At 38.2% G+C, this 144,179-nt stretch overlaps 7 protein-coding genes and 1 non-coding gene across 11 annotated transcripts in view; 4 read left to right on the top strand and 4 right to left on the bottom strand.

Annotated features, from left to right (window-relative positions):
- Positions 1-65,980: 65,980 nt before the first annotated feature.
- On the bottom strand, positions 65,981-68,313 carry rpl18a (ribosomal protein L18a). The gene is made up of 5 exons (XM_053514683.1): positions 68,183-68,313; positions 67,339-67,518; positions 66,843-66,972; positions 66,445-66,554; positions 65,981-66,129 (listed from the first exon to the last, which is right to left on the bottom strand). Exons 1-5 carry the CDS (start codon positions 68,198-68,200, stop codon positions 66,037-66,039), a joined length of 531 nt encoding a protein of 176 aa, XP_053370658.1. The 5' UTR covers positions 68,201-68,313; the 3' UTR covers positions 65,981-66,036.
- LOC128518203 (small nucleolar RNA SNORA68) lies at positions 66,648-66,780 on the bottom strand. The gene has a single exon (XR_008357661.1). It is a non-coding gene; the product is annotated as a small nucleolar RNA SNORA68 (small nucleolar RNA).
- Positions 68,314-69,158: 845 nt separating the features above from the next.
- commd9 (COMM domain containing 9) lies at positions 69,159-72,162 on the top strand. The gene is made up of 6 exons (XM_053479334.1): positions 69,159-69,233; positions 71,016-71,141; positions 71,226-71,365; positions 71,462-71,496; positions 71,625-71,728; positions 71,834-72,162. Exons 1-6 carry the CDS (start codon positions 69,183-69,185, stop codon positions 71,969-71,971), a joined length of 594 nt encoding a protein of 197 aa, XP_053335309.1. The 5' UTR covers positions 69,159-69,182; the 3' UTR covers positions 71,972-72,162.
- Positions 72,163-73,090: 928 nt separating this feature from the next.
- LOC128508075 (L-fucose kinase) lies at positions 73,091-89,169 on the bottom strand. 3 transcript variants are annotated; one of them, XM_053479306.1, is made up of 23 exons: positions 89,041-89,163; positions 88,344-88,495; positions 87,744-87,794; positions 87,241-87,366; positions 87,052-87,124; positions 85,222-85,319; positions 83,133-83,213; positions 82,906-83,025; positions 81,708-81,879; positions 81,508-81,614; positions 81,262-81,363; positions 80,672-80,845; positions 79,267-79,340; positions 78,825-79,183; positions 77,940-78,156; positions 77,699-77,865; positions 77,396-77,623; positions 77,118-77,261; positions 75,484-75,603; positions 74,975-75,162; positions 74,771-74,870; positions 74,384-74,607; positions 73,091-74,246 (listed from the first exon to the last, which is right to left on the bottom strand). In XM_053479306.1, exons 1-23 carry the CDS (start codon positions 89,120-89,122, stop codon positions 74,157-74,159), a joined length of 3,249 nt encoding a protein of 1,082 aa, XP_053335281.1. In that variant the 5' UTR covers positions 89,123-89,163; the 3' UTR covers positions 73,091-74,156. The 3 variants fall into 3 exon arrangements, with proteins under 3 accessions (XP_053335281.1, XP_053335288.1, XP_053335296.1); XM_053479313.1 differs by lacking the exon at positions 88,344-88,495 and having other exon boundaries at positions 89,041-89,169; XM_053479321.1 differs by lacking the exon at positions 89,041-89,163 and having other exon boundaries at positions 88,337-88,468.
- A 1,035-nt stretch (positions 89,170-90,204) lies between these two features.
- Positions 90,205-110,776, bottom strand: ptdss2 (phosphatidylserine synthase 2). Its single transcript, XM_053488000.1, has 12 exons — positions 109,998-110,776; positions 106,526-106,627; positions 105,523-105,605; positions 103,172-103,239; positions 102,880-103,014; positions 102,727-102,777; positions 102,367-102,480; positions 102,160-102,278; positions 99,446-99,560; positions 98,900-99,045; positions 97,018-97,203; positions 90,205-93,872 (listed from the first exon to the last, which is right to left on the bottom strand). The coding sequence occupies exons 1-12, from the start codon at positions 110,195-110,197 to the stop codon at positions 93,716-93,718; spliced, it is 1,476 nt and encodes a 491-aa protein (XP_053343975.1). The 5' UTR covers positions 110,198-110,776; the 3' UTR covers positions 90,205-93,715.
- Positions 110,777-123,266: 12,490 nt separating this feature from the next.
- Positions 123,267-132,797, top strand: LOC128514376 (cyclin-dependent kinase inhibitor 1B-like). Of its 2 annotated transcripts, none has more exons than XM_053488218.1 (3): positions 123,267-123,757; positions 123,851-123,953; positions 132,046-132,797. In XM_053488218.1, exons 1-2 carry the CDS (start codon positions 123,334-123,336, stop codon positions 123,949-123,951), a joined length of 525 nt encoding a protein of 174 aa, XP_053344193.1. In that variant the 5' UTR covers positions 123,267-123,333; the 3' UTR covers positions 123,952-123,953; positions 132,046-132,797. The 2 variants fall into 2 exon arrangements, with proteins under 2 accessions (XP_053344193.1, XP_053344185.1); XM_053488210.1 differs by lacking the exon at positions 132,046-132,797 and adding an exon at positions 124,589-125,125.
- Positions 130,753-132,149, top strand: LOC128540914 (cyclin-dependent kinase inhibitor 1B-like). Its single transcript, XM_053510913.1, has 3 exons — positions 130,753-131,301; positions 131,383-131,544; positions 132,046-132,149. The coding sequence occupies exons 1-3, from the start codon at positions 130,878-130,880 to the stop codon at positions 132,147-132,149; spliced, it is 690 nt and encodes a 229-aa protein (XP_053366888.1). The 5' UTR covers positions 130,753-130,877.
- An 11,254-nt stretch (positions 132,798-144,051) lies between the features above and the next one.
- Positions 144,052-144,179, top strand: part of LOC128517317 (cyclin-dependent kinase inhibitor 1C-like) — a 1,802-nt gene continuing 1,674 nt past the window's right edge. Inside the window, exon 1 of the mRNA XM_053491018.1 lies at positions 144,052-144,179. This exon is cut by the window's right edge and continues 412 nt beyond it. Coding sequence (XP_053346993.1) covers positions 144,168-144,179 — 12 coding nt within the window. The 5' untranslated portion in view covers positions 144,052-144,167.

The raw sequence follows: 144,179 nt of genomic DNA, 5'->3' as shown, positions 1-144,179 counted from the left end.
CATCTCATAAAAAATCGAAGCAGAAACAAAGGTGTTGCATTTATATTTTTGTTGAGTGTAGATTTAAAAAATTAAAAATGATTAATGATAGCAATTAAATCAGACTTAATAGTTGGATTTGATACTTTCCTCTTTATTTACTGTATGGACAGTCGAATTATGCTTTATCTATATTATTTCTCTCTCTCTCTTTCTATATATATATATATATATATATATATATATATATATATACACACACACACACACACGGGTTTATACACGCCTGTGAATGAATTTAAGATTAATTTAAAGCATCTTTTTTTAGGCCTAAATATTCATTTTTATTAAAACTGCACGTCTCATCTAGAGTAGGTGTGTATGCACGAAGAGTTTGTGTGTGTATTTGTGACATTATTTTTTCCCTTAACATGCTTCCAACCAACCAACCTTGGCCTCCAAACTCAGAAAACTATGTGTCATAGCCGATAACTGCTCCTTTGATCTGCTGATTACAGCGGAGCGCCCAAACTGTTGATCAGGGTTGGGTAGCCTGTACCAGCCAATCCCTTCCCCCAAAAATAGTGTAAATGTCTGCAACAATCACTAACCATTAAAATGTCAAGCATTAAATTAAACACAAATATATAAATTAGATTTTCTTTATACACAATATTTTCATTATATGAACCTATGCAAGGGTACTTTTACTACGCTGAGTGCCGCTGGGATGACTTTACATTCCCAATGCCATGAGTATGGATAAACTTCAGTGGGGCCACTCTTCCCCCTTATCAGGACACCCTGGGAATCGATGTACTCACCAATTCATCCGTTGCGCCTTTTGGTGGCCGTCCATGGCAAGGGACGTCGACGAGTTCATCCGGGCGTGCCCAGTGTGTGCCAGGGCCAAGAACACCAACCAGCCAACTCCAGGGGACCTCCAACCACTCCCCATCCCCAGCAGACCCTGGACACACATTCCTGTAGATTTCATCACCGGCCTGCCAGTCTCGGAAGAAAAGAACACCATCCTCACCATCGTGGATCGGTTCTCCAAGGCAGTGCACCTGATGGCTCTCGCCGGTCTCCCATCAGCTAAAATGACGGCCGAGCTGATACTAAAACACGTTGCGCGTGCAAGCCCCCGTTGACGTGTTTAATTCCGGGGTACAGCCGACACACCAGCTCCCGGGAAACACACAAACACAAACAAAAAACCCTCCTTTTTTTGTCTTTGTTTTGTTTGTGTTTGTGTATTTCCCGGGACCTGGTGTATGTCGGCTGTTTTCCGGGATTAAACACGTCAGCGGCTGTGTGCACTCGGGACCGAATCCTTGTCCGCCACCGCGTTGCCATTAAATGGACGTCACTCATGGAGGACGTCGGGCACAGAGTAGGCCGTTTCTTGGACTGTGTATTATTTGGTTGGACTGGGTGTTGGGAATAGCAAGGACTCTAAACCCCACTAAGCCAATAGACCCTGTGTGTGTATGAGTGTGTGAAATATGAGATGTGCGAATGGTGTAATGTAATGGCACTGTATTAAATGTATATACATGATTACGATATAATTAAGATTTCTGGTGGTCCTTACTCAACCTGATTTCTGCTACTGGCTAGCTATTGTTTAAAATAAGTAGTAGCGAGTTTCTTACAACGTAGTCCGCTTGCATGGGTTCCCAAAAGACATCCTCTCGTACAGGGGGCCCCAGTTCACCGCCCAGTTCTGTAAGGCCTTCTACCGTCTGATCAATTCTACCTGTAGACTCTCATCCAGGTACCACCCCCAGACTAACGGTCAGACGGAACGGACCAACTAACAGCTGGAGCGCTACCTAAGATGCTTCATCGCCAATCGCCAGTGCTCCTGGGCCCGCTACCTTATTTGGGCAGAACTCTCTCACAATCTCCACATCACTTCTGCCACCAACTTGAGCCCATTTGAGGTATGCCATGGTTTCCAACCTCTGATGTTTGATCATCAAGAACCCAAGGTTGATGTACCATCGGTCCAACAGTTGGTCCGTAGGTGTCGACGGCTGTGAAACCAAGCAAACGCTGCCATCAGATGGGCTAACAACAGCTATATCACCCAACATCGTCGTAGACACCCTCCGGGACGATTGAAGGTGACAAAGTATGGCTGTCAACAAAAAATCTTCATTTTCATATCGATCTCAAAAGCTCTCCCCCAGGTACATCGGATCATATTGCATCACCATTCAGATCAATCCCGTCACCTACCGGCTCCAGCTGCCTGCGGCGCTCCGGATCCACCCGGTGTTCCACACCTCCCAACTTAAACCATTCCCTACCTGGCCGATGGTTCCACCATTTTTTTTTACCTTGTGCAGCTTTAATGTATTAATATTCTGCCTGTTTTACTACAATAAATTGTTTGTAAATGTATTTAATTATTACTGTAATTTAATCAGTTTAACATGAACGTACCAATTTTCTTCATTATTTACTGTACCATTATTTATTTTTGTTTAAATGACATATTTTACTTGGGTTGAAATGGTGGCATGGTGGCGTAATAGTTTGTACTGTGCCCTAACAGCTTTAGGATCAATGGTAAAATAAATAAAGTAAAAAACAGTGTTGTTCAGTATAAAGAAATACTCATGAGAATTTTTGTCTATTAGTTTAAGCTAATGCTTTGTATAATTACCCAATAATCTGCACATTATTACTTTTTTTTTTTACTATTATTGTCTCTATGTACAGTAGGATTGACTCACATGTGGCCTAACATTCCACATACTTCTTTTCCTAAGGAATTCTTTCCCTTGTGGCCTTTCCTCTGTCTTTTCCTGGTTATTGTTTGGAATTTCCCTTCCTGGTATGTGTTTTATCAAATAAACAGCTGGACAGAAAAGCAGGGAGGTATGTCTGAGTGGCAAGAGGAATAAATCGCATGGAAATAAAGAAGATGGAACTCTGCCTGTGTGTACCTCACTGACATGTTTCTGTTTCCTAATAGATGTTCACAAACCACAGATTAAAAAATAAAGAGGCAACCTGATTCTGGTCCTCTGGTTAATTGTGAATAACCGGTCTGCTGAACCCCGCAATGGATTGGCACCTTGTCCACTTGTCCAGGGTGTACCCTGCGTTGTGCCCTAAGCCTCCTGGGATAGGCTTCAGGTCCCCACGACCCTGAATACAGGATAAAGCGGTATAGAAGATGAGTAAGTAAGTGGGGTCTGCTGAAGCTTCTTTGGGATCTGGTCTTGAAGAAAAATCATTTAAAAAATTGTACACAGCAGTGTTTTTCTGCTTCATGCTTTTTTAGGTGTCTGATGATCGGTTTCCGAACTATTTTCATGTGGCAAACACCTGTAGTGGACATCTATTGTCATCTTGCCAGCTGTAATGCCTTGGCAAGATGACTCACCTGCAGGTTATTTTAGTTCAAGATGTGTGTTAGTCTCAAATCCTAAAGTCAGTAACAAGGACAAAATAATAGCAATGCTAATAATAATAAAGATTGAAATATTTGAAATATTTCAATGACATTTGCAATAACTTTAATCAGCTTGTGAGTCAGGCTCTTAGAATAAAATATGCTTAGCAAAGTATCACAACACAATACATTTACAATAGATTTAGCAGTTGAACGATAATTTTTTAAAATCTGGACAAAATAGCTGGTACAAGTACTTAGGCTGTGTTTGGCAGCTGAAAACTTTAATATCATTGTTGAGCAACATCACCATGCTGATGACAGACAAGTCACGGATACAGTAGGTCTTACCTAATGGTGCAATGGTATACAACACTATACTGGAATATAACACTGCTCACAGCAGAATTCAAGAAATTAAAACTGTCTGTTTATCTGTCACATGTACAATATATCACAGTACAGCAAAATCTTTCGCATGTCCCAGCCTGTTAGGAAGTTGTATTCAGAGCTCAGGGACAGCCATGATACAGCACCCCTTAATTGAAGCAAGTTAGGTGACAGCTTGGCAGTGGTGAGGTTTGAACTCCCAACCTTTAGTAACCCAAAACCTTAAGCACTGAGCCACTGCTGGCCCTGGACTCTCTGAAATATCAAATTAAATTTTCCGACAGGAATTGTTTACACATACCTCACAGAATGAGCTTAGAAATTATCTTGGGAGGTTGTAAGATACAAAATTTTATAAATTGTCCTAGGGAAAGCTTGTGAATTAACCTGTGCTCCAACACCCCCATGATCTAAAGGGGTTATCATAAATGTCATCGTATTAGGCATGTTGAATTATTATCAGCTTGGTAACATAATGTCTTTTTTGTTGGTAAGCCTTTAAACCTTAATGGGTTGCCAAGTGGCCCATACCCTTGACTTTCCGACCCAGTTTAAGCCTCAGCAAAGTTTTAGCACCATTTTAAACTGTCAGAGGTACTCCTTATTACTCTATTTTTCCAGTCTTTGTACTTTAGATGCATGTGTATGTGGTACAGCTTTGCTGACAGTCTGGTTTTGTCTCACTAACTTAAACCACACTCTTGGCTGAAACTACACTTATCAGGAAACACATCTATCGCCTCACTGGCCAAAACCTTCAGATGAAGTAATGGGCAGTGTGATGTGACCCTGCTTTCAATCAGGTTCATTTGAGTATGCCATTCTCACAGTTGATCTTATGCTGAAGGCTGCTTTGAAGCATTATGTAAAAGCTATCCAAACAGTTCCTGGCTAAAAGATGGCATCTGTGTTTATGTGGACAGTTGAAACAGAAGAAGCCAAGTCTTACTTTCCCAGCACTTTCCTGAGTCCCTTCAATCCTGATGCTTGGTTTAGCCTTCCTTGATCCACATACGGTTGTAGAGGGGGAATCCTGGTTCTTTGATGTGATCCTGTGTTATGATATTCACCCGAGCTGCTTATCTGTTATGGTTTCCCCACCCTGCTTGACTGTGCTGAAACATGAACATTATAAAAAATCAATGAGGGGAACGCCTTAAACACAAACAGCACCCTCTTTTCACCCCTGTGCACTTAAAAATTAGTCTGTAGACCTTGGTGTAGCAGAAGGAAGTCAAACCCTTACATTTATGATTTTGCAAAGGTTATGTTTTTATAAAAACTAGAGATAAAAAAAAGGGACAGCGTTAGTGCCACAGCAACACAAAGAAGCCAACAAGATTTAGGATGATATAAATGGAGTTTGGGTTTGACCATTATTCCCAAACATTAAAAAAAAACAACTCTGCATTCATTCTGCAGCTGACTGATTTCTCTATCCCTGATTAAAAAAAAAATAGAAAAGGTTTGACTTGGTTTTGTAAGCCTAATTGTTTCAAGCGTACTACACTGCCTGGCCAAAAAGCAAAAGGTAGAGCCTTCCACTGGAAAATTACTGCAGTGATTAATATGTTTCAGATGGCAATATGTTATTTAACTCTAACTGATGCAGCTAGTAACTTCTCATTTCTAAAACAACCATAACAGAAGACATATCCTGTGGTCGTGCCAAAGATTTTACTCTGTTTCAGAAGGGTCAATTTATTTACCTGCATCAATCAAAGTAAACAACAAAGGAGATTGCTGAAACTATTAAAATGGGTTTAAAACTGTTAAACGCATTATTTAAACCTGTAAGCATAGGGATGAACCTTTAAATGAAATCTTTAAGGAAGAAATGTGGTCATAAAAATACCCTGAATGAGCATGATAAGAGATCACCTAAACATAAAATCAAATCATAAAAAAACAGTATAATAACAGTAAAATAAGATGCATTCCAAGATGAGACTGAAAAGAAAGAAAGAAAGAAAGAAAGAAAGAAAATGAAACAAGGTACATTCCAAGATGAGCATTGAAAGAAATAAATTATAAATAAATCAAATAAATTTATAATTTTAAAATAATATTTATATAATATTTATTAATAATTATAAAATAATTAATAAATTTCTTTCTTGTGAATGAAGGCATAAAACCATAATTTACAGAAGGCTTCAAGCACACAGTATCTTTTAAAGAAGGCTATACATCCATCAATGAAAATCTTGGCCAAGGTGGCTCAGAGCCCACTGCAGTCATTCTTGGGAACTTGCAAGTTACAAGACTTCAGCTTGGTGTTTTTGTCACCTTCTCCCTATAGTCCTAACCTCACTTCAAGTGATTTCCAGATGTTGTGGCCATTAAAGGAGTTCTTTTGAGGCCAGCGTTCAGACGTGAAGCAGCCAGTACGATTATGGCTTAGGATTACCGAGAAAACTGATTAAAGACAAAAAAATCCAGGAAATCACATTGAAGGATTTTTAATGAATTAATTGGTAAATTCCTCTGTAAAATATGTATTTGATTACCTACAAACAAGCAAGATTTCTGGCTCTCACAGACCTGTAAGTTTTTCTTTAAGAGGCTCCTCTGTCCTCCACTTATTACCTGTATTAATGGCATCTGTTATCAGTATAAAAGACAACTGTCCACATCCTCAAACAGTCACTTCCAAACTCCACTATGGCCAAGACCAAAGAGCTGTCAAAGGACACCAGAAACAAAATTGTAGACCTGCAACAGGCTGGGAAGACTGAATCTGCAATAGGTAAGCAGCTTGATGTGAAGAAATCAACTGTGGGAGCAATCATTAGAAAATGGAAGACATACAAGACCACTGATAATCTCCCTCGATCTGGGGCTTCACACAAGATCTCACCCCATGGGGTCAAAATGATCACAAGAACTGTGAGCAAAAATCCCAGAACCACACGGGGGGACCTAGTAAATGACCTGCAGAGAGCTGGGACCTAAGTGAAAAATGCTACCATCAGTAACACACTGCGCCGCCAGGGGCTCAAATCCTGCAGTGCCAGAGGGGCCCCCGTACTTAAAACAGTACATGTCCAGGCCTGTCTGAAGTTTGAGCGCTAGAGCATTTGGATGATCATTTGGATGATCCAGAAAAGGATTGGGAGAATGTCCTAGCCAGTCTCCAGATCTCAACCCTATAGAAAATCTTTGGAGGGAGTGGAAAGTCCGTGTTGCCCAGCGAGAGCCCCAAAACATCACTGCTCTAGAGGAGATCAGCATGGAGGAATGGGTCCAAATTCCAGCAACAGTGTGTGAAAACCTTGTGAAGACTTACAGAAAATGTTTGACCTCTGTCATTGCCAACAAAGGGTATATAACAAAGTATTAAGATAAAATTTTGTTATTGACAAAATACTTTTTTTCCACCATAATTTGCAAATTTTGTCTCTCATAGTTGAGAATGAAAATTATAGGCCTCTCTTATCTTTTTAAGTGTAAGAACTTGCACAATTGGTGGCTGACTAAATACTTTTTTGCATTCCACTGTATATAGAGAAATAAAGGGAGTTTTCACTCTCACAACTGTGTTCTGTTATTGTGCACAATCAAAAGTCCTGGGTTGACTTGAACTTTCCTTGTATTTCAAGTAACATTTATGCTCTAGTGCTATAAAACACAAATACCCTTGCCAATGTTTCTTTGGCGACATTGCTATTAAGTACCACTAAGCACATTCGAAAATGTTATCATAATGACTTTTGGGTTTATTACTCTGTTTGCAAACTGGGTTTTTGTTGATCTCTTTGTCAGTGAACCGTATTAACACGGGATTAAAACCGTACTTTGTTACTAAGACATTCTGACTTAAAATGTTGTTATTTTAATTGCAGCCACAAATTTACTACAATTTAAAGCAAGTGGTGAAGGAAATATTCTTTAATTCCTTTTAACTCTCACTTGGCTGTAGGTAGTTCTTCAGTTGCAGAAAGGAATTGCAGTAGCATTAAATTTGTGTGAAATGGAATTCCCAGCAATTAAGTACTTTTTGTCTGGATCGCCAAAGGCCAGTATTCCTGCCAACATTGGGGCATGTGGGACTTAAAGATGAAAAGATGAGCTTGGGTTTCATAAATATGTTATGTATGTTTGCCTCATTTAATGTTTGCAACAGGTTTGCATCTTGCGAATAAAAAAAACATCCATGGGGATAGATAGTGGATATATATCATCAAGTCATTTTATGTAATGACTGTGTACATGCTTGTAATAAAATTCAGGTTCACAATTAGTATTTTGGTCAACTTGTGTGTGATGTGGAAATTGGAGTCATTAGTAGTCCGGGTTCTGACCACTTCTGGCATAGACCTGAAAGAAGAAGGACCTTAAAGGGACTGATATAATGAAAGGATATTTTCCTGCACCCATTTGTCACAAGCAGGTCAAGAGCTACACACTTCAGGAAGTTCTAAACACCCATCACCAAGTTCTCACCATCACAATTCTGGGAGCTGTTGCAGTAGAAACAAAATGCTGATGATCCTCCTCTTCCACTTGTGGAAACCTATCCCCACATGTCAGTTCGGAAAGGGGCACATCCAGAACTGGTGTGAAGCTGGCTCACAGAGGCTGTCGACTCATTAACAGGTGATTCAGGTGTGTTGACATGTTGATGAGATTATAAAGGCTAGCCTGGGGGACACTCCACACACCAGTTTCCTGAGTATGTTTGCATTGAGTCCCTTGTGAAATGCAGCCTTTACTGCTGGTTCATTCCACTCGCTTCCAGCAGCCAGGGTGCAGAAACATTAGTGAATTTAATACATTTGAATTTTGTATTTTGACCTCAAGCACATCGACATACAGTTATCTTTGTCATGTATGCACAGAGCAGTGCAAAAACAGAGGTACTGAGGACAATGAAAGGGGCAAAATCTTAAGGATAAGTTTTAAGGATAACTTTATGATCTACTCTTAACCACTCACTCACTCAGACATTCTCTTTAAAGCTTAAACTGTACATGGCTGCAGAAAGCAGAGCCAATCCCAGGGTATTCGGGGCACTAAGTGCGATATACTCATTTCATCAAATGGCACAAGCACGCACACCCTCATTCACACATTACTAGCAATTTTCGAAACACTAATTAGATTAATTATTGCACGTTTTTAGACTGTACTAGGATGGCATGCAAACTGCACATACACAGTTCAATCATTCAATTAATCAATTGAGTTTATTGGCATTGTTATAAATAACAGTGTATAAATAACCATAAGATATCATTAGGGCATCATCTTTCCCGGCATGTACTGTAATAAAGTGCAAACATAGTGCAGCAATGCAGTAACCATAACGGCTATGTGAAATAGAATATAAAGGGAGAGGGGCACAAACCACAAGAAGAGTGTGTCACTTGTGTGTGCTGCATCAATGTCAAGTCCAGTTCACAGTTATTGTAGTAGTAGTAATGTGTGATATATAAGAAAAGATGGGGGCGGAGGCAGAGGGAAGGACAACTGATCATTCAGGAGCCTCACAGCCTATGGAAAGAGACATTATCTGAGGGCAGTAACTGGAAGTCCACAATGATGCTGATCATGCAGGATGCTGTGGATTCAACAAAGGCAGTGTGTAGTGTAGATGTCGCTGTAGTCCGATGATTTTCCCCGCTGCTTTCACCACCCACTGCAGTGCCTGTTGGTCCGCCTTAGTGCAGCTGGAAAACCAGAACAAGAGTCCATATATCAGCCCGCTCTCTATAGCAGAATAAGAAAACTTCATAAAAAGCTGCTGAGAAAGATTGTTAGGTCCTCTGTCATAGACAGGCCGAGAAATTTAAAGCTGGGAGCCCTCTCTACCATCCCATTTCCAATAAGTGGATGGTCCTTTTGCCTTTTTACGAAAATCCACAATCATCTCCCTGGTCTTCTTGATATTGAGGGCCAGGTTGTGGCTATCACACTAAGCTGCCAGATGTTCCACCTCCTTTTTATAAAAGCACTTATCATTGTTGTGACCATACCTAACTGTTTTCTTTCCTTCTCTTTTGCTCTCTTCTCTCTCATCTCTTCTCTCTCACTCCTTCTCTCTTTCCCTCTCCCTGTCTTTCTGTCAAGCTACACATCTCACTCTTGAGCTTTTAGTGCTGCCAGCGATTCTGACCCCCTTTGCCCTCTGTTCCTGTCTGACTTGTCCTGGTGCTCCGCTTTTGATGGGATATCTGGTCGCAGGGATGCCCAGTGTGGTCTGCTTGGGATGCGTGTGGTGACGGTCATATTAACTTAAAGACGGTCATATTAACTTTCAGCTGCCTAACACACAGTATGACTGCAGATTAATCCCTGCTTTCCATTATCATTCAAATAAATATGGGTTCCGTGTTGAGTCTGGTTCCTCTCAGGGTTTCTACCTATTGCCATCTAAGGGAGTTTTTCCTTGCCGCCATCGACTTGATCATCAGGGACTATCTAATCATTTTGATTGATACAGTACACATTCACATTTCATACAAACTTGCATAATATGTTTTGATTGTGTAAAGCTGCTTTGCGACAATGACAATTGTTAAAAGTGCTATTCAAATAAATTGAATTAAATTGAATTGTAAGTGATGTATAACACTGTGATGTCATCAGCGAATTTTATGATGCAATTAGAAGGAAGGGAGGTGCAGCAGGTGTTAATACGCACTGTGGAAAATATGTGTTTGTCAACTAGCACACACTGTAACCAATTTGATAAAAGGTCCATAGTCTAGTTTCACAGCATAGTGCTTAGCCAAAGCTCACAGAGTTTAATTTGGAGTCTGTTTGGCAAAATGGTGTAAAACACTGAACTTAAGTCAACAAAAGCAAAGCATACATGTTTTTGTGGTCCATATAATGGAGTCAACATAAAATAGCCACTGCATCCTCTGTCAATCTGTCTGTTCTCAATGCAAACTGGTAATGGACCTGTGAGGGTGATAAGACACCCCTGATGCTCAATCGCCAACCTTTCCAAACATTTTGCAGGTATATGTGTGAGTGCAACTGGTCTATATTTAAACAGGTAATGTTTGAAGGGGAACTATTGCAGATTTTTTGAAGCATGCTGGTACCATGATGTGGATAGTGACAGATTAAAGATGGTGGTAAGGACCTCTGCTTGTTCAGCTCCACAAGCCTTGAGCACTCAGCTCGGCACTCTATCAAGCCCGGAAGCCTTTCTGGGATTAATGTTACGAAAACACTGTCTTACTTCGTGACTGCTCAGGACTGGGGCAGTATTACTAGAGGCAGTGTAGGGCAATGGTATATCACAGCTGTTAACCCCAGTAAAGGGGTGGTGTTCTCTTATAGTCTGTTATCAAACTAATTCGCTCCCACACCTGCCTGGATTTGGTGGAGTTGTAAAAAAAAAAACTAGATTCTGTGATTTTAATTGCGTTTTAGCCGATTTTTTGCCTCTTCTAAGTATAGTCCTGGCAATACTATATGCTATCCTGTCCCCGCCTTTAAATGCTGCATCCCTTAACAGTCGGACCTTGTGTGTCATCCAAGGTTTCTTATGGGGAGACATCCGGACCTGCCTTCAGAATTTCACATTGTCCACACGACAAGGTCCGACTGTTAAGGGAAATTGATGTAATCAAAGACTGATGAGGTGTATGCGTTCAAAGACTCATGAGTGATGGGTCTATGATCCCTAAATACGTCCCAGTCTGTGGAGGAAAAATAATCCTGGAGCCTTGGGATTGCATCATCAGACCATGATCTTATAGTCCTTACACTGAGTGCAGCAGTTTTATTCCTTAGTGTATACTTAAGGTGTAGCAGATATGACAGATAGTCAGACAGGCTAAGGTGAGGATAAACCTGTACCATATATACATCTGTTTTATTAATGTGTGCCTGATCTTCCCTGTTTGCGTTGAGATGGAATTTAGGAAGGACAAGGACAAAAGTCTTTAAGTCAAGATGATTGAAATCACCAGCTGCTATAAAGACACTGTCCAGATGCGCAGTGAGACTGTTGTTTATACCATTGTGTAACTGTGTTAGTGCTAGCTTACATGTAGCATTGTGTCTGGTGATATATACATACAGTACAAACCATAGGTGTAAATACATGCAAATTCATGAGGACGATGAAACATTCTATACTTTAGCAGGATCAATTACATGTCAGACATGTTACAATTAATGTCACAAGACAGTAATTACATGTCACAAGAAAGTCTGGCCAATACATGGTCTGTGTTTACCAGGAAATGTTAATATAGATGCACAGGCCCCCGCCGATCTTCTTACCTGGGTCCTATCAGTTTGGTGTGCGGTTAGGCCGGTCAGCCCAATAGCAGCGTCTGGGACAGTCCTATCCAGCCAGGTTTCAGTAAAAATCATGCTGCAACAGTTTGCCAGAAACCTCTATGTCGAGAGAGAGATGGATCGAAACAATGGTTTGAAGGGGCTAGCCTTTAGTGTAGCTTCACGCCAGCCCGCTTGCCTCTCTTCCGCCTCCGCTCACAACAGTTCCTCCTCTGGTTCACTGCTGCAAGAGTTCCCGGCGGTGATCTAGTGACCTCAGGAGGGATGAAAAGGTTGTATGGGGACTGAGGTTATATGAGGAGTTCATCACGGCTGTACTGAAGTGCCTCAATATGGTAAAAATGTGCAGAAACACACAGTAGCACTAATAAAACTATGCCAGCACAGAGAGCACCGGCCTGCTGCTTCGATGCGCGCCACCACCATTATAACACCACTGTGTTATTTGACACAGTTCCTGAGCAGCAATCGAACTATTAACCCTGGAGGCATGCCACTACATTACTTAAAAGCATGAACCACATATACTTCACTACTGATGTGTAATATGAAGTAATATTCATTAATCGTTTTATACATTGAATAATGAGGGTGAAACATTATTATTTATATATCATTGTATTAGTTGTTTTTTCTTTTTAATTTTTGAATTGTCTTTTAGTTTTATGTTACGATGTATTACAGGGAAGGGGAAAGGGCAACAGGTGCATCCTCTGAGAAGCTAGCCGAACACACACTTCCAAAGGGCAGCATAACACACTTGGGAGTAAGTTGTCTACCTTCTTCCACATAAATGAGCTTTTAGATATCCCTTTGAAGTATACACTCTACATCACGTAATTTGCATAATGTGAGTGCATCTGGACATATAAAATCTATTTACAGAGCTGTAAAAACTTGGATTTAACATACATATTTAACATGGGTGCAAATAGCATCAGAAACCTCTCTCCTAGCATATGTTACAAAATTCTTGCCTCATATAGCCCTGTCAGTCTTCGGTGTGGCCTCCAGTGATTCCTGCCTTACATCCATCTATCATTACCATTTGAAACAAGCATGTGCCTGTCCTCAAGATAACAGTGCATCCCATGAGAGCCTCCACCCCAGTTCCTCCTTTCTCCCCACCACACTTTTCCACCAAGAGATGAAAGTTGTCTAACATTCTTTGCCCTGACACTTAAACAGTGTTCTGCCTGTGTGGTCTGTCCAGTAGGAAGGGTGTAACATCAAAATACAGCTTGTCACCTCTGATGCTATGTGTCTGTGTGTATGTCCAGGGCAGTGTTGGTTGTTACCACATCATGGGGTCAATTCTATTTGTTATTTTGCAGAATTCTCTGCACAAGGAAAAGGTGATGACTGATTCCTATAACTGCTGGTCAGCATTTACTTTCACACACCCTACTTTAGAAGATGACCACATACTTATATTATGTGATCTGGGACATCCATTGATTTATTTTGATGTTATTGTGTAAAGAATGTAAAATCTGTATGCAAAAGTGCCAGTGTGCCTCTCCTTAAAATTAAGCTGAAGTGTCATGAATTCCTCCTCTCAGCATGTCCTGTGGTTCACAGCATGAGTGCTCCTTTCACATCATTTGTTTTCTTTACATTGCCAGGTGTGTGTTTTTCCCCTGAGAGCTTTTGGTGTTTGGAACAATTGTATCCAACTGGTCTGTGTTTTGTGCTTGATTAGATTGTCTATTAATGATTGTACTTTTGCTCAATCTAATTTCCCAAAAAAATTTGTTCTATGTTTTGTATACTGTTTTTCTTCTTAGTTTCCCCATCTATGATTATCTGTATTATATGTCTCTACAGAATATGTTTTGCCCCAGCCATGACTATGATTCCTTGCTCGAACAAAAAACACATTGAATTGCATCCAGCATCTCCCCAATGTTACCAAAGTATTTGCCAGTGAAAGACACAGCACTAGTGAGAGTTATGAGGCACCATGGGTTAATGACATAAAGAGGTGGTATTGCTGGAGCAGGGGAAATTACATCATTTGCCACCCTGAAAGCTGCCTCACCACCCTTATAGAGACTTCTTACATGGAGAGACCTCATGCTTTTGGTTTAAAGTCCAGTAAGAAACCCCTCCATACATCTGTATGGTTCTATGGTACCCTTAATGAAATTTCAAGAAAATCCCATGCAGACAGTAAAGCTTGTCAGCCTTCCCCAAAAGAAAAGATAACTGTACGCATTGGAAACCAGAAAAGATTCCACCTTATCTTGGCTCAAAACATTATTCTAGCTTCACTTTGTCCTGACTATACAAGGGCCATTGTCATAACTCTGCCTCCTCCAGATTTTGTAGGTGATATCATTCTTACTGAAGACATATTTACCTTCCTCCTGACACCACTGAGGACATCATCACTCCTCCAGTCTCTTTACACTCAAGATATCACCAGTCTCCTTCTGACTCTGCAAAGGGATGTTGTCACTCCTATCCTGCTAATTTAAAAAAGGACACTGTTGTCCTGCTACCTCCTGAGGGACTGCTTGATCTGTCTCTAATGCTTTCATGGATGATATTTTTGTAACCTTGCCTGTCCATTCTGCAGAGCCATTTACTGTTACACTACCTTCTTTGACTTGGCAGTTCATGTTAACTTTAATCCATATGTCCTGACCTGTCCTTATACTAATTATTAATTTGCATGCAGTGATGACCTCCATGATGCCACCAATGAATAACATAAAAGCTAAATTAAACAGACCTTTAATAAATTCCCCTTCTAAGTGTGCATTAGGTTTCTGATTTTGTGTTGTTTTCTTAAAGTTGACTTTTTTCTGGTTGCTGTTTTCTTGTTGTTGCAGTTGTCTTTGGTGTTTTACAGAAAGTGTTCAGTTATTTTGTGTCCATCCTATTTTAATATATTAATACTGTATATAACATTTATTTTACATATTTTGATCTTGCTGTATAATATTACTTTACTCTAAAGTCTTATCATTTATTTATTTTAAGCCTTGGCCTTGTGTTACATTTTGTACATAATTAGTCTTCCTGTTTTTTACTGTTCTCATGATTTTGCAATACTTTGTTTGGGCTTATTGCCTTTCTTGTAGTTGCCACATTGGTTTGTTCATTTGATCCACACGTTATTGGCACAGCTAGGTTTTACACCAGATGCCCTTCTGGCTGCAATGCATCAATATCTCCAGGCTTAAGACTAGCACTCAGGATGCCCTGTATCTACAATAGCTGGATATTCTATACGGGTATAGGGTTAATGGCCTTACCAAAGTGGCAACCCAGCAGCAGTGGTCTTGAATCCCCGACCTTCTGATCAGCAACCATCCCATATTTGTTGAATATATTCTGCCAATATTCTGCCCTGGACACAGACTTAAATAAGATTCTATGTAAGACGCTTATATACTGTCTCACAATGCAAATACAAAAGCCTCCTAGCAGTATATTTCACCTACAGAATTTCACCTACCAATCTGTTGATGTGCAAATATGCCTTTGTCTATTTGTGGGTATTTAAAATAATAATAAAATAAAATCATATAAAAATGTTGAATACGTATGTAAATTGGAATTATTGAAGTTGAAGATAACTTTTACTTAATTTTTGAACTTATTGTTGTGGGTATATTTTTGGGTAGGTATTATTGGGTTTAGATAAACTAAAATATCCTTCCTGGTACATAGTAGGCCTTAATTTTTTTCTTTGCCATTGTCATCCTGCAACTTACTCATCAGGGACAAACCATAGTAATACTTCATAATTTTTTCTCCTGATATTTTCCTTTCCAATTGATTTTTGTAAAGCTGCTTTGCAACAATTTGCATTGTTAAAAGTACGATACCAATTGAATATGTTGTATATTTATACTGATTTATAATGTTATACTGTTACTCTACTTAGTAGAGTTAGGGAAAAAGCAGGAAGATTTCGATAAAGAAAATACACAAAAAAATTATACTTTTTATACAAATTTGATTAGAGTGATAATTGTAAAGCACAATGAAGAAAAATATATACTTGACAGCTTTAGACTTAGTTTTAGAGTCTAGGGTGTTTATGCTCTGTGTATTTTTTGATTACATGGTGTATGTTTTGTGCATGTTTTTACTGTGTGTGTGGGTTTCTTCTCTCTTCCTCATTCCTCCTAAAAGCATGCTTCCCTATATGTGATGGACTGGTGTCTTATTCAGGGTGTGTTCCAGGAAAGGGTACAGCTTCCCTGGAACCCTTTCTAATAAAAAAATTTAAGCACTTTTTTTTGCTAATAGGGAACTATTACTGTAATTAGGAGGGAAAGGGTGCACAACTTTTCTGCGACTAAATATAGTCTTAATACTGCATAATGTTTTAGGATAGTTACCCTGGTCCATTAATGTTTATGATAAACAGTTTAGTTGAAACTAATTAAAAAGGGGAGGAAATAATGATGTATATGTTCAACACACTAACAAGTTATGTACTTGGAAAAAGCAAGTACAGTAATGCACTAGAGGGTAGGTTTTTATGAATGCGTACTTTGAGAGGGTTTTACGGGTTCTGTGATTCAGATGAAAGAAGAAACTAAAAAAATTACTATTGCGTAAGCTGGGGTTGGGGGTGGAGTGTACATTCTCATAAGCCATGTTTTTCTGCTGGGTGATGTCATAGCTGTTAGTCTACTGGTATGATGGCCACAGAATTTCAGAGTGGCACTAAATACAAGTGCACAAAATGTTAACATGTGCCTCCTCAACTGGCAATGCTCATATGTGCGAAAATAAACAGGGCTGTCATATATATTTAGCCCAAGAATGACCTTGACAGAATTTCTTAAAACCATGTCTGAACAAGTGAATAGTGTTAAGTAATTACAACTAATATTTGGTTTTAATAAGATGATGGCTAGTCAGTTTTCTAGTTACGAAAATATAGTGGAACTTTGGATTAGGAGCATAATTCGTTCCGGAAGCGGGAAAGTAACCAAAATTTTATTTTTCCATAAGAAATAATGGAAACTCAAATTACTTGTTCCACAGCCCTAAAAATACATACATAAAAACACAAATTAACCTGCACTTTACCTTTAAAAAAAGTAAAAAATAAGTCCTGACAGATAATTGTTTCCATTTATGCGCGCATGTGCTGTGTCTGTGTTTGTGTGTAAGTAAAGCAGAGCGGGTGTGCTTCACACACACACACACACAAACACACACACATACTAAAGGCCAGAGAGAGAGAGTGTGTGTGAACCGGCAGGGTGTCAAATTACACAAGCCTACACACATAACAAGACACACGTGTGTTATAAGAAATAGTGCATGCGCGCTGTACACACGTGCTTACAAACACAAAATAAAATACGTTTTACACACACACACACGTGGTCACAGTGTTATAGTAAACAGTACAGGCATGCACGGATGTTAATTATACTAGTAAGAGATGTGCAATAAGACCCAGCACGGGAGAAGATTACCCAAAATTCCACAGCACAAGAAAGAGAAAAACCTTTGGCTCAGTTGTGATCAAATGATGCTTGGCGTCGAAACAAGAATCGCATGCATGATACATGATACTCTGTACTCTGTAAACCAAGACTTGCTCGTTTTTCAAGACAAAATGTATTGAAAACCTTTGCTTGTCTTGCAGAATACTCGTAAACCACATTACTTGCAATCCAAGGTTTCACTGTACTGCACTTTGTAGTGCTTAACAATGGATTTTATAAATAATCTTATGCTTTTAGACAGGAACATTTTAGACGATTTTAGAGCAATTAAAAAGAATTCTATTTTTTTTTTTTATAGTTTCTTGTTACTTTCTAAAGTGCATGTTTCTTTGCAAATATTATTTAAAGTACAGCTAGTCCTCAACTCACGAACATTTGAGTTACTAATTTCCGCAGATACAAATGGACCATGGTTCTATAGACATTCGTAAAGGCGAACAAATCACAAAAGTAGCTCACGTGTGTTGTACAAAAAATAGACACTGCAGTGCACCAGATACAAATATTTACAACTTTACAACCATATACTATATCTTTATTGTGTTAGTAAATGTTTGTGTGTGTGTGGTGGGGGAGGGGGGATACGGGAGAAATAAGTCGGCCTTACCAGTTTCAATAAATCAGTAAGGAAGCACAATGATAAAATTTGTCTGTTCTATAAAGCTGTCCTGATGGAGAATAATCCTAATTTCGGAAAATTCTCAACAAAACAGAGATCATAGTCCAAGAAAGAGGAAAAAAAAGCTCTGAGACAAAATGGCGTCCAGGATTTCCCTCACAATTTAAAGGTGCAGGGACAACGCTGTGTGACATCTCAGTGTGTAAGATTCATGTCCTTAGGCATGGTTAGGGTCTTTGGAAACAGAATGGAAGTGTGGGGAAAGGGGACAAGGATATAGTCAAGTGGATCGGTATGCTTTACATTTTATATTCGTGTCAAAGGTGTATAAGACAGTTTTAAACAAATACGATTAATAACCATGTTCCTGGAGCTTGTTCATAGGGAACAACCTGTATTGTAATGTTCATGAGAAAAACAGATAGATAAAACACTATGCCTAATATAATAATGGTAATCAAGGGTTCTATTGTCTCATGTGTGTGTGTGTGTGTGTGTGTGTGTGTGTGTGTGGAGTTTTTTTTTATTACAGAATTTACAAAAATAAATTTATTTCAAATTCCTTCCTTTTGAAAAATTTATACTTTTACTGTATAATAGCCTTGTTTAATGTGGATGTGTTTAATTTCTTTTTTAGACATGAGAGCCAAAGCATTGCATTGACAAGTACTAAAAGGTGCAGATTCACTAAATACCAAGTCCTTTAGTGGTACACATAAATTGGTTATAAATAAAAAAAAAGGAAAGATTGCAGAAACAAAACAAAAATGATAAACCAAAATCTAGCAAAAAAAAAAAAAAAAAAGACTATGTGTCTTGCAACACATGGGGCATATATGTAACAGGATGTGTATTGGTTGCATAGTAGCAGAACTGCATAGTAATAGGACAGAATATGTAATCAGCAACACATTTAACCACTTTTTTTTCCTACATGTATGAGGAAGAGATTGACTATTTTTGCATTGTTATGTGCACAGTGCTTTGACTGCATAACCCTTGTAGGAGGTTTTAATCATCAGGAATTCTTTAATATACATTTACATTTAGCAGACACTCTTATCCAGAGCGACTTACATTTTTATCTTATTACACATCCGAGCAGTTGAGAGTTAAGGGCCTTGTTTAAGGGCCCAACAGTGGCAACTTGGTGATTGTGGGGTTTGAACCTGGGATCTTCTGAACCGTACTCCAATGCCTTAACCACTGAGCTACCCCTGGCCCTTACACCTTACATCCATATCTAAACTATATATAAAGGACTGTTATGGCACCATTATATACTCGGCAAAAAAAGAAACGTCCTCTGACTTTCAACTGTTTTTACTTTCAGTAAAGTTAATGTGTAAATATTTGTATGAACACTAAAAGAGTCAACACCATAAGACATAAACTAAAAATGTTTCACAATGTGTGCCTGAATAAAGGGAGGCTCAAAATCAAAAGTACCAGTCAGTATCTGGTGTGGCCACCAGCTGCTTGTAGTACTGCAGTGCATCTCCTCCTCATGGACTGCCTATTGCGGACAGTCTGAGCACTGATGGAGGGATTGTGTGTTCCTGGTGTGACTCGGGCAGTTGTTGTGGCCATCCTGTACCTGTCACGCAGGTGTGATATTCGGATGTACCGATCCTGTGCAGGTGTTGTTACACGTGTTCTTCCACTGCGAGGATCATCAGCTGTTCTCATGCCTCCCTGCAGCATGCCTAATGCACGTTCACGCAGATGAGCAGGGACCCTGGGCATCTTTCTTTGGGTGTTTTTCACAGTCGGTAGACAAGTCTCTTTAGTGTCCTGCGCTTTTAGAACTGTGACCTTAAATGCCTACTTTCTGTAAGCTGTTAAGGTCTTAACAACCATTCCACAAGTGTATGTTAATTAATTGATTATGGTTAATTGAACATGGAAAACATTGTTTAAACCCTTTACAATGAAGATCTGTAAAGTTATTTGGATTTTTACAACATTATTGTTGAAATACACAGTCCTGAATAGTTATAGTTATAGTATAGTTAGCCACACAATATGTTTAATAGTTTAAATCAGGGTAAATAATTCTTTTGACTGTGTAAAGCTGCTTTGCGGCAATGAAAATTGCTAAAAGCGTTATACAAATAAAATTGAATTGAATTGAATTGAATAGAATGGTTATCAGCAATACAGACACCCATGGGAAATGTTTAGGGTGTTGCCAAACAGACCTTATTACATCATATGGTTTTAAGGTTCGGGGGGAAAAAATAAAACTTTCAGTATAGGTAAGGGAACATATTGTTAAATGGAAGAGTGGTAAGATGAAAGCCATTGTTAAAAGAAAGCCATAAGAAATATTGTTTGCAGTTTACGACAACCCATGTGGAACTGCAAACGGATCTTTTTCAACAATGGCTTTCTTCTTGCCACTCTTCCATAAAGGCCATGTTTGTGGAGTGCAGACAGATTCTCCCACCTAAACTGTGAATCTCTGCAGAGTTACTCTACTGTAGGTTGCTTCTCTGATGCCCGGCCTGCCAGTTTGGGGGGACGGCCATGTCTTGGTAGGTTTGCATTTTTGCCATACTCTTTGCAAGTTCAGATGATGGGTTGGACAGTGCTCCGTGAGATGTTCAAGAACCGTTTCGGAATGTCCTGCCTGCTAATCCTGTTAGAGTCTGCAATAGACTTGAGACTGGGGCACTACCAGCAGGACAACAACTCTAAACATTTTGCCAGAGCTACAGTACAATGAAATTGTTTAGATCAAAGCATATTCATGTGTTACAATGGCCCGATCAGTGTCCAGACCTAAATCCAATTAAGAATCTGTGGCAAGTCTTAAGAATTGCTGTTTACAGATGTCCTTCATCTATTCTGCCTGAATTTAAGCTGTTTTGCAAAGAAGAATTGGCAAACATTTCAGTATATGTACAAAGCTGATAAAGACATACCCCAGAAAACTTAATTCTGTAATAGCCTTGAAAGGTGGTTCTACAAATTATTGACTCCGGGGGGCTAAACACAAATGTATGCCACAGTTTTCAAATATTTATTTTTAAAAATTTGGATTTAAATACCATTTATCATTTTCTTTCCACTTCACAATTATGCGGCACTTTGAGTTAGTCTCATAAATGGACACATATTTGCACTAATGTACACACACTACTATTTGCACTTCTGGTAGCTAAAAAACTGCATTTCATTGCTAAGTATGCAATGACAAGTTGTACCTACCTTGTACCATGCCTTGTACTACCTACTATTTGGTAATTGTGCCTCATTTTTAAAATGTGCCTCATTTTTTAGGGGGGGTTGAGGGAGGGGTTTAAGGGGCTGTAAGTTGTAAGAACCTGTGGTCCACATAATGAGTCTCACTGTTCAACATGTGAAGGTTTGCTGGGTTATGCTAAGACCATTTTCCCGTTCATACATGCAACTTCTTTTAAACATGAACAATGAGACCTTTGATGGAAATTACAGAAAATCATTCCTCAGCTTCACAGCAAAGTAACAGTCAAATTACTGGTTATCAAACAACGAGCATTTAGGAAAAATTACTGATTTAATTGGTTACAAGTGCTTTACAAAATTGTTTCCAGGTAGAGCCTCATCTGTTTAAATAATTAACTTCATGAACTGTAAATGAGAACTGCATATGGACTGTGCAGGCCTTGAGGAAAAGTGCGTAGCATGTACTGGGCAGTAGAATTTCTTCCTAATAAAACTTTCATCTTTATTCTAAGAATAACTGACAGTCTGTTTCCATCTATTGTTAACTACTGGCCCTTAATCATATACAGTACACTATATGGTCAAAGGTGTGTGCACCCCTGACCATCACATCCATATGTGTTTTTTCTCCAAACTATAACCTTAAAGTTGAAAGCATGCTGTAGCAATACAAATTCCAGAAACTTCTCTGGCCTTATATTCAAACATGACAATGCCCCTGAGCAGAAATTAGGCTCCTTGACGACATGGTGTGTTAGGTTTGAAGTGGAAGAACTTAAGTATGTGACACAGTGCTCTGACCTCAACCCCACTGAACACCTTTGGTATGTGCCGAAAAAGCAAGACCTTTTCAAGAAATGAGAAAAAAAAATCCAGAGAGGTTTTATCTTATCTTTGGTTTACTGTAATTATATAATAGAAAATACTAGATCACTCTGATTATACTGAAAATATTTGTATTGTTGTTTAATGCTGTAAATATAACCAAGGGGTTGTTAAGTCAAAAAGGTCACTTAAACAACTCATGACCTTGGTTTTGTAAAGATATATTCACTATAAGGTTCTTATTGATTCAATATTCTTATGACATTAAATACAGTCTAAACACACTTAGGTATAAATGCCTAGCTTCTTAGTGGGTGGGAAACCATACAGCTGGCATGGCAAGTAAAACAATAGCCCTTGGTATTTTTCATGTTTGACTACTTATAAAAATTTGTCAGCCAGTTCCGCAGGTACCTTTAGGCTACTCTAATGTGAATTAGGAAAGTCATTTTATACCAGTTTATGCTTTTCTTTAAATAGTTTCTCCATGTAATGTTCATCCGTTCTCTAACATCTTATAATACGAAGTCTAAAGAGGGTAATAAATGTTGAATCTACATAAAATAGGTGCACTTCTTGAAGCTTAAGGAAACTGTCAGTCAGTAGAAGATATACTCGGACACACACTTAAGCAGACCCTTACTCAGCTCTGTGGCTGCCAACTTATTAAAGCTGATATGGCCCAAATTCTGGGTAGAAAGTTTAAGATTTATCATCCTAGTAAAAGAGGAGGTTGTTTGGACCAAGTGAAAAGGTTTGATATTGTTCCAGTCACAATAGTCCGAGCATGCCAGTAGTCTGTTGATGGTCTATCCCTAAAGGCCACAATGATTTTCAATTCTCTGGGAATATTTCATGCTGAATGAAAAGCTTTCTTTTGCAGTTCTTGTAAACATTCTCAGACACCAAAGCAAGATAAAGTCAACTTAAAATGGAGGAAGACCAGTTGAATGTTTGAAGTAAAGATCATCTTTACTGTTGGTGTAACAAGCATTGGTTTGAAAATCTCACTAATTTGGCTACAATTAGTATTTATTTTAATATTTTACTCTTAAATCCAAGACAATTATTCTTGCCTGGATTTATCTAGAAAAGTAAATTCTTTAAGTTCCTGATAGAGTCCAAGGTGTTGATATCTCCTTGCTTAAGATAAGCTTTAATAGTATTTAAGGCATAGTATTAAAGTATTAGTATTAAAGTGTTGGACATTAAGATTACAAATGCCTTAAAAAACTTTGCGTGATGATGCAACGATGTCCCTTCCTCAGCCAAAGACTTATTTAAACAAAGACTAGTGGAAAAAAAGGCAAACATGCACAGAAAGCAAATATTTATTCCAACAAAGGAGAAATTATTGAATCAAGTGTTTACATGGTAAATAATTACCTATTGAACAGATTATCAAAGGTTTACACCACCCCTCTCATTCCCATTGAGTTGGAGCAGGTCAGAGGTCACTCCACAATGAGGCTGATTTTTCCAGTATATCTATCGAACTGAGCTACTTTTAAACAAATTTAAACACAATTGAAGTTGATGCTGTAGATAACATGAATGTAAATGGATTCCAGCAGATTTTTAAAATGACCAGAACATTCAAATACATTAATAATGAATAAATCAAATATGTAATTAGTTGGCTATATTAAGATGCTAGGTGAAATGTTTTAGGCCATAAGGAGATAAGGAAATAAAAATTTAAGACGTTATAATAATGATTTGCCTGCTTGGTTTAGGCATGGCTAAACAAAGAGAAGTGAAAACTGCATAAGTTTTTTGTCCAAGTACATTACACCTAGAATGTTAAATTATTTTTAGCATTGGTTTTATTAATAAAAAAGAGACCACCTTGCACCAATGCAAGTAAACACTGCTGGGCTTGTAGTTTTATTTTAAGGGACTTAAAAGCTAAAAATAAATAGTTGATTAACTTTGTTTAAAAAAGTTTCAGCTTTTAATAGGCAGTGCTGTATTGGTTGGCGAAATGTCTTCATAATAAGACATTTCATGTTAAATTATGTTATAGTTAGGCATTGGACTATAGTCCAGAAGGTCCCAGGTTCAAATCCCATGACCATCAAGTTGCCACTGTTGGGGTCCTAAGCAAGGCCTTTAACCCTCAGCTCCTCAGATGTATAATGAGATGAAAATGATCCTGATCATGCTTACATTCAGCTTCATTAAAGCAAATGTTCAAGGGGTCAATGTCAAAGTTAAACTTACTGCACAGTGAGTGGGAAGAGTGTCTATTTCAATTATTAAATGTGGTTTTGATAAGGCCAGCACAAGCATCATTTACCCAAATTGCTTTTAGATAAAAAGCGACCTGATGATGACTTCAGTAAAAGTTTTATATGGGGTTCTATTCTCAAAGAGATGCAACACCAACCTTAAAGAAAGTGTGTATTCTTGAAAGTAGAAGCAGCAGCAATTGAAAAGCCTGCTCTCACATTTTTGCTTTTTTTTCACCTTACTTTATTGCTGTAAAGTCAAAGCAACGTTATTACCCAGTCTATACTTTATCCAGTTGCAGCTGTATGAAGCTACACGATCCTGTATGAACAGTTTGACAGCAAAATGAGAACTTAATTTTTGTTTTGTGCCAATGAATAAATCAATCTGCAGTTGTGTATGTATACGGTACTGTTCAAAAGATATTACCCCTCTTTTAATTATGTTTATTTATTTTGTGTGTGTGTGTGCGTGCGTGTGTGTGTGTGTGTAAAAACATAATTAAAAAAAATCTGATTATAGCAGATTTACTTACAGTTTTTGGCGAATTTACCTTGCCATTTTTTATTTAACAAAAATTAAGCTAAAAATTAAAACATGTGGGCAATACTTAGTATTCCTTTACTGCTTCCAGAGTATTTAAAAGGGTATATTGTAGCCCTTGGTTAACTGCACTGACCAGCAATAGAACGATTTATAAAAAATTATCTTTATTTCACTTATCATGTGATCAAAAGAAGCAATACAACTGGCTCATCACAACACGATGACTCTTGCTTAAAAATCAGTGCTCAAAATGTGGAGAAGCTCTTTTTGTTAAAAAGTCACCTTACTGTCAGGATTTGTATTGGAAGTGTTCTTGTATAGCGATGTTTTACTTACTCCAGGCCTAGGCACACTTAACCCTAATTAAAGGAAGCACAAATTCTGAGAAATGTCAAGGAATTCTAGAGAAGAATATCAGGATAGCAGTTAAAAAAAAAAATTTTTTGAATCATGAATATACATTGACAGTCTGGTAACCTAGGGGTCATTTATGTGTTGTATGTTTGCATACATATATGTATGTACTTATAAAAATATGAATTCTATTTAATCATTAGGAGTTCAGCTTCATGAAATGTGTAGCTTAATGTGGGAGCTCCTAGAGACGGGGAGGAATTGGACATGACTACAAATAGGGAGAAAATCGGGGAAAAATCCCCAAAAAATATGTATTAAAAAAAAGTAATTAAAATTATTATTTTGCTTGTTTATTTTATTATTTTAGTTTATGTTACTTTTTGCTCTGTGTTGCATCATGGTCCTGATGAACTAGCAATGATTCTCTTCACTGTATACATGTATGAGAATGGGAAAACAGTAAGATCTGCTTAACTTTATTAGATTTTAATTGAGTGAGATGTGAACAGTTTAATGTGCTAATACTTAAGAGCCGTGCTTGAGATAACCTTAAGATTAAAACTAACTGAATTCCTACAAGTAAGGTGTGTCTTTTAAAATAGACTTAGACTTTGAGGGTAAATTTTAATAATCAAGAATAAATTTTGCTATATGAGTCACACACATAGGTACACTGGTGCAGCATTCCTGTAAAGAGAGAACTTTTCTTTCTAATCCGGTTGGACGAAATGTCATTTTTATTAATAATTAGTAAGCAGACCATGAATGACCTTTGAAAATGCTAGTTGTAATTAAAATTAAAATCTGAACAGGTAAAAACTTAATATCAGTACGTAACATTGCTCTAGTCAACACATCTTTTATCCCTTTTGAATTCAGTCTTCTTGAAGGGCTTGGTGGAATAAGCACATGATTCTTTGTAGGAATAAAATTGTGCAGTGAACAGACTGGGGTTAAAATTAATCCATTTCCATTTGTTAAAGATTTATTTTTAAATAATGCTAACAAGCAAATAGATGGTGTGCCGCTAGTCAGTTCACTCTAGGAGCTGTTACCAGACCCACAAGCACAAAAGTGCAGCGCCAGTCATGCAACTGCAGCACACAACACCTGAAAAGGTGCACAGTTGTGAAGTTATAATGCAGTATGTTTTATATTAGGCAGCGTGGAGTCTGTGCCTTTTACAGTGCAGTGTGGTCACTTAAATAATGCTTATCTGAAAAGCCATTTTCATTTTTTTTTTCCTTGGAGTGCATGAGGTCTTTCAGTAAATGATTGGCACCTTGAATATTATGCTGATCGTTTGTTTACAGATCGAGGTAATGGCCTGCTGACTCAACATGACATGTTATAGGCCAGCAGTCAAAATCAGCAACACTGGGAGGCTTTCAACTCTAACTAGTGGCTTAAGGGCAGGTATTATTCACCGTTGCCTGGAGTCTGATGATTCTGTGTATTTGTAAGGCCATGGTTGAAGGGCTCCTGCCAGCCAACAGCTCTGTCTGCTACTCAGCGTCTGTCTGCACCAGCACAAATAGTTCAAACTGCACTTGGCATGGGCATTAGCGGAAATGAGATGGTGAAGATTTCAACCTGACAGTCCATCTCGTCAAGCCTTCGGCATTGCTAACAGTCTAACAGTCTGGGCTGTATCCCGCTCACAGCAAGGGCCTGCTGTATGAATTCTTCAGAGCCCAATAAGATCTTAGTGTTCATATTTTACTGCCATCAGCTACATCCTAAAATAAAAAAAAAATCACTAACTAAAGAAATAAGGATTTCGGATGAAACATTATACCAGTTTACATTTATAATCTACTAACAAATCAAGTAATGTAATGTTTTTTCCCCTGATGTGTTAGATTTGTATTTATTAAAAATGAAGTCAAAATTACAAGATATTAACAAAAGATATTTAATTTGCCATGTTTGTGTTGTCACAGGCTAATGGTTCAGCAGACATTTTGAATTAGTATGAGAATAGCATCTATTATTTACTGAGAACGTGTAGATATGTTTTCTTTTGTACTGTGGAGTTTGATGATTTCCACACCGATGTTTTACCTTAGTGTAGAAAATTTGCCAAGTTTGACTGAATGGGGAATTTTTCAAGCAAATAAAGCAGGCTTTTTGCAAAAGGTTTAGGGGATAAGCCATATCCAGGCAAGTGTGAGATCCAGAAAACCATGCTAGCCCTCCCCACTACCACAAAGAGGGACACAAAGAAACTCCTTGTCTGCTCTTTCTATTTACCTTCACTGATATTGTACAACTAATAAGTTAATGGAACTACGTGGAAACAGGGACTGAGGGAGTAAGGGCAACTTCTGCAACTGATCTGGTGTTTGAAATACAGCAACCATAAGAGTCTGGACACAATACCACTAATGCTTATGCAGGCAGTTTTAGTCTGTAATGAGCTCAATTCAATTAATTGCAAATTTAAGTGGATTTAAATGACTTGGATCCAGTACACCGATTAGCCATAACATTAAAACCATTAACATTAAAACCACGTTGGTTTTTGGTTTCCCATGTGCCACCATGTGCTGTAGTGTCTGGCACCGGGACGTTAGTGGTGGATCCTTTGGGTGCTGTGGGTTTTTGAGTGGGGCCTCAGTGGATTGAACTTTTTAATGGATGCTCCAATGGATGCTTAGTCAGATTAGGATCTGAGGCATATGGAGGATGGGTAAACAACCTTTGGCTCTTTGTCTGCTAAGCCCTGTGATTCCCTCTGTGTTCGGATACCTGTCTAGTATTGACTTTTTCCAAAGGTTTGTGCTGAATTAGCTTTTGTGTGGGATTGGACTGCATGGGTGATTCCCACAGGTGTAGATAGACCTTGATATATATACACAATAATACATAGTTGACAAAGAACTCTAAAAGTACTTTTTAAAAGACAGGCCAATTGCTACTAAGAGTTTACAATAACTCTGCTCTGACATTACATTAAATAAGTTCATATACATTCTGTCTTGATTGCACTTTGATTAATATTTGCTGATTACATACTTGCTGGTTCATTCTCTCTATTACTATTTGCTAGGGAACTTTCTGTATAGTTCTGTTCACACCTGTATATACAATTATCATAAATTATCATAAAAATTCTTCAACTTTACCCTTTCCTTGTATAATATGTAAACTGGATGCTGTAACGATACAATTTTGATAAAATACTCAATCTATCTCTGTCTATATGAATAAATAATTAATTAAATGAAGGTTAATTAATAAAACATTATTCTAATTATTCATTAAAATGTGAAATGTTGTATTAGTTGTGGGTATCCATTTAAAAACTTTATGACAAAAGTCTTCTCACTTAATGACTTTTATTTTTTTTATTCATCAAAACATAAACAGTGAAACAGTGAAAAACAGTCGTTCATTACCTGCCTCAGGTCAGATGTGTTGAGTGCAAAGGTAAGGCACAGTCTAAAGGCAGTGCATTCCCAGAGCTTAAAATTCCTTAATTAATGTATTAATTATTGTACAACTGAGTGTAATTTCACTTTACTAGGTTGTAAAGGAAGCTCTGGTCACAAAATATAATTTATAAAATTCAATTTACCTAGGAAGAAAATGCTTGGAAGGCTACAATAACATTAGTCATCTCATATTTCAATTAGTATAATTACCTATTTAAAATAACACTTCTATAACATGTATAATGTGCTACCTAATTGCACGTTCTGAATGCTAAATTAATATGTTCAAGTAAGCATGTTTAATTTAACCAAATGCATGCTATCACACTGTTGCATGGCATTGTGGGCTACTACTATTAAACTCTACTGCCAATCCTCTAAAAAAAGTGGTGTTGGTTTTTAATTAATCAGCTATTTCTCCTGACCATAATATATACCGTGAGTGCAATACTCAGACACGCATAGTACTGTATTTATGAGTGACATGTTTACAGTAGTGGGAGGTGCTGCTCCAGCTCCTGTGGGTTTGTGGGTGATGGTAAGGGTGAGAGGCAGGTGATGTATGCAGTAATGTAGTGAAATACAGTAACTGCCTGCAAGACAAAAAAAGAAACTTTATTTTACTCACAGTTTAATTGTTAACCAAGCCAATTCGTTTATAACGTTGCACAGAGAACAAAGAATCGATGAGAACATTTGATCGGACATCTGTGTCTACTCCAGGGTTTACATGCTGTTTCAATGAAGCAGTGTTTTATGTCAATTCAAGGGGATACTAAACAGCAACATCAATTTATTGCTTTTTTACCTTAAATTTACATATGATACATGAGCTGTGACTGCAAACCACAGTAACTAAATCACCACTTTTCTTCCTAACATGCTCCAAATCTAGACAGTGCTTAAGGCTATTGTAAAGACCAAAAAAAAATAAAAAAAGAAGTGTTTGTCAGATGATAAAAGCATTAAATATTAGGACGAAAGGCTGCTCTGTGAGCATGTTCTGGGAGCTGTTCTCCTGAAGGAGAAGTGTGTGGGTTGGCACTAACACGCGTAAATGAGCGACATAAAAAGTAGGCCTTAAGCAGCACTGCACTGGAAAACTCATTATGAGAGAGACAGGGAATAACGGCACGCATCTGGGGAGCTGTAATATCAGCCCAGTCCACTGACCTGCACCACTTAAAAGCCCAGGGCTCAAGTTTCATTGAAGCTTGGCATTGGATTTAACATTTAAAAAGACCTGTATAACCTGGGTGCTGTTATCAATTCAACCTTCTTTATCATACTTATTCATCATCAGGCCTACATTCATGTGTAGTGTTTTAGGTGGAAAAACCAACTGAAAGTCCACAGCAGTGTTACAGCCACGATAACTGTTATAGTGGTTATAGTAATAAATAAGGCTATAATAGTGAAAACGTAAGATGATCAGGCTATCCAGTTTTTTTGCTAATAAAGTATGTGCACATACGCATGAGTGGAAACGGGGGTAAAAATTTTAGTTAGTAAGAAGTAAATAAAAGATCAGTAAGCATGTCCTTAACCTCAGTTGCATCTTATGGATAAAAAGTTATGACTCTGCTGTAAATGGAAAATGGAGAATAATATCTCAGTGTTCCCTGTTTATGTGTGTTTTATAATGTTTGGTAATACTCTGTTAAACCTTTGGCAATATCTTATTTTATTTATTGTCTTGCCAGAGAAACAGCTCTGAGGCTGGAGGTGATATTGGAAACTTTGTGGCTGTAATGGCTCATCTGTGAAATCTTCTGATTAAACTGAGCTGCTGCTGCTGCTGCTGCTGCTACACACTGTTCTCGTAATCTCATGATGTCACTGATATTTTGTAATTAATTGTTCACAGTGGCAACACAACAACACAGCACACACACACAGTTAGTATCACTTAAATGAGTTCCTCCTCAGACAGTAAGGAGCCGCTGGTCCTCAGACTCATTAATGTGGTTGCCATGCAGATAAAAAGGACACAGGATACACAGCCATGTTGCGTCTTTCGGTAAGTATGTTTTCTGTGAAACGTCCCAGAGCTGTCTGACATACTATTCGTCTCTTCATTCGTGTTGGCACATAGAAAGACAGACAGGAAACAGCCCGTGCCTGAGCTGTTTTACCCATCAGACTCATCACAATGTGCTCTTGTCTCCAAATACAGAAGCAAACTCAATCTAAAGGACTACTGGATATAAATAGGCCTAACCATTTCCACTTACTGCTCATACTTTATTTAGATTTCTTTTCACATGACGTCTGTATTTTGGAATGAACTTCAGTGACAAATGAAAGGAAAGCTAATGCTCTGTCATGCTGTAGAAGGGATTTGGTAGAAGGTTCTGCTTATTGTGAATCAATACAGTTCTTTGAATTCTCATCCTATATGATCATTTCTATCATGATTTTTTTTTTGTTGGTGTTTTCTTCGATGTCAATGTCGATATGCGCAAAGCACGCAAATGTTGAGAGTGCTCAATGTGGTCTTGATCACCAGCATCAGAATTTTAAACTTTAGACGGACTGGTGTTTATACTCCAGTACAGTTCCAGAGACTTGTAAAGTCTTTGACAGGACACACTCAAGCTGTTCTGTCTGCTTGTGGTGGCCCAACACATTACTATGTAATTTTATGTTGATTTGTTCTTTTGTCCAGGGTTCCATAAATATCCCCTGGGGAATTCCAGCAAAACGAACTCTGTTGCTAAAATAAATGTTATGATCAGAATTCTCAAAGAATTACAGTGAGATCTATTATGTCCAGAAGCGATGAGATCTTTAATGTTTAGACACAATGAGTCTAGATGCATAAATGAGTCCTTAATCAAACATGTCTGAGTTACAAATTTATTCAGCTGTTCAATCCTGAGCTAAATTCAGAGTGGCAAATCAATAACAATGGTTATGAAGGTGAATGAGAATTTTATACATTGAAGTTTACACCTTCCTTATTTCTGTAGTAACAGAGACTTTGAAAAAACTTTTTTTTTCAAAATTGAAATAAATTAAAACTTTCTACAGTGCTCTCCCAGAAGCAAAATTTGAAACCAACAATGATTAATTCTTCTAAGCATTATGGTTGTTTAATATGCTTGATTGTTGAAGTGTAACATAAGGCATCCTGAGATTTGAGAAAAACATGGATAGGCAGCTGGGAGCATCATGTGTGTCTGGTTAAGCCCTTGAGTCTGAGCTACATCTGCGAAGCGTTTCTTTTTAGTTTGGTCTGGTGAAGTGTCAAGCATGACCCATAAAACTGTCTGCTTTTTTTTCTCTCTACCACGCCCTTGCTTTCCTCCGCCACCTTAATTCTCTCAGGGATGAGCTCTGATTATTTATCTTCAGGTCATCTGTCCATGCAGCTCAACACCAACTTGCCCTTAGAGGCCTATCATTAAACACCACATACACATTACAAGGTGGAATTGTTTTAGCCCCAGTAATATAAATCTGTATAGTTTTAAAAATATCATGGTTGTGATTGAGGGACATGTGCTTCATCTAGCATTTAGGTGTGAAAGTAAAAACAGTACAATAACACAACTATTGCTATATATTAGGAATCTTTGTGGTGAGATGGCATGCCTTCACTACTTATACTTTTTCATACATAGCTTCATTAACTTTATTCTACACCCCAAATTGTTGTTGTTTTTGTTAAATGTGTGCATTACTATTTTCATTAAAATGTCTATCATGCACTAAGTCATTTTCTTGATGCTTTTGTCCATTCAAATACCCATCTCATACTGTACATTTCATTTTCCAGCTGTGTAGAAGAAACATGCAAGACTGGACAGACAGATTGCTCTCTCTCTCTCTCTCTCTCTCTCTCTACCTCTCTCTCTGTACAGACAGTCTGCTTCTGGGCACATGAAGCCTCAGGTTATTTTTTTAATGGTGCTACAGTTTTCACACTGCTGGTGTGTCTAATTCAGGCAATGTAAGAATGGTGAGAAGGAATGAGGACCCCCACACTAATAACCCCACAGCACAGCCAGACTCTGACCTTACGACCCTCACCATCACCACTGGCACGAGCCTGCAATAGCTCATCACTCATTCACCTGCCAAGTGTTTTCATGGGGAAAATACCCATTTAGAACTCATTAATCAAGACCAGGTTATATTTAGTCAGCTATGAGCTCACTCACAAGCTCTCCACTCAGCCATGGGTTTGCACTGGTCTAACTAACTTTAAATGTAATGTATCCTGGACCTACATACTTGACATAATGGTTAATTCTTTATCACTAGATTCTCACCCCAAATCCTACAGAACTCATTTTTAGGTTTTAGACAACTGGTTTAGGCCCTATTAGCAACCACACAGTCATCCTGTCTGTGCCACATGTGGTCATTACAAAGCTTAAACGTGGTAAATCCATGCAATGCACCACTACTTAATGACACCCTGGGCTGGGTCCTCAGGGCATGCTCTTTCCAGTTTGTATAGGTCTTGCGTGCTGCAGCACTGACCTCGACCATTATAAAATACTTCAAACAGCTATTTAAACCCTGCCCAAGTTCGCAACCAATTTATAGACAACAGAACTACAAATATTGTCATTGTTCATACGATGCACACTACTCACACAAACTCATTCATGAAGCACAAACATCTGGGGTTTAATATTACCATGTGCACCTGGAACATGAACTTTCTGTCAGGCAGACCCCAAATGAAGAGAGTTGACTACATTCAGGCACGTCCTGTGCTGATAACTCACTCATCCGGGGCCTCGCAAAGACCTTGCTTTCAAAATCACTGAAAGTTTTGATAGTGTAATGATAGTGGACTACAGGCCACAGAGAAGTGGAGTCTGTCAGTCATCACAGAATGTTAATGCCCACACATTTAAATGGAGCTGCTGTGGAAAAAGTCAGGAACTTCATGTTTCTCTATGTTCACAACAATAATGACCTCACCTGTTCCCTCTACGTGGAGCCTCTTGAGGCAGTAAAACTGGTGCCCCTGGATGGGACAACAGTCAACTGCACCACAGTATGCATGCCAGTATGTTTTTGGGACATTGTGGGAAGATTAAAAATGAAAGGGGACCCATATGAAAACATGTAAAACTTCATGCAAACAGTAACCTGGGGCCAGGATCAAACCAGGGACCCTGGAACTGTGAGACGGCCATCAGGTAAATTATTGTTTTAAACTCACAGCATACACAAAGTGCCAGTGTGTGTTTATAATGTATTTGTACTGAGTTTAGTTTTTACTCTCATATATAAATGAAACATGGCACATAAAAATGACCCAGCAGGACAAATGGCTGTGCTTTTTTACAAGCGTCCTGTGTGTCCTACAGAGCTGGTTTAGCTATACACTGTACATTATACTAGTGAATTAGGCATTAAGCTTTAGCCTGCACGAAAATACTACTTTTTATATATTTAAACACGTCTACCAGTCATGTTCTTTGATCTAGTTTTTTAAAACCCAGGAGCAAAGCCTTATGCATACTTCCTGTTTAAGTCAGTTTTATCTCCTCACCTTTTTTTATTTTTTATTTTTTTTAGGTAAACTACCCTGCATTACCATTGCACTATGTTTGACAATGGACTTGTTTCAGTAAAGCAAGTAGTAGACGTCTTGGATAGTAGACTGGTTTGGATTTCTTAATCAATCTTTGTGCCTTGGCCCCCATGTAAGTATGGTGACAAGGAAAAAATGACATTGATAGACTATGGTTGTCTCTTCAGTGTCAGTGTCAATTCTTGTGTAAGACACTTTGAGTCTGAACTCCACTCGCACTCTGACTGACTCATTCACTCCACACCTCTCCACCTAAGCCAGGTCTGTCCCAAGGGTTAAACAGCGCCAGTTCCCAAAGGCATAGCCAATCACCAGAGAGGAAACAGAGCCTCTCCATTATTGCAGTTTCCCTGTTTTTTATTCACATGTGGTTCTGATTTCGCCATGAGGCAAAGTGTTTTCTTTGGAGGCTGTGGTCAGCAGCTCGGCTGAGTTTCCTGTTCTCCCTGGAGCTACGTGCCTGGTCCTCTCCTCTCTTCCTTCCTCCAACATGGAAGATGATCCCAGCTCATGAAGGACTGCAGTCACTGTCCAACATTAACCCCCCACCGAGGCAGATGAGAAGCCTGCCGGAGTTGGTTATGGACCACTGTTGATGTGCATTCCATAGTGGCTTAACAGGTAAAGATGGATGCTACATTAGTCTTTTAAATGATGTAAAGGATCCCTAGAGATCCCCTGCATGGACACGTGTGCCTGGACCACCAGCACAGACCAGCTGTAGCTGTCAACAGTTTCACTATAATGTACAAAGTATCGGAGAGTGAAGAAAAAGACAAATAAATGTTGAGAAAGAATACTTACAGACCAAAGTGTGAGTTGATGGATTTCCTCCTAGTGTCATTAGTGGAAGACTGTTTATTTCTCATTTGCTCTTATTTGTTGTATAACATTCAACTTGTGTGTTGGAACTGATTTAGGCTTCACAGTCTGTTGTGCTCAGCACATCTGAGAAATGCATTAATCCTTTTCCCCCCTACAGACCCTTTTGTGATGGCTCATGTGTGGCACACACTTACACTGCAGCATTCCAAGGGCTTAACCTAAAACCTATTTTTAGATCAGTGCAGGTCAATGGGCAGGACAGATAATTTATTCTAACAAGTTATGGATGAAAAAAAGACCTACAGTAGAAAACAGACAATTTTATTCTTAGCATGGGCTAAAATCATTTAAACAAGACATAGAGACATGATTTATCCTAATTAAAAAGAAAATTTATGTGGATTTTTTACATGAAGAGATCATTACCAAACAGCTTTTTTAACAAACAGTTTGTAAAAATTTATTGTATATTACATGATCATATACTGAATGGCGGCTTGTGAGAGCAACTTAAGAGCAGATTCCAAATGTATGGCCAGCAACCTTTTCTTAGGTTTGTAGAATTTACTAAACCCAAAAATGTTTTAAAACCAATTACCAGAACTAAATGTTAAACCAAAGGTCCCACAACAGCATTTTAGTTGGGCTGAGGTTTGGCCTTTGCTCTTTCTGATGCAGATTTATGCTATGGATCATTGTTCTGTTGCATGACTTAATTTCAACCAAGCTTTAGCTATCGGACAAATGGCTTTAAATTTGCCTCTACAATGCTTTGGTATACAGAAGAGTTCATAGTCGACTCAATGACTGCAAGGTTCCCTGCGAGGTCCTGTGACTGCAAAATAAGTCCAATTCATCACCCCTTTATTGCACTGCTTGACAGTGTGTAAAACGTGTTTTTGCTGAAATGCTATTAGGTTTTCCCAATAATAGGGTACTGGGCATTAAGGCCAAACAACTCCACTTTGATATCATCTGTCCATGGGACATTGTTCTAAAAGGGTCGTGGTTTGTTCAGGTGCAGTTTTGTGAACCTTAAGCATGGTTCTGAGTTCTTTTAAGACAAAAAAGGCTTTCTCCTGGCAACCCCTCCAAACAAAGCATACTTGTTGAGTCTTTTTCTAATTGTACTGTCACTGACTTTAACTTTTAACATGCTCAGTGAAGCCTGTAGGGTCTGAGATGTAGCTGTTAGTTTTTGCATTTCTCCAAGCATGGCGCAGCCTGATGTTGGGCTAAGTGTGCTGGGACATCCACTTCTGCTTTTCACCAGTTAATAATATTTCTTACTGTAGAAAGTTATTGGAAATGTTTTTACAACTCTTTCCAGATCGAAGACCATTGCTTACTGTATGTCTTTTTCCTGTTACAGTGGTTTAGCACACATCTAAATGCTGCAGACCAGCAAACTTCCAAAACTTCAGTTTTATAGAGTTCTGCACAGCAACTAATGATGTAATAAATCATTGCACACTGTAAAACATGTATATGTTGTTGTTTATCTAAAGTTGTATTTGCCTAATGAAATGCACATTTTGGTGATTAGGTATATGACCACTATATGACCAAATGTTTGTGGACACCAGAGATGCTTGTTGAGCAACCATTTCTAAAACCATGGGTATTAATATGGAGGTCGGCCCTCATTTGCTGCTATTAGGCTCACAGTACTTAAGTGTTCTTTTATTAAGAGACTTTTGAGTAAGGGGTAAGTGAGGCAGTTAAATATTGGTACTTGGGATGGTGTAGGTGGGTCTTCAGCCTGGACTGGCTTCTGGTAATGTATGGGTGGCTTGGCTGCAAGCTTAAACAAATTAAGAAGCTGCTGTCCTCTTCCTGTGTGAAGCTTTGTCTTCTGAGTCAAGAGGGACAAAAGTCAAATGGCTCCAAATGATTTGAGACATTATTTACTTAAATTAAAGATTTTTACATTTTTTTGTTCTATTGACAAGGTGATGATGCCTATTCCACTCCGTATGCATTTTAGCATTGCAAACTGTATTTTAGGGTACTGAAAATGGACCTTAAGAAACACTCCTTCAAGGTTGAAGACTGTTAAAAACGTCAGGGAAAACTTTTAAGAATGTGTGCCGCATGGGCCATATCTCCTGTGTTTAATGTCAGAATTTGACCCAATAATACATTTTTTTAGGCTTCTAATTGGCCGACATGGCTTTACAATAAAGGTTATAGAGCCATCTGTTGGTTTGGCATGTCCTTGACACAGAGTTTTATTGTGGATAAAGGTTTTTTTTTAAGAATAAAGAAGCTAAATATTGGCCCTTACTGGCCCAACACTGGACTAATAGAAAAGCTTTGATTTACCTGCATTCATAAATCCATAAGCAAATGAATTTTTTTACTGTACTGCTTTTAGTCTGGAGTCAATCTGATGTCAGTCCAGTAATTCTCAACAGGACCTTTATCAAGGATAATTTGTTTGCTCTCTCAAAAGCTCAAAAATTCCATAATGTAGACACTGTTGTGTACAGAAAGGAGAACAAAAGATGGACTAAGCAGCTCACATCTGGAATAAAGCAGTACATACTCATGTGTAGACAGTGACTGTGCTCCGACTGTGGACCTGAGACTACTGATTATTTTGTCCATCAATTTGCTCTGTATAAGACTAAATTAGTTTTTAATAATTTCATTTAAACATAAACCATCAATGAAAACCACCTCATGAAAGGTTTTTCTTTGAGACATCACCTCATTAAGTCTTAATCTAAAAATGTAAACCACGTTTTATTAACATGTTGTTCATTAAATTAGTTACAGACGATTTTAGACTTTCTTTGAATTTTCTCCTTTCATCCTTCTTTGAGGATTAAAATATTTAATTTATGCCCTAGAACCGACCATTTAAAAGGGCAAATAGTTTCAAAGTGAGGACAAAGTAACAAAAATTCCCCACATCAAACAGTAAATGTGTCAGGCAAAAATTTTGTTTAAATACTAAATATTAGCACAACGGAAACAAAAATGACAATATGATTAGACATTGCATGACATAACATTTCAAATAACCAACTACATTTTAATTATTATGAGCGCAAATATGTTTTTCACTTCCTCTAAAGAATTTTTGTTACTTACATACTTATTAGGTGACTACATTGGATGTTAATAATAGCTTTGCCCCTTGAGTATTGTTAAATTGTCTGTTATTAGTGGTTTATAGAGCTACAAGGACAATCCTTGGTAATTTCAGCTTCTTTTTGAAATGTAAGTAAAGAAAATGTGCTACCTAGCATTATATTGTGTCACTCAACAGCACTAAGCAAATATCCCTTTATACTGTTTATACTGTTTTACAGTGAACTACTGTACATAGCAACGTCAGTGCTATCTCCTGAGATGTTTCTAGTGCTATAGTCCATAAAGGAACCACATATGCCTTTCAGTGAAATATTGGATCAATTGAAAGAATAAAAACACATTTTCCATTGTTTTTATATATTCCTTCCTGTAGCCTCTAATATTTTTTGATTTTGTAAATTTATTAGTATGATTAAAAGCAACTCTTTTCTTCAATCTACTGTATACTGAGGCCAAACACAACAACACAGGCCTAGTAGAAAAGCAGTATTAATGTTGACTCTGTATTTTTTTAATACATATATTTTCAACCTGTTGAAGTTTCTCAGGAAGGAACTGAACTTTGAGTTCATTTCATTGTTTATGAGGTTCTGGTGTTTTGTCAGATTTGTCAGCAGTAGACTAACCAAAATTTATAGATTATGATGATTCAAGGTAATGATAGGGTGGAGAAAGAATTATTAAACTCTACATTGAGGTAAACCTGCTTTTTTAAAAACCAGATGCTAATAATGAAAAAATACAAAAATCTTTAAGGCATTCACTTTTGTTCACCAGTAGCTGATGATAGCAGGGCTTTCTTGTCACCCTTACTAATAACATATTATGCCATTTGGGTGAAGGCCAGAAAGGCAAAACTAACATAGAATTTCCACATTTTTAGTAAGGAGAATATATAGAACATGCAAAGATGCATTGGCTATGAATGATCTATGCTTATATGTTTTAAATGTCATTATTAACACCACAAAACATTAACACATTAACATTGAATATTAATTATGCTTTATACCAGTAAACTGCTGACATAATCATGGGCATACAAGGCTCATTTATGACTGTGGGGACCAAATTTCAAAGTTCAAAGTTAGTGCTGGCCATGATAAAAATGCATCAGAACACCCAGTGCACCACAGCCACCCACACACAGTGCCTAACAGACAACACCCAAGGCCAATGACCGGCCTTCAAATTCCCCCTAATGGCATTTACCAGCAAACAAATCTGATCCACAGAGGCTACCACCCCCACCCTGCTACCCACAGCACCCAAAGATTCAAGATGGAAGATTCAAATAACTTTATTAATCCCAAAGGGAAATTGCTTAAAGGAACGACTATTAGCATGGTGGTCCCAGACTCAATAGCACACCCCTGGAGTCATGCTCAGAGTTTGTTAAAATACTTCTCAACCTAACAGTATTTCTTTTTATCTGGTCAGAGGTTATGAATTATAATTTCCGACCACTAGTTTAATGTAGCAATATAAATATCATATCATTATTTTATTAAATTTGAAGTATCTGCTTTATCCTTCATTGTCACAGTTAGCATGAGGCTGAAATGCATGCTGGATGTCCATCAAAGGGCACCTCACACAAACATGTGCATAAATTCATACATAAGGGTAATAAAGCAGAGTCTAATTCACATCCTGGTATGTTTTTAGGAGATGGAAGACTGCCAGAAAGCTTTAGGAAACCAACAAAAAAAAACTAAAAACTAAATTCCACACAGACGGGAACTCTCAGGATCGAAACAGCGACCATGAAGATGTAAAGTGACAACACTAACCAACACTCCTGAGGACGTAACCAGCTGTGCTTACCAACTTAATGTTAACTAACATTAACTAGAACTATTTGCTTTTTTGGAGTATTTAATGCCAAATATAGCTTTTTTTAAGGTAATTTAACAACTGCTGTTGTTGCCTTTGTTGTTTCGTCTTTTTATATATATATATATTTTTTTTTTTTATTTTTTTTTTTTATATAGAGTCACCAAGACACAAAACAATTTACACATGGTACCTAAAATTCATAGTGAAAGATTTGAAAAGCCAGAACTGTTTATAAATGTATGCATCTCCAAAAAAAGAAAATAATTAACTCATATATTTTCTATATTCATTACATGTAACTTGAAATATTTAAAGCCTTTTTGTTTTTAATAATTTATTACAACTTACAGACATATGAAAACCATGAAAATCAATAAACCAGTACCTCAAAATTGTATAATATTTCCTAACATTAATTAAAACAGGATTTACAATACAAAAATGTATAAATTATGAAAGATTTAATTTATGCACTCAATAATTGGTTGGGGCTCATTTAGCACGTATTACTACATCAACATGGCATGCCAAAGGAATAGAGCCTGTTGCACTGCCAAGGTGTTATTGAAGACAGGGGTGGGTCAGTGATGAAGGCACCACTGTTCAGAAGGTCCCAGGTTTAAACACCAGCACCACAAAGCTGCCACTTTGGGGCCCTTGAGCAAGGACCTTCAACTTGTTCATATGTGTAATGAGATATAAAATGTAAGCCTGTAAATGTAATAAAGGCCAGGTCATTGTTGGAACATTGTAGGGTCAGCTGTTTCTCATCTCCCCCTTCACAATACCACGTAGACTTTCTATGGGGTTAAATTCAGACAAGTTGTCTGGCCAATCAAGTATAGTAATATCATGGTCAGCAAACCAGTTTGTGGTAGTTTTGGCACTATGGGCAGGTGCTAAGTCCTGCTGGAAAAGGATATTTGGTATCTCCATTAAGCGTGTCAGCAGATGGAAGTGAAGTGCTTATAGACAGCTGCATTGACTTTGGACTTGATAAAACACAGTGAACCAACACCAGTCGATGACATAGCACCCCAAATCATCACAGGAAAATTCACACCAAACTTTAAGCAATTTGGATTCTGCGCCTCTCCACTCTTCCACCAGACTCTGTGGCCTTGATTTACAAATGCAAAATTTACTCCTATGTAAAAAAAGTACTTTGATCCACTGAGTCCAGTTCTTTTTATCATTAGCCTGGGTAGAATGCTTCAGACATTGTCTCTGGTTCTGGAGTGGCTTAATACTGTAGAACCGCAACAGTTGTAGCTCATTTTCTGAAGACATATGTGCATGGTTACTCTTGATGCACTGACTCCAGCCTCACTCCACTCATTGTAAATTCCTTACAAGGTCTTGAATCAGATTTGCTTGACATTCTTTTTAAGACTGCAGTCTTTCCTGTTGCTTGTGCACATTGTCCTATCCCACTTTATATTTTCGGTCAATTTTCTTTGAACATGTTCGAAGGGTGTCAGTGGTCATCTTCTGGTCAACTGTCAAGACAGCAGTCTTTCACCTGATTGTGGTTGCATGTGCTAAACTAGACAAGGAGATCATTGTTGTCTATACCGCTTTATCCTGTTTTCGGGGTCGCTGGACCATGAGCCTATCCCAGGAGGCTTAGGGCACAAGGCAGGGTACACCCTGAACAGGGTGCCAATCCATCGCAGGACACACACATACACACACTTACACACTCATTCACTCCCTACGGGCATTATGGGGACATCAGTTAACCTAACCTACATGTCTTTGGAATGTGGGAGGAAACTGGAGTACCCGGAGGATGCACACAGATGGAAATCGAGCCTGGACCCTGGAGGTGCAAGACAACAGTGCTAACCACTACACCACCGTGTCGCCTATAACGAGATAAAACATTTATACGTAATTTACTCAAATTCAGAATTAAATATTCTAATATTTTGAGATACTAAATTTCATGTTTTTCATGAGCTTTATGCCACAGTAATCAAAAATGAAATACTTCACTTTACATGTAATGTATCTAGAATATATGGGAATTTCACTTTATAAAAAAGTAAAAAAAAAAAAAAAAAAAGACAATATAAATTTTGCAATATAATTTTTTTTGAGATGCACTTTATATCAGATTGGGTATGAGGTATTTGTGTGGCAAAGAAAAGAGTTTTTAGTCCAAAATGCATACAAATATTATTTATTTAATTGTGATGTACAACATATTTTAAAAAATTTGAAACACAAGTGAATTTTAACATCTACTTTACTAAAGCAGCATAATGGTCAGTTAAGACTGTCATGTCTCATTGCTAATAATAAGGACTAACAAGTCATAATTACAATAATATTACATTATGAACATGGAAGGTACTGTACATCCTGGCATATCTGTCACATGTAACTCTAATGTGTGTCCCTAGAGGGCAGTAGGTATATACAGAGATCCACTGATGAATTTATCAAATTTCTGGTTGGTGCATTGTGTCAAAGAGGATAGAATAGGCTATATATATATATATACTGTATGTTTACATGTAAATAGGTAGATGATTCCATCTCACTCTAGCCTTGAAAATGCTACAAAGCTGTGTTGTTTCCAAATATTGAATCAGCTGAAAAGGATTACAGCACCACAGTTTACCACTGTACAGTTTACACCTGTACAGTACATCTACATGCTGTAAAGCCCTCCACACACTTTTAGGCTATATACTGTAAATATGGGAATTTCCATTCTAAATTAAAGTGAATTAATTTAAAGTATAGATAATGGGTCTAATTCTTACATATCTAGCCAAAAATAGGCTCAAATGTTAAAAAGTTTTAAATGTTTTAAATAATAAAATTAAGTTAAATTAATAGTTTTAAGTTTTAAGTTTAGCATATTGTTTGCTATGTCCAGTGATGTCACTAACTCTAATCTGTTCTTAATATATGTATCATGTTTATGCACACATGATGATGGGGTGGAGAAAGTGTGTGAATACTGTCTAAAAGAAACAAAACATAATTTTAGTCCTTGTCAAATGACTTGCACATTTTACTTGTTTACTAGTGAACAGAATATGAGAGGTTTTGAATGATGGAAGTTGCATGAGTTTTCATCATTTTTGAATGATGAGAGTTGCATGAAACAGGATCTCTTGTGAGCAGGTCATAATGTCTGTGATCTTCATGCTCCAAGCTCAAATATCCTTCATTTTAAGCTCTCACTCTGTGATTTAGTTCTGAGATTTAAAATTCCCAAGAAGGTAGCCAGAGGGAGGAGATCAGGGTTAAGAAAGGTTAAGGTGATGTGGTGTACTCGGTGGGTGGCAGATGCTGGAGATGGTGTAGGGCAATAGCAAAGGAACAGAGACTTCCATTGAGATGCATGCAGTTCCCAGGCCTTAGTCAGGGCTTAGGCTTTGAAAGAAACGGAAGCAGTTAGTCAAAATCTAAGTTCTCTGCAATGACAGTCCCAGTAGTTCTCCAGCATGCGGTTGCCTTGTCACCCTCTCAGGTTGCACAGAAAAAGTCCCATCATACTACTGGAACCAAGAACTCTGTCAGGATCTGGCTCTCTGGCATCCTGAATGAGTAAAAGACAGGTAGACAACGACCTTCCCTGTTATTTCTTTTACATTTGTTCATCTCGTAAATTTTGTGTCCTTTCTTGTAAAGGTTTAGTTACATTTTGCAAGCATTTTTTTTTAAAGTTTACAAAATAACTAAAACAGTTTCAGGGGGCATAATACAAAAAGAAATAATTATAACTATAATAAAACAATGAAATAATTTACTGTAACTATATAAAATATTCACTGCAGTTGTTTTCCGAATATGGCATAAGCAAGACAAAAATGAGTCAAATTTGAACAATAATTCCTTAGGTCTAGTTTGAGATTTGGTTTGCTAAGACGCGAAAAAAGATATTGTAGCGAAAAAATTATCATATTGCATATAATTATTCACAGGATTGTCAAGCCTGTACTTCCAGACTTAGACAACCCAATTTTTTGAGTGTTCTTAGAATTTTTTTCAACATAACCTACACGTTGACCTAAGCATACTGAGTGGATGCTGTAAAGTTGGTAGTTATGTCTCAATTTGGATTGATTTTTTATTGGCCACATTTGAAAGTTTAAGAATAACAAAACTAGCTGCAGACATTCTTTGTTCTGACACAGAAGCCCACATTTGTGTCAGATCTAACTGGATGTAGTGTCAACTACACTCAAAATGATTTGATCCTTCTTGCTATACTGTAATTTTTAACAGGTTTGTTACAAATAGTGTTTAGTTGCATGCAGAAACACTGAGAGGGACATGACAGAGCTACTTGAGTTACAGAGAGCAGAGTGAGTATATATATATATATATATATATATATATAGAGAGAGAGAGAGAGAGAGATTGATGAAGGGCATTCTCCAGTATGTTTTATAAAGGAGCCACAATCTAAGGGCCAGCCAAGGCCACGAGTCACTGATAGGTCTCTATGGAGTGCATGTTACATGTAACTACCCTTTACTGATGCCAGGTGCATGCCTTCAGACCAAACCACAGCACGCTGGGTAAAAATCATGATCACAGCCAGAAACAATATCACTCTTATTCTATCTGTCTGTTCTATTAAACATTTAAGTAATCTGAAATCACTGTTTGTTCTTCACCGTTTCACCATTCTAACTTCTTCTTTCTTTTACTAATCCAAAGTAAACATTTTTTTGGTTCAAATAAAAATACTCTATGGCATATTTTTATGTATAAATCCTAATAGATTCATTAAGTAATACTTTTGGATTGAAAGGAAGAAAGACAGAAGGAATGAATTGACATTTAATACTTATACATAAACATGGTACATTTCCAAGTATCGTCAACTTGTAATAAATACGTCAAAACGTTCTGCCATTTATTAAAAGTGTAAAACACTGTCAACACTTGTTAAATATGTGGAGTTGGTTTGGCCTTTGAAAATGTGTTCTAAGGTTTTTGTTCACTTCTGCGTCTCAGTCCAAGATTTTTCTCAAACATTTGTCCAGGACTGTAAGGGACTGTCAGCGTACACATTAATATTCCTTAATGTTAGAATTCTGTCTTTGTGCTCCCTGTTTTCAATCTATTTTGGACAGTGTGGCTTTATTCTAATAATTTACATTTACATCATGTATCTATGGAAATAAAAGAAGGGTTTTGTCTATACATTGGGTAGAACTCACCTTTTCAATGACATCTTTACATTTCATACATTGGAGGACTCAAAACCAGGCTCTTGCCTGAAGTCAAACCTGTGCCATAAATCTAATCAAAATGTTGAGTAGAAGTGAAGTTATAGGCAGTTATGTGCCAGATTACATCACAACATCTAATGTTTTTTTTTTCAAGGTGGGCACGGCTAATACATATTACTTAACAAAGTCAATCAACGCAATAGATTACTGTGTTTAGAAAAAGTATGCAGAAGACACAGAAATGATGATAATGCACCTTAGATATCTGCTTGAATTTAAACCTGAGTGAACCTAAGTAAAATCAAACTGTTGAGTTAAAACAATGTTATGAACAGTTATGTACCAGATTTAATAATCTACTTTAAAATAAGCTACTTGTTCAACGCAAACAAACACCTCCAATAGATCCAATGGAGAACAAAACTTAATCTTTATCTGATTTCTCATCTGTGATTCTCTCTCTAATTACTAAACAGGGAGTAAATTTGGCTAAAAATAAAAAAAGTACAACTTAACATAAAAAGAACAACTTTACATAAAAAGTACAACAGCATAAACAAGGCATAAGATATTCAACCTTCCAACAATCTCTTTGTATTAGTAAGTTAGGCAGAGAGTTCTGCTGCACAGAAACACAGGCAGACATGTACTGTAGGTGAGCTTCAGTCTGAAATAATAATATCACTGATTACATTAAAGCTGATAAGCTTAGTTTCAAGATTTAAACTTTTAACCTTTAAATTATTTCTACAATCTCTTTTTCCATCAATGACAGGTACTAGTAAACAATATAACAGGAACAGCATTTTCCACAAATCTATAAGACCACTAAGTGAAAATGCATCTACATTAATTCTTTTTAATTACATTTACTTTTTTTTTTTTTTGAAAAAGTTACTTTGTATTTAGTGTATCCTTTATTTCCTTAATTACATGAAAAAATGAAGACATTTGTTACAGCTTAAGTACAAGCAGTAACAAATAGGGAACTAGAAATATTGTAAAATGTTGACTATTTAATTTTAGGATGTTTAATATTATGCTGTTTAAATATTATGATATAAGGTATTGAGCATTCCCTTAGTTTAAAATATGAGGGGCATTTATGTCAAACCTGAGACTGATTTTTCCATTTGCAGAAGATTTCAAGGACAGTACGGTGATGAGCCTCTTATTGTGCTCTTGAATGGTTTAAACATTTTAAAAAGAATTCCTCATGTTCAAGAATAGCGTTCCTGGTTGAGGTGGCTTGAAGCCCACCGCAGTCTTTTCCAACAACATTTATCGTGTGGAGTGTCTGATCTTGGAAGATTAATTAATAACCTGTTGCCAACTTGTGGTAGAGATACGTCTGTCTTTGGGAACTGTGCACAAAATTATTTATGAACACCACATTCACATTACAGGAACTCAGCTACCTTGCTCTAAGTGACTTCTACGTGTTCAGGCCATGATTGGGCAGGCAGTTCAATCATAGATCCAGTGTACTGAGAAAACTGATACTTGATTTAGGTATGAAAATAGAGGTAGTTTTTACTCTCATGGCTGTGTCCTGTTATTCTGCACAACCAAAATTCCTGGTTTAATTAGATTTTCCTTCATATTAAAAAATAAATAAATAAATAAAGTCTATCATAGTCTATCATCTGCTTTAGACACTACAAATATTTAAGACCTATTGCTTTATGTAATATTAACAAGTAATATGTGTTGGACAGTTCATTTATGTTTGCTCTGGGTAGTTCTGTTTTCTCCTCAAAAAACATGCCAGCATGTCAATTAGTTACTTTAAATTGGCAGTGGATGGAAGTACTGTAAGTGTGTGATGCCCTGTACTGGACATCTTTATTTCACTTCTTCCAGTGGAGTTCTTGGGATATGCTGCAGGTCTGTTTCTGCTCTGGTCAGTATTAGGCACTGAAAAGAAAAATTGGATTTGATAAATTAGAATGTATTAGAAAAAGATCAACATATTTTATTTATTTATTTATTTATTTATTATTAGTCGAAGAGCTCTATGCTTTACTTTTAATAGGAATGGCTTCCACTTCTTTCCTTCCATTAATATCACTTTGGCCAATGTACAAACTGCTGTTCAGGGACATGTGAGTTTAACTGGGTGCAAAGCTTTAAACACACACCATTTCACACAGTGTTTTTTTGTATGATTAAACCGGGCTTTATTTATACAACTTAGAGGGAACTGTGGGCTCCATTTGGAAGAATTTTTCTCATGATTGTCTAGTTTATTTTAGCTCGTCTGTTTCTGCTCCTTAAATTAGAATTTAAAAACAAGGTTATGTCTCTCTCTCTCTCTCTCTCTTTCTCTCTCTCTCTCTCTCTCTCTCTCTCTCTCTCTTTCTCTTCTCCACAGGAAATGTCCTCCACAAATTAGCTATCCAAACATCATTCTCAAAACGGACAAATTGAATAATTTGCCCCAATTCCCTGGGCAAACACACACTTTCACGCATGCTGATAGGATTAACTGTGCACGCTGAGGTGTGGGCAGATTTCTCACGCCAATATTTTAGGATTTTGAATCCAACATTCTTTGGACTGAACCAGCTAGCTGCCCATGCCACGCTAATTAACTTACAACCACTATTTTACTGCCACTGAGCCCTTTGAGTTGTGGAATAACTTTTATGTGTGAATGTATGAATGTATATGAGGAGAAGAAAAAAGTGAACAGTGAAAACCCTCCTTACTGTACTTTAAACAAACAAAGATGCCACTTGCTGAAATAGCACTATGCTAAATGCCACAACACTACGTAAGTTGCATTGAAGCATTTTCATGTTTTGGCCAATACTATTTCCCTCAGCCATGCACACAATAAGACTAACTATTTAAAAATATTTTTAATTAACATTATTTTCATATTATTCTTAATTCAACCCCCCTTAATATTCATATGGTTTCCCACCCACTAAATCTCATTTAATAAATGAAGACTAAGCCATTTTAAAAAGTAAATATAAAAAAAAAACGGGAGAAAGAATAAAAGCTAGAGAAATACAAAAAAGGGAGAAGATAAGGAAAGACATGAAAATAACATTTGAGGAAGAGAAAGCAAAAAGAAGAAAAAAAGAGTGAGACCTCCAAATCTAATAAAATCAATAAAGGATAAGGAGAGAGATGCAAAGACAAAATACAAAAAAAGAGGAAAGTAAATAGAGTAATGAAGAGAAACAGTAAAATGCATTAAAAGGATTGGAAGGAGAAAAAGAAAGCAGTCAAGTAGCAGGAGAAATACATAAAATTAAAAGCAGAAGAATAAGACAGAAAAACAGAGTGAAAAAGAGTAAGACAAAGACGGGAAGGCAAGGATAAAGATAAGAGGTAAACAATTTAGTAAGTATTTTTTGGTATTATTTGTGTCACTCCATTGACCTGTCATGGGTTTTCTTACTTTAGTGAAACAGCATAGAAGACAGAGGCCAATTGTCAACTATTAATCTGCTGATTATGTTGAAATACAAAAGATATCTGTATCAGATATGTAATTGTGTTTTTGTAGATTTAGAGAAGGCGTACAACAGGGTGCCGAGAGAGGAGCTGTGGTGTTGTATGAGAAATCTGGAGTGGCAGAGAAGTATGTTAGAGTGGTGCAGGACATGTATGAGAGCTATAAGACAGTGGTGAGATATGCTGTAGGTGTGACAGAAGAGTTCAAGGTGGAGGTGGGTCTGCATCAAGGATCGGCTCTAAGCCCCTTTTTGTTTGCTCTGGTGATGGACAGGATGACAGATAAGGTTAGACAGGAGTCTCCGTAGACTATGATGTTTGCAGATGACATTGTGCTTTGTAGCGAGAGCAGGGAATAGGTGGAAGAAAATTTGAAGAGGTGAAGGTATGCTCTGGAAAGCAGAAGAATGAAGGTTAGCCGCAGTAAAACGGAATACATGTGTGTGAGTGAGAGGAACCCAAGAGGAACGGTGAGGATACAGGGAGCAGAGGTAAAGAAGGTGCAGGACTTTAAGTACTTACTGTAGGGTCAACGGTCCAGAGCAACGGAGAGTGTGGAAAGGAGGTGAAAAGGCGGGTACAAGCAGGTTGGACTGGGTGAAGAAAAGTGTCAGGTGTGTTGTGCGATAAAAGAGTATCAGCGAGAATGAAAGGAAAGGTGTACAGGACAGTGGTGAGACCAGCAATGCTCTACGGCTTAGAGACAGTGGCGCTGAAGAAAAGACAGGAGGCAGAGTTGGAGGTAGAAGAGCTAAAGATGTTGAGGTTCTCCTTGGGAGTGACAAGGATAAATAGGATCAAGAATGAGTTCATCAGAGGGACAACCCATGTTAGATGTTTTGGAGATAAAGTCAGAGAGGCCAGATTGAGGTGGTTTGGACATGTTCAGAGGAGAGATGGTGAATATATCGGTAGAAGGATGCTGAGGTTTGAACTGCCAGGCAGGAGGTCTAGAGGAAGACCAAAGAGGAGATTTATGGATGCAGTGAGAGAAGACATGAAGTTAGTTGACGTGAAAGAAGAGGAAGCAGAGGATAGGGTTGGATGGAGGCAGATGATTCACTGTGGTGACCCCTGAAAGGGAACAGCCGACAGACGAAGAAGAGTTTGTGCATTAGTTAACCTGTTGTTGTTTTGTTGTTGTTTTCTTTCTACAGGGCTGTTCTAGACAGCGGGATAAGACAGCTGGATGACGAGTGAATGAAAGTTTAAGGTAGGACTTTTAAAAAAGTACTAAATGCAGAGGGCCCCATATCCATGTTCGCCTTGAACCCCCAAATTGCTAAATCCGCCACTGATCTGAGTATATTATACCATTAGATTTAAGTATGACCAGAGTGACTTACATTTTTATCTATTTTTTTTTTTACATCTGAGAAGTTTAGGGTTAAGGGCCTTGCTCAAGGGCCCAACAGTGGCAATATGGTGGTGCTGGGGTTTGAACTTGGGACCTTCCAATCAGTAGTTCATTGCGTTAACCATTGAGCATATCATACCATTCGGAAAGGAGATATTTTATACTTTATTATGAAAAGTAAAAATCAATCACAGATCAACAGCAAAGGACCTTGTGAAAGCACTGGGGGAAACAGGTACAAAATGATTTTTATCTACAGTAATTCAAGACAATGAAACATGAAAGGCTGCTCAACAAGGAAGAAGCCTTTGCTTTAAAACTGCCCCAAAAAAGACTGCAGCTGTACATGGAGAGAAATGTCCTCTGGTCAGATAAAAAATTTAACTATTTGGCCATAATGACCACCGATGTCTGGAAGTGAAAGCTTGCAAGCTGAAGAACACCGTGCCACCCATGAAGCATGAGGTGGCAGCATCACATTGTGGGGGTGCTTTGCTCCAGGAGGGATTGGTGCAATTTGTTAAAATAGATGGCATCATGAAGAAGAGAGTTTATGTTGATATATTGGAGCAACATATCAAGACATCAACCAGATAGCTTAGTCACAAATGAGTCTTTCAAATGGACAGTGATTCCAAGTGTACTTCCAAAGTTGTGGCAACATGGCTTAATAATAACAATGAAGTTGAAATATTGGAGTGGGCATAACTTCAATCCAACAGAAAATATGTAAGCAGAACTGAAAAAGGGTGTTCGAGCAAGGAGGCCTACAAACCGGATCCAGTTACACTAGTTCTGTCAGGAGGAATGGGCTAAACTTGCAGCAATTTATTGTAAGAGGCTTGTGAAAGGCTACGCAAAACATTTGACCCAAGTTAAACAATTTAAAGGCAATGCTACCAAATACTAACTAAGTGTAACATAAGTGAATGTAAACCTCTGACACACTGGGAACGTTTGTGAGAAACATTCTCTCTAATATTATTCTAACAATATTGCCTTGTTCAGCATCATGTTTAATGTAACAACATCTCAGACTTTCATTTGTTTTAAAAAAAAAATTGCAAAAGTTTTATCTCTTATTTTGAAAGCAATATTAATACATAAATATGAAAAATGCAAACCATTAGGACATGCTTAAATGAGGATTATTTTATAAGATGCTGGATTATAATGGCAGAAACCATATTTTTGCTAAGAAAAAGTTTTGTTTACCCAAGGTATACAATACATGCAAACTCCTCTTAGATGCTTTTGTCATTGCTTGGTTGTTTGCATCTCTTGCATTATTGTTACATAAGATGTATCTGTTTCTTCAGTAATCCCAGAGACCCCCCAAACAAAACAAAAAAAATCCCAACAGTGTTTAACTGATGGTAATTAGTTAGTAAACTAGTAACCCAGTGTAAGGATCTATCCAATCATGCAACCCTTAAAGCAACTTTAGTAAGTTGCACTCGGTAAGAGCGTCTGCCAAATGCCTACATGTAAATATAAATGTTACATCATTTTGCATTTTTTACATTCTCAGAGATGTAAAATGTAGAATATCTAAAATGATGTAACAATAAAGGCAAATGTACAAATAGATGATATAACAATGAACACATGCCAATTTCTTTTTTTTTGGACTTGTTTCTAGATGTAGAAGTCTTGATGCTTTACAAAAATCTGACAACCACTGAATTTAATTTTAAGGTTTTTTTTATGGTAACATTCCCAGTTCGAACGGGGCCAAAGAATTGACTTTTGAAGTGTTAACTCAAATCCCAATGCAATAGAATTTTGTTACTGACTCCATAATAGGCTTTGTCATTTGACAGTTTTATGTTTACAACACACTTTTTCACTTCCAGGAAGCAGTTAGAAAATGCTTGCAGTGCACTTTCAACATCTAGGACATTAAAATAAACTACAGTGTGCTCTTTTGCTCTTTCTTTTCCTCCTCCTTGTCTGTGGAAATCAGGAGGCAGATATATTTTAGCGCCACTCTGGCGCGAGGATCCGGAGAGACTGACTTTCCCTCTGTTCATCCTGTGGTCGGTTTTGGCAACACATGTCAGAATTCCCCTGCTGTCAACCTGAAAGGCTGGACCTTCTTTCTCTTCTTTTTTACTTAATGGATCAAAAATCCATTTGTGGAAAGGCTGCTGAATTTTTGGAACAAACACAAGGGTCAAGTTAAGCTCAATGAACATACTGAAACTACTGTATTCAACTCTCTCACCACACCATAGGCCAAGAGCTGGGCTCTTGATAATGGCTGCTTTATTTGAGAATGTACGGGGGGATTTTTCTCAGAAAACTGTAAAGGGCTGCTTGCTGGCACAAACTGATACAATTTAAGGACTCATGACCATTATTGATAATGGGCACACCATCACCACACAGTGTTGGTGCTGAGGTGCGTTGTGTGTTTATGCTGAAGCTGAAACATTTAAAAAGTATTAAAAATAGAAACTGTTGCAAAAATGGGGATTGATTGAAAGGGGCATTAACTATTTTGTCCTCATAGATTTGTTATAATTGGCATTATAAGTTAATTTAAAGGTGTACAATACTGTACATTTGAGATACTAAAATTGCCTGATAAAATAAGTCCTCATTTAAGCTGTATTATTAATTATAAATTAAAATCTTTGATATTCATTTATTTGTTTATTCCACTATCTCTTGCCCTCTTATTACTGTGCACTTTTCATTCTGTGCTCTGTAACAGGTTGTTAAGTTGCACAAATCATTATGAAAGCATGTACCTTTCACTGGGTTCATGGTGGTTTAGTGGTCAGCACTGTCACCATGCACCTCCTGGGTCGATTCCCAGCTTGGGTCTGCGCATAAGGAGTTTTCTCCCACTGTCCACAGATTAGGCTAATTGGCGTTCCCAAATTGCTCGTAATGTATGAATGTGTATAAGAGTGTGTGTATGTGTGCCCTATGATAGATTGGCATGCCATCCTGGGAGTACCCCACCTCCAGCCCTAAGTCTCCTGGGGCACAAGATAAAGCAGTATAGACGATGAGTGAGTAAGTGAGTAAGTGCCTTTCCCCGTTTAAATGCCTTAACTTTCCAGGAGCTGTTGTCTGGTCTTAAATGAAATTCTTATTACATAATTTATGGTAGTTGCTGAATTAAAGAAATATAACTGAATAACAAAATAATAATAATAGGAGGGCAATGAGTTTAAATTGAAATGACTGCAAATAAAACAGCTTTACAGCTCTTCCTTACCAAATACATGTACAATACTTCTTCTTGTTTTTTTTTTCCTGTCTCTCTCTTGGATTGGCATGAGATATTAGCCCTAGGGCAGTAACTCATGGGTGGTTTTAAGGAAAAGGTCTAAAAGATTGAAATAAGGCAAAAAGACTGTATGTAATATAAATACTACCTCACAGTCCAAGACCTAGGTCTGTGTTATTTTTTTTGTTTTGTTTTACTGCACATTTTACAAAACTGGGCGAGTTAAAATCGAATCAATCAGAATGTTTGCCACAGACCGAAAGCTGCTGGCTACGCAGGATCTTGCTCAGGTACAGTGTGGAAAAGACACTAATCTCTGTCATGCTACTGATAGTTTTGTTTGCATTTGGCCTCTACATGTTCCGCTGACCAATGCATTTTTCGTGTCGAATAAAGCCTTTTAATATATATGGAACTGTTAAACACTATAAGCAGTGTCTGGGTCGGTTACAGGGCATTTTTATATTCTCTTAACACCCTTGAACCCGTTTTCTGTTCAGGCCTATTACAGATATCTGAACAATATTGCTGCAAGTAAATTATATTGAAACTTAGCACATGATCTCATACACTACTCCAATTCTTTTCATTTGTATTGTTAATTTGTAAATATGTAAAGCACTATTTACTCTTCGTACTCCATAAATAATAAGACATAAGAATAATATATCCAAAGAATCTATAAATTAATTCCAGTGAAATGTGCACATAATTCAGTCCCAGTTTTATTTATCCCAGTGGCAAAGCATTTGTAAATGGAAGTTTTATGAAATATTAAGTATTCCCAAAAGCCTGTCCATTAAAGAGAGTAGTGTGATTGCAAACAGGCAAAAGTCATTACTTAGGGTGTCACAGTAAACTGCTGCCCCACCAAATGCCATTTAATGCCATTTTGTGAGCTGGAGGACTAAATACCAATGAAGATTTTTGCAGGAACTCTCTGTCAATGGGATCTTGGAGTTGACCTTATTTATGATTAGAGTCAAACACTGTGGGCATAGAATGTTTTTGTGCCTTTAATGTCTAATGGTACTTAGGGGTTGATTTGATGGTATCAACTAGCAGGCCAGAAATGACAGGCTTACAGTAGGAAGAGAAACATATATGCTTATAGGCATGCTTAGTGTTTAGATTAATTTATTGATTTGTTGAATGATTCCAAAAAGTTAATGTAGTAGGGCAATCATTTTCCTACTGAATGATTTACCAATCAGTCACCTGTTTATCAATAGGTGTGGTGTAAGAAAGAAAGTCTCCAGTTTGACACCCCAGTAAAAAGGGGAAAGTTGTTAGTTGGTTAGGAGAAAAACAAATGGAGGATCATTGGAGGTGCCACTGAAGAACTTGTGAATGAATCAAAACAGTTCTTGGCTCTTATAAATTGTCCATTAGCTTGAGAATGATACACAGACATCAAGCTAGTTTCTTCAATTCATAATTGCCATAACACTTGTGAATCTGAATTTGCCACAGGCTTCTGTAATACCATAAGATTTGAAAATGTGCTAAAGAAAGGCTGGAGTGGGGATTGAGCAGGAGGAGTACTTCATCACCAATAAGAAATCTGTTTTGCCTTAAGATCAAGGCAGTTTAGAGCTAAAGTCTACAGCAGTACAGGACCATGAAAATTGCAGAACAGGTGGTTAATCCGTTGGCAGAGGAATATACATCTAGGATAGAGCAGGTTAATTGAGGATCAATAATTCCACATAACGTGAGGCAGTGATTAAGACTTTTGCAAGATGGTATAGTTCTTTGTGGGTCTCTGGAATATACATGGGATATATATATCTCGATACATTGGATAAGTACATGATAAAGGGGCAAAGCTTTAAAATTATTGGAACATGCACAACATAAGAAGACCCATCTAGCTTTGGTTCCAGTGAATGCTCGCAGTCCTTGAAGTTACAAACATCATCAAGCAATTACACATCATGACTAGTGCCCATTATACAAGTCTCTGGAGGCAGTGTTATGATCTGGGGTTGCTTCAGTTATTCAAATTAAGTACTGAATGTACTAAATGACCAGGTTATCACATCTATGGAGTTTTTCTTCCCTAATGGCACGGGATATTCCAGCCCTCAAATTGTGAAAGAGTGGTTCTGGGAGAAATCATTTGTACACATGAACCAGACACCATATTGTGTGATATAATCTAAGCTAGATGTGATTAAAGGAAATCTTTGAATGTGCAACATTTGTTTCGCCAGGCAGTGTTTATAATGTACTGTATATCGTAATCATCTCTGGTATATACAAATCGATACACTGCAGTGTATAAATCACTTCCCAACAATCATTAATCTGAAAAACTTTAAGAAACACTTTTCTCCCCATGAGCACACTTAGATTCCACTGTATCATGTCTCACTTGCTAGTTTCTTTGGAAAAAACGTGTCTTCTAAACAAATCAATTATAAAAAGGAAATACAAAATTATGATTATTTAACATTGCTTTTGGTGTTTATTTTTTCTTTTGAATGTCAGGGACAATTTTCTATACTTAGCACAAATACCTGACCCTTTCTGTTCTTTCTGGTAGCTGAAATTTAAACCATTTCCAGCGCGTGACCTAATTACCCCCTCCTAACCTCAACCATCACTCATAAACACACGTACACACCAAATCAAACACAACCGCCACACACCACTGTACCTGCCAGCCAGGCATCTAAACTAAGAGCCTTTATATGCTGTGGAGTTTGTGGCCTGAGGCTCAGGTACCCGGCACAAGGTTCCTGGAAAGTGCAGACCACAGGGGATTCAGGCACACACACACTGGCTGCATCATGCTGCAATCCATTGGTGCCCACAAAAAACACCTGCCACCCACACTGACCAGACGCTGGTCAGCAAGAATCATTCCCTCACACCTTAAACCAAACTCTCAACCAGTGCAATATAGTACAGAATAATTAACATGCTAACATAACTTATGTCACCATCTATGAAAAGGTAAGTTTGCCAAATTATATTTCTTAAAAAAAAGATTCTGACGCATGTATTACCATTTCCCTGAAATATATGCTGCCACAATATGTTTTAAGAAGGAAGCGACTGGTGTGGGAACAGGATATTCAGATACATTTCTGTGTCATTACTAGTTTTTCCACAAGTGATGGAAAAAATCTGTTCTTTTACGTGGTTTTAGTCATTCTGAACATATTTAAATTGAGCTTTAAGTCTTTGTTGCCTGGCCACAGTGAAAGTAACGCCCTATTCCAAGCACATGTTTCCAAAATGCATTTGTATGAGGTGTCACTTTGCTTTCTGCAAACCTGAGTTACTAAGTGCTGATCTGACTAACAAGGGCACTTTTACTGAGGCTTTGCACTTCTAGAAAAGAAATGGCACTTGAGATGTAATTAAATAAAATAAGGGTGCATTGGCTCTCTGAAGAGGCTAATAGGAAGCCATTACATTGTAATGGCTTCCTATTGTTTTTTTATGGAACCTTAGAGGCTTTTGGTTGGTAGAGACAACCAAACTAAGTTTAAGGTTCAAAATCTGACATAATAAAGACTTTTATTATGCAGTAAAACATCTGAATTGTGCATGTGTTTAAAAAAAACATGTGGAACGCGTGACCCTTGAAAATTACAGAATAACTTGTCCCCAACTGGTAGAAAAGATGCTTCTATCATTTACATTTAGGCATTTGGCAGACGATCTTATCCAGAGCAACTTACACTCTTATCTCATTACACATCTGAGCAGTTGAGGGTTAAGGGCCTTGCTCAAGGGCCCAACAGTGGCAACTTGGTGGTTGTGGGGTTTGAACCTGGGATCTTCCGAACCGTAGTCCAATGCCCTATCAGTGGGAACTGTACACACAATTATTTACAAACACCGCTTGCACATTATAGGAAATCATCTGAGAGTTATTGCCATATCACCCGTATAGTCTTGACCTCCCTCCAAGTGATTTCTACATATTTGGGTCACTAAGGGAGTTCCTGGGAGGCCAGTGTTTCAGACATGAAGCACGCAGTCTGATCATGGGTCTGGTGTACTGAGAAAACTTTACAACTTTACCTTGTTGGTATCCAAGCACTAGTAAAACTCTGGGATAGGTGCATTCGTGACTCAGGGGATTATCTACAGAAATAAAGGTAGTTTTTCTGATAACTGTGTTCAGTTATTCTGTACGAACTAAAGTTCTGGTTTGATTTGAACGCAAAGCTTGTTCCTGACTTCTTTCATTATTTCACTTTATATTTGTTGTTGATGTTGTTGTTGGTGATGTTGTTTCTCACACCATTCACTTAAAGCTATAGAGATTCTTCTGTATGTACAGTAAACCCCAGGTTCAAAAATCTTCTGATTGGGTGATCAGAATTTGCAAGAACAAGCAAATGCACTGGTGTTTCTGTTAATGCCACTGGTGGCTTTAATGGTGATCTACAGAACATATTAGCAGGAGTGAGGACATTGCACTGTGATTATACAAATCTCTTGATTATTGTTGTTTATTATAGAATCTAAATTCCTTTTTTATCTGTCTGTTTCTCCATGCTGTTAGTTTCTTTCTACCTTTATTAAATTCGATTCCCGCCTCAGGTCTGTGTGCATGGAGTTAACATGTTTTCCCCATGCTTAGTGGGTTTCCTCCGCATACTCCGGTTTTCTCCGCAGTCCAAAGACATGTGGATTAGGCTTATTGGCTTTCACAAATTGCCTGTAGTGTGTAAATGAGAGTGTTCTCACACTAGTGCTCCAGTCCCCTGTGACCCTGTATACAGGATAAAGCGGTATAAATGATGAGTGAGTGCGCGGAACACATACCGACTACATGGCAGAAGGATGGACAATGTATATTTTAGGCAAGTGCTGCCATCTTGTGGTGAGGTTTTTCCTATAGGTTTGTGGACACGTCGCAGAATTACGGTGTGTAGTGTTCTAAAATAACTGACACTATCATTACACTCCATTACAAACTCTACATCAAAAAATATATTATGGATGCATAGTTACATGTATTTCACTTTAAAGTTGGTAAAGTACATACAAATAATTATTATACACAGGGAACATGTTTTATTTAAACATATGTCGCAGTCATTAATGAGCAAAAAATTAATATATACAGTGCAAATAAAATATACGTGCTGCCAGTTAATTAAGATATAATGACCTGCCAAATGTATATGAACTGAGCATTGACATCACTGACATAAACCTTGGAGTTCACTTTGTGCCTAGGTCCATCATCATGCTGGAACAGGTTTGAGTCTCCTTATTTCAGTAAAGGAAACAGTAATGTGTCAGCATACAAAAATATTCTAGACCATTTTGATACTATTGTAACAAACTTTTGTAGCTTTCGGGTACATTGTTGTTAGTGCCATAAAAGTTAGAATATCCAATTTGTCAGACATGTTCAAACCACTGTAAACGTATTGTTTGAATTGTCTTATCGATCGTCAGCTGATTGTCGCAGCACAATCGGATATATTTGTTTCAGATCTGATCACAAAGGGGGATCTGTAGTAGATGTCACATATTAACTTGTAGTTATCACCTTGAGCTTGTTTAGTTCTGTTTTAAGCATGGGCCATGTTTTAACCCCATACAGTACAAGTGGCCGAATTAGTGTCCAAAACAGACACATTTGATAAGTAGGTCCTGATAAGTATGTTGGTTTTCTTTCACAGCCACCACTTGAGAGACACTGCTACTGCCAGACCAATGATGCTATAGATTTCCATCTTGCAGTCACTGTTGTCACCTTTTTTGAAAATGAAAAAAAAATGACGTGATAATTGCTCTCCTTCCACATGTATGAAACATGTCCTAATTGCCAGACCAATTGCAGGAGCACATGGAGACGATTCTACAGGGCTTCTCCTTCTGCCTTGATTATTTTGGTAGTGACTTAGTCCATGCAAGGGGATTAAAAAATTTTCAGGGGTGTTATAGCTGCCTATACTTCAGCAGCCTACCATTCATTATTAAAGAGGTGGAGTTCTGATAGCTTGAGTTACCATGACTGTGCTGAGAGGCTTTGTACAGGACATAATTGAGCAGTCCTTGAAAGTATTCCCAACATCACTGAGGGCATTTGGTGGAGAAATTGGCATAGGTGCCTTCCGCTTACTTGATGTTATTGCTGATCACTTTGCTCCATCTTCTCAGTCATTTTAGAGTAATGTATATGTGTAATAGTCCTGTCTGGATGATGGTACCTTGAGAGTCACTGCTGTTGTTCCAGGAGGCTCCCTGTATGTCTTCATCTTTCTTTGTTCTGATTGACAGTAACGCTCAAAATTGGGAGGTTTCAGTTGTTTCTATTCATGCACCAGATCAGGCATTTCCCCAAGATCCAGATCTGGGTTAACAGCAGATAGAAGGACATAGGAGGATGTTGCATTCCACATTGGTCTCTGCTGTCTGCTTCTCTTGTCCTCATTGTCTTGCTGTTAGAATTTGCTGCAAGGGCTAGTTGAAACATTACCGGGATTACCCGGCCCTGTATTCGTGCCCAGTCTGGCTTCAGTGTTGGTTGAGCTGGTTGTTTTGTTCAGGGAGTCACTGCCAGAGTTTGAACCACAGTTTTGAACCACAGTCTGAGCCCTTCATCACATGTACGTCAAGGAGCAATGATCTAATATGGGAGTTCACCAGGAAATAATCAATCACGACCACATCTTTGCCAGATGGGTTTCACCACCTGAGCTGATGTTTCAGGGGGTAATGGAAGAGAATATTTCCAATTATGAGATCACTGTTCGAGGTAAATGACAGGCCATTGTCGTTGATCACTCCATGACCAAACATTCCCATCACCCTTTTTCAGCTTAGTCGGTGCCAATATGGGTGTTGAAGTCACTGGATAAGATAGTCAGTTGATGATAAAAGTCAGTCCAACACATGTTGTTCATCCTTTTCCATGTCTGAGCTGCTTTTGGTTGGAGCATGTGAATATTGGTCTAAATTGTGCGAAAGATCATGAAGCCCATGGGAGATTTGATATGGACTAGAACATGAGAACACTCTTGTCAACACTTGTTGGCTGTCAACAAATAAGCCAACGCCAGAGCAACACCAGTCTCATCAGGAGATGGTGTATGGCCTATCACTAATCCCTTTGTTCTTATAGTGCCACAATCAACATTTTACATTCCAGTAGTTGTCTTAAAATAACTTTTTTTTGGCCAATGTGGCGTCCTGTATGTGTTCCACATGGCAAGGATGCATTTCTGATTTTAGTTGTCTAATTAAGGCAGTAGTTCATTTCTCCCCAGCACCATTGGGCCCCATCAGAGCAGAAACATGGCCAGAAGTAAAGTTCCAGCATTGGCTTGTTCGGTTTCTTTTCCGTTGTTCTTTGCTTACTCTTGCACAAGATACTCTTCTACATTCTCCAGGCTTGGGACCCCTGCTAAAAATGCAGCAGATGGAGTGACGGTCAGGCCTCCGCCTATAGTAGGCATCAGGATGAAGTCTTCACAGAACAGCCATGAAGCATCACTTCTTATAGCAACACTTATTGATGCTTTAATTATTGGGCTTCATCAAGCAAAGCCCATTTAAGGATTTTTGCAATTACTGGAACTTGGTTATAAACCCCCAAACACATCAAACACATCAAAATCTGGAAAGATAATATGGTCAGAAAAAAAAATCATGGAATAATCAATGGAAATAAAAATGTGTGGGAAATGGTTTCCTACATTCTACATTCTACCTGAGCCTCCAGTAATGAACTGAAATCCATATTATCTTTCATAACACGAACTTCCAGCTGTCTAACACACGGTATGACTGCAAGTCAATTCCTGCTGTCCGTTATCACCCAAATGAGGATGGGTTCCCTGTTGAGTCTGGTTCCTCTTAGGGTTTCTACCTATTGCCATCTCAGGGAGTTTTTCCTTGCCATCATCACCCTCGGCTTGCTCATCAGGGACTATCTAATCATTTTGATTCATACACCTTTTTTACATTTCATACACATTTGCATAATTTTCTTTTGATTGTGTAAAGGTGCTTTGCGACAATGACAACTTTAAAAGCACTATTTAAATAAAATTAAATTTAATGGAATTTAAATCACTTAAACACTTAAGAGGTGCATATTACGTGGTAAAAAAAATAGCTACAATAAAAACCATAGCTATGTTTAATAATGAAAGTGAGAGCACAATGTGAAGAGAAGTCACAGAATTGAGGTTAAACAGCTTTGTGGCCATAAGAAAACCACTTGGGAATGGGACTAATCAGGGAAAGGCTTCAATTTGGTAAGAAGGATAAAGATTGGACTTCTGAACAATGGAAAAACTTTTTGTGGTCTGATAAGTTTGGAACGAGAAGTTCACAATATTTCAGAGGGAAGCACATGAATCGATGCACCCATTATGTGAAGTGACCACTGTACGAGCCTATGTAGGCAGTGTTCTGGGGTTGCTTCAGATGGTCAGGTCTAGACTCAGCACTGTTATAGTAAGAAAAGTAATTATTTAACTCCCTGAAGATTTTGTAATTTTGTCCACTTACAAAGAAATGAAGGGTCTAAAAAAAGCACATGATGCAAAGGTTATAAATTGATTAGCATTTTAATGGGAAATGTAAGTATTTTATACAAGCAAAAAGACTTAGTCCTATGTGGTGAAACTCTCATTTGCAAGATATTTCTTGTAGTTGATTATCAGGTTTGAACACACAGTGGGGCAAAGAGGTATTTAGTCAGTGCAAGTTCTCCCACCTAAAAAGATGAAAGAGGCCTGTCATTTTTATCTTGCTTGGTGGGTTTCCGCCAAGGACTCCGATTTCCTCCCACAGTCCAATGACATGTAGGTTAGGTTGATTCTCAAATTGCCCGTAGTGTGTAAATGAGTGTGAGTGTGTGTGTGCGTGCCCTGCGATGGATTGGGACCCTGTCCAGGGTGTACCCTGCCTTGTGCCCTAAGCCTCCTGGGATAGGCTCCAGTTTCCCACGACCCTGAATACAGGATGAGTGAGAACGTGAGTAAGAAAGACATACAAGACCACTGATAATCTCCCTCGATCTGGGGCTCCACCCAGGATCTCACCCTGTGGGGTCAAATGATCACAAGAACTGTGAGCAAAAATCCCAGAAAGACACGGGGGACCTACAGTAGTGAATGACCTGCAGTGAGCTGGGACCAAAGTAACAAAAGCTACTATCAGTAATGTGCTGCCAGGGACTCAAATCCTGCAATGCCAGACGTGTCCTTCTGCTTAAGCATGTCCAGGCCCGTCTGAAGTTTTCTAGAGAGCATTTGGATGATCCAGAAGAGGATTGGGAGAATGTTATATGGTCAGATGAAGCCAAAATAGAACTTTGTGTTTGGAGGAGAAAGAATGCTAAGTTGCATCCAAAGAACACCATTCTGTGAAGCATGGGGGTGGAAACATCATGCTTTAGTGCTGTTTTTCTGCAAAGGGACCAGGACGACCGATCCGTGTAACGGAAAGAATGAATGGGGCCATGTATAGTGAGATTCTGAGTAAAAACCTCCTTCCATCAGCAGGCCCATTGAAGATGAAACATGGCTGGGTCTTTCAGCATGACAATGATTCCAAACACACTGCCCGGGCAGCAAAGGAGTGGCTAGCAAGTCTCCAGATCTCAGATTTCAGAGTTGAAAGTCCATGTTGCCCAGCGATAGTCCCAAAACAATTACTGCTCTAGAGGAGATCTGCATGAAGGAATGGGCCAAAATACCAGCAACAGTGTATGAAAACCTCATGAAGACTTACAGAAAACATTTGACCTCTGTCATTGCCAACAAAGGGTATATAACAAAGTATTAGGATGAAATTTTGTTATTGACCAAATACTTATTTTCCACGATAATTTGCAAATAGACTCTTTAAAAATCCTACAATGTGATTTTCTGGATTTTATTTTATTTTTTTCTTATTTTGTCTCTCATAGTTGAGATATGATGAAAATTACAGGCCTCTCTCATTTTTTTAAGTGGGAGAACTTGCACAATTGGTGGCTGATTAAATACTTTCTTGCCCCACTGTATCAGGAGAAATTTGATCCACTATTCCTTACAAATCTTCTCCAAATCCTCAATATTCTTCCTAGATCTTTTCAGGTTTCTTTCCTGTCATTTGACAACTCAAGTTTCAGCTTCCTCCATACATTTTCTAAAGGATTAAGGTCTGGAGACTGGTAAGGCCACTCCAGGACCTTAATGTGCTTCTTCCTTAAGCCACTCCTTTGTTGCCTTTGTGTTTTGGGTCATTGCCATGCTCGAGTTCCATCCATGACACATCTTGGTTCTTATTCAAAATTTTACAATACATGTTCTCTTCCAATGGCCCCTCAATGTGGCAGTCGCCAGTACCTTTTTGCAAAGAAACAGCACCAGAGCATTATGTTTCCACCTGTAGGACTGGTAGGGATAGTGTTCTTTGAGTCATAGCCAGCATTTTTCTTCCTTCAAACACCAGTCTAGTTGATGCCAATAAGCTTAATTTTGGTTCAATCTGACTACAGCACTTTCTACCAATCTCCATTCATTGTAAAACAAGCCTATACACGTGCCCTTTTGAGGAAGGGAAACTTGCAGTGCTGAAAGATTTCAATCCACAAGTTCCTCCCATGTAGTTCTTGGGTGATCCCTGATTTTTCTCACCCATGAGGTGAAATCCTGCATGGAGCTCCAGACCAAGGGCCCATTGATTATTTAGTATTTCTTCCATTTGCAAAAAATCACTTCAACAGTTGTCTCTATCTCACCAAACTTCTTGCTGATGGTCTTGAATCCCATTCCAGCCTTGTGCAGGTTCACAATCTTGTCTTTGATGTCCTTTTAACTGCTCCTTGGTCTGCCCATGGTGGTGAAGTTTTAATGGATGATATAGATTATGTCAACAGGTAGCTTTTATACACATATTTAGCTGTTAGGAGCACCTTCTTACAATTATCTGTGTACCCCATGAGCACATAACCAGTCTGTGGGAGCTGGAATTATTGTTGGTTGGTAGGGGATCAAATACTTATTTTATCAACTGAAATGCACCTCGATCTATAACATTTAATGATGTTCTGTCTCTATCCTTAGAAATAAACCTTTTAAAATTATCCTTGTAAGTGGGCAAATCTGCAGGGAATGAAATAATTTTCCCACTGTGTCTGGCAATAAAATAAAGCCAGCTGATTATGTGAATGTACTGAATGACCCAGGGTATCAATTGAAGCTTTTCCTCTGATTCACAGGCATATTTCAGGACTCAAATATATTGAACCAAGACATAGTTAAAAACATCAGTAGAGGACAGACAGGAAAAGATGACAAATTTGTTTACATTAAATTAATTAACGGCATTGTCCAACTTTATTCATTTATTTTTGCTGTGACCGTTGGCTTCTCTCTGAGCTTCATGATTTTTTAATTTGTAATGTATATAATTACCAGTTCTCCTGAAGAGCAAATTCTTAGGCCTATTAAAGTTAAATTCAGATTAAATAACCTAACACACAGTACGACTGCAGATCAATCCCTGCTATCCATTATCACCCAAATGAGGACTGGTTCCCTGTTGAGTCAGGCTCCCCTCGAGGTTTCGTCCTATTTGCCATCTCATCTTGCTCATCCAGGACAATCTGATAATTTTGATTTATACACATTCACATTTAATACAAACTTCCATAACCCTTTTGATTGTTTAAAGCTGCTTTGCGACAATGACAATTGTTTAAAGTGCTATACAAATTAAATTTTATTGAATTAAAGTGCCACTCCACTGAAATAGCATATACATGCACAGAAGGTGCAATATAATTCAGGCTTCTTTTTTAAGCAACCGATCATCATCCTAACAAACAAAATGGATAGATTTCAACTAGGAGAAACTTTGTCTGGAGATTTTATGCTCATTGATCAATTCACCTTTGCTGATTGAGAGAATGTTAAGATTTGTACAGAAAACTAAGACATTATGTTTGTTCTCCTGTCAATACCAAAGCTAACACACTGCTAAGGCTAAACCGGTCAAGTGTTAACTTTTTAAGTCGTGTTAACCTCTGACCCTCAATGATATAAACAAAAATGCTAAAAGATTTAATTTCTATACAGCACAATTTCAAATCTTTTGAGATTAAAAGGTGATTTGGTTCTTTAAAATATTTTTGTGAATACATAATCCATAGAGAAATGTAAAAATGTTGAAGCTGTTTAAAATGGCTTTTTATGCATTATCGCACATACTAAATTTATATAATTTATAGAACCATTTAGCTAATGACATTCCAATTAGTCCATAGAAGACTTCTGCTAGCAATACAGCTAATGTTCCAGCTGTAGTGTGGCCCTGTATATCCATCTGGACAATTAATCAATATTTGAAAACCACTTGTATAACGTGTAAACATTACAAATTGTATGTCCATTTTAAGCATTAGTCCCAGTTCAGTGTGAATTTCTTTTTGTAATATTAAGCAACACAATATTCCAAGCTTAATATACAGAAAGTTCTCTCTGCCTGTTTATACACCTTAAAGCTAATTCCTGTTGCTTTTAAAACCCAAATCCCTTATAAACTGAATATAAAACTATTTAAAGCTTTAAATAAATCAACGTTTAATACTCATACATTTCATGCCACTTGCCCCGTCCGAAAAATACGCCAGACAACAGTTCCAATTTTGTGACTTTTTTTAATTTCCCAATAAACAGGACTGCAAACATACAATTTAGAAGAATGTTTTTGGCCTCCTGGTGGTGAAGCGGGGCTTGTGCTGGCGACGCAGAACCCTGTGGGGCAGAGGGAACTTGATCTTGGAATCCTGTCAAAGGAAAGACATGAACAGTGTAAAAAAAGTGATCAGACCCCCTTTATTTACCAACAAATCAATCAACAGGATGTCGCCAGTTTACAAAGCCGCCAGATTTTAAGACCATATTCTTAATCTGGAAGAGGTACCTGGCCATTTTTTTCTTGCAAGTATTAAAGCTGAACTGGCAACAGCACCAGTTCAGTGAGAGACCTGCTGCACTCAAGTCAAGTCTGCACATGCAGCCTCAAAAGTATCCGGAAATCTTAGTTTTTTTATAAAGATAAAAAAATTAAAAATGCAGGAAATCTGAGCAGTGACACTTACATGGAACTGCTTAATGGCAGCTCTGCGACATTTGTTGGCTGCGATCACCTGAACTTTCATAATCTGAATGGCATGAGCGCGAGCACGGTGACGAGCTCCCATATCACGGTCTACAACACAACAAAAACAAAATCAGTGAAAGAATATACAGAAGGAATAACATCTCCAAACAGGAACAAAATGACTTGAACATTATGTTAGTTTGATGTTGAACCTTGAATTCACTTCCAATGACACAAGAACTCATGAAAGGCGACAAGGTCCTGTTTCTTTGCGCACACATAGCAAGAGCATCATATATATATAGAAACAATGATCTTTGGGTTTGTGTGCTGCTATTCTATTAATCATGAATTTGTAAACATTTCTGAGTGCTGTAAATTTCTGCAGGTACTCACAGCACTGGGTAACGGCTCCGGAGGTGGTGAGGTCTCTGTACTCGCGGTACATGTTGTGGGTGCCACTGCGGGAGTCATAGCGCAGCCAGATGCCAAAGTTTTTCACTTTCAGCGGGGATTTCTCATGAACCTATGGAGGAAGAAAGCAAGGCAAAGTTAGACAATAATGCATTACAATCAGTTTAACACTAAATATATACAGTGAGCAAATTCCTACTCGTCTTGTCATCTATTTACACTTCATGTATCGGGTCAGCTGACACTGAAACGGTTTTACACCTAATTTTTTTTTGATAATTTACATAAACATTTTTGTGGGATGACTTGACCATTAATTACGATCTCATTTAAGTTCTTGTTGCCTGTTCTACATGCTGATCTCTTAAGCTGTAAGCATTTTCATACAATCTTAAAAATGAACTGGACAATATTTTCACTCTTCAAGACTGCATCTTAAGCTGTGATCAAGGGAACGCAGTGATGTGCATGTTCTTACCAGGCCACAGTACACAGTCTCTCCAGAAGCCTTCTTCATCTTCCTTAGCTGAGAGACGAAGTACCAGAAGCGAGACTTGGCCACCACATGGTTGGGGGCGAAGATCCTCATGCGGTACAGTGGAGGAGCTGGGTTCTTGGCAGAGGGCAACAGACGCCCAACAACTTTGTACTCCCTAAGCTGGAAGAAGAAAATATAAGTTCTAATGAGTTCCATATAAAACTAATAACTTAACAAAAACAGTTACATTAGCATCAAGTCCTCTATAGACAGACACTGAATGTGTTCTGTAGAACCAAACTTAAAAGATGCGAATCGCAAGTACACAAATGTAAGATTGCTGGTCACCTCATCATCACGCCAAATTAATCATGCTCTTCCAATCACTGATGCAAAGAACTGACGCGTGTTGATGTAAAGAACTGAAAAAAAACATCTTTTTTCTCATAACAACCTGCTGATAGGAAAACTACAATATCAGCCAGGTCACATCGCTAAGTTACGCTTCCTCCTCCCCATGTGTATGCCAACCGTAAAATGAATCCATTTACACGCATTGGCTTAGATTTTATTTTCTAGATAAGATTTCTCCAGTAAACGGTCACATAATTGCTGGAAAAAGCTTTAATAAAAGTAAACCGGCGGCTACCACCACATGGCTCGCAACACATTGTCGGCCGCCATGTTGTCGCCCTAACAGGCCCGTTAAATTAATTACTTTATAACGCTTTTACATCATATACTCGACCCGAAACAACTCTGTGTATATCTTACGAGATATTATAATGCACAAAAAAATCGTCTATAGTGAGTAACGATGGCTTAAAACTTATAAATTACGTACTGTGCCAGACGCCTTCATGGTGTCTCGCTGACTGCCACCGTGAAAAAGGAAGCAGCAGGGCGGAGCGACGCTACGTCAAGCCTCCGCTTGTCTTCTTCTACTGTCGTAGTGAGGAGAACACAAAAACGCACGCGCGCCACCTAGTGTCTATTTTTTTTATTGTCTCTTATCATACACATGACAGTCTACTGTAGTATAACGTATGCAGGAAATGGTTTACTTAAGGCGTTATCGGACATTGAAACCCTTTAAACTCATTGCTTAAGTGATAATTTTAGCATACAGTAAAAACCTGAGGGAGATATATATATATAAATTAATAGGTCTCAAATAGTTAGAGAGCCACTCTGGTGACATTGGGGGCTGGACATCAGTGGCCGTGATTTACTAAGGCATGGGAACAAGATATTATTTTGGGGCCACGACTTACTATGGTTTAGGAATAATAATATGTTGTGATCATGACTTACTAAGGTGTGGGAATAAGCTGGTATAATGCATGGCGTATGTGTGTGGTATTGAGATCTTTCATGTCCCAAATACTACAGGATGATTGTTGTATTGGAGTTATGCAATGTGTCAATGAGGAAATAAAGGCAGTCGTACGTATACTAACAGTAACAAATAAAATCAATTTAAAGTTGCCTGTAGTTTACTAAAGGCTAGATGCCATAGGGTTATTAAGTTGGGGCCATAACATAGCATCTCGTAGCCACCAATTAACTCATCTCATCTCCACGCATTATGAAGTTGTGACCGCAATATAGTATCTCCTGGCCACACATTATACTATTCTGTTCACACACCATAGTAAGTCCCACCCCCCACTCACCCCATTAGCTGACTGGTTTAAATATAATAATAATAATAATAATTAAACGTTCAATAAAATCCTTGTCTAGAATCGACTCTTTGTTCAGAATCAGTATGGGAGTCGACTCCTGACTCGGTGGAAGGGAACCGCTATCGGTCACGTGACAGTCACGTTAGTCAGTCCAAGATGGCTCCTTTGGCAGAAGAGCACTTCAGTTCACTACAGCTCCTCTTAAAGGTATTTCACATACACTGCGGGGTTTATAACAAAAACAACGGCTTTTTAATCATCTACAGGTGCTGTGCGCTCTCAGACAGATGTTAGGAGCACATTAGTAGTCACATTAATACTGCGGGATCAACTGCAAACGAGTAACAATAATAATAATGATGATGATGATGATGATGCATGGTTTGTTAGATCGACCTTCTGTGTGTCTGTCTATATTTCTCCCTCTGTCTGTTTCTCCTCTCTCTCTCTCTCTCTCTCTCTCTCTCTCTCTTCCTGTCTCTGCCTCTGTCTCTCTGTCCATCTGTTTCTCTCTCACTGTCTCTATTTTTCCTCTGTCTGTGTCTCTGTACATGTGTGTAAATGATGAACCCTGATAGACCGCCCTTGCATCCAGGGTAGATTTTCTCTTAGGGTTCCCAGGCTAGGCCCATAATCATGTCATGTCTCTAATTGTAAGAATGATGAACAGAAAAACTGTTTCTATTTTTATCCTTTTATTCAAACCACACCAGACTTGTGATTTGTGTGGACGATTTATTTACGATTTACTATTTAGAATGGAGATTTTCTTATTTATACTCAAGAAAGTAATGCACTTTTCAATCACAGCTCTTGATGTTTGAAGCTGGTTAAAAGAAATTTCCCAGTGCAAGTGTAGTGAAGTGTCAGTTCCAATTTGTTTTTTGTTATTCTGTTGCCATAGGCTAGAGCCTCTACTTCATACAATTATATCATTCGGTTAGGTTTTACTTGTTTTATGTATGTGTCAGAAGGTCACCTGCTCATTAAGGATTCATTGGCAAAGTCTTAAGGTTATTCTTGGAAGTTTCTTTTTTCCCTCTTAATCTGACCGTATGTTTGGACATTCTCCCTGTACTACATTTAGCTTTTTTTTTAATAGGCACACATTTTTTGAATGAACAGCAAAGTGAGCAATTGTGATATGTAATAATTGCCTTCATGGATCAGACTTGTTTGTCCAGTATTTCCCATGGGAGTTTAATCAGAATGGGATCTAGGGAGTTTAGAGGTTGGTTTGCAAACCTTCGGCTCTTCGCTTGCTGGGTCACATGCGTGGCAGGCTGTGGTGCACTCGCTGTTCTGGCACTTTTCTATTGCGGCCAGCTTTGACTTTTATTTGGTGAGTTGTGCTGTATAGGCTTTTCTGGTATCAGACTCAACCAGCTGATGAGTGTGAGTAAGCCTTGGATGCCTATGATCCTGTTACCAGTTTACTGGTATTTAAATGATAATCAAGGTTAATGTGTTAATGCTTTGTGATGAATATTTAAACAAAAATACAGAGGGACACAGAAAAAATGTATACACACTTCCACAGCTGTTACCTTGGCTGTCTTTTTAAAACTTAAATTGAATTATAGCAGCAGCGTGTAGTATTATGTTTCCTCAAAGGATGACGGTATTCGCACCATCTGTGATGCTATCATGAAGTGTGTATACATTTTTTGCACTGCTCTGTATATTGGTAAATTGTACTATGAGGCAAATCTCAACTGTTTGGAACAGTTATGCAAATTAAAATATTTTTAAGTTTAATATAAAATGTTGATCAGGGTAATGCGGGGAAGCATCTGATTATCTGTCAAGTAAGTGTAGAACAATTGCTTTCATTTCAGGAAATCTGTATGACGGTTTATTTGTGTTAAATTTCTAATTAAGGATTAATTGACGCGTGTAAAGCCCTGAAGTTCTCCTCGTTTGACAGTATGGTTGTATATTCCCTGTCTAATACATTTTGCTTTATTCCTGTCTGTTTTTTATTTTTAGGCTTCATCCAAAGATGTCGTGCGGAAAATATGCACAGACAGTTTCCCCTCGCATGCACACAAGTCCCAGAGACTTGTAGACAGCACTGCCCAAGCCCTGTCTGTGTCAGGCAGTGAGGCTGTGCAGGTGGGGTCTGAGATTCATTTGTGTAATTTAAACATTATATGTCAGTAGCAAAGCTTATTCATGCAAATCTGTTTTTTTTCGCAGGTGCTGAGAGCCTTTCATTTGCTCTCGCATCATGTGGTGTTCTACAATCTGACAGCACCAGAACAAATCCAGTCAGTTTTTCCAGCAACGTTCCATTCCAACCTTAAAAACCTTATCACTAAGATCCTATTGGAGCAAAGGTGACTATAAAGCTCTTGTTTATTAATTAGCCATAAAGCTTTCTTTAATATGCCATAATTAATATATTGATTATTTAACCTCATACCTTTTTTTAGTCTGGCATGGAGAAATGAGGCTTTGTCCGATCAAAGTAAGTTTTTTCTAAACGTCTGTTTTCTGAATCTCAAGCATTTGATTCCTACAGAATATTACATTGTAGTTGACAAAAACAAACCACACCACCATCTAAGCATAATTTCTCGTCTGTTTGTGCTTCAGTCTCTTTGCCACGGCTTGTCGATTTGGATTGGAGAGTGGACATGAAGACGGCGTCTGACTTGGTGAGCCGCATGGCTGTGCCTACCTGTATTCTACACATGAAGGTATGACGAACTGAATGATAACACTTGTACACATAGCTCTGATACACTTCACTAAGTGAAGGAAAAATAACGAAAAATAAATGTATAATTGGTGTTTGTGTGCAGATCCAAGAAGGTGGCAACGTGAGCAGCAGCACAAGCGAGTCCTCAGTCACTGTGGAACTAAGCAAAGAAACTTTGGACACAATGCTAGACGGACTGGGACGCATCCGAGACCAGCTCTCAACCGTGGCTGGGAAATAGGACCGATCTGAGATAACAGTAACAGCAGTTGGATTTGTACAGTATATTTAAGAGTAAACAGTTACACTGCAAGTGTGATTTATTTTTTTTTTCTAATGATGCAAGTAATCTTGCTTGTATATTGTGTGTATAAGCATATATAGTCAGCCCCCTTTCCCTGCAGAATAAAGCATTTTTGCCCACATAGCAAGTTTTTTATTATTATTTTGGTTTATCCCACCATTTTATGTAAACTTCAGATGAAATCCTAGGAAATCAATAATTCCTAAAATACTGGAAAAACTCTAGTTAAATTTTTCTATATAGTCCTACACACAATCAAGCATCCGCCCCCCCATTTATATAATAATAAATAATAAATCAAGTTAAAGCAACAGTAACTGTTTTACTGTGACAGACTGCAAAGTGCCTAAAGATACTATCTAAGACTATTATTACTATTTATTTGTTTATGTACTTTAGCTTTGGCAGCAACCTAATTTTCCCTTTAGTCTGTTCCAATAACGCAGCATTCAGCATCAAGAGTCATCATCTGCCATCATCAGTGCCTGTTTCTTGCTGGTTCATGCATGATTAGATGTTTTTTTTTTATAATTGATTGATTAATAGGTCACTGTGTGGCTTGACAAACAAAAACATTAATCTGAAACAGGTCAGGTACAGGGACTGGACTGACGGTGAGAGCTAAAACTTGCGGAAAAAAAAAGTCCTATAGGAAGCCTGGAGAACTACAGTATAGTATTCCTCAAGACTACACTGAAAATCCAAAAAAAGTCTGGTTCTTTGATAGCAAAATACAAAGAAATGCAGAGTGGTGCAATATGATTGCACAATACTGTAGATTATACTTTTCTTTATTTACTGTAACACTGATGTAAACATAAACTAAAGCTCTTGTATCTACATGATGCATGCTCTTTGTATTGATTTATTTGCAAGCGATTTAATAAATAGATATCTACACGAATGTGCAGGTATACAGGTGTTCCTATTAAAGTGGAAGTGTGTTTACTGTATATTTTGAAACCAGAGCTGTTTCTAATCATTCTGGAGCTGACTGTCTTTTTAATCTGGAGATTTATGTCAAAAAAAATAAAAAGCACTAAATTTTGGAGCATTTGATGCATTACATTTTTATTTATAAGTATGCTGCATTTTCTCTATGCAACTGAGCTACAAATGAAATCACAAGTATTTCATTTTACATATTACATTTGGTAATACAGTCTCATACAGTACTTTTTATGCAAACTATATGTGATGAAATGTGATGGAAGTCCTGTAATTGTAAATGTAATTAAAAACAAAACATTTACACATAAAACAATACATTTGCCATGTAACAAGAATAAGGGTAACACATTTAGTTTGAATTAAAATAATATTTTCACAACCTTTTGCGTTGAATGACCTGAATATTTTCATAATTTTTTTTTTGTGAAATTTGCATAACACCAGAACTAAAACACTTTTTAATTGCTTTTCTAATTTAATTCTAAATTGGTTTGGGAAGCATGTATAAGAACAACCTTTTTGAATCAACATTCTCCTGCTCCCTCTGTAACAGTGCATAAATCCAGCATTACCCCAGATGCCCTTGGCTTAGTGATGCTAAAAGTAAGAATCAGGAAGCTATACTATAAACTGTGAGAGAGATCAAAACACACAGCTTACTGGATAGTAAGCTCTAGTCCCTTTGATAAAGGACTAAAACCAGCCAGTTTTTTAATTAGATCCAAGAGCTGTTAGTGCTCTAAAGATCAACATAGAGCTGAAAAAGACAGCTAGTAACATATGCTTATGATATTTACATATTATATACAGTACATTGTACATTAAAAGCATACATTTTGCTTTTATGTAATGAGTTAAAACCTTTTTTTTAAATCAAAAGCACTGGATCGCATTTAAATTTTCTTCAGTTTTAATTTACTCTAATGATTTGTTTCATTGTGCGTAAAGTGTACTGTATATACAGTATGTGTATAGTCTTTCCAAACATGAGCAGAAGAGCATCTTAAAACATAACAGGCTGAACGTTTACAGTACATGAAAGGGCTCTAATAGCAAATGAACACATCAGGTTCCACTCCTGTCCCACTTTGTTTTAGTTTATTTTGGCCTGATCTGTTCAGTGTGCTTCACTTCTCCAGAATTGGTGCAGTTAGTGTAGTTTAAGTGCAGTTCAGCACTGGGCAGTTCCTGTTCTCTGATGTAGGACTGTAATCCCTTCCATGTCAATTTCTACAGAGTGCACGCTGAAATCACAGAGACCCTGAACACAGAGAACAAAACACACCAATGCAAGATTTAAACAGTCTGGCCATCATTTAAATACTTTATTTGTCCTGCAATCAGATCAGTAATATAAAGAGGCAGAATTTTATAGCATGATTCTTTAGTCTCTCTCACCTGTGTGCTGTTAAGGATCTGTTGTACTTTCTCCTCCTGCTGGGAATCCCGTGTGAGTATGAACAGGAAGCCACCGCCTCCTGCCCCTGCCAGACTTTGCCCTAGGGCTATACGCTGAAGGGCATCCATCATGGTTCTCACGGCAGCTGGTTCACATCCTGGCGCCATCGCTTTTTTCTGCTGCCAATAGCGGTTCATGCAGGCCCCGAGTTTGATTAAAGATCCTAAGGGAAAAACAAACCTCATATATATTATAAAGTACATTAGAGAGACAGGCAGACTTGTGCTCACTCATGTCAGGCATACCACATGTTCCACAAAACATGTCCAAGACACGTATCTAAATCACGACTCTTTATTTATATTGTACTTTCTGCAAACACTCACCCTCTGTGCAGGCCCGAGCACACTCTTCAGCGGTGCTTACCAGCTGCTCTGCGTTCTGCACAATCGACGGCAGACGGCTGTACCAGTTCCGCACCACATCCTACAAAACAAATAGACAAGTTCAGAACAACAATACAAACATGATTCATTATACTCATTCACTATCACACACACACACACACACATACATACACGAGTTTATACCTGTAGCAGGTTGCGTGCCAGGCGTGTCTTGCCAGTATAGATCAGAAGGAGGCGCTGCTGCAGAGCAGTGAGGAAGTCCGAAGGAAGCACAAGTTGCTCCACCTCCACTTTTAAGGGTAGGATGCGCTGGGAACGTGCCACCTTCACTCCACCTACCAGCCCTCCCACTTGGTCCTGCCACCCACCACCTATAGCACAGTTCCTTAGTGTTTAAATAATTTTCCTATTATTAATACTTTATGTGTGTATTAGTTGCCTAAAATCATAAATGTACAGTGGCGGTGTGTACAGTGCAAATATGTCTTGAAGTAATATTATGTCACTTTTTATACTGTTCATAGTGCTAATATTGATTTATTTTTATTTAATTGTCTGTGATCTGAACTAGAGCATGCACATTGTATACAACTACAAGACAAACCAAATATATCCAGTTATTCTCCACTAAGTCCACCACATGATTTCTAAGTGCACCCTGACTAAAGTATGGTGGCTGGAACACCACTGACCTGTGGTGAGTATCTGCTCCAGGTGAAGTACGGCATGGATGAGAGAACTGGTGTCGTAACTCCGCCCAGTGCACCTGTACACAGCTGCGAGAACTGCACCAGCCAGGATACTGCTTGTACCTGCACAAGCAAACGTGCCACAAAGTCCCTTTATATGGTAAAAAGTTAATTACCAAGAAATTCAACTGGTGTTATGTAAATATCAAGATAAAGTCAGAGAGGCCCGATTGGTGTGGTTTGGACATGTTCAGAGGAGAGGTTGTGAGCATATTGGTAAAAGGATACTGAGGTTGGAACTGCCAGGCATTAGGTCTAAAGCAAGACCAAAGGGGAGATTTATGGATGCAGTGAGAGAGAACATTAAGTTAGTTGAGGTGGGAAAAGAGGAAGCAGAGGATAGAGTGAGGTGGAGGCAGATGATTCGCTGTGGTGACCCCTGAAAGGGAACAGCCGAAAGACAAAGAGACCCATAAAGCAAATCCAGTGGTTCTGGCTCCTTGACCCATAATGATCATTAATCCTTTGAGCAGGAACACCCCCAGTTCATCATCAACATACTACTGAAACACATGGGTTTATACGTAGGCAAACAACCCATGATTTAGAACAAAAGAAATTTGGCAAACCCGACACCTTGACAAACCTGTATGTGGAAAAGAATCTGTGTCTCTTTATACCGCCTCTGTCAGATGTACAACATGGTCCCTACCCAACACTGTCAGGTAAACACAGTGTCCACCTGAAGCATGTACTGCAAAATACAGCATTGATGTTTCATTGCTGAAACAGCATTTTTTAGCGTGGTCTGCACCACTTCCGGTACAGTTCCAGATTCAGTTTAAACTTTTGGTGTTTGTTTTTAATGCAATTAATGGTCTGGCACCGTCCTACTTGTGTGAGACAATAAGCTTTTATCACCAAAGTAGAGCCTTACGCTCTGCAAACCAAAACCTGCAAGTTGTCCCTCGGTCAAGATGCAAACAATGGGGTGATCGCTCCTTTGCAGTCGCTGGTCCTAAACTCTGGAACAGCATTCCATCTGAGTTATGCAAAATTACGGACCTCCCTTCGTTTTAAGCACAAATAAAGACCCACTTATCTAGAATGGCATTTAATATTTTATAATTTTATGCTTTTTTTTATAATTTTATAATTTTGTTTTATTATTATAGTTATTATTACTGTTACTATAATTTTCATTTATATTGTTCATTTATTTATTTATACCTATATGTTTTTTTGTTCCTGTATTTTTATTTCTATTTTTATTGCTTTTTTAGTGCTGTGAAGCACTTTGGTTCAACTTAGGTTGCTGTAAAGTGCTATATAAATAAATGTTGATTGATTGATTGAATGATTGACTATGTTTGTTTGTCACTTACAGAGCCACAGCTGTATTTGAGCACTGGAATCTTTTTTTTTTACCTTATACACAGAACAAACATGTGACTGTGAGGAAAAATTTGCAGAATTTGACAAAAATTGGTATCACTGACCCCTCCTTTAAATAGCCTGTACCATGAGTCATAGCAAAGAGCATAGTTTTGATAAATTAAGCCCACAAGTACACATGACTTATGTGTCAATTACGTCAGTTACGTCCCAATAAATGCACAAGCAGCATGAACTCTCACCAAGTCCTGAGCCATGAGGCAGCTGAGACCAGCTGTGCAGTTCCAATCCCCCTCCCCAGCGTTGCAGCAACTGCTGCTCCAGAGACAACGGAGACGTAAGACACACAACATCACTGCACACACACACCGCCTTCAACAGTGCTCCTGCAAAACAAACAGAGGTTCGCAGAAAATATTTATGTGAAGCCTTCATGATACCACAAAATCTCCTTTAAATGCATAAAACTGTGGCTGATGAAGCAGAAGTAAGTGTCCCTGATTTGAACTGTAGTCCTTACCAGGCGCATGAGGCTGACAGTGGTCGTCCAGGTCAGTGAGCTCTTTGCACACGGTCTTCGTAGTCATGCTGCACTCTAAAGGGCCGCTGCGGCTCAACAACACTATTTGGGGCTCTGAGATACGGCGCACCCGGGCTCCGATTGGTCGCTTTCCATCCACCTTTATAGACACATTTACCACCACGCCTCCATGCTCAAACGCAATCGGGGGAGTATCACTCCAACCGCCTACATGAAGGGGGAAAACCAATAAAAAAATTTAAAAAAGAAATTATATTTCAAAAATTTTAAATATTAACTCACCAGAGAGGTCCAGTCTGGCTGGACACTCCACTTCCTGCCACTCTCCCATTGGTGGCATTTGGCCTTGACTGATGTCCACAAATTGACGTGCAGACATCACAGCTTTCCTGAGAATTATCTGTCCTGCACCTTCATAGTGTCTGGCAGCTCTTACCAGCAGATCCGGTCTATAGAGGATCATAAGGTAACTCAAACACCCGTAAACGATTACCAGCTCATACGTTGCACTTTAAACTCTCACCTGCTAAGCCAGCGAGATCTCTGATTGGCCAGTTCCAGGACACCAGCCTCCAGCTTGCCCTGCTCCAGCAGGCTGAAAGCATAAGCCCAGGCAGGATTACCAGCCGGGCCACTCCTCAAACCTCCTTTCCCCTCACCAGCCATGCAACCAAGAACATCAGCGATGCATGCTAGAGTGCGCGCAGCTACACCCAGATCAACAAGACTTCCCGAAGCCACTGAGACGGAAGGATTAGGAAATTTACATTTAGCCGATCAACAAAAACTATGATACGACATTTACTAGACATGGTAATAGAGATTATCAGATTATCTTTTTCTTTATTTTATCAAATGCTACTACTACCACTCAGTCGGGAGGGCCAAAGACTATCACGTGTTTCCTCCGAACCACGTGATGCCAGCCGACCGCTTCTTTTCAAACTGCTCGCTCACGCACCATTGGGGGCGGAGTAACACACTCGGAGGACAGCGCTATCCGCTCCTTTCACTTGTGTGAGCTCACAGACGCCCCCGATTGGCTGTAAAGCTGTGATTAATGTGGGAGCACAAAGTACCTCTCATCCCTTCCCTCTGAAAGAGCTTGGCCAATCAGCTCTCTCTAGACCACCACCTGTGAGAGGCTACAGCATCAAACGGGAATCAAACTCGCAATGTCCGGATGATAGGGCGAGCACTTTACCACTGCGCCACTCGGAGGCCAGGATGATCTTTTTTAAGAATTTATTTTGAGGTGATGCATGAATTTACACATATAAGAATAATTTTCCCTTTCCCCACCCCAATATCGATTGCAAATTATTGCAGCATTTAATAGATTTTGCTGCTTAAATGATAATTTAAGAAGAATTAACAACAAAACAATGACTGTCCATCTTTTCCTCACCAGAGTCAAGTGTGCTCAGCAGTTCTGTGTGCTTGCCCCCAAGTACTGCTGCTCTCATGCAGGGCAGAAGGTTGTGAGCTGCGTGACTCTTCAATGTGTCTGCTGCTCTTCTCCTGCCTGCACTAAACAGGAGCTCTTCCCTCCATTGCAGTTCACACTGCTGGTCCGTGAGAGACAGAACCTCCCTAAGAGACAGTCTCCATGCTGATCTCCAAGTCTCTACACTCCCACAGCCACCCAGCAGGAAGCGCACACCATCCAGCCCTGTTGTGCCTCCCTTTGGTATAAATGCCAAAAACAAGCGGGCATCCAGCAAAGTCTGACCTGCTTCAGCCACTGCTCCCCACAGATCCTCTTGCCTGGGAAAGAAATGGTAATATTTTATGTGCAACCCATTTCTATGAACTATTATGCAATCTCAGGGCTGTCTTCTGTCTCTTACTGTATTCCAGTGCTACTAAAGAAGTGACTCCATGTTTGATTGAGGAACGAAGCAGACACATCATTTCTCGGGGCCTGCAGAGGAGAGAGATTAGAAGAACACTACAAAACCCCTCACAACACGAGCCTACTTTTTAGCCGACTTTGGAGCTCTACTTCCCAGTTAAAAACTACAAAGCTTAATATGCTACAATCAATATTTTCTCCATCACTGATGCACTTAATTTTTAAAGAGGAATTCAGGCTTTGTTTTGTTTATTTGTACGATATGGTAAACCTTTTGCTCAGTTTGTTTAACAAAGTTCATAGCAAATTGTGATTTATTTAGTTGTATGGAAATCAAAATGCACATTGAGCCAGCTCTCATTTCTTCACAGTGTGCCCGAAGATATAATTTTTAAATAGTTTGTTTATGAAACAACCCCAGCAGGAACCTCATTTCCCCTCTCGTCTGATCTAACCACTCAGCATTTAGCATCAGGAGTATACTAATCACCGGCCTGACCATCTTTTATCATCTGCACCCAAATCAAATTGTGAAGTCAGTATAGTAAATGGACCAAGTTTACAAGTAAGTGATTTAGATGCAAAACTAAATCCGAAATGGCCATCAATAAGGCATGAGTCTCAAAGTTAAGCAGAGAGATATTTTGTTTTTCATTAGAGCTTTCCAAGCAGATATAACATCATAAGTGTTGCAAAATGTCTGATAAAGTCACACAGTCATAATGTATACAAGACCTTAATGAAAAGTAAAAGCCAAGTTCTAAAATGTGTTTTTCACACAGATCTTGATCTTAATTTTTTGATATTGAATCCAATTATAACCAGAGTGTATAGAAAATCTAACATCATATTGAGCTGGTTTGAAATCCATAGCTATTATATATACGGCCTTGACTGGTGTTGGCAACTGTTTCTCTGGGGACTTGACAGTTCGATAGTTCAGGACTGGAACTTCTTACAAGTCTACCCGGGTCTTCAATAACTACCTGGACTTCATATTAACATCAATTAACATCAGCTATTATAGCTGAACTGCCTGCCACCTAACACACTGTATAAATGCAGATCATTTACTGCTTTCTGTTTCACCCAAATGAGGATGGGTTCCCTGTTGAGTCTGGTTCCTCTCAAGGTTTCTTCCTATTACCATCTCAGGGAGTTTTTCCTTGCCACTGTCGCCCTCGGCTTGCTCACCAGGGACAAACTGACCATTTTGATTCATACAAATTCACATTTCATACAAACTTAAATAATTCTTTTGACTGTGTAAAGCTGCTTTGCGGCAATGAAAACAAATAAAATTGAATTGAATTGAATTTAATGTGTTATGATACAATCACATCAAACGCAAGGGGAGCAGCCTTGCTCTAATATTGCAAATAATGACAACCAAAATTTACCTCCAAATTGTCATACGCCCCAAACACGGTGAACACTGTTAACTTCAGCTCTCCCACGTTCACCCTGTGCCCCTGTACAATGATGTCATTGGTCAGAGGCAGGTTCCGTAACTGCTCAGATACGGTCTGATCCAGGCCTGAAAGGAGGCATCCGGGATTCACTTGAGTTGGTCCCTAGGAAAGGGAAAAAAAGAAAAGACAAAATTCAAATGATCTGAAACTGAACCTAAAACAATTACTGTTTAATATTTTACCAAATACGCCAAGCTGAAATAATGCAAATGCACCGAGTCACTGTCTGTGTTTAGGCAGTTTTTACCTTTTAAATAATAAGAATATAAGATTTTAAAAAAATATATAAGGTACACAATAAAAAAATTTAAACCATGGGTTAATTAGCACAAACTGACGTTAAAGCCTGAAATAAAACTTTAACGTCCATTGTTTTGAAAACTTAATGAACTTTATGATTTCATAAACACTCTTGACGCTACATCAATATAGCCACTTTCTTTTATACTGAATAGAGATTTCATCAGACAGCTAGTGAATAGTCTAAAAGGCTGCAGTATACAGTAAGTCTTCCTGACCTGCAAATGGCAGTGTTGCACAACAGCCCCTGCTGCAACATGCACCTCTCCTTCCAAGATACTGTTAATTATCCTACTGCCCTCACTCACGCACTGTAACTCCTGCAAAGAAAGACAGAGTTATAAGAATGCATCATTAACATTATACTGAAACACATGGGTTTATACTGTACGTAGGCAAACAAACCATGATTTAGAACGAAAGATTCAATCTGGAAATTTGGCAAACCCGTCACCTCGACAAACCTGTATATGGGAAAGAATCTGTCTTTCTGATCCCGCCTCTGTCAGACGTACAACATGGTCCCTACCTGACATTGTCATGTAATCGCAGTTTCCAGCTGAAGCATGTACTGCAAAATACAGCATCAATATATACATCAAACCAAAGGACAATGAAAGAGATTGTACGTAAAAAGCAGGAAGTAAGTAAGTACAGTAAGCACCTAGAAAAAGAGGAATGCCTCTTAAAGTCCTCCAAAGCACAGAGCGAGCACTCTTTACTGCCTCCCGTTGTGGAGCAATAAGTGAACTGCAATCTGCTCTCACTTCATTCACAAACTCTTCTTCAGTCAGGTCAGAGCAAAAGCACTTCAGGATGTCCAGAAAGAGAGAAATCTGCAGAGAGAGAACATGTATGGTGGGAATTAAATTATTAACGAAAAAGGAAAATTCCAGAAAGGTATCTTACACCCAAACAAAAAAATTTAGTAAAGCCCAGTTTCTATGAGCGTCTAAAACAGATTCAGGTTTAAGGTAGTTTAATGGGAGAAACTATTTAAATTTATTGGTGAACAGGGTTAATAGACCATGATTTAGAACGAAAAAATAATCCAAGTTTACTGCATCATGCCCTCGCTTGCGATGATTGGTGGACCTCTCAAATAAACTACTGAAAAGTGGACCCCTGATCATTAAAATAGTTATGAACTTGCAGCAGTCGATCAGTAACCAAATCCATGACATTTTTAGAGGACAATCATAGCTTGTAAGGTTAACAGTGTAACTGGTAAATACTGTAAATAAATTTTGAGTACGAGTTTTATTTCATTTGATGGCTTGGTTGTTAGCACTGTAGCCTTGCACCTCCAAGTTGTGGGTTCGATTTCTGCCTGCATGTGTGCATGGAGTTTGCATGTTCTCCCTGCGTTTGGTGGGTTTCTCGCGGGTACTCCGATTTCCTCCCACAGTCCAAAGACATGCAGAGTAGGCTAACTGGCGTTCCCAAATTGACCGTGGTGTGTGACTGTGTGTGTGTGTGTAATTGTGTATATGTGTACACAGAACAAAGCGGTATAGACAGTGAGAAAAAGTGAGTGAGTGAGTAAAGTTAAATTATTTGCACAATATATATTTTTTAGTTCTAAATATCTTGAATCTTGCACAAAAAACACAAACACAAATCTACATAGAGGATCTACTTCAATAACAAAACCTTCTGCTTCCTCTATTTTAAAAACCACTACCCAAAAATAACATACACTTCACAAGTGATCCTTTTCTAATAAGGACATAAGGGTTCTAAAGTTACAAAAACCAAAGAAGAAATTAGAGTCCAGGTTTTTAATTCAAGATGAAAAGATTAATAGCAGTAATATGAATGATAAAATAGTTAATTATATCAACACATCCCTGCGTGTATACCTGTAGAGGACGCACTCCTGAGTCCAGGCCCAGGTAAGTGCAGCTGTCCAGTGGTGGAGTCACATGGGTCTGTAAAAGTCTCTCTGATACAGAGCTGGAGAAAAAAACAGGCCCTGACACCTGTAACACGACTCACCAGTTAGCATAGAAACAGTGAAAAAAAAAAACACACATGCATATCATGCAGCATTTCACTAAGATCAGATTATAAAAACTTGTACTCGTACCAGAGGAACTTTCCCATCAGGCAGTAGAGCAGAGCGGATCCTCTCCTCTGAACCCAAATAAATAATATCACGCACTACACCCTGTCAATACAGAGTCGTATATAAGGTACAAATCTCATCTTTTGGAACCAAGGCAGCATCCAAGCTGAAGAATTGTCGCTAGGACCTAGCGTTATGACAATGTAATATCTAAAACATGCTGCTACATCATACCATAATACACCTTTCTGAGATATTGTTGGTATCATGTTATCTAGTTATAACATTCATATACAGTGAACCTCGGATTGTAAGTATCCTGATTTGCAAGCTTTCCATAAAATGAGCTAATTTTTTTTTATTAATTTGGACTTGATAAACGAGTACCAAATATCATTGAGTATCAAGTATCACGCATGCGCTTCTTGACAGTCGATGCCGACTGTCACATGATCACAATTGAGCCAATGGTTATTCTCTCGTGTTGCAGACTTGTGGGTAATCGTCTCTTTTGTAATTGTGGGGCTCTGTCTCAGTCCGCATGAGTTACTCGTATAGTCAACATCCGTGCGCGCGTTTACTGTTTACTATAACACTGTGTGCACGTAAAGCATCTTTTATTTTGTGCTTGTGTGGGATAACTTTCACACACACACACACACACAAGTTTACTGAATAGAGACTCATCCGCACGCTTGTGAGGGTGAGTCATTGTGTGTGTGTGTGTGTGTGTGTGTGTGTGTGTGTGTGTGTGCCTTTGTGAAAGTTGTCCTACACAGCAGCCGCCTCCCCCCCGTCTCTTTTTTGCAAGCTAGTTTGTGTCCATGTGTCTGTGCGCGCATACTTGGTTGAGTAAGAGTCTATCTGTAAACTAGTGTGTGCGCACAAGGGTGTCTGTGTGAAAATCGTCCTACGCGGCAGCCCCCTCCCCCCCCTTTCCTCCACTCCTCTCTCTGATCTCAATCACTACAGCCACGATCTTTTCAGAGGTAAAGTGCAGGTAATTTTGTTTTATTTTTACTTTATATTTTGTATTAATTATTTTTATATAAATATTTTTGTGTTGTGGAACAAATAATTGCCGAAACAAATTTTGCTGGCAATTTAAGGTTCCGCTGTACTTTTTTTTATAATTTCCAACTAAAGCAAACTTAAAACCAGCTAATGATTAATATTTTTATTTGACATATTTTTATATACTTCAAGGCATTTTTGTATAATTTTGTTCTCTGTTAAATAAAACTACAGTACTACTACGCTTCTTGATTTGTCACGTGATCACAACTGAGCCAACAGTTTTTCTCTGTCTTGCGCTGCAGGTAATAGTCTGCCCTGATGGGTCTTAGTGCTCGTCTCTTACTGGTATAATCAACATCCATGTGTGTGTTTTTTTCTTTCTCTTGCGCTGCAGAGTGTGTGTTGTGTGTGCACGCGCATTTAATTTGACACCTCGCCAGTTCTCACACACACACACACACACACACACACACACACTCTCTCGTCTTTAGTGTGTGTCAGTGTTTGAGTGTGTGTGTTATGTGTGTGCGCGCGTAATTTGACACCGTGCCGGTTCACACTCTCTCTCGCCTTTAGTGTGTGTGTGTGTGTGTGAAGCAGAGAGGGGTGCTTCACTCACACACAACCGGCACAGTGTTAAATGACGCACGCGCACACACAACACACACACTCCGCAGCGCAAGAGAGAGAAAAACACACACACAAAGCGCCTGTGCGCATAAATAGAAACACTTATCTGTCTGGATTTATTTTTACTTTTTTTAAGGTAAAGTGCAGGGTTTTTTTTTTTTTTTTTTACTTTATATTTTGTGTTAATTATTTTAATGTATGTATTTTCTTGGGCTGTGGAATGACTAATTTAAATTTCCATTATTTCTTATGGTAAAATCTGCTTTGGTTTACGAGTGTAAATGAATTATGCTCGTTATCCAAGGTTCCACTGTAATTGAATTCATAGGACACATCATGCATCATAGACAAATCTTCAATTATCATATCACGCATGCTATAATATTTTTCACATATTCCTGTCATATCGCACTCTCCCCTAACTGTGTGAATTTCAGTGTCATCTGCTTTACCCAGCACCCACTTGTGCATCTGTGAGGTAGACTCCATGGTTCACAGCAAAAGACGTGTCACCAGGGAGGGATACAGCCCGCACTCCAGTGAAGCCCTCCCACGACATTGCTGCAGAGACAGATACAAAACATTTATATGCATGAGGTATAAATGTTTATAGGTATAAATGCTTCCTCACTAAGCTCTGGTTAAATATGTTGACCCATAAATGAAAAGTAAAGCTCAGGCTCAAATCATTAAGACTGCACGCTCAAATGTTATTTCTATTAACTAAAGAACTTCAATTTACTTGGGCACAGCTGAAGATTTACACTCTGCGGATATACACCAAGTGTTTGACCTTCTGTTTCACAGATGTGTAATAACAAAATTATCCAAGTTCCCTTTCGAGCCTTGCTCCTCTTAAAGTTTAATTCTGCATATTCATTCCAGATTTAAATCAATGATTATTATTGTTAAGCTGCTTTGTGATAATGTGCATCGACTTTTACAAGTCAAAACACATTGATGCAGTGAGCATGACCGTTCTACCTTCACCTCACTTAGTGGAATAAATGAATCGAAAGTCAAACCAGCACTTTTAACTGTACAGAGCAAAGATACTGTATGAGAGTAAAAACTTCCTTTATCTTCTTCTTTGTCTTTCGGCTGTTCCCTTTCAGGGGTCGCCACAGCAAATCATTTGCCTCCATCTAACCCTATCCTCTGCATCCTCTTCTCTCACACCAACCAACTTCATGTCCTCTCTCACTGCATCCATAAAACTCCTCTTTGGTCTTCCTCTAGACCTCCTGCCTGGCAGTTCCAACCTCAGCATCCTTCTACCGATAAAAACTTCCTTTATATCTCAGTATAATCCCCTGCTACACTCTTGCACTTATACTGTACCGCGTATGATTGGATCGTAAAACAATGGCCTCCCAGGAAGTTTAATGGACAAAACCTGGAAATGAATTGGAGCGAGGTCAGGACTGTACATGGGGATGTGGCAATAAGCTGAGTTCTTGTATTTTGCAAATGGTGTCCATGAATGATTGTGTGTACAACACAGATGCGTCACTTTCTCAGGTTGGCAAAAAGTATTCCATAGATGTTCAAAGGTCAAGCATTACACTCGTTGTATGTTTACAGAAACGTCTGTAGTGGGCTCTGAGCCACGTCAGCCAGGATAGTCATTTACATATGTACGACCTTCTTTGAACATTTTCACCAATTAAATGTTTTCTGCGGCTATGAGTCTTTTCACCGTACTGTGCTTAAAGTTATCTGTAAATACCAATCGGTTTAAAGCCTTTATTCTTGAGAAATTTCACCACAAGTACCGGTTTGACTTGAACGCTTCTCGCATTTACACAACACTCTTTCAAGTGACAGAATGCCTCCTGGGCTGAATAAAGGTCAATTGAATAAATGTTTAATGTTGCTGGACTTCAAACACTCTGATCTTTGATCTGAAACTGACAGAGATGTCATTCCATCTCAGATTTTGCTCAATATCAGGGTGGTCAAGAATTTCGACTGTAAGGCAGTTCCGCCTTCAATTTGATCACTTTAATTTTATTAAAATTGCTATTTAAATAAATAATTTTTTTTTATGACAGCTAAACTTAAGTTCAATTCAATTTTATTTGTATAGCGCTTTTAGCAGTTGTCATTGCCGCAAAGCAGCTTTACACAATCAAAAGAATTATTTAAGTTTGTATGAAATGTGAATTTGTATAAATCAAAATGGTCAGTTTGTCCCTGGTGAGCAAGCCGAGGGCGACACTGAGAGTTAAGTAAGAGAACTGTCCAAGAGTAAGTCCATTGTACTTAAAATATCCAATATGTGTAATCTCACATGGCATTGTCGAGATGTTTAGGATCATGTCAGTACTGCACACCCAAACACCTGGTGGAGAGCCAGCACACACCTTAAACAAAGCAGGATACAACAGTTTGTATGAATACCATGCAAAGTGTGACACATTATGCAATCAGCACAAATCTTGTCCTTGAGTGAAATCGAGTGAGGGTGCGATTTACTCACCTTAGCTGAAAGGCAGGTCAGTAACAAATCTAAACAGCAAACTGGTCCTTCAACACTCTGTTCAAGTGCACTAACAGGCATCCAACAGAATGCCCTACTGCACCCATCCCAGGGGAAATCTCTGCTCTGGGACACGAGCATACAAATAAAATGATCACCAATGTTTCGTTAGATATCACCTTTTATTCAAAACTTTAAATAAAACTAAACTAAAATATCATTTGTATCAAATATTATAAGTATGGTTTTGTCCAATTTTTAAATTAGTGCTGTTCTAGAGATCCAACCTTAAAGACACATTTAATGTTAATAAGGGAAAAGAAACTATGCCTTTCTCCCTGAAAAAGTCTTGAGTCTATCACACACAAATACACACAGAGGAATAATGATTTACACCTATGGGCAAATTAGAGATAATTCAGCTACCTGAAAGTTTATGGGAAGCAGGAGTGCAATTAAACATGTAAGTTCTAGACTAAATATGTAGAATTTCCTCTTCTTACCGTGTGCAAAATGAGAATGTGTGCATCATACAGGACATCTGCAGTCACAACCTACAAGACAACAAAAGCCACGAAGAATATGTACATTTGTATCGATGACTAGATATAATATTGGGTCAGGATAATATTAACAACAACAGTCTCAAACCAAATGACGTTGATAGACTATGAAAGAAAATTATTAGTATATCTGTTAAATATTTTTTTTTCTTAAGCAGTGGTGACCTTGAACAGGTAATTAATATTTTCGTAAAAAAAATAAAAAACTTTGTAACTGTAAACTTTAAAAATATGAATATTTGGTAAAGGGCCTTGCCTGGCCTCCCGAAGGAGCCCCTACTGGTAAACATGTGCCAAAATAGAGCTGTCAATCATAGACTTGATTCAAATACAAATTTTAGTCTGTGCCATTATTCGTTCAAATCCATTTAGTAGCATTAATGTTTATTTTATTATTATATTATTTCTTAAAGGCTTTAATGTATTAAACTTTAAAACTATTGAAGTATCTGGTAAGCACATGAAATGATATGTAACTTGTGGTGTCTGTTTTAATGTCATATCTCAAACAAAGGGATCTTTATTTTCCCAACCCCTCACTGTATATCCGGCTCTGGCACTGAGATGCTCTGCAGCCACCAGCAGTGCGTTGAGAGTCGCTCCTCCACTGCCCATGTGCTCCGGTGGGTCAGACACGGTGAGGAGCAGCGCAGCAGGGGGCAGGATCCCACGCTGCTTCCGAATCTCCAACTCTGAAATGAGAAGCACCTCTCTCTCTGAGCTCATGACTATAAAGAGGCAGGGAGATCTCAGTGGTTAAGGACCACAGCACCATTAAATTGCCAGTGTGGGGCCTTTGACCATCAATTGCCCAGATGTATAACGAGATTTTTAAAAAGGTGCTCCGGCGTAGGGCGTCTTAAATGGTATTCATAGCCTTATTATCCTAATGCAGTTCATTTTAACTGGGTTGAGCTAAGCTGAAAGTAGTGTATTTATATTAATGGCCAAAGGGGATGTTTAACATTCAGGTAAGCGGCAAAATATACAGTACTGAAACTCGCACATCTTGGACGCACTTGGTCCCAGATGTGAAAAGGAAGTTTTGAATTGAAAAAGAAAGAATTGCAATATAAGCCAAATCGGCACGTAGGTATCGCGATAATATAATCGTATCGTGTTCTCTCTACAGACGAGCTGCCGTTATTTAGTGCTGTATTTTTTAACCTCGCTCTTAAAAGCCCCCATGCAAATTTAACAAACCTGAGTAAACAAAACATGTACCCTGCGTCCTTACCTCTCTGGAAAGCATAAACACTGTCTTTGTGCTGACAAGTGAGCACAACAACAGTCCAGTTGAACACAGGTTTAGTTGTCATACCGAAACACAACACCACAGACTCAAGCGTGGAACGCAACACTCCCGCTACTACCACAATTTCCGTCAGTATGGAGCGATATATTTCAAAATAAAAGTTCGATGCGACAAAACAGAATATGGTCTCATTGTTGTATATTGTCTGGGACGGATAGTTTTCTGGGCAAACCGGGACAGGTGGCACCTGGAACACCGCTTGCAGAGCTGCCAAGTCTCAAGAACTTAGCATGTTTGAGCTCCTCACAAACACAGGTGCAGTGCGGCCAGACCACACCTGAGTGATGCTCCGGCACTTTCTCCTCTCCCACTAAGAATATCCGCATTGTCAGGCCAAAATAAATGGATACACAACTCAATAGATTTTTTTTTTTTTTTAAGTATAAAAAGGCATTGGCACGTGCTGCACGAGTGTATACACAGTATCACACAAAACTGAGTACAATTTCAGCAAAGTAGATCTTCTCAAAGGACAACACTATAGAAATGAAATCTGAATATATTTTAGTCAGTGTGCAGTGATAACAGCTGTACATCTTTAACCAGACAAAGTCACATGTCCTATTCATCACAGATATTTGTCTAGACTAGAGTGGAGGCCTCTTTTCACAATCAATCAATCAATCAATCTTTTTACATCCATGTACACTATGGACAAATCCACACACATCTACCTTCACATCTACACTACATGTTTACGTTTACATTCTGGACCATTGTACTAAGACACTTTTTTTTCTATGCATATTTGCACACCATCTTTCTTCCAAAAATATCAAAAATTTTCAATTTCTTAAATGTTCTCATACAGTATATTTCTATTTTTAGTTCTATTTTACCTGGTTCAATTTAATTTTTCTATCGTATTTCTTTTATTCGTATTTATTTCTTATTATAAGCTTTAATTCTCTCTAAGGTCACTGGCGGTCGTATAAGCATTTCACTACATTTCGTACTGTGTATAACTGTGTATGTGACAAATAAAATTTGAATTTGAAACTTTAAAATCTACTTTTATTAATTTATTTAGTTTGTTTATTTATTTAAAGTTTGATTCAGACTAAAGCAGACAAATGAGACAGTGGCAAAAGACAAGCAGATGTTTTATTTACAGTTTTATAAAACAATCCATATATTGTTCATTCAGTAATGGTCTTTGTTCATGACTTCATTCTTATACACCTTAATGTAGTAGAAAGGAGTCAAAAGGCTTATTAATCTAAAGAAACATCACAGCCAGAAACACACACATAAACTATCTGTCTATATTAACATCCATCATGCAGACAGTAGTGTTAGTGTGGGGACCGAGTCATGAGACAAGGCTTTAACAAAAAATTCTCTTTTTTTTTTATTGACCAAAAAGAAAGGTTGTTTATTTTAAAGAAAAACAAAGTTAGAGCCATTGATAATTAACCAAATGCTAGAGTGTGTCCCGTATCAGTAAAAGTGGCCACTTACTGATTGAGGGGAAAAGGCGACAACAAGCAACATTTTAAAACAGGAACTAACTCGCCCTGGGTAATATGTGTGAAGTCACTTCTGTGGTAAGGGAGATACATTTTTCAACAATTACTTCACGTGCACATTACACAAACTGAGTTTAGTATTGAACTAAATTAGCCCTGAACTTGAACTAAATTAGCCATGGCTACTTAACTATCAAAACAAACTTCTGATTGTGAACAATATGAGTAAAACTTACATTACAAAATTAGCATTTTATTGCTCAGACCTCTCGACACTTAGGCTGCCCTAAATGAATTGGAATTATTTCTGGGTAACTTTTGCTCCTGAACTCTACATCTATTTGTGTGACTCGAGTCTTTGAACAAGCTTACAGGGCATGTAAAAGATTACTGAAAAAGCAAAGCTGTACTAGTCCGTAGGACTGGGTAATATGATCAATTCACTCTCTCTGATAATTAAGTAATTAATGACATTTTGTAATAATTCATTTTATATTAAATGTTTAGTTTTTGTAAATAAAATGTTAACATTTCTACACATTGTTCTGTACTTATACTCATGAATACGCTTTAATTTTTTGTTTTTCTAAATGAGAATTACATTTTCAAAATGAATAAAATGTATTTTGGTTTTCCAAGCACCACTACTGCTGAAAACTGTTCCTAAACCTACAGTTTATATTGTGATACATGTGTATTGGAGAATTAATTATCCTTGAGAATACATATATGCTATGATATATATTGATCATATGGCCCAGCTGTGGGTTGAGGCGTCTTTTGCGACTATGTCTGCATCTAGTAAACCTATTTCATAAGATCTATTTGAAATTGTAGCCACAATGCTTTTCATTAACCTCCAACAGATGGTGTTGTTACTCCACAGTCTGACATTAGTTTCATTCTAACATAGAATGGAAGGAAAAAAAGTGTTAATAAAAATGCTTAAAAAAAAACTTTTTTAAGTCCCTAAAGTACACAAAGAAATAAAACAAAAAATTACACCTAGCATAACATAACTGAGTGAGTAGTAAGAGGTTGTTTTGAGAAACCCATTTCAATGAACAACTAAATGTAAAGTTTACATTCATAAGATTATAATAGCAGCAGCGTGTTCTATGTTACATGAAACGGTTCTGTCCATTTATGCTTGTCGCCAGTAAACTGTCTCTCACTCACACACACAACAGAGTGAAACAGAACATATACATATTAACTATATCTGTCTAATATGCTCTTACATAATAATCAAAAAAGTTGAGCATTATATTGAGCAATGACAATATTTCAAAAATGCACTAAGAATGTTATAGGCTTATGGTGGTGAAGTAAGAAGACAGCGAGCCCGAGCTTCCATTTATCAGACTAATGATATTTGTTCTGTGGCTTGAGCAGCAACGATCATGTAACAGACCTCCATGTGGCTGACCTGACATAAAAAAAAGAAAAAAAAATTGGTCCAGTAAGTCTGACAATGATTGTTTCTGTGTGTGTGTGCGCGCATGTGTGTGCCCGTCCATGCGCGCACATGTGTGCGCTCTCTCTATCATATAAGAATAGCTGACACTCATGCACATCCTAATTACTCTGAAGGGATAAATACCTGAGAGACACAATGTAACAAGAGCGACAGGTCTCCTGAGAGGACGTCAGTCAGTGTTTTACATTATGAGAAAAACAATGCTTATGCTGTTTAAATGTGCGTGTGTAAGAGAGTGTGGCCCAAACAAGTGTAGCACTGTGCAACGACAGAACTCCAAAATCTTTAAAGCCGCACAAACAGGAATGAGAATTCAATTCGAACAGCACTCGTGTCTTATTGCATAGCAGCAAAAAGAACTGAACAAGCCATACCCCTGGTATAGAACACATGCTTAAGAGGGCATGTCAGTGGTCCACTAATGATCGACTTGCACCCTTTAAAAAAATAATTAAAAAATGTACAGTTTCTGTAACTCCATTGTTTTATCACTAGAGTACATCTCAATGTTTCTGTATGAGCTTGTTTAAGACTTTTACAGGGAGCGTTCAAGTGAAATCAGGACTTGTGATGGAATTTCTCATGACGGCGTAAAACCGATATTTACAGAATACTTAAAGCACAGTACAGTGATGAGACTCTTAGCTGCAGTAAAACATTTGATTGGTGAATGGTGAACATGAATGATTATGCTGGACCCACTGCAGTCGTTTCTGTGAATATTCAGCTAGTGGGACACCTGATATTTAAAAATAGATGGATGACTTCTTGCCAACTCTCAGCAGAGATGCATCTGTTAATGGAAACTGTACACACAATCATTCGTGAACACCCCTTGCACATTACAGGAACTCGGCTTGAAGTTACTGCCACATCCCCCATACGGTCCTGACCTTGCTCCAAACTATTTCCACATTTGTTTAAAGAAGTTCCTAGTAGGCCAGCGTTTTAGACCTGAAACAGGCAGTCCACTCCTGGCTCCCTTATGGTATCTAAGCACTTGTGAAAGGCTGGGATAAGTGTAGTAGTGTAGCAGGTGATTATATAGAGAAAGTTTGTACTTTTATAACTGTTCTCTTGTCCTGCACAATCAAAAGTCCGGGTTTGACTTGAACCTCCCCTCAACCAACAAATGTAGTGCAGCATAAAACACAAATAAGAATTTAAAGGTAACTTCCTTCATCTTTCCTGGTTAAAGATACATGTTAAAAAGGACAAAAGTTGTACCCTTTAAGGCTTCCATCCTAGCTAGTGTCAAGAAAAGGTACAGCTTTGTACCCCCTTACTTTTTTTTTTCTACAGTGTATAAGGCAACTGGAAGAACCGAGCATCTTTTTCTTGCATGTCTCTCACATATCCACCCATCCACACAATCATGCTTTGCATCTTACATCTCTGAACAATAAAACATGGGGGGAGGGCAAAAAAAAAAAAAAGGAAAAACAAAAGGTAAAAAAAAAAACACCCATAGAGAGCCTCCATGTAACATGAATTTACTGGTGGCTCTGTGAGTGTTAAGTGTGAGTGAGCATTGGAATGGTCAGACAGACAGACAGACAGACAGACACACGCGCGCGCGCACACACACACACACACATCACTTCATGCCCAAACTGTGCCACAGCTGTGCAGCCCACTGTGTCATCCATCAAGACTTGCGTTGTCGTACGGGATCCGTGTTTCCGTTCAGTTTGCTGCGGCCAGATGTTACAGGGGTCTTGCTGCTGTTGCCGGGGGGCTTCTCCCGCTCGGAAGAGCCCTCCTGCTTACGCCTCCGTGTCTCTTTATAGCGGAGTGTGATGTCACTGTTAACAAAAGCGAGATTGTGGCTATTACAAAAAAATCATGGAGTAATTTTTCACCAGGCCACATTGCCATGGAATGAGGTTACAAAGGTCATGTGTATTAAATTGAAATAACCACTTCTCTAAACTCTGATTTTTTTTCTCCTTCTTTTCATGATGCAAGAGAACAATGCATAAAGATACAGGTCAAGTGATTCTGTAATTTGTATAAGCTAAACTGTAAACTCTAAAAGTTGCATGGTTGTTTGGCGGGTTGGTTAATTAATAACCTGCTGATCTCCTCAACTGTGGAGTTTAATTGAATGATGCAAAAAACAAAAAATATTGAGTGAGCACAACTTATAGAAACCAGATAGGAGTGGAAGCTGATGTCTTTTGATGTTGTAGCCATTTCAAGTCAAGGTTTTATGTTTCATGAGATGTTTTTCTGCTTACACTATTTTTTTATCCTATTGTTTTGTGCAAAAATTAAGTGAAGTTGTGACCTGCATGATTTTATGCTCTGCGCTGCTGCCACATGATTGGCTGATTAAATAATTTGCATAAAAGTACAGGTGTACCTATTAAAGTGTGCATGTGTGTATGCATGCATAAAGTGTGTACAGTATATTTATATAAAAACTGACTTTGATGAGATGGGGAAAACAAAAAAAAAAACAGAACACAAAAACATATAACAACAAAGCTTGATTGTATATAATACCAGAGTTGCACTTCTGCATAGTTTCATGTCTAAGTATCGGCAGTGCGTGGGTGTAGCCCACAGAGCAGTCTTGGAATGACTAATGATAGTATTGCAATAACTATCAAATAAGATATTTAAAATGAAAATGCTATGTTTGCAGTTTTACAATCTAAGAAAAACAAAAACCTACATACATACATACATACTACATACATACATACATACTTGCTTTGTGCCTCCTAATGTTCTTTTTCAGTTATTTATTATATAATACACAAACTGTCTTTTGGACAGAGAAACAAAATATTTATCGATGACACATTTTAGCCGCCTTTGTGCATAAAAAGGTAATGAGCACAGCATTATCTGTTGACAAACAACCAGGCCAGGACTGACCATAGGGCATACCGGGTGGGCCTGGTGGGCCGACGCACATTTTTGGGCCAGGGATGTCAGTCCTAATTTAATATTTTTTTAAAAGTTTATTAGGCCAATCTATTTATTACCGCAATGGTAGAGTATCTGAGACACGAATCACAGCCCATTGGTTGACTGTCTTAAAGGACATTGAGCTAGTCCAATGAAATCTCAGGCCAAGCCCTGCCTCCCTCCTGGCCAGCCCTCATCTTCCCTTGACAAAATCTGCTATTTAGAGTTCGACCGGAGTTTGAGATAAGTCCATCTATAACAATGGATAAACCAGAAAAAAAGAGAAAAGAGCAAGGGGGGTGCAGAGAAGCTGCGGGAAAAAAGACGCAAAAGCCCACAAGTGGAAGCAGCAAAATATGCGAAAATCATTTTATGTGCGGAAATAATTTTTTACCAAGGTTACTTGCTTCCATGCAGGTTACTGTGGTTTAATGTTTGAAACAAATCAGTGAGCACATATATCCTTTGATGTGTCATATGCCTCAGCATATTGTTTAAATAATCATAGTGGGCTGCTATGGCCAAAAATGCCAGGGCCCTTTTTTTGGTCCTGCAAACAACTAAACGTCATAATGATTTAAGCAGAAGAGGCATGGCTTGGGCTGCTTGCTGCCACTGTCCCTCCCACTGCAGGTGAACTTCACAGCCCCAGAGAATGTAACAAACCTTAACTTTAGAACAAAATGTTTGTTTTGTTTTTTTTAAGTATATCAGAGGAACCGTATGTGCTATGGTTATTAAATTATTTAAGAGAAAGGCTTTCAAGTTGTCAAATTTGTATAAAAACATTTTTGTAAAAGGGGGCGTAGGATGGCATTTTATCTAAAGTGGTATAAAAGCTTTTACAATTCATCAAGAGTAGATAATGACTTATTTTCAAGACAAAATCTGTTTTTGTCAGGTCAAAACAATGCTTGATTGCTCCCAAATGATTACACTAGTCATTTCCATTCCTTTTGTTTTACAGACTAGATCCCCAAGTTTTGTTGAGGTGCATACAAAATCGAGCATGTGAGAGTGAGCTAAACAAAGCTAAACAGTTTTTTTTGCTGATTCACTCTGGCTGCACTGTAACTCCCGATTATAAAATATAAGGAGAGTTTTAAATCCAGATTTGAAGGGGTTCATTATTTTTAATCTTATCAAGATGATTCTTTCCATGTGGTAAAGATTTTTACCCAGTTTCCAAACCTGTTTCTCATTTTTTGATTGGACCAAAGATGTGCAAAATATGGCAGTGGGAATACCAGCCCTATTTATTTTCTATGGGAAACATTTTTGATAAACCGTCGGTCAGATTCCTTAAAAAAAAAGAACACATTTCACATAGGAGAGAACCACTAAAAGAAGAATTTTCTTCTTATAGTAGTAAATTCCTATTTGAGTTTAATTTAAATAGATGATACAAAAAAAATATTAAATGAGTTGGAAGTTGGAGTCACCATGACTTTTGCATCATTTCTAGGTAAAAATGCTGAAAAGAAAAAATATATTTTTCTGTACATTCTGGTTTGTTAAATGTCACACTGCCCTCTAGGGCACACACTATGAGTTAGTGTGTGAAAGCCTGCAGACACAACAATGCAGATGTTTAAGTCTGGCCTTTCTGGCATGCAAGGGGAGAAGCAGTCTGGTGAGAATGACAGATGAAGGTGATGTTGGCACAACAACCTGCCGTCACTCTCCACCTACCTCTCCCTCACTGCACATGGACATTACCGCTGACACACACAGGGGAGAGAAAGACACTATCAGCACGGCACATAGAATGGCACAAAAACAACCAAAAGAAAATCAGAAATGCAAAAACCTGCACTATACCACTGAACATGGTCCATTAAAAACAACATTAAGACATGGGACAAATAAAAAGTGATCTGAGTTTTGTAGGATTGTTTGTGCGTTTGTGTGTGTTGCACCGTGCTTCTTTCAGGATGTACATTTACTTACGCACTTATAACAACTGAGAGCAGAGTAGTGCCTTTGTGCCTTGTCTCTCTGCGCTCGTATTAATTTTCTACAATCACTTACCGGATAAAGAAGCGCCACAGTGTCCATGTGAGGATGAGGACAATGCCGAGGATCCAGCACTGTGTGACAAAGAACGGGATCGGTAGCATGATGGTGTGGGGGTCGTACTTCACTACAATGAGAAATTCAGTTACTGTGATGGCTGCGACGAGCCATGCCTGCTGACCCAGTTTCTTGTGGAATTTCCTGAAAGATCAGAAAAAAAAAGATTTAAAAAGAAAAAAAAATCAAAACCTTACCCAAAACGTACATGGTTAACTAATATTAGATAATAATAACAGGATTATAAAATAAATAATAAATAACTAACATTACCCAGTGCAGAAGAAAGCATACCTTAATATTATTTACCTCATGCTAAAAGAAATTCAGTCTTATCTAAACATTTACCTCATTAAAAAAACATATTATTTATTGCATTATGAGACAAATTAAATGTAAACTAACATTACCAACATCAGGATAAACATAAACATTATTTACCATATGCTAAAGTAAACATTAACTAACATTATTTACCTCACTATGAAACAAATTAAAACCTAACTGGCATTATTTACCTCAAGATAACAGAAAATAAAATCTAAATAAGACAAAAAAACATGAACTAATATTTACATTGCTTTATCTTTACGTAAATAATATTAACTAACCTTATCTCAAAATAAAATAAACACTAGCATTATAGACCATGTGTGAAAGTAACACTTAACTAAGATTAGTTACCCCAAGATAAATCAAAGTTAACATTATCTAACATTATTTACCTCACCATAAAACAAATGACAAATTAACTAGCATAATTATACCAAGAGAAAAAGTAAACATTAACATTTTTTATCTCAGGACAAAAAGTAAACATTAGCCAACTTTATTTAGCTAATGATAATTAAGCAATATTACATGAAAGGAAGTGCTGTATTGCTGGACAAGGCATGACTGTGATACAGGCATAAGGGCACCGCCCGAATGACGAAAGCATCACAGTGACGCTGATATCCAGCACAACAGCACAACCTTGAGTGTAATATTTCTTTTATACAGTTCCACCATTAAAAGGTGGTTAAAGGTAACCATCATTTATTATAAACAGATTATGCTTTGTTTGCTTACTTAACCAATTATTTTGCTTTGCCAACACATATCCTAAACACAACTGAAACTAATGAAAAAAGGTCTGCATGGTCCACATTATTAAAAGAAGCGCAACTAGTGCACTAGCTTTCTCTTTACTTCTATTCGCAATTTAAGCCCAGAACCTGAGCGGACGTAGCTGAGCAAAAAAAGTGGAAATATAAAGAGAAATTTTAACATAGTACTGGAAAGAATATAAAACTTTACCACTACCCCAGTTAATTACTCTGACTGTCATGGTCAGTTACGGTTAGTTAGTTAGTTAGTTAGCTACATGCCTACAATTGCATCACAGCCATGCCGAAATACAGCAAAACAGAACTCCCTCGCATGTGATGTTGCTTAGGTAAACTTTAAGATTATTTACTGTTTACTCTCATATATATTTTATAGGCAAAATTAATGCTTTGTTGTTACTTATGATCTACTAATGATGAAGGTCAGTTCTCATTCATGTTCAAACAAATACATTATGGAATCTCAGGTAAGGGAGCTGTGATAAAAACTGGTACTAGAATATAAGCAAACTTTTTTTTTGACAAATTTTACCTATTAAGGTAATAATAATTCATACCTAGTAATAATTTATACCTGCAAGTTGATAACCAATAAACGTCCTTAACATTTTACTAATATAACAAGTTGAGTCAACACTAAACTTAAAGCCTAATATTAAGTTTAAATTCTTAATAACAAAAATAAACATATATTTATTTTCTTAAATAAATGCAAAAAAATTGGAACTAACGGGTCATCCATGAAGTCGTAGATTTCCCTCATGGCTACTCCTCCAACGTTAACGAAGAACACAAGTCTCAGCAGCACAAGGTAATGCTCAGGTGGCATCCATAGCACAAACTTCAAATAGAACGTGTTCAGCTCCGCCAACAAGAACTAGAAGGTGTAAAGTGAAACAATCATGTACGTATCAAGTGATATGATGCTACTGATACAAACATTTCCAATGGCCAGAAAATGATTGCTTCCTTCTTTCATGTCAACATTCTAAGCACAGTTGAATGAAGTCTTCACATTTCATAAACAAACATGCAGTTAGTGTTCATCAGTGACCTAAAAACTAATGAATCATCAATGAGGATAATTATAGAAACCTGTTCTTAAAGGAAGCTAGTCACTAATAAGTTAATTAATCTCTTCTTTTAAACCAGGGCAGAGTCCATTTCTGTGTGAAATGTTATTCTATGTATCGCAGCACCTGGGGAAGTAATCAGTCACTTAGATTTGATTAAATATTTGTTATTATAATTGGCAAAAACAATCCGGTCACACTGACCATGAAGATGATGCCAAGCACTGCCAACCACCGGCGCAGGTTAGATGCTGGTCTCCACTCGAAATTTACCCAGCTGTAGGGAGTGAACTGGAATGCGATGCGCTTTATCTTCCCTCTGTTATTAAAAGACACACCATGTACCAGTACATCAGGCATTATTTTCACAATGTTGCACATGGCCCCATGCAAGCCACAGACAAAAGAAAAGGTAGGGCAAAGATAATGGAACTTTCTAAAGCCAGTAAAACTAATGTCTATGACAGCACCTACTCAACAGAAATCTCCAAGAATAAATATTGGTTTCATTGAAAAAAACTATAAAAATAAATAAATGAATAAATACCATTCCACATTAAAACTATAAAGTACAATAAACTATAAAGTATTACACCCAAGAAATTTGCCTTCACCGTCCATAATCTAAAAATACACCTTAAAATTAGAACTGGAAAAACACAGTGCACAGTGTTCCCATTAATCTAGAGAGAGTCAGCTGTGAGCGTCTCTTCACACTGATGGCAAGAAACAGATGTTGATATTTGTAGTCTAATTCTGCTGCTAGAAAATTGACTGAGTAACTAGGTACATTAAACAGCATTATTCACAGTGGATGCATAAAGATCAAATCCATGTCTCATTGAAAGCAATCGTAGAAAGAAAAAAGTCTGCAACTATGTTGTTTAGCACGTAATGTCAGTAGTACATCTACAGTATGTTACCATTTTATCAGTAACACTTCTGCATTTCGTTGAACAGCCCATTCTGTTGATGTTTGTTCAAGGTTACTTTTTCTACTATGTAGAAAGGTTGTGAAAGTTCAACAAACACACTGGATAATTTACCTTAAACTTTAAAAAAAGATTTCGTTTTAGACAAGTTTATAATTCTCTTGCTGGTACCACTTTAGTTGGGTATTAACAACACCTTAGGTATTGCTCCTCTTTGCTTTCTCTACACTGCCTTTGCCTGCCCCTGATCCTGAGCTTTGTTCACCCCATTGTTTCCCACACATTAAAACATTTCCAGAATCATTAGCATTATTCTTGGACATGAGCAACAAACTAGATGACCCAAAATTTTGTAGATACCTGAACATAACACTTAATGACTTAATTAAGGTTTTTACTGGACACAGGAGTGGTCTGTGGAGATTTATGTCTAACCCCAATCGGGTCACGTCCCGATTTTAGGCAAGGGGGCCTAGGATTCAGTTTTTGTTTCAATTTATCCCGAACCAGTCTGAGCATGACATGCCCCTGTGCACAATGAGAGATCAGTGAAGAGATGGTTGGATGGTTTGAATTAAAACTCTTGTAACTGAATGACTACAAATTCCCACAGCTGCACTCCAACATCTAGTTGAAGGCCTTCCCAGAAAAGTGGAATTCACTACAACAGCAAAGGCAGAACAAATCTGAAAAGAGATGTTCTATAAGCATATTTGAAAAAGATGGTCAGGTGTCCACAAACTTTTTTTTATTGATGTATACATATCAGAGTCCGGTTTTCAAGGGATGTTGTGGTCTTGTGACACTGTGGTCCATCTGGTACATTTAAACCTTCAAAGACTTTTCTAAACATGTATGTAAATTTTATTTCATGAAAGAGGTGAATTTCTAAAACAAACCTGCTTGCAAATGTTCTGTTTCTATGAGAGGTTTCCTACCTGAACTGTCTAACCAATAATCCCAACCCTCAGCTTGACCTACTATGCTATATGCCCCAAAAACTCCCACCCTCTGAGACTTTTTTATTAACTTTTTTATTTTCAACTATTTTGAAAATTATATTAAAAAACAATGTAAAAAAAAGACCACTTTTCAGTATAGTGGTCCTGGTGGAAGTCAGAATAAGATATAAAGTAAATCTAGAAATCATTTCCTTCTGGCATCCAATTATTTTTATCCCAGTTCTGTAGGTAAGTAAGTCAAGATCTGTGAGAAAAATATAGGAACACATCTTGGAACTTACCTTCCCATAACTTATGACTGTATGATCCCTAAGGGCATTTTTACATGATTGTAAAATACTTTAAGGGCATTTTCACATGATTTCTCACAATTTCTCCCTTCCCCAGCCCTAACAATATTTTTGCCCCCTGTTCTCAGAAGTACTTACACTGTCTTATAGTACACTCTCCAATGCTCTCGCACGCCTGGATGAGTTTGGTGCATGCTACATGCACACAGATTTCGGGCAGAACAGATATTGTCATGTCTCAACAGCGAACTTCTACCATTCTCAGGTACCATTGGCTTCCATATCTGATCTGATCCATGCCTGAGTATGTTGTCGTTTTTGAAACCACCTCTTCTCAGATACAGTTCCCAAGCGCGGGATTGCGTTCTCAGTAATGATAATGAACCAGACTTGAGTGTTTTCAGAAATGCTTTCGGACCCTAATGTGTAACCACCCTAACCCAGTGGTTCCCAACCCTGGTCCTGGAGCATCTCCTGCCCTGCATGTTTTAGTGTTCACTTCTATTGAGAAAAAGCTGTCAATTAGCTGATTTGTTAAATCAGGTTTGCTGGGGCAAAAAAAAAAAAAAAAAAAACCACTCAAAGGTGCAAAGCATGGCTGGTAACCAATGGGTCATAACCCCCCCCAAAAAAAACAAAAAAACAACAACAGAAGTACAAAAATAAGATGTAGAGACTTTCTCAGTGGGCGTGCCGGGGCAGTGCTTAGTTGTATGTAGACCTGCAGTGCTTACTTGTATGTAGGGATGTTCCACAGGCCTTGCCACTGGTACGGCTTCATGGAAAGCCAGCCGAGTGTCTTCATGCCACAGTATATGCCCAAACCATTACACACAATCACGTCCATAATCCACTGGGAGAGACAAAAAGAGAGGGAATAAAAATTAATCTCTACAGGCTACAGTTTATAAATAAGAAAATAAAATGAAAGCGATACTTACATGGTCCCACCAGCACTCTGAGAAGTTTGGTAACTGGTGCTCCAGACTGTACTCCAAAAACTCAAACATCACACTGATGATCATACACATCCACCAGTCTCGGATCATTAGTGTCTGAGAAAACAGAAATGAGGACAAAGAACTGCTACGAGTTCAACAAATACCAAAATAATTAAGTTTTACAACTGAAAAGCAACTTTGATTGTTCATGTTTTCTCTGCAATTGTTCCAAGACTTTATCTTTATACTTTATAGTTCATTACAGACAACACGCTGGTGTGCAAGTACAAATATACAGAAGAACTTGGAAGGGGGAAAAAGGCACAGCTTACAATTGAAAACAGAAAGACACCCACATACCTTAATGTACCAACCAAGGAAATGGGCAGGAACAAAGCCATCCATTTTGTCCTGTAACAGCAAACACAAATTAGCAAAGCACTGTTTGTTTAGGGTTGTGTGTATCCGAGTGAATATCTGTGTATGTGTTTATAAGGGACAGTGATTTGTTACCCAGATGTTGTGAAAGGGGTCAATAGTGTTTCCAGGATCATAGATAAGGCAATTTCCTCCATAGTCTCTCTCTGGCAGAGGAACGCCCAGCTTCGGGTCGATGAATTTCATGAAGAGGCGTCCATCCTGCACCGTCTGCAGCACAAACAAAACACAGACTTATTAAAAGGGGGGGCAAAAAGCACTGCATTTCTTCATCTATAACAGCATGTGCATTATTATTTTATATCACATCAACTATTGGTTCATGTGCGTGTAGGCGTGAGAAAATATGGCATGACTCCAGACCCACTTGGAACAGAATGAAGATGAGGAACAGCTCATAGACAACGCTGACACAGAGCCAGAAGCGCCAGTATGCTGAAAGCAGAAAAAGGACATGCTGTCACGGTGCCAGGCAAACGGCACCCTTATACAGATAGACACACAAAAATACCCATCATGAGCAAATCATCTCATTTTCATGCAATGTTGAAATGATTGGTTATAAACATGAGCTCTGTAAACTAAGCTGTGCTCCTATCTCTATCCCCCTACCACTCTATCACTTTACCCATGCCCTGCTCTGCCTATCCTCCTGTTGTCTCTGCTTTAGTGCAACCAGGCTCGCCTTTCTTTGGGAGCTGCTCTTCCCTCTCAGTCTGTCTGTTGCCTTGCTACTTGCAGATCTAATAAGCTCTTCATATTTACACACCACAAGTTTGCACTCATTACCCCTCAGGAGATTCTTCGGGAAAAAACTTGTTTCATAGAAAACCTTGTAGAGGACACCTACTTGGCACTGGGAACAAGTTTTAGGGGGTAAAAAAACCTAAAACTAAACCTTGAATCTTTCTTTTCTCTTTGATAATCAGAAAACAATGGGATATACTCTTGAACGCCTGGTTCTTCAGGTTTCTCTCAATGACAAGCATTCAAATTAGACACTTTTTTTTTTAGAGCACCAACAGAATGTCTGGTCTAGCAAGATGAACTGGTCTGCTTATTACAGTGACACTCCTACAAAATGATTCTTAGAGTTATCTGAATAAAGTTTTAGACATTTGTCTAGTCAGTCAAACTTTGTGAAAGAGCGAAGAACAAAGAATTTTGCTAAAAAATCTGAGAAAAGCAAACATTCTTAGCAGTCAGCACTGATTCAGGAAACTGAAACGTGTATTTAGCCAGTAACAAACTTACCCCTTTCTAGAAACAAAAACAGAACAATTCATCTAAATTACGAAAATTATCATGAATTAATCAGTTTTTTTTAAAAATTATTATTATTATTATTTTTTGGGGATTTTTTCCCGATTTTCTACCTAATTTAGTCGTGGCCAATTCCTCCCCGTCACTATGGGGCTCCCACATTAAGGCTAATACTACCATTCAGCCGGGAGGGCTGAAGACTATCACGTGTTTTCTCCGAACCGCGTGACAGCAGTCGCCGCATCTTTTCAAACTGCTTGATCACGCACCGTTAGGGGCGGAGTAACACACTCGGAGGAAAGCGCTAGCCGCTCCTTCCGCGTGCGCAAGCTCATAGACGCCCCTGATTGGCTGTAGAGCCGTGATTAATGTGGGAACGCTAAGTACCTCTCATCCCTCCCCTCTGAGAGAGCTAGGCCAATCAGCTCTCTCTAGATCTCCGGCTGTGAGAGGTAACAGAATCATCCGGGGATCGAACCAGCAATCTCCGGATGATAGGGCGAGCACTTTACCACTGCGCCACTCGGAGGCCATTAATCCGTTTTTAACATGAATCAAAAACTAGGAGTAAGCACGTAAGAAAAGCATGAATGAGAAGTTTGCGAGTTAGGAGCTACGAGAAAAGATGCCGCCGCGGAGGTTTTATACTGGATAACATTCTTGATGCAACCCACTCTTTTTTCATGGATGCCCTGAATCCAGTGGCTGGATTTGAAGCATTGGCTGGAGCAAAAGTAAAATCTGTAAGAGATTTACGCTCAGGTTTTTGGCCAAAATAACACTATACTGATTTAAAGCCAATTAAGCTGAACAGTCCATTTAGGGCTGCTTCCTTGTTATATGTGACATAAATGACTAAATTGAACCAAGTTAATTGAGTTGTATGATTAAAAAATTCGCTAATCGCTAGACCGATTCGTGAATTAATAGTGTTTTGTTTTACACTGGATGGCACTTAGGATTAGTGGTTAGCACTGTCGCCCTGCACCTCTAGGGTCCAGGTTCGATTTCCGTCTCTGTGTGCATGGAGTTCGCATGTTCTCCCCGTGCTTGGTGGGTCCCCAAATTGCCCGCAGTGTGTGAAAGAGTCAGCATGTGTGTGCTCTGCGATGGATTGGCACCCTGTTTGGGGTGTACCCCGCCTCATGCCTCAAGTCTTCTGGAATAGGCTCCAGGCAACCCCGGGACCCTTGCACACAGAATAAAGCGGTCTAGACCATGAGTGAGTAATTTAAACGGTGTGAGTGTGACTGATATAGGGTCTGGGATTTTTTTCAAGTAAATACGTGAACTTGTGAATGCAGCGTGATCTGAATGCAGGGAAATACATGCAAGTGAATCGCCATCATTCAGGAAAGAGATATTTTAGTATTTATAAATTCAGTTGACCGTGCAGCCCCATGAGGCAAAAGGGAGCAGTGTAATAGACCTGTCTCACTATTTTTTCTCTCCTACCTGGATGTGGTCGTGAGAAAGGGCCGTCTTTTGCCTGCGTTACTCCGAAACAAAGGAATACCAGAATGCTAGCTACAATCCCCCTGGAAACACATACACATAGAAACAAACAAAAAAAATCACTATATGAGAGATTTGGAGTGCTTTTATAAGAGAGAGTGGGCAAAAGAGTTGCCAAGTCAAGATGTACCATGCTAACAGGCTAACAGACTACCCTGCTGTAATAGAACGAAAAGGTTATTCAACTAAAAATACAAAAATGGTTACAATTACGCATATTTCTGCAACCAGGTATTTTTTAGCTTTTTTCCTATAACTGTTTTAGTTTGTTTTCCAGTTGGTTTGTACAGGTTAGACATCAAATTAAAGATGAAAAAAAATTCTGAAATTTTATCATGGTCTCGTGATTTACATCACAAAAGCCTGTGATTTTAACAAGGGCTTGTAGACTTTTTATATTCCCTGTATACACAAACACACTCTATCCCCACCTCATTTTACTATATTTAGATTAACCTCAGACACAAGGGAAACATCTGGGATCCAAATAAAACAGTGTCAGGTTTCTAGCACTTAAGATAAGATAAGAGTAGAACAGTATAGGGTCACACAGTCAGATTACATTATAAAATCTTAAGGAGAAAACCATAAATAAGGCTTAATGTGTACAAGCAATTTGACAGCCGTGCAATAGTACAACACGGCATAATTATCTGTCTAGAATAAGAGGCTAATTAAAGACTCATTATCAGTCCAAATCATAAGAATGTATTACAGATAATCTTTTTAAAAAGCAGCCATGGTGCTGATGAGAAATGCTTGTCCCTGCGTACTTGTACCTCAAGCACTTATCATTTACTTTAGAAAACACCAGCCTGATCATTGGACCTCACAGGACTTCAGGTCGAGGTCACTTCATGTGTTTAAACAAATAACTCGAACAGGGTTAGTGTTTACACACACACACATTTTGCACGGCTCATGTAGGGGTGTGTCCACATACCTCTTGGTGTTGTATGTTGTGTCTTGTGGAGTCTCCTCCAGGAGGGTCACGTAGACCAGAGCGCATGTCAGGATGAATAAGACAGTCAATGTGTGCGCTCTCCTGTTCAGACAGACAAAACAAAAAAAATTGATGACTAAACACTGACTTTGTTGTGATTTGGAGAAACCCCAGGATGATCACAGTGTTGATGCCAAATGAAGACCTTTTGCTTACTTTACACCCTACAAAGCTGATAAAGGTCCTTAGTAAAGGAATAGACTTCCACACACCCTCAAACACACACACGTTATAATTCAGAATTAAAACAAGCTCATTTAAAGCTACCTTTACAGTTTAAAAGAAATTCTGAAAAACAGAACACCATCAGGCACAACAGCTCTCGGCGTATGCAAAACAATGAAAATAGCAGACTATAAAGGTAATAACAGCAGGGATGTGGGTGCTCTACTTTTAAGCAGCATACCTGTAACACCACACCCAACATATATTTCTTGTTTAAAAAAATGTGTGTTGATGAGCACGGTCAAGGTAAATTATAGAATCAGAAGGCATTATTAATTTAGCATAACTGCACCTCATTTACATCCTGCAACAGAAATTGCAGATTTATATTACAGGATTAATATTAACACACTTTCCACCAGTGTGCGTGTTAATGCTCCAGCTGAAATACCCAGAACATGCACTGTTTCACTGTCTATGTAAATGAGCTACTGCTGAACCTCACCCTGCAGAGAACTGCAGCGATGAGCAACTAGCTTCTATAGGTGGTGGCGATGCAACTTACACAATGCCAACTAAAGGTGCAGAGTGGTAATATGTAGAGAATTTCGAGTGTGCGGAAGTTCGGGATAAAAGCAGGCAAAGAGTTGGAAGGACAAAGCAAGACAAGATCAGAGAAGGAAGCATTTAACGTTGTTTTAAGTAAGACTGGACTGGAACATCGGCTTCAAATAAAGGCGAATGAGCCCTACAAGTGCAGACATTGAAACTTACTGGACTCCGACCTCTGTTAAACAAGAAGGAAAAAGAAGAAAGAAGCGAGGGGAGGGGATCTTCTTTTATGAGATCATAAAAGGGGAAAAAATATTTGCTTGTTTACACCCCGGCCATTACAAAAACTAAAAGGGTGGAATTAAATTTCTTTCTTACATTTTGCTTGTAAACATGACTAAAAAGTACATTTTGCATAATGGGTCACATTAAATTGCTCATTGTGATGTGTTATCCTTCCCACATCTCACTTACATCTCAGACTAATAATAAACAGATTTTTAGGAAACGTGTTGCATAACAAATTAAGGGATACAACTGTTGGTATGGGGAAGTTTTCCATAAGGTAAATAATTCCTGAAATTGATTACATTATAGAATCTATAAACATTCATGTCTTCACCAGCATCTCCCTTTACAGTACAGTACAATACCTTTAATATTTAAATTAAAAAAACTGAAACAAATAAATTCACAGCTTCTCAGTCCTCATCCTGAAGCGTCAAGCCTTGGAGACGTTTAAAAGCTGCCATTTCTGGTAAATCACGGTGGTTAAAGAGGAACACTACCTCTGACATACAAGCTTAAATATATAAACTTAAAGATTGTTTTAATATGGATTGTTACTGTTATAATTACGTTAACAGTTGCAGCTGCAGTTAAAGGAATCCTGTGTCCTTGCACGTTGCTTTCCCTGCCCCCTTCCACTCCTGTATCTGTCCAGCTTAAAGTCTTTAACCAGCCTGAGCGCAGCTCAGTTTCTGCTGAGTTAGTCGAACAGAAGGAAAGCCAACATAAACCTGGCATCCTTAAATCGTCCTCATGAGTAGGAGGACATTACTCCTTTCAGTAAGAAGTGAGTATATAGTCATGATGGATCATGATCAGCAAGGCAGATAAAAAAAAGGGGCTTTATTTTTTCTTTGCATGTACTGTATACATGTACGTGCTCAAAAACACGTTTCAGGTTTACAGACACTACCAGCGTCTCAATCTGAAATATTTTATTATTCACAGATCAATGCTGTGTTGAGAGCTTAAGTGCACACTGTAAGGAGTTCAAGACTCTAGAGGTCAGGTAAACGGTACAACCTGAATCGGAGTAGTGTTCGTTTTAAAGTGATAATGTCTTGATGAGAGTGTGCTACAACGGCCAATAGATCTAGCACCTCAAACGAAAGCTGTGTACACACACTCACAAAAAGCACAAAAAAAAAATCATAGTGCGTGACTGCAGAACACGTCATACAATAAGACAAAGAACTGTAATTATTATAATGATTTGGTAGTAATATCTTACTGAAAAAAATATATCAATTAATTAATATATTATAATATTAGATAAATAAATCAGAGATTAAAAAAAAGGTTAATCAAAAAACAAACACAAATACACTACACCACTAACAATATGTGCACCCCTGACCATAACACTCGTTGTGTCCTTGCTGAACATATTGTTCTTAACATGTTATTTCAGAGCATGTGTGCGAGATTTAAACTCATTTACATACTGAGGTCAGACACTAATGTTAGATGATGGGGTGTTGAGGTCAGGTACAGGACGTGCGAGTTCTTGACAGACCACAAATGGGGCTCGCTTTGTGCACAAGTGCATTGTTATGCTGGAACAGGTTTCAGTGAAAGGAATTTGTAAAATACAGGATACCATGGAACAGGAATGGTAATAGTGTGATTGCCATGTCAGGTCTACATACAGCATGCCATATAGTGTATAGTAAATGCTAGCTGAAATAACCATGGTTGATGGGTAACGAGTTGGTAGGAACAGTTAAAAGGTTAAAGCTAAGAATAAGCTGATCAGCTTTAATGCAATCAGTGACCTTATTGAAGCCCATGTACATGTCCGACTGTCTTTCAGTATGGCAAAACACTCGGCCTAACTTATTAATAGAAAGAAATAAAATTGTGTAAGGATGAGTATCTTACGCCTTGGTTGCGCTTGTACACTTTATTTACCGTCAGCCATATACACTCCCTGTTCAGTATTCGGAGAGTAATTCACAGATGAGGCATTGAAAATGTAAATGGGATAAAGATGAAGTTTTGTGTTAAAACAACTCCACAGTCCAGCTTGTTAAAAATCACTTACACGCTTCAGTGCTGTTATTTCAGCAGTGGAAATAGTAAACATTTATAATTATTTTAAAGGAGATTATTGAATGTAGCACATAATTGTCCATAAAATCGCTTTTACTCAAGATTTTAATTTCACTTATGGTGCAGGTTAAAGTTCAGGTTGGTATCTAAATAAGTAATGCAGATGTTTCAATAAATTCTGTTTTGCGTGATGCAGTGACATAACCTGGCTGGACAGACATACAGATATACAGACAGAAGTGTTTCTGAGACAGGTTTCGGGTCCTGTTCTGCCCAACGTACAGACAAAAACTTTTATTTATATAAATGTCTAATGCACATAGGCAGTGTGAATGATGCCTGTCAGTTCCCTTACCAGAAGAAAGTGTTGGTTCCATCGTCAAACACCTCGCTCTCGGTGCTCCGCTTGCCGGCTCTGGCTCTGACCCCGGGCTCGTGCGCGGCTCCGGTTACCGGCGGATCGGCAGCCCCGGGGCCGTTACTGAGCTGCTCCTCCGCTGTAGGGTTACCACTAAGGGCCAAGCTGCTGCTCTTCTTCGGCTCGGATTTGGCCATTGTTTATTTTTCTTTAGCGTTTTATTCTTGGTGTATGTTGCACCAACGGAAAATACAAAGTAGTGCGAGTGTCCTCAGTCCCCTCCTCGGTCAGACTGTCTAACGGAGGCATGCAGGAGGAAACTACAGCATTCACGTGAGACCAAACTTCTAATGACCCTCTTCTTCCATTACCTGATTAATCAATCAATCAATCAATCAATCAGCACGCGAGTCACCCCGACTGTACCACTGATGTACTCTATCAGTGTGCGGTTATGGAAACGCACGCGCTCTATTGTGGCGTCTGGCTCACTGCTGCACTGTTGCCCGCTGAGTACTGAAGTCACCTAGCTAGGGTACACAGCCCTATATGCAAGCAACACATTAACACCGTTTAATAACAAGTGCGCTCACACTATCTGAGCTTCAAGCTAACGACTCACCCACTCACAACATCTTCCCGTTTCTACAGCGTCACAATTACTAACACGTCCTTACCCGACAGCTCTCTCGGATGTGACAGTGAAAGGCGACTTGTCAATAACCCGCATGTAACCTCATTCACCACCTCGTCTACCCCCTGGCTGTGGAAATGGACATACAGCCATAGCGCTAGATCGCGCGTTCTGACCTCACTTCCTCTTCTGGCGGAACAAAATGGAACGTTCAAGGGCGTTACACTGCGCTCCGGTTGCGCAGACATGGCGCATAAATACTTCTCCAACATTTCACCTTGTCGACCATATAATCTTTTTAGCCCCCCTTTCTTTCGTTCCTTTCGTTCTTTTGCTATTGTATTGTATTCTTTGAATGTTGATTTGTTTTATCCTCTGCAGGATTTTGTACTGTATTTTATTTTATGTTTTTATTAATCAATAAAAACAACCTTGTCTATCATACACTGATAATTTGTCATGCGTTTTCGCAGAACCTGCATCAAGGCAAAACAATATGTATAACTACTGTTAAGCTATCCTTCTGTTCTGATAGCTGATAGTCACACTGAAACTTGTGGAATCTAACCTTGTGTGTGTGTGTGTGTGCATCTGTGCTTTGCTTGTGGGTTGGCATGCCATCGAGCATGCCCTTACCTTGTGCTCTGGGCTTTTTCATAGACTCCAGGGCCTGCTGTGACCCTACACAGAATAAGCAGTATGGTAAAAAAAAAAATTATATATATGATTTGGCAGTGAATGCTCAGAGACCTTGGGGCCTATGGATTTCCCCAATACATCTCTAGTATGATCCTTTAAGATGCCCTGCTGTACTATCTGAGCCTACCTAGAAATTAGCTTATTATAAATTCAAAAAGTTGGCATCAGTGCCATTCATGCAGAAGGCCCGGGTTTGATTTCCACCCAATGCCCAAACCTTAGCCACTGAAGGTAGCGGATATAATGGACGAGTTGGCGTCAGGAAGAGAATCTGGTGTAAAGGCTGTACAAAACTTGTGCAGATCGGATCATCTGCTGTGGTGACCCCTTGACAGGAGCAGCTGAATATACCAAACAATAAATGTAAATTGTAGAATACATCTGGTGCGAGTTGTTCAGATAGCATTTGGGTTTGATGAAGCTTTTCTCTAACTGGTGACTCCATGCAATGCTTAGTTTGTGTTTATGCTTACTATATTTACTTATTATAATTCAACTCTCTTTCAGGCTCAATTTAAGTACTGTATCTAAACTTTATTACTGTAGGTTCAGGTTTAATAGCTATTTTAAAACTGAAACAAACTCACTAATTACGTCAGTAAAAATGTAGGCTAGTCCTAAAATAGTGTGATCCAGTTATTATTTAAAGATCAGTCTGTGCTTGAATGTTCAGAGTGTACTGAGATTTCAGCCACCTGGAAGGCTCATAGTGGACAAGCACTTTGTGAATCGAGGGCTCCCATTTAGTATGTCCTACATTTCCTCGCATTCCCTTGTCAAAGAATGAAAATCGATGGGGTTGAGCTGGACCTAATTAAGGTCTTCTTACCTGGATGGAGCTGGACAGTGCACGTGTACCTCATTTCCCCCCAAAACCTGAATCTCAAATGTTTCTCACTAACTGATGTCAAAAATCACAGAAACAAAGCTTGGTAAGTTTATGTTACCACAAGCCAGTGTGCAAACATACATAACATTTTTTATTATGTCTAGAACTTAGAATTTATGTAAAGAATTCTGCACAAATGGGACAAGCTTTACTTTAAACAAATAAAGCAAAACACCTACTGAACACCTACTTTAGATTGAAGACTCCTTTGGTCCATTAAATAATGTTATAGGTTTGTAAGAAAATTTGTGGTCATGTTTGACCTAATGAATTCTGAATGTAATAACTGCAGAAATAAAAAACTTACTGAGCCAGTTTGTCATCCAATATATTCTCTTTTCTAGGAATCAGACTTTGAGCCTTTTAATATCCTCACTAAGAACAATTAATTTTTTCCTTCACGTTTTTTTTTTTTTTTTGTGTAACAGTAATTTAATTTTAAATGTTGATCAATTAATCATTTTTTTTAAACAGACCTACCTACAGGTCTCTTTCGAATAGTTGATATGGTAAAAGTCAATACAGTAAAAATCAATACATTAACAAATACCAAATATGTTTTGGGGGAATTAGGTGTAATTTTATTTTTTGTGCTATGCTATTATATAACACCATTATACTATTTGAAGTCACCGTGACATCTAGTTTTTTTTTAGCATAGCATACCTTAACAGACTGAAAGAGATTGCTCAATCACAATAAATGTAACACGTTTTTCAATATGATATGAGTTATAACTGGTTTTCTGAGAGAACTATATTTAGTTTAGTTTAATTGCTACTAATTCATTGTAAGCACTTATCGCACAAGTTAAACAGGACCAAATATTACATACCATACACATCATTAAAAGAATGAATGTGTTATTTAATACCATTTTGGAAATATAAATTTATTTAATCAAACTTTTGTGATGTTTAAGAGTATAACAAACTTTGTACCAAAGTTCACTCTATTTATGTCATATCACAATATTAAAGTTATTTAAACATGTACACATTTACACACTGAGCACACTTTCCTGGAACATGTAACAATAGGCCTTTGGGGTAATTCATCAATAAAGGCGTTTCCAAATTTTTTGTAAGCTGATGACTTGAACCTTTAACATTTGCCTTAAGTGCCTCTGGAGTTGTTAATCAGGTTCTTTATCTACACAACCATCCCTTGCTTGTTTTTATGGGCATGTTTTGTAGCAAGTCTTATGGGAAATCTACTTCAATCATACAACATACATTTGGAGAAAGGTTTGGTCTTGTTGCTGCTTCTGCAAACAAATCCAAATAATTAATATTTATCTACCTGATTTAATTTTATTTTTCTACTGGACTTGAATGGACTTGAGGCAACCTTCAGCCTCAAACACTTGTCTTACCCACATGAATTAATTTCTACTAACAGGGCTTATTGGTCTGGTGCAAGGTTAAAATTTTCTCCATGTTGGAAGGGAGTGACCCAAGTTCATCTCATAGAGTTGGGCCTGATAAGAGAAAACAATCTGGTACATGAATAAGCAGTAAGATAAGCAGAATAATTATGAGCGATATCACTATATCTCTGTAAATTACATCATATTTAGGGCTCAAACACTATGAAATCAGCATGATGATGCCATGATTATAACATCACCATCACTCAGATAATGCTTTTTAATAGCGCTGATGTCATAAATGTACTATGGCCTTTTTTTTTTTTTTTAGTTTTTATTGACATTCAATTGTTGCATGTACATCCATCTTAAGTATTAATCCCCAAGTGTCAACATGAATGTCTGTTTCCCAGAAATAAACAAAAAGAAAAAAAAGAAAAAAAACAACACATAACAAAAAACAAAAAAACTTGAACACTTACAGTAGGTAGTGAAGTATGGTTACTGCTACATATACAACATATTATTGTCTAAGGTTAAGCAAATCAAAGTCCGGCCTGTGTGGTGTTATATAGTCTATCCATTTCTTCCGACGTAAAACAAACAAGTTCTCCATCCTGCATATATCCATCGTAATGTCCATCCACATGGTCAATGTTGGACTCTCCCATGAAAGCCATTCTTTTGTAAGTGCCTTTTTACCTGCCACTAACAAAATACTAAACAAATGTTTGTCTCTTTTTGTCCATCCATCAGGCATGAGTAAAAAAAAAAAAAGACTTTGCTTTGCAAGGGCAGGTGGCTCCCAAAAATTTCTTGTATTGCTTTATGTATTTCCTTCCAATAAGTTTTAATAACCTGACAACCCCAAAAAACATGGTAATGATTTGAATTTATATTTCCACAATTTCGCCAACAGGCTGGGGAGTTACTTTTATAATGTAATTTTGATAAGGTGTAATAAAGTATCTTATCAGGCTCTTCCAGCCAAACTCCTTCCAACTCTGTGAGCTGCTACATTTCCATTGATATTCCCAGATTTTTTCCAATTCATCCTCTGACAGCTCTATTTCTCCTTCCCTTTCCCACTTTGTTTTAATGTATAGGGTTGAATGTGCTTTCTTGTTTATAAGCCCTTTATATAGACCTGAAATAATACAAAAAAAAAAAAAGTTTTTTATCTATTTCTATCGGTAGGGTTTGAAATAAATAAAGTAATTTGGGAAGGACGTTCATTTTAATCGAATCTATTCTTGAACTGAAACTTAAGTATGGAATTAGTTGAACTGAAACTTAAGTATGGAATTAGTTTCCATCTTTCAATATCCTCTTTAATTTTCTTTTGTATCGGTTAATAATTATCCTAAATATTCTGTGAGGTCCTTCGGTATTACAAACCCCCAAATATCTAAGATATTCCATTTCCCATGCCAAATCATATTTATTCCTAATTTCATCTAGTGGTCTATAATTGTATTTAAGCAGTTGTGTTTTATTTATGGTAATTTTGTATCCTGATAGCCTGCCAAAGTATTCAAATTATTGCATTAATTTAGGTAGGGAATTTGTTGGTTGACCTAGAAAGATCAAAATATTATCTACGTAGCAAGCCAATTTGTGCTCTTTATCCTGAATGTTAATGCCTATTATTTCTTTGTTTTGTCTTATGTATTGGGTTAATGGTTCTAAATACAATGCAAATAGGAGTGGTGAGCATGCACAACCTTGCCTCCTGCCTCTTTTCAATGTAATACTATTAGATTAGCTGCCATTAACCTTAATTCTAGCATTGGGCTTATTATATAATGCTTGTATTGTTTTAATTATGTTCTCGTGTAGACCAAATTTATGTAAAACTCGATAAAGAAAACTCCAATTTACTGAACCAAAGGCCTTTTCTGCATCAATACTAAGTACCATTGCTGCTATTTTATTCTTTTGAATGTGGTTAATAATTTGTAGTGTCCGTCGTATGTTATCTTGCGTTTGACGCTCTCGGATAAAGCCTGTTTGGTCATTATGTATCAAATTAGGTAAAAATCTCTCTAATCGTCTAGCCACAATAGATGTAAATAGCCTATAATCTATATTGAGAACCGATATAGGTCTATATGATCCACATTCTAATTTATCTTTGTTTTCTTTTGGAATAGCAGATATTATTGCTTCCTTCCAACTGGAAGTTTGTGCTTTTTTTTTGAGCCCAGTTCAAGTAGGAAGAATTACTGGTATTAGCTTATCTTTCAACTCCTTATACCACTCTGCTGTGTAGCCATCTGATCCTGGTGATTTGTTATTGCCATTTTTAGCTCTTTTTCACTTATGTCCTTAATCATTATTTTATTCTGTTCTTCATCTAACACTGGTAATTCCAGAGAATCCAAAAAATGATCGATTTCAGTTATGCTACCTCCTGTCTTTTTAGAATAAAGAGTCTTATAAAATGTTTCAAAGACTCCCAAAATTTCATTTAGTTTGTTTTTTGCTATTTTAGTCACTGGATCTTTGATTTTATGAATTGTGTTCTGTGCTACTTTCTTTTTAAGTTTCTAGGCCAAAATTTAAATTGATTTGGATCCGACTTTATGATATTTTTGTTTAAGGAACATCAAATTTTTCTTGATTTTATACGTTGTCAAATTATTAATTTCGTTTCTTGTTTTCATGATTTTCTCCAATAGAGGCTGTGCATTTCGCTCTTTATGTTTTTTCTCTAATTCTTTTAGTTTATTTTGTAGTTCTCCCAATTTCTCATTTCTCATCTTTTTTTTATAGGAGGATATTGCTATGATTGCTATGATCCTTTCAGGACCGCCTTTAGGGCATCCCACAGAATGGGAGGGGACACATCCCCTTTGTCATTCGTGTCCAAGTAGAAGTGGATTTCTCTTTTTATCTGTTCTTTGAAGTGAGGGTCATTGAGCAAGCTTGAATTACTATGGCCTTTTTGTTTTTTTTAAGGATTTTTTTTCTTCCAAAAATCTGGGCCCTTTTGGCAGTTTTAACATGCTCAAAAACTCACGGGAATTAGCACACAGGTTGAAATCTGCTGCCATTAGGACACCTGGGGGTCTGGGGCCTGTGTGTGGCTCAGGGCCTTCACAGAAGATTTTTTTGCATAGCTCAATACATACACATTTGCAAGTATACATGTCAAACTTGGTACATTTCTAGATCTCATTGAGCTGAACAATTTTCATCTTTGCATGTCATGGGCTCAACACAACGCAAGGTCAGATATTTTGGGTCATTTGCAAAACACACACTACACATCCTACACAAACAATGACCGGCCCAATGGACCTGCACCATTATGATCGCCACCAAACTGGCCGACATTGTGTCACATCAGCATCCAGGGATTTTTTGAGGTTTTAACATGCTCGAAAGGCACACAGGTTGTATGTTGAGCACACTGATGATCGGGCATAGCTGGCGACAGCCTTGCTCGATCATCGGTAACACATACACACACACGCACACTCACACACATACACACACACACACATACTCACACACACACACACCAGTGGTGGCTACAGGACCGGGGAGGCTCATATTATGCCTTAATTATAAAATTCATTATGTTCTTTGCACTTTTTATGCCTTTTGTATGCTCTGTCAAAGTTACCCAGATCCCCAAAACCCACATTTGACCAAACACTTCCGATTCCCTTCCCAAAGCTTCCCTTGTAGTCTTAGAGCAGCCGCCACTGACACACACAGACACACACACACGGAAACACTGCTCTGTCTGGAAACTTCTTTAACAAGGAACCTCTCTAATGACATTTGCACACACACATACTGTACACACACACTAATGGAATCATTGCTCTCTGACAAAGAGAGACTCTGGGAACTGGATCTTTAGCAAGGAACCTCTATAATGACACTTGCGTTTGCTTTACCAGCGCGCACACACGTGGTCACAATGTTATAATAAACAGTACACTCGCGCGGGGATGTTGATTATACATGATATCTGTACTACTTGTATGCCCTCGCTTGTTTATCAAGTAAATTTTTTTTTTTTACATTTTTCTCGCCTTACAAAAACAGTCATAAACCAAGTTTATGGTTTTTGATGTACATGGTAGAGATTTCACTGCTACATGTTAATCCTACTTGAAATAGCCTGAATAGAAGTAACAAACATACCTGAAATATCGAGTAGGTGGCTTGTTACTCAGTAACTCTGATGCCTGGAATAAGAAATGCCTCATTGCTGATTTTGAAAAATTCTGCATTACTGAAATACGATAGCATAACTCCTGATGTAAACTGTAAGTATCTTGCCTTACATCAACAAATTTATTAAATAGAAATTCTAAATAGCTTAACGATTAAGAGATCAACCCAAGAGTGTCAGTCGAAGCTGAATGTGTTAAGGCTCTGGGTTACTGATTAGAATGTCTGCTATTCATTCCTTCATCCAACAAGCTGCTTCTGTTGGGTCTTGATCAAGGCCGTTAACTCAATATCCTACAGGCTTACCATGTGCTCTGACCCAGCTTCCCAACAAACAGAGATATATGAGGAAAAGAGAAGAGGGGATTTTCTTTCATTAAAATAAAATTCAGTATATTTACCACAATTAGTGATTGATGTAATGCTCAACAAGATAACATTAGCATTGCTCCTAACTAAGCTTAGTGTACTGATCATACTAGAATATAAATGAACACAGTACATAATAATCAAGAATAAATGCATGGCATTCTACTGTAAATCTGGATTTGTTTCCCCCAAAGTTTTTTCCTCTTTCTTTCTGGGAGAGAAAACAAACAATCTTTCTTTATATTCTTCATCACAATAAAGATTTTATTTATTTATTTATTCATTTATTAAGCAAACTGCTAGGGTGATCTGATAAGCGTTCCTCTTCCAGGATGTTTAAAAGATGTTTGTATCCAGGTGTCAAATTTCATATTTCTAATGTTATGACAAAACAACTGCTTTACTAACAGAATTTGTTCAAAATGCAAATGCCAGTAGTGTAACTCTTCCTCTGTACTAAGGTCTCAACATAGTCTCTGTCACTTGAGAGAACAAAGATTTTGTACTATTGCTGAGCTGAACTCTAGAATTATTTTTGCACAAAAATTAAATGGGCCCTGTTGTACCAGTTACTGTCGCACTTAATGGTCTCCTACTGCACGTCTGCACGTCTCCGACGTTGCATTTGTCTTCAGTGCTGGTTTCTTCTTCATCCATCTGTGCACATTGCTTTTGTCAATGGCCTTGTCTTCATAAACATTCTTTAGCACTGTGAGGGACCTTCAATTGTGATAAAGGAGATTTTCATAGATAATTTAAGAATCGGCTTTAACAATGGTGCAAATGCATTGCTTGTGATGGAGACGATGTTGAGGAGTTTCTGCATAGAGGAAAAGTTACTCTACCTATGCAATTTGAACAACCTATGTCAGTTACTAGCAAAGTTATGCTTACTTTTGCATTACTTTCAGTAGTAAATGAGTGCTCTTTATAAATCACAAAAGAAATATTAAAAGTAAATTTTAAGAGACTTGATATAGAGTAACACTCAGAGAGCAAAATTTGTGACCATTAGCAAGTCAATATTTTTTTACACAAGAGTGGATTATGATTTTTAGCATTTATGTTGCACTATTGCTGTACTTACTAAAAACTAGATAATTTAGATTTCTTTTTTTTTTCCTCCTTACAATTGTGGCAATAAATTACTGGCCATGACCTTTTTAGTGCTACAAAGTGTAGTTAGCATTAGAGCTAGTTGTGTGTTTTAGAGATAATCTACTTAAGGATGAGTAGTCCTGGCACTACAGAACCTTATTTTTAATATTCTGCACTAAGCAATGATAATAAGTCTATTTAAACGCCACAAACATCATCTAATTAGAAAAAACCTGTTGGGGAAAGTTTTGCTAATTCATTAATGTTAACTGGCTATATTTACTGTAGCTATAGTGAGCCTCTTTTTTTTTTTTTATTCCAGGGTTAGGCTAGCCTCCATGCTCCTAGCTAAGATAAATTGCCTAAAGAGCAATTCATATCTTATTTAATAGTGAGGACAGAGATTTAAGAAGGTTTTCAGGGGAAAATCAGATAAAGTTGATATATTAAAATAGACTCTAGGTTTAAAAGGCTCTAGGTTCTACGCATAAAATGATACATTGGTTTGGGTTCTCTAGTATAAAGCCCTGTTTAGCATTTACATTGGCATTTTTAACATCAGATCAAAAGACATAACAGAAGGCATGAGCATAAAGTCAAACCTGATTGGACAGATGACAATAATTTTGTGACAGAACTCGTTAAAACAAACAAAAAAACTGCATTGTGCTGGACTAAATATGCTTGTTGCATTGCTTATTTGATGGTATCTTTTTTTATCTTTTATTATTTTACCTTCTTGATGCTTACTCTCTTTTGTTACAATGTCGAATCACATGATTTTCTAGGTCTCACCCATTTCTTTTTGATGGGTTTCTTTGGATCATGCATCTTCACGTTTCAATTAAATTGACCTACATTTTCAATGACAAACAAGGTCTTGGTTCAGATGGCACTATTCACACTTGTTTAGAGGAACTAACTAACAGGTTGTGGTATGGAAAATATATGCTGTTTTGTAAATATTGTATTTTTAAATTGTGACTGGCTCTCCCAAACCGAAAAAGTGTCACCATCTCTTCTCTGCTCCATGGGCCCTTCGACTGCTAGGATGCTATGCAAACATCCATGTTCATAGAAAATACACTCTGCTCAAATACAAAATTACCCTTTTTGTGCTCATTTTATTGCAGTCAAAGATGCAAAAGTTTAACTAATAAGAAGACAAGTAAGAAAGTGTGTTACCAGAAGCTCCATTTAAGAGCTAATTGTACTGACATCTAGTGGATAGATTTTGTGTAGAGCCTGTGTGTCTGCATATACACTGCTCAAAAATTTAAACAAAACATTTTAAAAACAAATCAGGTCTCAATAGGAAAAATCAGGCTGGATATCTATACTGATGTGGACTGGGTAATGCGTTAGAAATGAAAGGTTGCCACATCGTTTATTGGAAAATAAAATTCCAGGGCTGCATTCAAAGACACAACAAAAATCATTAGAAATTATGCAACAGGTTATTCTATTTTGCTGAAATTTTAGAATGGTACAGTAGTTTTTATGACAATGCGGGCATGCTCCTAATAAGTCCTGTGGTATCTAATTCCAGATTTGGACCAGGACATCCAGGAGCTCTTTGACAGTCTGAGGTGCAACCTGGTGGCCTCAGATGGACTGAAACATAATGTCCCAGAGGTGTTCTAGTGGATTTAGGCAAGCATCTGCCTGCACACTCTTTCCACATAAGGCATTGTTGTGCACCGGGAGGAACCAGAACCACTACACCATCATAGGGTCTGACAGTGGGTCCAATTTCATTCCTATAACTAATAATAGTCAGGGTACAGTTGTTCCGCAACTGTATTTCTGCAAGGGAAAGACAGTCAGAAAAGATGAAGAAGGAAAAATTGTCAGTGGCCTCTACATGTAACACCATTTTTGGGGGGCCGTCTCATTGTTGCCCTTTAAGTGCATTTGTTGTTAATTTCATTAACTCCAAAGCAACTGAAACTTTTAAACAACCCCCTCAGGCACTTAACTGACCAGACCTACTATATTCCAATCCAAAAGAGTTCCATTAACTTTTTGAGCAGTATGGTAAGTTTCTCACCTCCCATGTAGATGGCCTGGGTTCAATTCCCACCCAATGCCCAAACCCAACTAATATAGCTAGCATCATGCTAATTATGTTAAGAGCAAACTGCTACTATAGTTAGCATAATGCTAGCAACATGCTAATTTTTTAAGCATAATGCTAGTGACATGCTAAGCATTCTAGCATCATGTTAGCGACATTCTAATGATGTTGCCAGCAACATGCTAATATAGATAGCATAATGCTAGCAACGTGCCAATCATGTTATAAGCGAAATGCTAATATAGTTGGCATAATGCTAGCGAAAGGCTAATATAGTTATCATAATACTAGGGCCGGGGTAGCTCAGTGGATAAGGCAGTGGACTACGGTTCAGAAGATCCCAGGTTCAAACCCCACAACCACCAAGTTGCCACTGTTAGGCCCTTGGGCAAGGTCCTTAACTAGCTCAACTGCTAGCTCAAGATGTTATAATGAGATAAAAATGTCGCTCTGGATAATAATGTAATGTAAATGTACTAGCGACGTGCTAATATTGTTAGCATAATGCTAGCAACATGCTAATCGTGTTAGCATCATGCTAACAGCATGCTATCATGCTAACAGCATGCTAATCGTGTTAGCATCATGCTAACAGCATGCTAATCGTGTTAGCATCATGCTAACAGCATGCTAATGAGGATACTAGGGGGCATGGCTTATGAGCATCATGATAAATGTGAAAGACTGATTGTCTGCCCAAGTTAAATTCAGTTTAAAAGTTCCTATGGAAGTTACAATTATATGTTAATTGCCCCCTGCTGGGGCAGTTTACCATTCGCCCCTTAGAAAAGTCATTTCAAGCCCCCCATTCCCGAATAAGCCGAACGATACTACACCTCTTTCATGGGTCTACGACAAACGGAACAGTACTAGTCATGCACCAAATTCCCCATTATAAATCAATGGGGCAAATTTGGGCACCTGTTGTGCCCCGGGGGTCAACCTAATACCCTTGTGCGGAGTATGTTCTGACACAGCTTGCAAGCCTCTTTAAATGTGGTAAATTTTATCTTTCTATGAAATTTTCGCTCTGTGCTAGAATCATGCCCCATTATATATCAATGGGGCACATTTAGGGACGTCTTGTGCCCCGGGGTAAAACTTTTAGCCGTGTGCGGGGTATGTTGTGACACAGGTTGCAAACTTCTTCAAATGTGGTAAATTTTACGTTTTTTAACCAATCAGTCAATGTTAAGTCTATGGGATTTTTTTGCCCGGTTAGGGGCAATTAACCGCCCACCCCTTAGAAAATTCATAGCACCCTATTCCCGAAAAAGGACGATTTGGCACCTTATTCATGGGTCTACGACAAACGGCCTGGGACTAGTTACGCGCCGAACTTTTGTACGGAAGAAGAAAAACAAGAAATGAAGAAAAAAAAAATTGCTTGTGAGTTAATAATTGTAGTACTTCTAAAAAACTATTTTTGTTTTTAAAAATTTTAGGGTCAAAGGCAGTCGTATAAACATTTCACTAAATATCGTACTGTGTATGTGACAAATAAAATTTTAATTTGAATTTGAAATGTTAACCATATGTCCTGTTAATATTGCTTGTAATCAGGATGAAGCAAAAATCTGTTGAGTATTTTAACATAAAATCGATTGATTGTGTTGAAATAAAAACTACACAATACAGCGGGTCCACTGCTGAATAACAAAAATATAAACACCACACAACGGTTAAATTAAAAACGCCACTTGTGCTCGACACAAGCGTTCGGAGCCTCGGTGTGATACGTAACGTCACTAACCTGTGCAGTGGGTGGTCACTCGCTGTCCAATCAGATCGCTCGCCTGAGACGCGGCACGCTGCTGCCTGGCAACGAGCCCTTTAAAACAACGCGCACCAGCTTGGTTTAAACTGGTTTGTGAGAGCCACGAGACGACTGTCTTGAATCTTCTGTCATCCTGATTTGAACTTGTTTGTCGACTGTTTTCTGAATTTTCTGTCACCCTGAGTCTCTGACACGACTTCTTGCCATTTACTGCTAAAGAAGTGACAGAGATGTCCAGAGTGCAGGTTTCAGGAGCTGCGAGGGGGAACTTCTCCCCTCAGCGCCCGCGCAGGACCGTGCGTCGGAGTCTGTTCGGACCTGTGGATCACGGCGAGCTGGACCGGGACATCGAGACGAAGCTGCGCGAGATCTCCGGAAAGGAAGAACAAGCGTGGAATTTTAACTTCGCCTCCGGGACGCCGCTGTTCGGAGATTACGAGTGGGAGGGAGCGGCGGTGGAGGCTACGCCGGCGTTCTACCAGGAGTCGGTAAAAGCAGGGAAGAAGAGGCCTGATGCTGTGCAGGTTCAGCCGCACACAGAGGCTCCGAACCGGAATGCAAGAACCGAGGGCACGCGCACAGGACGGAAGGCAGGCTGCACTAAGACGAGGAAAGCACGCGCACGGGTTTCTACATCCCCATGCCGCATTACAGGTGGGAGAGCAGTTTAGAGACTCAAATATAATAATAGTAATAATAATAATAATAATAAAAGTGCCTAAAAAACGTGTTGTTTCCTTTTTGCAGATTTTCTCGTCAAACGAAAGAAGCCAGGACCTGAGAGAGTGTCTCAGAAAGCCCTCAGCTCCCTCTCCTCTGAGGAAACGCCACGGACACGACTTCGGTGAAGGTACACAAGGAGATTTTTTTTTAAATAACCGTAATGTTTATTTTTAAATTTACCTCTTAAAGACCAGCACATTTTACTGGATTCCGTCTATATTCACATATCCAAATGTAATTATTTATAGAACCAAAACTATACTTCCATATTGTGATGTTTTTGATGTGTTTGATTTTTTGTGTTTGATTGACTATTTACATTTGATGTGTTTAATTTAATCCTGGATCTCAAAACAGAAAACTGATGAAGGTTTAAGCACAAAATAATGGGCAACTTTATGTTTTTTTTTTTTTTTAATTTTCAAAGGCGAAGTATGTGCGTTAAGACTTAAAATTATAGAATATTTTCGTTAATAGGTCTATAATGTCTGTACCAAATTAAAGGCAGACAGGCAGAAGCCCTGATTATTTAAAGCGCATTACACAACACCACCAGTAGGGGGCTGTACAGCTCCTCACAGCCACTGAATGCTGACAGATACTTTAGACATAGATGTGGCTCAAAATAATAAAATACATTTATTTACATATATTTAATAATATGTAATTATACAAGACAACTTATATGTTTGTAAATGACTAAAAAACAGTATTATTTTTATTGTCATTTATTGTCATGACATAGGTTTTTATTGTTTCTAGTTTGGCTGGCTGTGACATTATCAGCAAGGAGACCAGACTTCGCAGACAGTCACGTTGTGGTGCATCTGCAGGACCTGCTGGCGGGAGGAGCCGAGCTTGATGGACAGTTCGCAGCCTGAGCCGCGCCCCGCCTGAGCCGCGCCCCGCCTGAGCCGCGCCCCGCCTGAGCCTCCCGAGTTGTTCCCGGCCTTGTCTCAGATTTGCTGGAATGGCGACCTGTACACTCCAATTTCGAGAACTTTGTCTGCTCCGCCTCCTGGGTCCGAGAACGCAGCCTCTGTTTTGCCTCCCGGGTCCGAGGACGCGGCCTCTGCTCCACCACCTCCCGGGTTCAAGGACACCATGTCTGCGCCATCTCTTGGGTTTGAGGACGCCGTCTCTGCTCCACCTCCCAGGTTCAAGGACACCATGTCTGCGCCACCTCCTGGGTTCGAGGACGCCGTCTCTGCTCCGTCTCCCGGGTTTAAGGACTCACAACATGTACACATTAACACACTGAGTAAAACGATCTGTTTTGCTGGAACACATAACAGGCTTTCAGGACATTTCTTTAAAAAAAGGGATTTTCAATGTTTTGTTACCTGATGCCTTCAACCTAAAGAATTTGCCTTAAGTACCTCTGTAGATGTTAGTTTTTTCTTTTAACATTTTCATCTACACAACTGTTCCTTGATTGATTTTATGACCACATTTATCAAATGTTTTCTTTTCATCGAAGCTGGCTTTATTAATTTTTTTTTAAGAAAAGATGCTTTAAACATACCATGTTTGGTGTTGTCACTGTTCCTATGCACAAATCCAAATAATAAATATTTTGTTACCTGATTTTTTTTTATTTATTTTTTTATTTTATTGGAGTAGAAAAAAGCATGGAATAGATGCATCCTACAGACAGAAAAACACTCAACTTACCCACATTCATTCCTTTCTACTAACAGGGCTTTGTTGGGATTATACATTTTTAAATTACAAGTATCACTGTCTGTAGTTTTGTAAAGTTGGCCACTTCAGCTATTACAGGATTTAATCATTTACATGAATAGTATTGGATTAGTTTTGGAGAATAATTAATGTTCTATGTTGGTTACATAAAATTTTTTTATGATATTACATAAACTGTCTAACTGTGGTAATATTTTGGTCATATCACCTATTCCTTTTTATAATCAACTTTGATTGTCTTTTCATTGTAGTAGCCTGATTGAAAGTAACATACATAGATGAAATACCTCGTTGCTTGTTTAGAATGATACAACATTGCTGAAATAAGATAGCATAACTGCTGATGTGAATTAAAAGCCCTTAATCCAGTATCCTCCAGGGGCCCCATATCATGGCACACCCTGTGCTCTGATCCAGCCTCTTAACAAACTGGGATATATAAAGAAAAGAAGAGGTTTTTTTTTTTTTTGTTCATAAAAATAATAACCATTATATTTATCACTAGTAGTGATTGCTGTGATACTCAACAAGCTAACATTAGAATAGTTCCAAATTAAGCTTGGTTTCCTGACCACTGCACTTCTTATATATTGGATGGTAAATAAGCACAGTACATAATTAATAATCAAGAATAAATGCATGGCATTCACATTTGCTTGTAACAGGTATTTAGGTGTCACATAACAGAATTTCTAATGCTATAAAGGCTGTACCAAAAGTAATGCAAATGTTAACATAACTGTTTTATTAATTAACATACAGTAGGTTGTTCAATCTCTACATGTCAGTAGCAAAACTCTTTTTCTATTCAAAGGTTCTACTGAACATAATCTCCCTTACAAGCAATGTATTTGTGCCTTTGCTAAAATGAACTCTAGAATCATAAAAAAAAAAAAATCAGGTCTTCGCTGTTGTACCCACTTTAGAGTGAGTAGTCGCAGTTGATAGTCTTCTAATGCATGGTTTGTCTTTAGTGCTGGTTTTCTTTTTATTTGAACTTTTTATCTATCTGTTCACATTGCTCTTGTAATGTGAACAGATAGTTGTAATCTACATAAACATTCTGACACATTGGGAGACCTTAAATTTCAAATGGAATTTTAAAGAGTAACAATTAAGTTCTAGAGTGATGCAAGAACATTACTTGTGATGGAAAAAATGTTGAGTATTTTTGGCATAAATGAAGAGGTACTCTACCAACCATAAGCAACATTTGCATGTATAAGTTAATATTTTTACACAATTTACAGTATACAGTTTTGGCCAGCAAGACTGGATCATATTTTTATAATCCAGTTATATTTATAATTATAATTCAGTGTATAATCCAGTTACAATCATATTTTTAGGCACTACTGTACCTTAGCTTCAATATTCTGCTCTAAACAAATGATAATAAGAATGTCTATTTTAAGCGGCACAAACATCATCTAAATTAAAAAAAACCTGCTGAGGAAAGTTTTGCTAATTTGTTAATATTAACTGGTTATATTTACTGTAGCTATAATAAGCCTGTTTCCCTTTGTATTCCCGGGTTAGGCTAGCCTCAATTCCCCTAGCTAAGATAAATTGCCTAAAGAGCAATTTAAATCTTTTCTAATAGTAAATGCAGAGATTTGAGAAAGTTTTCAGATTGAAAAAAAAATAAGATATAGTTCATATAGTAAAATAGACTCATCCTCTAACAGGGTGTGTGGGTTCTCTGGGTTTGGATCAAAGCATAAAATGATACATTAGTTTGGGTTCTCTATTATAAAGTCCTGGTTCGCTTAGCATTTACACTGGTATTTCAAAGAGTGGCACCAGAGCACTTTTGAAAGTGGCCTGTAAGACCCACAGTTCATCGGTTCAGATGGCACCATCCACACTTTAGGTGAACTACCTATGCTCCAGAGTGTGTTTTAATTGGCCCAAACATGACAGGTGTAAACACACTCTTAAACACGTAAAACATAAAAACATATATTTTTCTTTTTAATACTTTATTACTAATAAAAATTGGGAAAATTTTTAAAATGTACCTTTACTTTTTTTTAAATACAATATCTTAGTTCTTAATGTTTTAATGCAGGTGTTGCCTCACACTGGAAAACGATGCTTGACTGATGTTACATGCCATATTTATTTTCATAACATGTATAAGTGACATCCCTCTAGATATTAAACCCATCCCCTCCCAAGTTAGGATATGGAAAATATATGCTTCTTTGTAAATATGGCCCCTTCGACTGCTAGGATGCTATGCAAACATTCAGGTTCACAGAAAATAGACTCTGCTCAAATGCAAAAGTACTCCTTTGGTGCTCATTTTATTGCAGTCAATATTCCAAAATTTTAATCAATAAGAAGACAAGTAACAAAATGTGTTACCAGAAGCTCCATTTAAGAGCTAATTGTACTGACATCTAGCACAAAAATTTAAACAAAACATTTAAAAGCAAATCAGGTCTTAATAGGAAAAATCAGGCTGGATATTTATACTGATGTGGACTGGGTAATGCGTTAGAAATGAAAGGATGCCACATCGTTTGATGGAAATTAAGATTATTAACCTGCAGAGGGCTGAATTCAAAGAAACAAAGATCATTACATTTACATTTAGGCATTTGGCAGACGCTCTTATCCAGAGCGACTTACAAAAAGTGCTTTAAAGTTTAAAGGGGGTGGGGGGGTGAGGTGGGTTTTAGTCCAAGAACTGAAGAAACAGACACGTCTTGAGTCGTCGTTTAAAGATCGTCAAAAAAAAAATATCTGCTGTACGGACATCTAGAGGAAGTTCGTTCCACCACCTAGGTGCCAGAACAGAAAAGAGTCTGGATGAATGCCGCCCTTGATCTTTGAGAGATGGTGGGATGAGGCGAGCAGTGCTGGAGGATCGGAGGGAACGTGGTGCAGTGCGTAGTGTGATTAGAGCAGAGAGGTAAGTGGGTGCTGGGCCATTTTTAGCTTTGTAGGCAAGTGGGGTGATGTGGGAGAACTTGGGAAGGTTAAAAACGTGATGTGCTGCTGCATTCTGGATCAATTGCAGAGGCTGAAGGAGAGATTTGATTGTTGTCCAAGGATATCACCAGGTCTTGACCGGTTTTACTCAGATTGAGCTTCAGGTGGTGAGCTGCCACCCAGGATGAGATGTCTGCCAGACATGCTGAGTTTCGGGTGGAAACCTGAGTGTCAGAGAGAGGAAAGGAGAGAATTAATTGGGTGTCATCTGCATAACAATGTTATGCAAATCCATGCGATTATATGACCTTACCAAGAGACCGGGTAGTTCAAGTTCAAGTTCAAGTAGGCTTTATTGTCACTTCAACCGTATACAGTTAGTACACAGTAAAAATGAAATAACGTTTCTCCAGGACCAAGGTGCTACATGCAACATAAATTTACAACATAAATTAACAGAAGAGCTCGAACTAGCTAACTAAAAGGCCAAGTTAGCTAGCTAGCAGAGACAGGACAGATTGACCTGACAACATGAATTTTACCAACATAAATTAACAACATAAATTAACAAAAAACTAACTATCTAACCCAGAGACAACAGACAACATAAAGTGCACGTGCAAATGTGCAAACGAGCAACAAAGTGACGGTGTGACAAACACAACATAACATAATACTTTAATACCAAGTACTGAGCCCTGCGGGATACCAGTAGAGAGTCTACGTGGGGCAGATGTAGATTCCCTCCATGTTACCTCATATGACCTCAACCTTACATTATTATTATTAGTAGTAGTAGTAGTAGTAGTAGTATTTCAAACTCAGGCTCATTGGCCTTGGCTCATTTTCTGTGAAGAGCATATATCAGAAAACATTTTCAATGGCCACACCCTGTATACCCCCCTAGACATTTATATTACATGTGGATGCAAGGGTCCACTGGACCTGGGGCTAATAAAAGTGTGAAAATTGTAGGTCCTGTGTACCTTCACTCTGTTCTCCTCCTGTCTGGGACTGCTGTTAGTATGTGTGTGTATGTGTGTGAGAGAGAGTTTGAGATTTGAGTTTTGGCCCTGTCGTCCCGCACAAAGTTGCAAACATTGTCATACAAAATCGTAGCAAAATTCAAGCACTGCCACTTGTCACGTTCCCACAGACTTTTTCTTCGGTCTTGTGGGAACCATTTATTTGGGATTCATGTGGGAATCTTTTTTTTTTTGCTTCTATTCTGTCGCATTTTTCATATCCCAAGTTGGAGACCGTATTGTTATAAATATAGCTTTGTACTTATCACAACTTATCAAGATGGCCAAAAGATTCTCTGATCAGATGCAATTAAATTTGGAAGAAAGAGGTGCTTTTGATGATGATGTAGAGGAAGAGGATCACATGACAGTGACTTTGAAGAAAAGGTTGAGACTGAGCATCAGTTAGTTTCAAAGCGAAGATGAGACACAGAATGAGTGCATCAGCAGCCAGCTCCAGAACCAGAACAAGATTATAAGCAGCTAGCAGGTGAAGAAATATGGATGTTAAAAAATGGTAAAATCTTCTTGACCAAAAAATGAGCCACCCAGCATGGCTGCCAATGTGATAAGAATGCAACCAGGTCCAACGGGGATGACAGTTTCTCATGTGCAGGACATTAAGTCTTCTTTTGAGCTTCATCACAGATTCAATTCAGAAAATTATTCTAAATTCCAATCATTTATAAGGAAGGCGTGTTTTAATGAAAAAAAAAAAACTCTGCCCCTCCTGTGTTGTATAGGATGAAAAAGCAATGTTTTTGTAAAATTACGTGAAATGGTTAAACTTCTAATTAAGTTCATATAAATCAAAATCAATAGTTGCTTAAGTTCTCTCATATTGATAATTAATCTTTTTTTTATTACACTTTATTAAAAAGAAAAAAACTGAGTATCACATTAAAACCATATACCCGGGATATATTGCTTGTAATCAGGATGAAGTAAACATCTGTTGAGTATTTTAACATAAAATCGATTGATTGTGTTGAAATAAAAACTACACAATGCAGCGGGTCCACTGCTGAATAACAAAAATATAAACACCACACAACGGTTAAATTAAAAACGCCACTTGTGCTCGACACAAGCGTTCGGAGCCTCGGTGTGATACGTAACGTCACTAACCTGTGCAGTGGGTGGTCACTCGCTGTCCAATCAGATCGCTCGCCTGAGACGCGGCACGCTGCTGCCTGGCAACGAGCCCTTTAAAACAACGCGCACCAGCTTGGTTTAAACTGGTTTGTGAGAGCCACGAGTCGACTGTCTTGAATCTTCTGTCATCCTGATTTGAACTTGTTTGTCGACTGTTTTCTGAATTTTCTGTCACCCTGAGTCTCTGACACGACTTCTTGCCATTTACTGCTAAAGAAGTGACAGAGATGTCCAGAGTGCAGGTTTCAGGAGCTGCGAGGGGGAACTTCTCCCCTCAGCGCCCGCGCAGGATCGTGCGTCGGAGTCTGTTCGGACCTGTGGATCACGGCGAGCTGGACCGGGACATCGAGGCGAAGCTGCGCGAGATCTCCGGAAAGGAAGAACAAGCGTGGAATTTTAACTTCGCCTCCGGGACGCCGCTGTTCGGAGATTACGAGTGGGAGGGAGCGGCGGCGGAGGCTACGCCGGCGTTCTACCAGGAGTCGGTAAAAGCAGGGAAGAAGAGGCCTGATGCTGTGCAGGTTCAGCCGCACACAGAGGCTCCGAACCGGAATGCAAGAACCGAGGGCACGCGCACAGGACGGAAGGCAGGCTGCACTAAGACGAGGAAAGCACGCGCACGGGTTTCTACATCCCCATGCCGCATTACAGGTGGGAGAGCAGTTTAGAGACTCAAATCCAATAATAATAATAATAAAATGGCTAAAAAAACGTCTCGTTTCCTCTTTACAGATTTTCTCGTCAAACGAAAGAAGCCAGGACCTGAGAGAGTGTCTCAGAAAGCCCTCAGCTCCCTCTCCTCTGAGGAAACGCCACGGACACGACTATTTTTAAATTTACCCCTTAGAGACCAGCACATTTTACTGGATTCCGTCTATATTCACGTGTCCAAATGTAACTGTTTATTAAACCAAAACTGTTGTGATTATAAAGCAGACACTTGATTTACATTTGATGTGTTTAATTTAATTCTGGATCTCAAAACAGAAAACTGGTGAAGGTTTAAGCACAAATAAAATAGGCAACCTTATGTTTTGTTTTTTACATTTTCAAAAGCGAAGTATTTAAGACTTAATATTATAAAACATTTTCGTTAATAGGTCTATAATGTCTGTACCAAATTAAAGGCAGACAGGCAGAAGCCCTGATTATTTAAAGCGCATTATACAACACCACCAGTAGGGGGCTGTACAGCTCCTCACAGCCACTGAATGCGGACAGATCCTTTAGACATAGATGTGGCTCAAAATAATTAAATACATTTATTAACATATATTTAATGATATGTAATAATACAAAACAACTTATATGTTGGTAAATGACTAAAAACAATATTTTTTTATATTATTTATGTGTCATTATTTATTATGTAATTTAAGTTTTCATTATTTCTAGTTTGGCTGGCTGTGACATTATTAGTGAGGAGACCAGACTTCGCAGGCTGTCACGGCACCATCCGGCATGATGCAGAAGACATCGCAGAACACACGGTGCCTTAGGAACAATAAGTTGTGGTGCATCTGCAAGAGCTGCTGGCAGGAGGAGCCGTGCTTGATGGACAGCTTACACCCTGAGCCACGCCCAGCCTGAGCCATGCCCTGTCTGAGCCTCCCGAGTTGATCCCGGCCTTGTCTCAGCAAGAAACTGAGCCTTGTCTCAGCCTTGTCTCAGCCTTGTCTCAGCCTTGTCTCAGCAAGATACTGCATATATATAGCAGCATTGTCTGGTGTCAAGGATAAGCTGCTGTATCTGCCATCTGGATTGGAGACCTGTGCACTGCATGTTCGAGGACTCCATCTCTGCTCCGCCTCCCAGGGTCAAGGACACCTTCTCTGCTCCACGTCCTGGGTTCAAGGACACCGCATCTTCTGTGCCTCCTGGGTTTAGGGATTCACAACATATACACATTAACCCACTGAGCAAAACAATCTGTTTTGCTGGAACTCATAACAGGCCTTTAGGACATTTCTTTAAAAAAAAGGGATTTTCATTGTTTTGTTACCTGATGCCTTCAATCTAAAGAACTTGCCTTAAGTACCTCTGTAAATGTTAGTTATTTTTCCTTTCAACACTTTTGTTGGTTTTTATTTATACAACTGTTCCTTGATTGATTTTATTGCCACATTTTATTAAATGTCTTCTTTTCATCAAAACTGGCTTCATATTATTATTATATATATATTTTTAAAGATGCTTTAAACATACCATACACTTGGAAATATGTTTGGTCTTGTCACTGTTCCTGTGCACAAATCCAAATAATAAATATTTTCTTACCTGATTTTATTTTTTTACTGGAACAGTAAAAAGGCATGGACTAGCCTTAGCTGTGCTCTGATCCAGCTTCTTAACAAACTGGGATAATAAAAAAAAGAAGAGTGTTTTTTTTTGTTCATAAAAATAATATTGATTATTTGTATTACTATTAGTTATTGCTGTGATGCTCAACAAGCTAACATTAGAATTGTTCCTAATTAAGCTTAGTGACCTGACCACTGCACTTCTCATATACATAATAATAAAGAATAAATGATTTTAAAGTGCATGACGTTCTTGTTTGTAACAGATATCCGCTGTCACATAACAGGATTTTGAATGTCATGAAGGGTTGTACTAAAAGTAATGCAAATGGAGCCGTAATATTTTTTGTGTGCAAATGGCTTACATTATTGGATCTGCAGATGTTTTGAGGCCCTGAAGACGTTCTGACACGTCCTAAAATTTGTGTATTTTTCAGTTAATTATAAACATATAGTCTGGTTTCAGCACAAACTGGGCTACAGTAATATGTGAGGAGCATGTATGCGCAAGTTTGTGTTTTCGAGAAAATTACAGTTGTACATGGTTATTGACAACAGCAAAATAAAAAGTTACTGAAAGGCCACAAACCACATTCATAACATTTGTGTACAATACTTTTGTAAACTAGATCTTGTAGCCTGGAATTTTGGCTTTACAATAATGTGATAATAATCCTGATCGCTTATTTATGAAAAACAATTTCTTCATTAAAATGTTTTAAAACTCTTTCATTTATAAAGGCGATATGCGAAGAGGTTTGAATGATCATGAATAATTCTGTGATTCACACCAGAGAGGACAAAGACCCACATAATTAGCTGCATAATGAGTCTTTCAGACAGGTATGTGACAGATAGGGAAGTGCTACAAGAAAATAATTTGAGGACAAAAAAAAACATATATGGTTTGCTTGTAGTTTATTTAGAATATAGTTAACTGACAGGCAAAATAACTCAGATAAAAAAGCTCACTTCATACCCTATGCATAACCTAGTCACTCACAATAAAAATGTCCAGGATTGAATGAAGAGGGACATAGATGATCTTATACACAGAAGGCACATTTATGGCATAAATATGGCAGTACAAAAACATTTAGGGTAGAACAGTGCAAACAGGAACAGTTCACAATAAATAAAGGGTGTTAGCCCACTCTTACACCCTATAAGCAGTCACACATCTTTGTGCAACTCTCGAAGAGCAGTTCCTGTTCAATAAGTAAACACGGCATACCTGGCATTTCGATGGTGTTTTTTTGCTTCCTACCATACACTGCGTTACAATTCCTGGTACCCGAGGTCAGTCCATGTGCTGGTTGTACGCAGTCACAGGTGCAGACAGGTACTTATCATGTGTCCATCCACTTTAAAAATGCAAGACCACAGTCTGATCCATGGTCCATGTTCCCATGCAGGCAGGTACAGCAGAGTGTCATCATCAGTCTGTGTTTTCCATGAAACAGTGATGGGCTGTCTGTATCTTGCCTGCTTGTTTGCCTTCTATCAAACAGATGGCTGATAATTTTTACTGTCACAACTGTTTAAAAAAGAAGAAAAGAAACCCCAAATGAGCATGATAAGACAATAAAATAAACTAATGTATATCATCATCATCATCATCACTAATGACCATGCATTAGGACAACACAAGCTTTTGTATTGTCATACATTTTATTTTTATTTTTTTTATCTGAATATCACGAAGATCTGTAAGCTACATAAGGCAGTATTTTAGTCACCTGGAGCTAAAGTGTGCTAAATAACATTATAGATAGCAGTGTCTTAAGCTAACGCAAACTTACCCAAATAGCTACCGTAAGCTAAAGCTGTCCAAAATGGGGCGAAATACATTAGAACATTTAAACCACAGCTGATATTCATAAACATCTGTAATATACATAAGGCATTATTTTAGACACCGTGAGCTAACATGGTTAGGCTAAGCTACATAAGGCAGTATGTTAGCATGATAAGTGGTATTATCTACATGCTACCCTAAACTATGTAAGTGACGCTGAAAGACAGTGTTTCATATAAGCTGGCCAAAGCTAGCCAAAATGAGGAAAAAGAAAGTAATATCAGTTATATTATAAAAATAACCACAGCACCCCACTTCTCCGCTCCCTGCACTAGCTTCCTGTAGCTGCCTGCATCAATCTAAAAACCCTAATGCTCGCCCTCAAAGATAAAAACGGCTCAGCACCTTCATAACTCATACTCTCAACTCTAATTACACCACGCACCGTACCACGTTCCCTCCAATCGTCCAGCACTGCTCGCCTCGTCCCACCATCTCTCAGGGATCAAGGAAGACATTCATCCAGACTCTCTGGGGAATGAACTTCCCTAAGATGTCCATACAGAGTCTTTGACAACCTTTAAACGAAAAATATCTATCCAATGACAAAACATCAAAGGAATTTTTGTAAGTGGCCCTGGATAAGAGCGTCTGCCAAATGCCTAAATGTAAATGTAAAAACAAGGATTATATAAGCCTTAATAACTCACCCATGGTAACAGCTTGCTGGATTCTCCTACTCTATTCTCTGTTGGAGTCTCAGTGTTGTTCTGAGTGAAAGCTAAAAGTTAAAAGATTTTTATCATCAGAGGACTTTTCCGTGCCATTAAGAATACATTTATTGAAAACATACAAAACTGTTTTTCAAGGAACATTATTTGTACCACTGTGTACCTTTTTTTCTGAAAGTGTGACAACTTCAAGTGTTTCAGGATTTAGACATTAATAGTTTTGGATGACTTTTTTAAGAAAAATGAATGTTTTATATTGGTTAAAAAATAATTCTAGTACTTAACACTTCTTTTCTGGAAAAAAATAACCATCATGCTATTACATAAACTGTCTTTAATCATGGTAATATTTTGGTCATATCACCCACTCCTTCTTTTAATCAACTTTTATTGTCTTAAAATTGATGCAAACGATTACTGTCAATGATGTGTACATACAAATAGTACATACACATGTGGATGCTGGCAGAATGTAGGTAACAGCACACAGACAGTAATCTGAACTCAGGTCTTAAACTGTAAATGTCTTTCCAATTATCATCCGCCTTCACGCTTATAATGCTGTCCTAAAACATTGCGGAAATTTCATGTATACTCCAGTGTCCCCATATCATGGCCCACCCTGCATTCTGATCCAGCTTTCTAACAAACTGGGATAAGTGAAGCGAAAATGAGTTTTTTTCCATAAAAATAAAATTCAGTATATTTATCACTATTAGTGATTGGTGTGATGCTCAACAGGCAAATCTTAGAATTGTCCCTAATTAAACTTAGTGTCCTGATTATTGTAGCACAGCACATAATAATCAATAATAAATGTATTTAAATTGCATGGTATTCTTGTTTGTAACAGGTATTTAGGTGTCACATAACAGAATTTCTAATGCTATGAAGGCAGTACCAAAAGCACAGTGGAACCTCGGATTACGAGTAACGCGGTTTACAAGTGTTCCAAAGATTGCAAAGATTTTTTATAATTTTTTACTTAAAAATGAGCATTGTCTTAGTTTACGGGCACCAAGTATCATGTACCACGCATGCGCTTCTTATTTTGACGCGAGCGTCACGGGAGCGTTGTTATCTTTTATGCGCTCTGGAATTGTATGTAATCGTCTCCCCTGCTGGGTCTTAGTGCTCGTCTCCTACTGGTATAATTAACATCCGTGCATGCGTGTACTGTTTACTATAACACTGTGACCACATGTGTGTGTGAAACATATTTTATTTTGTATTTGTAAGCGTGTTGGTACAGTGCGCGCAAATTAAGCAAAATCAAGTTTAAATGAATCGCGACAGAGCAGTTTCTGTGTAAGGCAGAGTGTGTGTGTGTGGAAAGCCGAGAGGAGGAGGGGGTGGTAAGGGGGCTGTAAAGGCAAGAGTGTGTATGTACAGTATGTGTGCTCCTAGCAATTATCCCAGTGGAGAGAGTGGACAGCTTTCGACACCTCTGTGTTCACATCACGCAGGACCTGTCATGGTCCTGTCACATTAACACCGTGGTGAAAAAGGCCTGGCAGCATCTCTACTACCTCAGACACTTGAGAGACTCCTGCACCATAGAGAGCATCCTGACGGGAAACATCACAACCTGGTTTGGAAACAGCACCATGCAGGACAAACAAGCTCTACAGAGGGTGGTGCGTTCAGCTGAGCGCACCATCCGCACCGAGTTCCCTGATCTGCACTCGATCTACAGCAAGCGGTGCTGGACTAAGGCCAGAAAGATAGTGAAGGACATCAGCCATCCCAACAATAGATTGTTCTCTCTGTTGTGGTTTGGAAAGCGATTCCGCTCCCTAAAGGCCAACACAGAGAGACTAAGGAGGAGCTTCTTCCCGTAGGCGATAAGGTCTCTCGACCAAAACACAAGACAGAACTAATATCTTTGTCTTTTTGTAACATCCAACACTGACTGGGCATTCATGGCCACTTTGGACACATTCATGCACACTTTGCACTACATATTTATATTTTCATCTAGGGACCACTGCACAAATCACTTTAATAAGACGCCTTTATCATATTTATATTTTCATCTATGGACCACTGCACGAATCACTTTAAATAAGACACTTTACGAAGTCACTTTTTATGCAAATTTGCACACCCCAGCCGTTTCAAAACTTCAAAATTTCTGTTTTGACAAATTTCTATTTCTATTTTCTTTTCTATATTTCTATATCTGTTATATTGATATTTTGTTCTTATATTGATATTCTGTTTGTAAAGTATATTTTACTTTATACAGTATATTTCACTAGGTAATCTTATTTTCCACCATATTTCTTTTATAACAGTATTTTCATTTGTACAGCATATTTTACTAGTTAATTTTATTTTTAACGTATTTCTTTTATTCATATTTATTGTCATGTATAAGCGTTTATTTTTTTTTTGCGGTCACTGAAAGTCGTGTAAGCATTTCACTGCATATCGTACTGTGTATGGCTGTGTATGTGACAAATAAAATTTGAAGTTGAAGTTGAATTTGAACTCAAACCCAAAACAAAACACCCACATGACATTACATATAGTAAATAATGCTCGACCCAGGTTCTCAGAATAAACAGCTATTTATAGATGGTCTTATGAGCTACCTCGGTTCAGGTGCGCACTCTCATCACCTAACCGAGGTGCCTTCTGGGAAACTGAGTCCACAAACAAAAACTACGAAAAACAAGACTCCGGCCAAACAGTGCCCTCTAGAGATGAACCCTCACATATACTTAATATAGTTAAATAGACTAATCCTCTAACAGGGTGTGTGGGTTCTCTGGGTTTGGACCAATGCATAAATTGATACATTAGTTTGGGTTCTCTATTATAAAGTCCTAGTTCGCTTAGCATTTACACTGGGATTTTTAATATCAGACAAAAATACACAACAGAAGGCATGGGGATAAGGTTACAGCCTGATTGGACAGATGATGATAATTTTGCGACAGAACTCATTGAACCAAAAAAATGCTTTTTTCTTTATATGGTGTTATATATATATATATATATATATATATATATATATATATATATATATTTTTTTTTTTTTTTATTTTTTTTTTTATTATTTTACCTTCATGCTGCTTACTTTCTTTTTTAGGAATTTTGAATGCATGATTTTTCATTGTTTTTTTGTTTGATAGGTTTCTTTGGCTCATGGTGTGTTTACCAATTGAATGACACCAGAGCACTTTTAAAAGTGGACTAAGACCCACATTTTAAAAAAAGCTCAGTTCAGATGGCACCATTCACACTTGTTCAGGTGAACTACCTATGCTCCAGAGTGTGTTTTAATTGGCCCAAACATGACAGGTGATAAAAGCTACTTTAAACATTAAAACTTATAACTTTTTTTCTAATCCTTTTTTTGCTAATAAAGTTGAAATTTAAATTTTCAGGTGAGTATTTCTGCCTGGGTACTCCCAAATCTGATGAGAAAAAATTTTGAAAATGCACCTATACCTTTGTTTTAATACAATATCTTAGTTCTTAATGTTTTAATGCAGGTGTTGCTTTACACTGGGAAAAAAATGCTTGACTGATGTTACATGCCATATATATTTTTCATAACATGTATCAGTGACACCCCTCTAGATATTAAACCCATCACCTCCCAAGTTAGGATATGGAAAATATATGCTTTTTTGTGAATATGGCCCCTTCGACTGCTAGGATGCTATGCAAACATCAGGTTCACAGAAAATACACTCTGCTCAAATACAAAATTACTCCTTTTGTGCTCATTTTATTGCAGTCAATATTCCAAAAGCTTATTCAATAAGAAGACAAGTAACAAAATGTGTTACCAGAAGCTCCATTTAAGTGGATAGATTTTGTGTGGCAAAGTAGAGCCTGTGTGTCTGCATATATACTGCTCAAAAATTTAAACAAAACATTTTAAAAACAAATCAGGTCTCAATAGGAAAAATCAGGCTGGATATCTATACTGATATTCAATTAAATTAAATTAAATTTTATTTGTATAGCGCTTTTAGCAATTGTCATTGCCGCAAAGCAGCTTTACACAATCTAAAGAATTATTTAAGTTTGTATGAAATGTGAATGTGTATGAATAAAATGGTCAGTTTGTCCCTGGTGAGCAAGCCGAGGGCGACAGTGGCAAGGAAAAACTCCCTGAGATGGTAATAGGAAGAAACCTTGAGAGGAACCAGACTCAACAGGGAACCCATCCTCATTTGGGTGAAACAGAAAGCAGTAAATGATCTGCATTTATACTGTGTGTTAGGTGGCAGGCAGTTCAGCTATAATAGCTGATGTTAATTGATGTTAATATGGAGTCCAGGTAGTTATTGAAGACTCAGGTAGACTTAAAGGAAGTTCCAGTCCTGAACTATCGAACTGTCAAGTCCCCACAGAAACAGTTGCCAACACCAGTCGAGGCCAGAACCATCTTCTAGGTAGAGAGAATCATCCCCAGACACGAGATGCATCCCAAAGAGACACATGGGGCATCCATGTGACGAGATCTTCAGCCAGAAGCGGGGCACCAGAATGGGTCAGACAGGTCCGGAGGGCAGAGGGAGTCTGGATCACTGGCAGCCCAGGAACGACATGTGTAGCTTGACAGAGAGAGAGAGAAAAAGTGAAAGGGGGAGACAGGGGGAGAGAGGAAAGAGAAAGAGGGAGAGAGAGAGAAGAAGAGGAGAGATGGCAGTTAGGTATGGTCACTGTCACACAATGTATAATGTGAATGTATATTAACAGTAGAGTGCAAGCAGAGACTCCGGCAGGACTAACTATGATAGCATAACTAAAAGGGAGAGCCAGAAGGAAACACAGACATGAGGGCTTCCTGACATGTAAAGCAAACAATCACCTCACCGTCAGCAAACCTGAGTAATCAATGAGAGTGGGGAAGACAGCATCTAAACATACCAGTTCACCATAATACTCTACGTCCATGAGTCCCCCAGATCTGCTCCTTTACCTATGGCAAATTTATTTATAAAAATGCTTGGCTAAATAAATAGGTTTTTAGCCTGGACTTAAACACAGTCTTATTTGGAAGACTATTCCATAATTTTGGGGCTTTGTAAAAAAAAGCTCTGCCCCCAGCTGTATTTTTCATAATATATGGATAATGGATAATGGATACATGATATGGACTGGGTAATGCGTTAGAAATGAAAGGATGCCACATAAAATTATTAACCTACAGAGAGCTAAAAGAAAGAAAGATTATTACAAATTATGCAACAGGTTATTCTAATTTGCTAAAATTTTATAGCAACAACTCAGAATAGTACAGCAGTTTTTATGGCCCCCGCATGCTTGTATGCATGCTCAACAATGTCGGACATGCTCCTTATAAGATGACGGATATTGTCCTGGGGTATCTAATCCCAGATTTGGACCAGGGCATCACTCAGCTCCTTGATAGTCTGAGGTGCAACCTGGTGGCCTCGGATGGATCAAAACATAATGTCCCAGAGGTGTTCTAGAGGATTTAAACACGCATGGGGGCAAGTCAATAGTATCAATTCCTTCATCCTCCATGAACTGCCTGCACACTCTTGCCACATGAGACCAGGCAGGAGGAGCTAGATCCCACTGCAGCATCATAGGGTCTGACAGTGCGTCCAATTTCATACCTATACCTAATGATAGTCAGGGTACTGTTGTTCCGCAAAACGAGGGAAAGGCAGTCAGAAAAGATGAAGAGGGAAAAAATGTCAGTGGCCTTTACATGTAACACCATTTTTGGGGGTCATCTCATTGTTGCCCCTCTAGTGCAACTGTTGTTAGTTTCATTAACACCAAAGTAACTGAAACTGATGAACAACCCCCTTAGCCACTTAACTGATCAGATCAAAATCCCACAAGTTTAAGTGCCTTGATGCTACTATATTCCAATCAAAAAGAGTTTTTTTAACTTTTTGAGCAGTATGATAAGTTTCTAGTCTGCCATGTAGAAGTTCTGGGTTCAGTTCCCACCCAATGCCCAAACCCCAGCCACTGGATGCAGTGAGAATCCCAACCCCGGATATCGTGGTGCAAAAAAAAAAAGAAAAACAGAAAAAAAGAGAGAAAGCCCTTGACTACGATCTAGCAGTTTTTTTTTTTTTAACAGCAATTAGATTTTGGGGAGAAATTACTTCCAAAAATAAAGGAAATCCTTCTCTTCTTTCTTTGTGGCGCATTTCAAACATAATCACTATTGTAACGAGCTACTATGCACACCGTGCTGACTGGAGAAGTAAGACATGTGAACGAGCCTTTACCTAAGACAAATCAATCACGACAGAAAAGCCTCTAGTCATTGGTCACTTGGCCCTCAGGGAAACTAAACATGTCTTGAAGTGAGACTTTAATCATAAACTATTTTGTAATTAATAAGGTAATTAATGTATACATTTCTTTATATATGCAAAGACATTTCAATATATAAATAAAAAGATTGACACACACTGTTTTTTTTGTAATCTCTTTTTGTAAAGCTGGATATCTGGCACCTTTATTGGTCATGTGACCACAAAACGGTATGACCACATATATTCATATATTATATGGTTAATGAGTTGTTTTCATTATAATATTTCCTTATCCCTTGTGTGGTGTTCGCGTCTGTGGGACCTGTTTTCATGTTTTATTAAAAGAAAAATTATACAATTAATTATTATTATTATTAGTAGTAGTAGTAGTAGTAGTAGTAGTAGTATTATTTCGAACTTAGACTCATTGGCCTTGGCTCATTTTCTGTGAAGAGCATATATCAGAAAACATTTTCAATGGCCACACCCTTAATACCCCCCTAGACATTTATATCACATGTGGATGTAAGGGTCCACTGGACCTGGGGCTAATAAAAGTGTAAAAATTGTAGGTCCTGTGTACCTTCACTCTGTCCTCCTTCTGTCTGGGACTGCTGTTAGTATGTGTGTGTATGTGTGTGAGAGAGAGTTTGAGATTTGAGTTTTGGCCCTGTCGTCCTGCACAAGGTTGCAAACATTGTCATACAACATTGTAGCAAAATTCAAGCACTGACACTTGACATGTTCCCGCAAACTTTATCCTCTGTCTTGTGGTAACCATTTATTTGGGATTCATGTGGGAATCTTTATTTGCTTCTATTCTGTCGCATTTTTTTATATCCCAAATTGGGGACCGGATGGTAATAAATATATACCTTTGTCCTTATCACAACTTATCAAGATGGCCAAAAGATTTTCTGTTCAGAATCAAATGCAATTAAATTTGGAAGAGAGAGATGCTTTTGATGATTATGTAGAGGAAGAGGATCACATGACAATGACTTTAAAGAAAAGGTTCAGACTGAGCATAAGTTAGTTTCAAAGCAAAGATGAGACACAGAATGAGTGCATCAGCAGCCAGCTCCAGAACCAGAACAAGATTATCAGCAGCTAGCAGGTGAAGAAATATGGATGCCAAAAAATTGTGAAATTAAATGGTCTTCTTGACCAAGGAATGATCCACCCAGCATGGCTGCCAATGTGATAAGAATGCAACCAGGGCCAACGGGGATGGCAGTTTCTCGTGTGCAGGACATTAAGTCTTTTTTTAAACTTTTCGTCACAGATTCAGTTCGGAAAATTATTCTGAATTTCAATTATTTATAAGGAAGGCGTGTTTTCCGGAACAAGGGGAAATGAGATGGACCAAACCCATTCACAAGCCCACTTTGGGGTCCTTATCCTTGCTGAAGTTTTTAGGTCCAAGGGGGAATCCACAGAATCCCGGTAGAATGCAGAAACTGGCAGAGAACATTTCCATGCAACAATGTTCCTGGAAAATTTCCACATAATCTCCAGGATTGTCCACTTTGATAAATGAGATGACAGACCAGCTTGATGGCAGACAGACAATCTACTATAGCTGCCATCAGGACGGTGTGGGACAAGTGGGTGCACTGCCTCCCCCTATTTTACAACCCTGGGTCTATTATTCTATGTTGCGGCAAAAACAAAGAAAAAGTGCTGTGAAGTGTGTGGACCCAAGATGGACAGAGAAACACTATGTACATGCATCAAGAAGTACATATGCAACACATACACAATAAAACTCTGCCCCTCCTGTGTTGTATAGGATGAAAAAGCAAAGTTTTTGTAAAATGAGGTGAAATGGTTAAACTTCTAATTAAATTCATATAAATCAAAATCAATAGTTGCTTAACTTGTAAATCTGATTTTTTTTTTTCACTTTAATACATGAAGGTAAAAGGTAAATATTAACCATATACCCGGTAGCCTATATATTGCTTGTAATCAGGATGAAGTAAACATCTGTTGAGTATTTTAACATAAAATCGATTGATTGTGTTGAAATAAAAACTACACAATGCAGCGGGTCCACTGCTGAATAACAAAAATATAAACACCACACAACGGTTAAATTAAAAACGCCACTTGTGCTCGACACAAGCGTTCGGAGCCTTGGTGTCATACGTAACGTCACTAACCTGTGCAGTGGGTGGTCACTCGCTGTCCAATCAGATCGCTCGCCTGAGACGCGGCACGCTGCTGCCTGGCAACGAGCCCTTTAAAACAACGCGCACCAGCTTGGTTTAAACTGGTTTGTGAGAGCCACGAGACGACTGTCTTGAATCTTCTGTCATCCTGATTTGAACTTGTTTGTCGACTGTTTTCTGAATTTTCTGTCACCCTGAGTCTCTGACACGACTTCTTGCCATTTACTGCTAAAGAAGTGACAGAGATGTCCAGAGTG

This window comes from Clarias gariepinus, chromosome 2 (assembly GCF_024256425.1).
Source record: "Clarias gariepinus isolate MV-2021 ecotype Netherlands chromosome 2, CGAR_prim_01v2, whole genome shotgun sequence".
Lineage (NCBI taxonomy): Eukaryota > Metazoa > Chordata > Actinopteri > Siluriformes > Clariidae > Clarias > Clarias gariepinus.
Note: the sequence above shows the minus strand (reverse complement) of the source record. Positions and strands in the feature narration are given on the sequence as shown.

What these genes read in the sequence shown, in the direction of transcription:
- LOC128508075 (XM_053479306.1), bottom strand. Translation starts at nt 89,122, where the DNA reads ATGACAACTAAACCTGTGTTCAACTGGACTGTTGTTGTGCTCACTTGT. An exon ending in AGATCTCGCTGGCTTAGCAG is followed by an intron (nt 77,866 to 77,939) that starts GTGAGAGTTTAA and finishes GATCCTCTATAG; the next exon opens with ACCGGATCTGCTGGTAAGAG. An exon ending in TGCTCGGGCCTGCACAGAGG is followed by an intron (nt 74,608 to 74,770) that starts GTGAGTGTTTGC and finishes TTTTTCCCTTAG; the next exon opens with GATCTTTAATCAAACTCGGG.
- LOC128540914 (XM_053510913.1), top strand. Translation starts at nt 130,878, where the DNA reads ATGTCCAGAGTGCAGGTTTCAGGAGCTGCGAGGGGGAACTTCTCCCCT. An exon ending in ATCCCCATGCCGCATTACAG is followed by an intron (nt 131,302 to 131,382) that starts GTGGGAGAGCAG and finishes TCCTCTTTACAG; the next exon opens with ATTTTCTCGTCAAACGAAAG. An exon ending in CTATATTCACGTGTCCAAAT is followed by an intron (nt 131,545 to 132,045) that starts GTAACTGTTTAT and finishes CATTATTTCTAG; the next exon opens with TTTGGCTGGCTGTGACATTA.
- LOC128514376 (XM_053488218.1), top strand. Translation starts at nt 123,334, where the DNA reads ATGTCCAGAGTGCAGGTTTCAGGAGCTGCGAGGGGGAACTTCTCCCCT. An exon ending in ATCCCCATGCCGCATTACAG is followed by an intron (nt 123,758 to 123,850) that starts GTGGGAGAGCAG and finishes TCCTTTTTGCAG; the next exon opens with ATTTTCTCGTCAAACGAAAG.
- ptdss2 (XM_053488000.1), bottom strand. Translation starts at nt 110,197, where the DNA reads ATGGCCAAATCCGAGCCGAAGAAGAGCAGCAGCTTGGCCCTTAGTGGT. An exon ending in TACGACTTCATGGATGACCC is followed by an intron (nt 97,204 to 98,899) that starts GTTAGTTCCAAT and finishes CTGATCTTTCAG; the next exon opens with GAAATTCCACAAGAAACTGG. An exon ending in CTGTGGCGCTTCTTTATCCG is followed by an intron (nt 93,873 to 97,017) that starts GTAAGTGATTGT and finishes TTTTGTTAACAG; the next exon opens with TGACATCACACTCCGCTATA.
- commd9 (XM_053479334.1), top strand. Translation starts at nt 69,183, where the DNA reads ATGGCTCCTTTGGCAGAAGAGCACTTCAGTTCACTACAGCTCCTCTTA. An exon ending in CAGGCAGTGAGGCTGTGCAG is followed by an intron (nt 71,142 to 71,225) that starts GTGGGGTCTGAG and finishes TTTTTTTCGCAG; the next exon opens with GTGCTGAGAGCCTTTCATTT. An exon ending in AAGATCCTATTGGAGCAAAG is followed by an intron (nt 71,366 to 71,461) that starts GTGACTATAAAG and finishes ACCTTTTTTTAG; the next exon opens with TCTGGCATGGAGAAATGAGG.
- rpl18a (XM_053514683.1), bottom strand. An exon ending in CGGAGCCGTTACCCAGTGCT is followed by an intron (nt 66,555 to 66,842) that starts GTGAGTACCTGC and finishes GTTGTGTTGTAG; the next exon opens with ACCGTGATATGGGAGCTCGT. An exon ending in CTGCCATTAAGCAGTTCCAT is followed by an intron (nt 66,130 to 66,444) that starts GTAAGTGTCACT and finishes TTCCTTTGACAG; the next exon opens with GATTCCAAGATCAAGTTCCC.